This window comes from Barbus barbus (genome assembly GCF_936440315.1).
Source record: "Barbus barbus genome assembly, chromosome: 19".
Taxonomy (NCBI): domain Eukaryota; kingdom Metazoa; phylum Chordata; class Actinopteri; order Cypriniformes; family Cyprinidae; genus Barbus; species Barbus barbus.
The window spans coordinates 19895915-20040093 of NC_136747.1; the positions used below are offsets into that span (position 1 = coordinate 19895915).

Genomic DNA, 144179 nt, shown 5'->3' on the forward strand with positions numbered 1-144179 from the left:
TTATTCCGTTTAAAATAAATTCATTCGAACCACTTGATAATGTTTGTATATATAAACTCCATCTAGAATATTAACATTTGGGGTTCCAAGATATCACCACCTCATTTATGTATTTATGACCCATTTATTGTTATATATATATATATATATATATGTTACATTACATTTTATATGAGCATTCTGCTAAAAATATGTGCTATGCACATCTACAGATAATTATAGCCAATGATCATTAATGTGCTTTTTAAGTTGATGGAGACATATTTGAAACAGGAATCTCAAAAATGCCCTAATCAAAAATTTTAAACAGCATTCATGGAAAGACTTTTTTATATTTACATTTTATATATTCATATTTATATATATCTTTCGGGCTATATGATGATGATGATTAACATAACTAATAAACACATCATTAGATAACTTTTCCCAAACAGCACTGATTACATAATTAATATGCTACCCCTTACTGCCATTGATCTGCATGACAGTGTTGGCAATTAGTAAATATTCTTTGATGGAATAAAATACCAGACCATTGATAAAATACCAGTGCGACTCAGTGGCCTACAATGCCTCATCCAGACATTTCTAGTATGTCAATTTCCTATTCATCCTCATGTGTCATGCATTTTTTATGTGAAAAAAAACCGACCATTTTTACTTACTCCAGCCTGAATGTGGTGGTAATTGAGCTCTCGGTGAGCTGCACAATGAACTGATTTGAACTATTGTGACATGGAATGCTTCTCTGGTTAATTTGGAGCAAGTCCAAAGGTTTTGTTCAGCATGAGAATGCATTTTATTGACTGGTCATATAGGATGGAATAGGGTGCACATTTCCTGGAGATTATTTTACATGCTCTTTCGTTGGCCTTTCCCTGCTTCTTCTCTCTTTATAAGACTACAATGAGGGGAAAAATCAGTTTGTTAGCTGTCTAATAATTCCTCATAATGCATTAATATTTCAAGGCCAGCCACCACATTAAGGGTTTAGTTATCAAATCACAGTGATTCGGAAAAGAAGTCCACTTCAAAAAATAGTCTTCATCTTCAGGCCCATCTTAAGAAACCTAAGGCACCTTTGAGAAGGACTTCTGCTCCTCTTTCAGTTGGACCTGTCACTCTGTTGCTATGAAACACTCAAGAAGGTCATTAGTGAATGAATGAAGGTGGGTGCTGTGTGTTAATATATTAAGTATGCAATGCTGTGAGTGCATTATAAGGAATGTCTTTGTGAGTATGTTTATTTGCACATGGCCAAATCTATAAAAACCCTGCATGGGGCTTGGACTTCAGTGAACGATTGTAAGATGTCCTACTTTACTCTTCTCTTTCTAGCCCTCGGCACCCTGAGCAGCTTCATGCCGAGGGAGGTAACGGCTCTCAGATTGCCACTTCCTGATGACAGTGATCCTGATAGATTTACATGGGGACAGTTTCCTGAGGTAAGTGCTTTATACTCTTTCTTTTTCTTTACTTCTTTTACTATTTTGGGTTGGAATATATAGTATGTGTGGAATTGTGGACACAGAGTAAATAGTCATAGTTTGCCCAAAACATAATAGACTTTGATCTAAGTCTTCATATCTAATAGGATTTTCAAACATAATTTTTGTATATACATTTATTCATTTAGCTGACGCTTTTATCCAAAGCGACTTACAATTGCTATATATGTCAGAGGTCGCACGCCTCTGGAGCAACTAGGGGTTAAGTGTCTTGCTCAGGGACACATTGGTGTCTCACAGTGGATTCGAACCCGGGTCTCTCACACCAAAGGCATGTGTCTTATCCACTGCGCCATCGCGCGCCATCGCACCCCATCACCATATTAAAATGATGGTGATGATAATGATGATGATAATTATTGTTATTGTTGTTTTCTTTATCTTTGATCTAAGGCTTCATATATGATAGTGCTGAATAATCTTTTTTTTTACATCAAGTTGCACCATGTCATTAAAAAGTTTTGTAATATAATTTTTATTTTGATTACAATTATTTTTTTCAATTATTATTATTATTTTTTAAATACAATTCATAAACATGATTACATTAGGTTGCACCAAATTAAAAGAAAAAACAAACATTTAAAGGGTCAGAGAAAGCAGAAATATTTCTTTAAGGTAACAAATAAGCAAAGTTATAAGAAATGTAAAGAATTGTAGGTCCAGATATACTGTTAGTATCAGCTATACTTCTGATTTGAATTTTAGTTGAAATGAGCAAAAAAACTAAACAATAAACAACAATAATAATTTTTAATTTAAAAAAATAGTGAATGCAACGTCTTAGTTTGAAAGTTACTTCAGTGACTAGTGTATCAGTACAGTCCACTGATTACTAAATCTGCTGATTTTCACCATTCCTTCTTCTACATTTTTGTTGTCAAAGAATGCTCAAGAGATTCCCCGGAGTCTGGAGATAGAAGACTTCACTCTTAATGTAGCCCCAACCAGCGCCCGTGTGAGCTCTCCCACCATGCTGCGACTTCACCCCATAATAACAAAACCAGCACACCTGCATGCCAACCTCCCCCTTCGCTTCGGGCGGGATATGCAGATGACCCCAAAGGAACGCGCTAAGTCCAATATCAACCTCCCTCAGCGCTTCGGCCGGTCCTGTACTATGTGTGCGCGCTCAGGGACTGGACTCTCAGCCACCCTACCACAAAGGTTTGGGAGAAGGAACATATTCCCTTTAGACCCTTTCCGTGCATTGACTCTCTACACACGCACACCTGATTCACCATTTCCAAAAGAAAGGTAAACTTGAATATTTCTGGTAACAACAGAAACTGATTTTGGGTGATTTTTCTTGGATATAATTTATATATAATTTATTAATTTCATTGAATTTCTAACAAATTGCTTTATTTGATTTCTCTCACAGGACACAAGTCCACGACTACATGCTTGAAACAGTAGACGACTCTGTAGAAGAAACTGTAAAGAACACAGACTACACAACTTTAGATTAATGAAGCCCACAAAAACAAGAGAGAGATGTTTATGAGAGATGTTTTATTCACCAGTTTTATGAATTTCCTATTCTCTTCATGCATTTGCATCTGTATTTGCTGTGTTTGAGTAAATTATGAATAACACTACACTGGTGACAGTGTGTTATTATATGTTTCAGAAGAGGGGTTTTTTCTGTAATGCCATTGAAGAACCATTTTTGGTTCCTCAAAGAATCTTTCAATCATCAGTTCCTAAATTATTATTTATTTCTTTTTTCTGAAAAACATTTTAATAATCTAAAGAAACTTTTCCACCATAAAGAACCTTTTATGCAAGAAAAAGCTTCTACTGATGTTAAAAGTTCTTCATTGGAACCATTAATGCTATTAAAGAACCTTTATGTTTAAGAGATTTTGAACATCCAACATCCATAATTGCATCAATGTTCCTTTCATTCCTGCATAAAAAGAACCACTCAGCTTTCTCCTGCAAATGCACTCTGCAGTACAATGCTTAATGAGGTTGAGGTGTTATAAATACACTCTTTAATTAACTGGAATGTTTGATGTTGATTTTCTACAAGATGGCCTGCTACAGGTTGCTGAGGAACAGTGTGACATGCCATTTGCCCAATGATTTGCTAAACACACACACACACACACATCTAACCAAGAATAATGATATAAAACACCTACCTCATATAGTTGCACAAGATGCAGAAGATATATGATCCCTCTCTGCTTTGCTTTAAGGTCTTAATTAAGTTTTGAACCAAGAGACAACCCAACCTTCCCCTTGGACTGCGATTTCAACCTGCAGGGATTACATAAAAGAGAACTGGTGTTTGCAATATCAAAACCATTCCTTGCTCTCAGTTTTTTTACTTTATGTATTCATACTATCACACAACCTACATGCAGCACTTCTCTTGCTATAATGCCGTTTATAGCAATCTAAATGAAGTAGGCCTACATTATATCCAGAAGCATCTAACTGCATCGGCAATGTGCAAATGTCTAAACTGGATAACACATGATCATTTTTTTAGTCTTTTCTTCATAACAAACAGATTACAAACAAACACTGCTATGGGTGTAAGAAGATGCCCTAAAATAGTGTTGCATTTACTTTGAAAAACAAATCACTGAGAAATTGTTATTGAAATAAATTTAAGTAAATTTCACAAATAAATTTAAGGCAAATTATAGACCTACAAGACAAGAGAAAAAGAACACTTAGCATTTACAAATTTGATTGTCCACAAACTGAGCAGTTTACAACCTGTTACAAATAACAAAACAGATAATCCACATTTTCTTACTAATAGACTAGCCCCCAAATTCTAAGACTGAAAAAGTATTGTCTTGTAAGATGTACTATAATCTTTCAGTCTTATTTATGACTTCAAGAACACATTTTTCATATGTTCAGTTACTAATTCCAATGTTCCAAAAATACACCTGGAAGTATAATTAAATATAGGCTATTCACATCTACCAGATGGTCAGATTTTGAGGATGTATTTGTGGAAAAGAGGGTTTCAGCTGAACAGAAACTGAGAACTGGATTGGTGAAACGTGTTGGCAGTTAGCCATGGCATTAAAATGTGTGAAATGTTTCTCATTTGACAAATGATAGTAACATACTTGAGCATTCAAGTCGTAGCGCAGTAAAGGTGGGTGCACGAGCGCTGTCATTTAAAATAGGCCTACTATAGAATACATTGAGGACCTTTTTCAGCAATGATTTGGTTGATTTAGGTGTTGTTTGGAAGGAAGCCACACTTATGGAGTATTTAGAGAATCCTAAGAGGTACATTCCAGGGACCACGATGATCTTCGCTGGGATCCGGAAGAACGAGGAAAGGGTTAATCCAATAGCACATTTGAAAAAATCCACATCGTCGACTTAAAACTTGTTTTCTGACAGTTTAGTCATATATTACTAATATTTTTTAAATAATGATAATTAATTTCAATCAACAAATTAATTAATTGATATATTAGCATTTATATACACACACACACGTTTACTTAGCTATCTAAATGGGGACATCCCATAGGTGTAATGGTTTTTATACTGTACAAACTGTATGTGCTATTGCCCTACACCTAAACTTAGCCCTCACAGGAGACTTTTTGCATTTTTACAATTTCAAAAAAACTTTGTTTAGTTTATTTTTAAACCCGTTTTACAAATGAGGACGTCCCCAAAGGGAATAATTCTCCAGTCCACCAGCAGAGTTCACTGTTTCTTCAGTAGCAGGTCATGCTTATTGTAACATTTACATTTACATTTACATTTACATTTACAACACCTGCATGATATATGACAACTATCATATTCACATTTTGGGACTTTTCATTGAATAATTAGCATATCCATAAAACTTTAAGTTTAAACCTGAGTATTCTTTTGATGTTTTATGCAATTCAGCCATCTAATAACATGCCACAAATTTGGCTCTTTAAAGCTATTTAGTATAGTATAGTATAGTATCCTACTATCACTGTGTAGCTAATGTATTGTATGTAATTAGCATTCCATTACATTTTAGACTCAAAGAACTGGTGCCTAATCCAGTAGAATGGGAAGGGTGAATGCATGGAAATGTTTCTGCTCATATTCCACACACACTCAATTTAATTAAATCTTAATCTGTTTAACATGAAGTAGTCATTTACACTTGCGGCATATGTACATCTGTTAAAATAAAGGTAATAGAAAACTAGTGCATATGTTTTACTAAGTGTTTTCCTTTGTGTTCATGTGTCAACCAATGAATAAAACAGTGAAAGAATAAATACATAAGTGATCTTTTCATCGATCTTTTCAAATTGTTTTAAATCTCTTAATAGTGTTTCTGACAAAGAATTTAATCATTTGTCTTGTCAAGTTTGCTTAAACTTCTACAATTGCATAACAATCAATATCACTAGTACAGACAAATAGACAAGGAAAAGAAGGCAAATAAGAAATGGCAGACAAAAGCATCTGATGTCATATTTTGTTGCCCACTGTCATGGAAAAGCACTAGATTCAGTGCTCGTTTCCCAGAGCTGACAACATGACGTCCATCACACTTTAGTGTTTAAAGTGCTGCACTAATGTGTGAATATGACTCTCTTTTAAAACATACCTTTGTCAGGTTCAGTGGTTTGGTACATTCCACTGAAGGGAGGATTCCCTTTCTAGTGTCAATATGTGTTGGCAATGAACTAAAACCTTTGTCGTTAAGGCAACCCTGGGATGACATGCAAAAGAGCAGATTTGTCTAGCATAAATTAATCACAGCATCATGGATTCTCTTATTCCTTTCGTTAGAACTTATGTTGACCTCATAATATAAAGTGACACAATAATTGTGAATAATAGTGTATACTTATATTGCCCACCCAATACATGCTTATTACCTGGGTTAGTGAATGGTTCATTTAATTTGACTGTAATAGACAGACAAATAGATAGATAGATAGATAGATAGATAGATAGATAGATAGATAGATAGATAGATAGATAGATAGATAGATAGATAGATAGATAGATAAACTGCTTACCTAGGCGTACCTGAATTACATAATGGACTCTGTTGTGTTTTAAAATGCCGTTTCTCGATAGGCTACACATGACGCTTCGATGGATTTTAATTGGCTTTCTAAACGTCAATCACCTTTATGCCCCGCCCACCTCATGCTCAACTCACCGCGGAACTCAAAACACAGTTCGAGGTTCAAAACCTGAGCTGGAAGCCGTAAACTTAAAACCTCGCCTCCACCTTCCGCTGCACTCTCGGATTACATCGGTGTGTCACGGACATTTCGTTCGCGATAACCTTCCCAGAGGCGAAATTACTAAAGATCTGACTTCGGCAGGTAGAAGAAATGCGATGGCGAACCCGGTGACAGTCACTTGGTCCAAAGTGTAAATGTGCTGATGAGACGTTTTTAGAAGAGGATCGTCAGTGACACGAAGACAGAGCCGCCACGCTGTCACCCTGAATCTGGCACCCGCGGTAGGCACTGAGTTTGTCTTCATTGTACACTCGGAGACATTTAAATCGGTCTTTGAATTATCAAACAAGTCCTAACTTGTTGTAAGAGAAGTATTGTAACAGTGATTCATAGTCACTTTTACTGTGGGAAACCTCTCATCATTCAATGGATATACATAAATATAATTATAAAAGTGTGTTTTGTTAATACTTCAGCTTTGATCATACCTTGTTGTTTGTTTTGAGTTTAGTGTCTGTCGTCTTGGAAACCCTTGAAAGTTCTGTTTCCTGTTCTCTCATCATGGATAGACTGACTGACTCATCGATGGCCTTAACTTTACGTTCTTCTTTTTGTTGCTCGGTTTGACCTCATGCGGCTTTGCAGTTCGTGTTGAGATGTTGAAGGTTTTTGTGATTGATCTGTTTGGTCAAAGTCATCGTCGCATCGCGTAACGCGTTGCTGTGGCAACGAAAAAGGACCCGCATCGCTTACAAGCGTTCAGGTGGCGCCTGAAATGCACATTTTGTGTGTAGTATAATCCTTTTATTCTTATTTTATGTAGCTTTTTTGTTATTCATTAAATTGGGTACAACGTCAAATGTTGCTCCCCATAATATCAAACTGGCTACGGTGTAATGTGGAGTTGAGTTAGACTTTTTTAAATGCTTGTATTGCTTTAAAGCGACAGTACACCCTAAAATGAAACTTCTGTCGTCGTTTATCATATTGATATGCCTTCCTTTTTTTGCAGACAGAAAAGGATATGTTTGGCAGAACAGCCTCAAGTCACAATTCGCGTTCATTGCATTTTTTTCTCTGTATAATGAAAGTGAAAGGTAACTGAGGTTGTCATTCTGCTTACTATCTTATTTGGTGTCCCATTTTAGGTTGCAAATATGCAAACATTGTTCCCCTTCATGATCACTGTGGTTTAGTGGGACTTTTTCGATGCTAAACTGAAGACATTACACGTTTTGAATTGAATTATGTGGCTCATGGGTTGTTTCAGTAGGGTTTTTCTAAATGTACTCATACACAACCATAGGCTAAAGCAAACTGCTTTATAATTTACAGCCACATGATAGTTCATACAGATCATACTTTTTAAAAGCATATCAGTGACCTTTTTTCAGAGTTGGAAGTTAGATGTCAAGTGTCATTTGAAGAACTGACAGTCAAGTTGTCAAGTCACTTTTATTTATATCGCACTTTATACCATAAACAGTCAATTTTTCGATTAAAGTCAGTTCATCGTTGATTCAGTGATGTCATTGATAATACACAAATTTGTGTCGTTTGCTGTCTAACCAGTGTACCTATTTTGATAAACTTTAGTTGGCCCTGTCAGATCATGCTTACTAAATCATGTGACTGAAGCATCTTTCAAGGGTTATATTGGTTTTTCCCTCATTAAGTCACTGACTTTGTCATCTGTATTCTGTACTTTTCATTCGACCCTCGCCCACAATAAGCTGTTCATTATTCAAGTCTAACAACCTTTACTCCTTTTAAACTAACATATAAGTTTGTATTTGTCATAACTGTACTTTACAGCCCTCACTCTATAGTCCATTTACTGTAATGACTAAGTTAATGATTGACATGCATTATAAAGGGCCAGTCCTCATATTTTGTGCATATTTATTTGTGTGTGTGTGTGTACATTACTACTTACACCCACATCACATTCTATGTTTTCACACACCATTAATGTTAGCATAGACAATGTCATTTTCCGTTGTTGGTTTTGCGTTGTGTGGTCCTACAACTAACTCTGACCATACTGTGCTGACGTTTTCTTCTCCTGTGTTTACATAATAGGTTACTCACCCTCATCAGACAAGCCAACCTGTTCTCAATGTCACACATGTAAAGTTAATATACATGTCATTAATTTAGGGCATTAAGGTTAAAGGAATAGTTCACCCAAAAATGAAAATTCTGTCAATAATTACTCACCCGCATGTCGTTCCAAACCCAACAGTCCATGTGACATTAGTGGTTCAACCGTAATTTTACGAAGCTGCGAGAATACTTTTTGTGTGCAAAGAAACAAAAATAATGATTTTTACTAAACAATTCTTCTCCTCCAAATCAGGTCTTCTTCCATTATCGAGAGAACCTCTGCATGTAAACAATGCATGCGCATGCATCGTGGTACTCTCCATAAAGGTGGAATTTGTGATTTGGGGGAGAAGACTTGTTGAATAAAGTTGTTATTTTTGTTTTCTTTGAGCACAGAAATGTATTCTTGTAGCTTCATAAAATTATGGTTGAACCACTGATGTCACATAGACTGTTTTACCGATGTCCTTGGTCTAGGAACATTTCAGTTACTTTGCGCTCTATGAAGGTTCAGAAAGCTCACGGATTTCATCAAAAATATCTTCATTTGTGTTGTGAAGATTAACAAAGGTCTTACGGGTTTGGAACGACATGAGGGAGAGTAATTATTGACAGAAGTTTCATTTTTGGGTGAACTATGCTTTTAAGACTTTTAGGAATTAAGAAAAAAAAAAAAACTTGAATCAAAGAACAAACCCCCTTTTTTCTTCCAACCCAAAAGCCATACAAGAACACACACCCATATGCAAAGGAATTGAAATGATTTTTGAAGGATCATGTGACACTGAAGGCTGTGTGCTGTTTTTTTTTTTTTATGAAACATTATAACACTCAAGGCTGTGCAGTACAGTAACTTTATCCCACTTTGCGTCATGGCTAACCCCATTATCGCTGTAGCATTTGTGTGCTGTGTGACTGTCTTGAATCTGTTCTCAGCATTATAATAGGAAAGAAATGGGTTAAAGGAAAACCCTGCCTTTCTGTATTTGCATGTCTTCCTGACTCTCCCTCGAAAAGAGACCGTGGGAGCCTATAATTGCACAAGGGACAAGGAAACTTATTTTGGAGAGTCTCCTTTTGAAAGTCTTGATTTTATGAGTTTATCACAAGAGATTTAGTAACACATTTCGACTGATTAGCAGAAATGCAAATGACCTAAAATATATATTTAAAACCTAGCATGCAGGGCAAATCTGGCTGAGATGTTTGTAGTGTGTACAAACTTGGAGATGCAAAACCACAGGAATACATTTTTCCCTAAACACCAACTGCATACCTCAGTCCAGATTTAGACAAGTCTGGCTCTGCAAACTATACAAAAATCTGATTTTGAGTTAAGTAACCTTGAGCTTGAGTTGCTGGTATTTACATACAAATTCTCAAACACACATAAATTAAAAAAAGAAGCAAGTAAGTGAATGTCCTTGAATACTCGGAAACTTACTGTGAGTTTATGTGTGGAATAACAACATGTTTATCCTAAGGCTAGAGTGGCTCACATATACAAGAGGAGCTTTTGTGTGCGTGGTCTGTCTATTCACCACAAATTTGCTCTGGTGACTCATATCATGAGAATGACCTGAGCATTAGTAGTCTGTGGTGTCGTTCTCTCCTATCCACATGCTCCCAATGCTTTTATCCTAAACATTTTACAGTGTATGCAAATATGACACACATGTATGTGTGTATTGTTGGGTGTGGATGTGTGGTAAAGTCATCTTTAGAGGGCTAAGGTCTCTGAAGTAGTTTGCTGGTTGTGTTTGAGTGGGATATTTTGTTGGAGTTTGATCAACGTGTACATGAGTGGGATAGACCTGTTTGTAAAAATCGCAAACACCTCTCAAATTCAATGTCAGATCATATTTTCACATTTAGACTTTGTTAGTTCTACAGTTTGGGATTGTCATGAACCTGCCAAAAAAATGTGGTCCTGTCAGGTTTATTATAGGAGGTATCGGTATCAAAACATCTCACAAATGCTTTATGCAAATATACATTTGCAGAAATGAATTACACAGTGTTTTTTTTGTATCTTTAATTTAATGTACAAATATATGCTGGATGTTGTCATTCATACTGTATATCAAAAATGTATGAGCATCAAATTATAGTATGTGAACAAGCTTTTACATTTTTAATAACTTAATACACAAATATATGCTGCTGACTTTAGATTCACACTTGCATGCAAAATTCTGAAATATTACATTTTTTGTATGTGCACAATACATTACACACACACACAAAATGGGCCATTTTGTATCTGTAATTTAGTTCACAAATATATTCTGAGCCATTTTCATTTGTGCTTTACATTGAAAATATGTGTATAAGAATCAAAACCATATGTGAATGAGCTTTTGCATATACTTAATAACTTTTGAGACTGTTATGCTGTCACACTGATGCACAAGAATATATCTGATCTTTTAAATGTGCTCAAAGTCGATGAATGAATCACCTGACAACATGTCCAGAAATCTAGAAACTCTTCTATAAAAATGTTGCATGCAAGATTTTAAAAGTTTTGGTTATTGTTTGAAAGCCTGTTTCTCTGTTGTGGGAGAAACCACAAATTTCTGCAGCATGCAAACAAACTCTTGTTTCAGAATGATTTCAACTCTCTTTCAAGTTCATCACTGCAAGAAGGTCACGCATGAACAATCACGACACACTGCTGATGTAGATGAGCACTGTACTAGTTTTGTATCATATGCAACACAGACACATCTGTGCATGTTATCGGAGTAAAAACATGTTTATGACCCTTACATGTGATCTATTAAAGTTAAAGTTTTAACCAAGTTCAAATTCAGAAAGAGAGAAACATTAGCTGTTTTCAGCCTTAAATGAATACTGTGTGTGTGTGTGTGTGTGAGAGAGAGAGAGAGAGAGAGAGAGAGAGAGAAAGAATGTGAATTTGAACATATTGCATGGTCCACTGAAAGAAGAGAGGATAGGGGCACAAGAACAGTCTGTGCCAAGTTTAGGACGTGCCTGTGCAGTCAAAACAATGCATTCTGAACAAAAGGACACACACTCTCTCTCACACACACACACACACACACACATATAGATATACATAGAGAGAGAGAGCTCAAGTGAGGGGGGAAATAGTGTCTTCAAATGAAAAACGAACCTGATAAATAATCTTTGTTTCTTTAGTTCAAGGTTTTTCAAACTTTTTGGAGCCAAGGACCTATCAAGGCAGCTTTTTGGATAACTTTGGATAAAAATTGTTTGTGACATTTAAATAATTGGCTTTTACACAGATCAAAATAAATTCTTAAATTATTATCTAAGTTTATTGAAATAAAAAATTAGAGCCTGTATCAGATTGCCTGGGTATATGACCATGTCATACTGGCCCTATGCATAATTTTTTCTTCTTATTTATTTTATTATTTAATTTTTATGCTTTTGTGCTGTAACCACTGTAATATTTTTATTCGACTAAATTTTTTATCAGGGACATTTGTCTTTGACATGTTTAACTTTATTTTGTTTCTACCTATATTTAAAATGTAGAAAAAAAGTGTTGAAGTGAAATTAAAGTTAAAATTATTTTTTAAATTATATTAAAATAATATCCAGAAAATATTTACTTTGTAAGTTGACTTTTTATGTTGTTCCTACCCGCTATTACAAAAATGTAAGCTACGTAAACTAATATTTATTTAGAGAAAAAAAAAGAGCAAATAAAGAACATATTACTTCTCATAACTTAGTTTAGGTATGAAATATGTGAGAATTTCAAATATGCTAATATGTAAATTACCTTCATTTACATTGGCACAGATTTCACTGATTGTCTTGTCATTTCCTTCTTGTTGTTTTTTTGTTTTTGTTTTTTGCCTCACTCACTTGCTCTTGCCTGTGTCTCTGTTGTCCTCTGCTGGCCATGTTCTGTAATTCAGGTGCTGAAATTTTGTATTGAGTGTTGCCTGTTTTTGTCTCCGCAATAAGTTAATTGCAAGATGAGCACAGAAGACCAAATTGCACCGCTGTCCCCCAAGACATCACCCACCACACCAATCACAACACCATTTACACAACGAAAAGAGAGTAACTCCTCATCTGAAGACTATAGACAGGCAAGACAAATAATACATTATTGATATAGCAGTGGATATGATGATCTTTTGACACAGTTGATATTTCTCTGTATGCTATGTATTAAATCAACATTAGCAGTTTTTAACGATCTTCTTAGGAAAAAGTCCATGTTTTTTCTTCCATAACTTTTTAAAATGAACACTTCTTTTGTCGTCTTATTTTTTAGGACAGCTGGGAGTTGGTTGAGGACTTGCGGGGAATGACAGGAAATATTCAAAAGCCTGAGAAGCAGGAAGGTTTGCTGCTGAAAAAGAGGAAGTGGCCCATGAAAGGCTGGCATAAGGTGATTACAAGATATTGTCATTGACTTTAATGGATTTGAATACATGCATCTTTCAACTAAGGGTGCTAAAAAGGCTTTTTTCCTTGTCTGTCTATGTTTAACAGAGATATTTCCTGCTTGAAAGAGGCATCCTTACATATGCCAAGACTGGGACTGATGTGAGTGTGAAACCATGGTCTCATCCACACACTTTCTTCAAGGCTTATGTAGAGTAAACTTGCTTAAATCCTGTCAGAGGTGCTCTTTCATCCCTTATCGTGTGATTGATTCCTCAGCTGAAGAAGGGGAGGTTACGAGGTCGCATTGATGTTGGTCTCTCTGTCATGGCAATGAAGAAGAAGTCAATGTGTATCGACCTGGACACAGAAGACAGTATCTATCACCTCAAGGTATTGGCACACGCTCCCCTACACATGCTGGGCTAAGACATGTAGTTAGTTACTCTCATTTTGAGAATGCACATTCTCATTAGCTGTATTTACTGTGACATTCACAGGCGAAGACTCGGGATCTGTTTGAACAGTGGGTGACGCAACTACGCCATCATCGAATGTTCCGTCAGAACGAGATCGCCATGGAGCCTCCCGAGCCCACCTCCAGCCGACGAGTATTTACCCTCCTTATACAGTCATCAATCACGAGTGTAGTATAAAAGTCAGCCTTTAGACCCAACATCCCTTCAAACAGGATAAGAACCTCGAAAGCAATAAAAAAAGTTACAATAATGAGATACGCTGAAATTTTGCCTGAAACGGACAGTTTATTACTTCAGTTATTAAAATATGTCATGGCTGCTATTGAATTTTAAACTGTTCTGCCTTTAGTAACATCAGTAAAGTTTTCAAAATGTAATTTTACATGGTTTCTTAAATCAAAACATCTGGATATAAACAGTGCGAAAAATAGCTTGTTTAAGGTACTTGGCATTAAAAAAAAAAAGAAGAGTAATAAGCATTTGCTCACAATATCATGTCACTAGGCTAAACACTTAAATAAAATGAATAATTACTGATGTGCATATTAATATGAAATTACTGGGTTGCACATTTTGCATTCCTAATAACAATATTTAACAACAGTAATATACTACTTTTAAATGACAAAGACTTCAACATTGTTACAAAAATGTATGTATCTTTTAATAAATTCTGTTCTTTTGAATTTTCTATTCATCAAAGAATCCTGATCAAAAAGTATCATGATTTCCATAAAAACTAAGCATCATACATGTATTTAATATTTATCATAAAAAGAAATGTTCCTTGAGCAACAATTACAATTCAGCTTTTCCATCACAGGAATAAATTACATTTTAAAATATATTAAAATTAGTGCTTTCAAACAATGAATCTTATCCAAAATAAAAGTTTTTGTTTGCATAATATATGTGTGTGTTTTGTGTATATTTACTATGTATATATAAATACACACGCATACAATATATTTGGAATGTATTTACATATAAATTATATGAATATAAATATAGATATTTTAATTAAATACATTTAATATATAAAATAAAAATTCTGAAATATATACATGTGTGTGTGTATTTATATATATATATATATACATAAATATAAACAGTAAACATACATATATTATGTAAACAAAAACTTTTATGTTTGGATGCAATTAATCGCGATTAATCGTTTGACAGCACTACTTAAAATAGAAAAAATGTATTTTAAATTGCAACAATATTACTGTTATTACTGTATTTATGATCAAATAAATGCTGCCTTAGTGAGCATAAGAGACTTCTTTCAGAAACGTTGAAATATCTTAATGACCTGATAGTGTAACTCATCATTTCCAGGTGAAACAGAAAAGGCACACAGATTACACATCTTTTGTATTTTTTCTCTTTATTACCAGCGTTCATTTCTCACCAAGCAGTCTTCAGCCCTTTTGAATAACAGCTGGCGCCAAAACTCACAAGACATGGAGAAGTGCTGCAAAGGTAGATGCAAAAACCTGCACTGACACATCATTCTGAAATAGTAAATAGTATTCATGGCGAAAGTACTGTACAACTAATACATAGAGAACATTTTAGAGAAGTGGTTTTCCTGAGCATCACTAAGAAAATAAAAATGGTAACTTTTTTTTTAGATCTGTCAGAGTGTGAGTCAGGGCTGCTGGAATTAAATCTGCTGCTGAAAAATATGGAGGTTCTTCACAGAACATTCTCAGCACCTGCCATTAACTTACTGCAGGTAGGGCTGTTTGGATAAAATATGTGTTTATGTTTTGGTCTGTGTGGGTGGGGTTATTCAATCTTATAAAACATTAATTTCAGGACATCCAGATGAAGTAGCATTTTTTGTATAAAATACAAAAATATACACTGTTTGAGTTTGGTTAGATTTATAAAATATTTTTGAAAGAAATCTATCGCTCATTAATTAGACAAAAAAAAGTAATGCATATATATGTGTGTGTGTGTGTGTGTGTGTGTGACCCCAGACTGAAGGCTCTAAAAAGGAGAAACGAGGACAAAAAAAATGGAAATCAAAGAATTATAGCAAGGAAAATAAAAGCACACAACAGGTAAAATAGCTCTGTTTCTAATTTACATTACACACAGACACTGCATCACACAGTCTCTCTTATTCACTTTAACTGATCTGTTGTTTTCTAGCAAAATCCTGATGTTTCATCTTCCCGTCTGCACGCATCTCACCCAAACTTGATGTATTCAGAGCCGGTTTCACCAGACTCATGCCTGGACAGCCCAGACTCACCAACAGAAGCCTCTCGAATGCAGGAGGAGTTCTGTCAGCTTGCTGGCACTGGTCAGTATGAATACTCACATGCATGCTGCACTGTTTCAGGAATATTTCTATTAATAACTATGTTTTAAAATAAAAGAATAATGAAGTATTGTTATCATCTACTGAAATTTTGAGAACAACATGATGAAATGACACATTCTTTCTTCTTTTTCACTTTTCTCCCTTTCTTTCTTCTTCTAGTTCATTCCACTCTTCGGTCAGCGTACATTTCCCTTTGCACAGAACGAGACCGAGTCAGGAACACATTGGACTGTATCAGTGAAAAGGTATACAGGCAATCAATTTTGTTATCTGTCTTTTGTTAAGTGCTTATATGCTTAGTTTTTATAGGCCAAAATCAACAAAGCCAATTCTGTCGTCTTTGAATCTTCTGAACCAATCAGGATGTCCTCGATGGGTCACGTCCTCTCCTGCAGCAGGTGTCCAGTGAGAGTCGAGGGTCAATCCCAGAATCCCTGTCAGAGTTCTTTGACGCTAAAGAGTATCTTCTGTCTGGCAGCTCATCTGAAAATGAGGTCAGAGAGGTCAAGTAGTCAAATCACAGATTTGCATGAATCATGTGTCAATGATTTAAAATTGTAATAAAATATATTTTTCATCAGAAAGAAGGTAAAACACATTAATTTCTTACTGATTATTATATTTTGCATTTTTTGTGAACAGGTGTCCGATGATGATTCGTACATCAGTGATGTGAGTGACAGCGCGTCAGTAGAGTATTGCAGGAATGAGAACGGCATCACAAAGGAGATTTTAAGTGAGGCACTGTCTATATTCACCTTTATGAAGCTTCACCTTTCTTTACAACCATTGTTAATGTTGTGTGTGTTTTGTGTCTTCAGGTAATGGCATTGACTGCGCAGTGATGCGGCGAGACCGTTTGCCGAGTTCACGCATGAACGAGAGCGTGAATCTGTGGAGTATTCTGCGTAGTAACATCGGTAAAGACCTGTCGAAAGTTGCCATGCCTGTTCAACTCAATGAGCCCTTGAACACCCTGCAGAGACTGTGTGAGGAAGTTGAGTACTGCCACCTACTGGACACCGCTGCAAACACACACGACCCACACATGCGCATGGTGAGAGCAATCAAATGAGTCATTATTTACTCACTCTCATATCATTCTGTGACTAAAGTTCAAAATTGTTTAAAAAAAAAGTTGACTTAAATGTACATTTACTGAAAATTAACTCTCAGGCCATACAAGATATAGATGAGTTTGTGTCTTCATCCAAACATATTTGGAGAAATTTAGCATTACATCACTTGCTCACTAGCAGATCCTCTGCAGTGAATGGGTGCCGTCAGAATAAAAGTCCAAACAGCTGATAAAAATATCACAGTAATCCACACTGATGTGTGTTTGTAATAAACAAATCCATTTTTTTTTTCTAAAATCTCTTCTATCCGTAGTCATTGCTTTCTGTGGTGAAAAAGTGGTCTTGTCTGAATCAGGAGAGAAATATGTGCAGATCAAGCACGATTTATAAGTGCAAACAAATATGCTGGTGGATTTTGAGAGGACAAAAAAGGGGGGGATGGACTTTTTCAATGGAGGAAACATTATAGATTATGGATGGTAACGAAGCGATGCTTTAAAGTTAATACACCTAAGTAATGGACATGCAGCTTTTCACGTCACAGGATAGTAATTGATGGAATTAGAATAGAGAATAATGTGTTGCTTTTATCAGCTGTTTGGCCTCTCATTCAGACGGCACCCATCCACTACTGAGCAAGTGATGTAATGCTAAAGTTCTCAGAATCTGTTCTGAGGAAGAAACAAACTCATCTACATCTTGGATGGCCTGAGGTCGAGAAAATTTTCAATAAATTTTCATTTTTGGGTGAACTATTCCTTTAACCATCTATTCTATTCTTCTCTGTAGGTGTATATAGCAGCATTTGCTGTATCTGCATATGCGTGTTCGTTCACTAGAGCAGGAGGAAAACCGTTTAATCCTATACTGGGAGAGACATATGAGTGTCTCCGGCCAGATAAGGGCTTCCGCTTCATTGCTGAACAGGTAAGCATGCACATTTCTTTTAATTTTTCCAAAACACAAAGGTGTACACGCTCACATGCACATTGTGTACCTCAGGTCAGTCACCATCCACCTGTGTCCGCTTGTCACTGCGAGTCCAAAAACTACACATTTTGGCAAGGTAAGTGAATCACATCTGGCTAGTGTCAGGCGTTTTAGCATTTAGCATGATTTTAATGTCTATTCTCTGTATGTCCATTAGATGTCCGATGGAAGAATAAGTTTTGGGGGAAATCCATGGAGCTCGTTCCCATGGGAGTCACTCACTTAGAGCTGCCAGGGTGATTTGATTTTATCCTGAATTGTTCTGATTCCCATTCGCTTCCATAATTCCATCCTGCAATCTCCACCGTATCTCAGTATCTCTCTGTCTCACTTTCTTTTACTCATTCGCTCATTCTCAGTTTTGGGGATCGTTACGAGTGGAGTAAAGTCACTTCATGCATTCATAACATTCTGAGCGGTCAGCGCTGGATCGAACACTATGGGGAAATGTCAATCAAACACTCTACAACCATGGGAGACGTCAGTTATTGCAAAGTCACTTTCCTTAAGGTGGGGTCATCAAGACATGCAAAACAGGCTTTAATTCCATATATGTGTGTGTGCATCTGTGTTTATCTTGCCCACATCTTCGTCTTGTGGAATAACTTTGACCAAATTTTCATTTTATGAATGATTGCTTATGATTTGTTTAATGCATGTCTTACATGCAGTCGAGATCTGGAGGTCTGAATGCTAATGAGGTAGAGGGTGTGGTCACTGATTCAGATGGGCGTGTCATTCACTCTCTGTTTGGTAAATGGAGCGAGGCCTTGTATCTGGGCAAACCACCTTCGGCAACCTGCATCTGGAGAGCAAGTGAGTCTCAGACCAGTCCAGAAGAGTCTGTTTAGCTCTATTTAAATGGTTCAAACATCTAACTTTATTCATTGGTTTATCTCAGATGAATTTGTGGATAATGACCTCAAGAGGACGCTAACACAGCACTGTTTTTGTCTCTGTATGTGCGCCTATAGATCCCATACCTGAGGAGCATGAGCAGTACTATGGATTCACCCAGTTTGCAATTGAGTTAAATGAATTGAACAAGGGTTTAAAGCCACTCTTGCCTCTGACAGACACCCGCTTTAGACCAGACCAAAGGTAAAGACACATGAATTATGCATATATGTTGTCCCAAAGGGAACTTTTCCAATTATTAAAACCAGTTTTATATGCTGTTGGCTACTTCTTTTTGTTAGATTACTTGAAGAGGGTGATATTACCGGAGCAGAAGAACAGAAAGAAAGAATTGAAGTCCTCCAAAGAGAGAGGAGGAGAGTCCTGCAAGAAAACAGCATGACACACTCGCCCCGATTTTTCAAGTAAGTGACTCTTATGAACACAAAGATGCTGCTGTGTTGAGTGCGTCATGAGTTTCTGTCCGTAATTCTGTTTCTATAATTCAATCAGACGTGCTGAAGACGACTCTTGGATGAGCAATGGCACTTACTGGGACCTCAGGAATGACCCTGGCTTCAGCAAACTAGAATTCCCTGTGCTCTGGTGACCACCAGTGGATTTGTCATTGACTCTTCCGTTTCTGCTCTGGCTGTATATAGATCCCTGCTTATTTGTTATTTTATGCAATCCTGCTGAACACTGTGGGTTTTAATGTACCATGCTTATGTTGATGTTTTTCTATTGGTATCTTGGTTAAACAGACACATTTAGTAAGTACCTCTGGAAAGACATTTATGCCTTACTTGTCAAACTGCCTAGTTGATGGTTAGATGCAAATGCACTGACCAATGACTTTTGTAGGTGTCTGGATATAATTAGTATATTATTAATTAATCAAGTCAATTAAAAAAAAAATCCTCAAACCGAATCAATAAAAATAAATGACAATATTAAGGCTGATTAAGAATCTTAAAGAACAAACAACGTTCACCTTAAAATAAATAAAAATTATTTTTGTAAATTAAGCCTATATTTAGGACCATTATAGGTTTTGTGCATTATGACATTTTTTATTGTCATTTTCATTACTGTAACGTGAAAAAGATGATGTATTTAATTGGTAAAGTGTTTATACAACATGATGGTATTTGTTATATTACCTTTCATTGTTTTTCTTCTTAAATCAACACAAAACATTATATAAAAGAATCAAAACTATTACAGTAATGAGAATTTAGGGTACTTATTTGTCATGAAAATAATGTCGACTGGCAAATAAAAAAAATCTTAGTCCTTAAAATAGACTTGATGTTCTTTTATACAAAATATAATTTCTTATTTATTTGTTTTGTTTTATTAAATAGTAATTGAGTTATTTTGAGTGACCTGGGCTGAATGTTGTAATGAGATTTACACCAGGAGAGTTCGTACAATAAGCGTTTGAAAGTCACAATTCATCCATTGCTGACTCAATCACTCCACTTTATAATCAGGGAATATAGAAATAAAAAATATATATTCATAAATATTTGTGCACATACTACTGATGATTTATGCATATTTAAAGGGACTTAGCTTTCTTTAATTCGTTAATAATTGAAAACTAATACAGAAACTGATTATGTAATGCATGGTAATTTTGAGTTGTGTACATTCTTGTCCTCCTTTTCTGTGTATGTTTGTTAAAGAGAGCGACTGATAGTCTACATGTGCTTCTTGGTGTGGCTGTTACACTTGATAACCGTTCTGTTTCACTGTGGGTCTGGCGTTTCAAATGTGGGAAACACGACATTTCCTTCAAGAATTTAAGCAAACTGAGGACTGTTGCTTTCAGAGGACTGGGAATGGATTGCATCAGTGTATGACTGACCACATGTTTTGTTGCGCAATAAATGTAGTGAGCACAAATCTAAGAAACTTTCCCTGTTTTATTATACAGACGCTTTTGGATATTCACTTATTGCTTAACTTTTATGACGATGGTCGATTTTCTTTTTTTACTTTATTTATTTTACAAGCTTGAATTAGTAGGAAAAGATATTATAATTAAATTAAAAAATTGTTGGCAGGGTTTACTAATAGGAACTTTGCTTTGCCATTGAATGGCGGGTAGGATTGTGTAACACTAGAAAGATCCCCTTTCTAGACATGTTGGATGATTTTTCATTCAGTATTTTTTTAATGGAGGTCATTTCGTGAAGGGAAGTGACATACTGCCAAGTATGGTGACCCATACTCGGAATTCGTGCTCTGCATTTATCCCATCCAACGTGCACACACACAGCAGTGAACATACACACACCGTGAACACACACCCGGAGCAGTGGGCAGCCATTTATGCTGCGGTGCCCGGGGAGCAGTTGGGGGTTCGGTGCCTTGCTCAAGAGCACCTCAGTCGTGGTATTGAGGGTGGAGAGAGCGCTGGACATTCACTCCCCCCAACTACAATTCCTGCCGGCCCGAGACTCGAACCCGCAACCTTTAGATTACGAGTCCAACTCTCTAACCATTAGGCCACGACTTCCCACAGGTTTAGCGTGCCAAGCACCTCTGCGCAGGTTTAGCGTGCCAAGCACCTCTGCATGAGCTCTTTTGAATTGTCAGCATGGAACCAGCCAAGAAAAAAGGCCGTTCGGAAGTCTGGCACCATTTTCAACTTGTATCAACATATAAAATAAGCTAATAATAATAATTATTATTATTATTAGTAGTAGTAGGATTGGTATTTTAAAATAATAAGTTATAATAATGAACTATAATTTGAATAAATATGTACATGTGTATTTTATGCTTATTCAATGTATAATAAAATATGTTAAATAATAGGCCTACATAATGTAGGAAAAGATTTCAATAAATTAATACATGTGACCTCCTTCTGTAGGCTGAGTGCCTAACTTGCTCTCAACAGCTTCCTTATAATAACAACACATCCTCCGTGTTGAGGCATTTTAGAGATAAACATGCACTTTCACTAACCAGTTCACAAGCATTTCACAATTCCACAATAATTTTATTGTATTGCTTTTGGGGTTTTCAGAGCATAAAGTGATTTATTACATGAAACAATCAACAATATACATAAAATAATGATTATTATTATAATAATGGGCCATCTGGGACATACATCACCTTCACCTTTTGACCACAAGATGTCGTTAGTGTGCACAGTGTTGAGGGAGAAACTTGAGGGGAAAGCCTTGGTGCTTTGAAAAGCTTAATTTCACCATTACTATTCTGGTCTGTCTATACTACATGCTAACTAGGCCAATACTGGCAGCTTTACTCATTGTAACTATAGGGAGTCAGTGTATATATGGTGAAGTATATTCACCATCACTCACATGTGATTTGGAATTTCATGCTTTGAGGGGTTATGAAAATTGAAGTTTTTATTTTTGGGGGGGGGGTTATTGTATTAATCTATTTTTTGGTGTTAATTTCATCTTTTATTTTATTTGAGAGTGATATTATTCTCTGCCGTTATTTGCGTTTCCATCTTGCATGAGTAAATTGAGCCAGTTTTGAAGTGAATCTACTTGATGACTTGGTAAATAAAATTGAGAACGTTTATAGTAATTTTGCCTTAAGGATATTCATTTATTTGAATAGCCGTGTGGGGAAAACCCTCTGGCCTGGGATCTCCCACCCAAATAAAATCGGAGTGGCAAAGTCAAGAATAGTGAATAAGAGTACTTAGTCTCCCTCATTACAATTTGTTGAAGAAAAAACTGAGGAAATATATCTTGTGGACATGATGTAAGCTTGAGATGATCCACAATTTCCTTACAGGAGTGCAAGTTCAGTGCCTCAAACGCAGACCATGTAGAGGAGTATACAAAGTTTTAACAAAGTATAACCAGTAAGAGACATCTGAGATCTAATAGCCATAACCTTGTTTGTGAAAAACTTTCCAAAACTCACAAAGAAGGGAAGAGTTTGACAGGGGGATTTAAAGCAGAGTCAATGGTGGAAAAAAGGACATAAGATTTATGCCAGTTTTTAGTGATCAGATCAGAGAAGTATTTGCACTTGGAACATGGTAAGAGAATTTCTCATAATTTCATATGAAACCTGCAATTGATCCTATTTCCATTTGCGCTAGGCTTGTCTACAAGCCTGTCTGAGAGAACACGTTGTTTCATTATGCCAGAACACTAGTGCCAACTTATGACTTCTAAGCTTCAAATAGTACAATACTGTTCAAAATGGATGTTCATCAGCATCCAAGTTGTGCAATATAGATCCATTTCTGAGGAATCCCATACCTCATGATATGCTGTAATGAACTTTTTACCGGAGCGTATGGTGAAAATACGAGACATACGCTCCATTGGCTGATTTCTAGGAGTTTGACCAAGGTATGGCACATAAAAAGATACAGGCATGTGATCAGAGAAGGTTGGATTGCTAATTGTAATGTCCAATACAGAAATTCCATGAGTTTAAATCAACTCCAATGTATGGCCCTGTGAATGCATTGGGCCAGATACCCACTGAACAAAGTCAAATGACTCAATTAGATTTAAAAACTCCATTGATAAGGTTTTGGAAACACAACATACATGAATATTAAAATCCCCCAACAGCAGAATTTTATCATGAGCAGTAACTAGATCCCCCACAAATTTGTCAAGAAATTCCATGTTTTGTTTGAGTGAGAGAGTGAGAGTGAGAGTGAGAGATCGACATGTGTTTATATTTTCTAAATAAATAAATAATAATAATAAATAAAAATAACCTTTTTTTAAATTCTCAACAGCAGCAGCTGTTCCCCTGCAGCCTCTCACGCAGAGCACTTCCACTGCAGGAACTGAAATTGGTGTTGACACACACACACACACACACACACACACACAGATGAGAGAGTTTGTGAAACGAGTTGACAAACTTGCTAAAGCATTAGATCAAGTTGAACTTGTAGCAAACAAATGGAGCCTTGCAAAATCTGCAAGGCTTATCTGGCTCTAGTGTCTTTACACAGTCAAAACCACTGTACCTCTCCAAATTGAATCTCTCAGGAAACCTTTTTGGGTACAATTTTGGGTAGAACTTTGGGTCAAGTTAGTATTAGTATTGGAATGGATATTTTGAATCAGTTAGAAGCTGACATTAACAATAAATTGGTAAAGCATTCTCCTCTCCAATAACGGTACTGAACAAGAGTGTCCTAAATGAGGTGTCAGTGCTGTGGTGGAAACACCTGTTGAGTTCACAGAATCTCCAATTCTGCAGCATTTCTCAGAAATGTTTCCTGATTTGTGGTCTGTTTCTAAACTTGATGTTGGCTTGTGCAAAATTAAACCTCTCGTGTTTTCCAGTATCCACTTAGACGAGAAGCAGAGAGAGCTGCACAGGAAATTATTAGTTAGTTGCACAGTCAATCACTGATGTGGATAAGATCATGCACACCATCACGTAATCATATAATATTGTGATAACATTCTTCTCGCCTCGCCCGATAAGGCCAGCCACCTGAAGGTCCTCTCTCAACTTTTGAGGGGTCTTCACGAGGTTGGATTTTTTTAGTAAGCAAACAAAAGGCTCAATTGTTTAAGACCTAAATGAAATACCTGGGTCAAAACATGGGACGACATGATAAGAGACCACTTCCTGAAAGAGTGAAGGCAGTTGCAACTTTGACTAAGCCTAATACTGGTCTTAGATCCGTTTTGGGTTGGTTCAATTTCAGCATAATTTACATTTCTGATTTTTCCGATTTGGCTAGACCTCTTCAGAAGCTCTTAAAGGAGGCCTTCTAGGTGTTGCCCCTCTTGAGTGGACTCCAGAGATGGACGAGTCTTTCTCCCTCCTCAAATCTGCCCTCTTGTCCACTCCTGGACTTCAACATCTCAACATAACAAGAGACCGCACACCTACAACTGCGTGCTGGGGCAGAACAAAAGGTGACAATTTTGATGGAATTGGATATTACTCTGCTCTTATTCCCTCTTCTACGAAAGGACAAATGCCATGTTTGATGGCTTTGGACTGTGCTGAGTGGCACTGAAACCAGGTTCAGTAACTGACTGGTTACTGAACCAGTCATGGGCTACAACAACGTGGTCCTGCACACACAACACTGCTTCCTGCGCTTGCTGGGAGAAACTAAAATGAAATCCATCTCTAACCAGCGATTTGATCAATGGGGAACTGCCCTCACCAGTCCTCAAACTCACTGTGGTCACTGACAACAGGACCAATCCCGCTTCTATAATGGAAAATCAGGACACTCACATGACAGCACTGAGGTGGTAATTTCTGAAAAAAATACATCACATCCACAAAGAACCCTTCAAAGATTCAAAGAACTTGTTCGTTGATGGAAGCAGCTTCTGTGAGGGAGACTAAATAAATTAGTAGATATGGCCATGGAAAATATGTATTGCATAACCAATGCTTTTGCTCTGTTTCATTTATATTTTGCAGTTCTTTATTTTTGTTTACAAAAACTACATTATTTTTTCTCAACGCTTTCATTTTCGTGTGCAAAGCTTCAATTCTCTTGCAAATATATGCGGCAGTGTTTTGACTCCATATCCCACCGATTATTTATAGTTGCGTTCATATCGTAACACTCCAAAAATACTACCAAAGGAGTGGATAAAGAGACCACAAGGTTCCTGACTGGACCAGATAATTTATTTGGGCATCAATAGCAGGAGGCTTGAAAACACAACATTAATAAATGGCATTTTTATTCTTATTCAATAATACTACAATCTTAAAACTTCAAAAGAGCAAAGCAGCAGGTTAAGAGGGTCATCACATAGGTCTCTGCTTCAATTAATAATGTATTTGACAAATCACAGATTACCTATAATAAATAAACAGTCGACGAGCAGAAAGTATTCAGGAGAGGGGTTCAACACCTTTAAATTAATTAATGTGCCCACCACTTATACACAACTTCATTACACAGCAAACCCCAAAAGGTACACAAATCCATAAGTGCATCATGTTAAATCACATACTTAAATACACACCAAACAAAATCACTCCATATGGGCCAAAACCACTCTGGCTAACCACTTAGCCGTCGTCAATATAAAACAATATGAAAAGCGACACAAAAGAGGATAACCTGCCCTTAATACCACACACACACAAATGCCGGGGGACCGGTAACAATTAATCAATGACGTTAAACCAGGATGCCCCGGCAAATAAAACACTTCATGTATACACCCAATGAAATAAACCGTAAAGACAGATAATGGGCTGCTGGCCCTGTTACCCGCTACCGGACGTGGGGTACAGCGTTCGGGAAGTCGAGCGGCGGCCGCCGAATTTTAGTTAGGGAACCCAAGACTTCAACTATCCCACTCACTCGCTCGCACACGCACACGCACACGCACACGCACACGCACACGCACACGCACACGCACACGCACACGCACACGCACACGCACACGCACACGCACACGCACACGCACACGCACACGCACGCCCCGGCAGCCTCGGCAAGAAGCTCAGCAGCACGCACATACAAAATCCCCCTGTCCAACAGCAACAGATCTCATACCTTTATAGGTTCCATTACAAATACAACACAGGTGTTTGCCCTTTCCCTAATGAGACGTAAGGCAGACACTACGGGGCCACCACGGTCGCCCCTCCCCTTGCCTAAATGAAGGGTTTACATCATGATTCCGATTACTGAACCCAAACTTGAGCCAGCAAAATATTAAATCTGAAGTTCAGCACCGCCTCCTCCTCACAGACAGTCCAGTAAACGCGATGCTATTACTTGTGAGGGGACTTTCCCTACTGGAGCCGAGGAGACGTTTAAATGTGCGTGCACTTGCTGAAGTTTTGCACTTTCTGAGAAGAGAACAGTACTGTGTTGACTTGTCTCTTAAAAAAATAATAATCTATCGCCGTTTCCGCTCTCTTTTGGCTGTGGATCTACAGCGCATCACCAACAAACTCTTAACAGCGGCAGGTGTGTATTTATAAAACAAATTACAAATATTTATTCTGTCTAATCTTACGCTTGATCACAAGATTTAATGCTTGACTGAATGACTTTATGTAATGTAATAGTATTTAACAGTGCCCATGTTCATGTAATGTAAAGCCAGTGGCAAAGATCTGGAAATTAATGCTGCTCTGTTGTGACTAAAGTTTTATGAACATAAACTCTGTTTGAAGAACAACATCTATTTTGCCCATTGCCCATGTTCTCCATCTTTGTAAATAAATGATGTGAAAATAGAAATGAAGGATTTTGAGAAGGTGTCTTCAACCTTTTTCAGGGCAAGAATATACTTTATGGAGGTAGACAGTGGCGGGGTAGCTATGCAATATGCAGTGCAGGGGCGCCGCACATAGGGAAATCATTCTGTGAAAATCTTCTTTAATAAAACGTTATAAATAACCAAAAGCTTAGTTGTTAACAAAAAATGTTATGATACATTTTTATTTAACGGGTCTTAGCTTTCCTAATGTGTTCAAAAATTTATTTTTCCTAAACTTACTATGCGGAACGGCAGTAGGCCTATTATGACCACAACAAACTGGAGACTTTTCAGACGTGCACTTCAGCTTGCCCTCAGCTCGGGAGTCAAACTAGCTCGAAAAAGGTACAGGTGCCAAGTGAGCTTCAGTAGAAAAACAACAGTGAACTGCGGTCTATTGAGATCAAGGTTATTTTCGTAAACGAAAACTAAAACTAAGACGAAAACGATTGATGAAAAAACTATTTCGTAAACTGAAATAAAATACCAATGTCAAAATATTTGAAAAACTGAAACGAAACGAAACTAACAACAGTTATTGAAAAACTAACGGAAATAAAATAATAATTAACAAAAATAAATAATAGTTTTCGTAATCATTACGTTCTCACCCCTTGGCTGAAAAAATATATGAGCTGTGTGGCGGTTTAGGGAATACCTCTCTGAGGGAGAGACGCAAAGCAGAGTCCTGCACGGTCCTGTTTGGTAAACGTAGGCTACACCAGCAGTACTTAACAGAACACCCGACTCCTTATCCCACAGCAGCACTTAATTTATTTCTGTAGCCTACCAGACCAGAACCGAGAGTCGCGACCCGAACCGCTCCCGCATTAATCTACAACATCAGGAAGGCAAACGTATTAATTTTCTCATGTAACACAAAATCAAACCAACATTAGGCATTCTAAGTTGGTGCTTTGAAGAAAACAGACACACAACATGATAATTAACAGAAAAAAAAGATGAGAGCGCACCTTTCTGTAAACAATAAAAAACTTTCCCTAGCATCTTGTGATCACTGCAGGTTCACAAAAAGCAGTTTGAGTTACTAATATTCAACATTTAACCTGGTAAAAAAATATGTATTTATTGTTATCCGTGTTATTTTTCATCTGCAACAGCAATGTGAACTTTTATAAACATCCATTTGGTCGTTAACTTTTAAATGCATCATTATGCAGAAAATAGTTCTTGCCGTGAAAGACCCGCGACTGGCAGATCAACGAGCTACTTTTTTCTCTCCAATACGGTATGAAATGAAATGTGGAGTATGTTAACAGTGACAAGATGATTGACAGGCCAGTTTACAAGTCAAGTCAAGTCGAGCTTTATTGTCATTCCGCTACACGTGGGGACATGCAGTGGAACGAAATGTCGTGCCTCGCAGGACCGCTGCTACATAAATACAGACATACAACAATGAAGTAAAAAACACTATAAACCTATACACAACTAACCTACTGACAGATTTTAACTACAAGTATACTATATATATAAGAAAAAAATACAAATTACGAATGCTTCACAAATACTGTACATGTGCAAAGAGAAACATTTTGAGTCAAGCAGCTGGTTGAGGAACAGTGCAGGATGATTAGCTCTAACCCTAATCAAACACACCTGAGCATGCTAATCAGAGTCGGGGTTGGAGCTAAACTCTGCAGCAGATTGGCCCTCCAGGGAAAGATTTGAGGAACACTGATCTAGAACATCTAACGGACCAAACTATGTATGTTTCTTAGACAAGCCAGCATAAATGTCTTTCAAACTTTTTAAATCTAGTTATTAAAAGGTATTCTTAAATGCTTATTGTAAGACAACAGGTTTCCGCAGGGCCGTCGTCAGGCGAAAGGTTTCACCCAACACAAAAGTTGACAAAAATCCCCCCAAAAATAATGGCAATACTCACAGAGATGTTAAGTGAAAAAGTGATTTATTTACAGTGCTCAAGAGGTGAAACAGTCCCAGTAGAAAAAACGACCAAAGCTATAGGCTATACCAGGGATCCTCAAATCTGGACCATTCCTGCAGAGTTTAGCTCTAACCCTAATCAAACACACCTGGTGCTAATCAGAGTCTTCAAGATCATTAGAAAATCGCAGGTAGGTGAGTTTGATCAGGGTTGGAGCTAAACTCTGCAGCAGATTGGACCTCCAGGGTAAGATTTGAGGAGCCCTGGGCTATACAAAGCAACAAAGAAAACACTGTACAAAAGAACAAAACAAACAGATACATACACACATGCAAACTTTATGGTTCCACAGTTACACGCTCGCTCACCAGATAAACTGACAACTGACACTGGTTTAGGGCTCTCTTTTATAGCCCAAGCCCCACCCCCTCTGATTAAACCAGGTGGACCAAATAGCAATGTAAGTATAAAAGGGTAAGAATGTACATATTTACAATAACACATGAATATACTCTGGCACTGGCTGCATCCGAAAACTTATTCAGCTGACTTGCTGCCTTATGAGGCAATGAGTTTGCAGGCAGCGTTTTTGCACAAAGGCTCCTCACGAAACTGATTTCGGACAGGCTTCTGAGGCAGCTTACCGGTTTAAATGATCTACAACAAACTAGTTTTGGTGATAACTAAACAAATATTTAATTACTTTAATACAAATTTCTTGCTAGAAATAACATCAAAGGTGCAAAAAAAAGTTAATCAGAAATATACATTTACACACAAACTAACCACCAAACGCAACTTTCAGACCCCATCTTTAATTTTTAGCTCAACCGTCAAGGAATGGAACGCACAGGATTGTGGGATATCGAAGGCAGCGAAGGATACATCTATGCTGCCTTCAAAAATCGATCAGATGAAGGTATCTCATGAGACAGGAAGTGAAGCTAACTTTGGATTCGGACGTGCCTTGGTGCCTTCCTACCTTGCAATGCTGCCTCCAAAGTCAGCATTTTTCAGTTTTCGGATGCAGCCATTATATATACCCTCAGGTTGGCCGGGCAATGGAAGGAGGGCAACGCGAAAGACCGACTAGTTACACAGATGCAAACAAACACTGAACACAGGTAAGTATTTACAACACAAAACAAAACCAAAAGAATCCACTGCAGCGTGGATCACTGTCGGGGATGGAGATGGGAGTGGATATGTTTGCGTGTATGGGAAACCAGTATGCTAATGGCGTACGTGTGCACCCACATCGCCTCAGCAGGGAATTACAGCGGAGGAGTGAGGTAAGATGCAGTGTGTATGTGTTGCGCTTACCGACAGGGACAAGTCACTTTGTCACACTTGCACACAATTCATACACCAATGACTTCACTGCCCAGTGAACACTCATGAGATCAATAACACTTAACAAAAAACTCTTATTAGGATTCAGGAATTACTTTTGCAGGTCAATGTCTATTACAGTATACAACATAAATTAAATTACAGATAATAATAATAATTCAGCAATTAACTTTTGGAAACAGAATTTATTTTACTACTGTAAAGTAATTTTGCGGTAGATTAAAAAAGAATTGTATATGAACTTGGTATGCCCCACAATACAGTACAGTAAAAAAAATAAAAGTAAATTCAGCATCTTCTGCACATTTGGTCAAATTTCATTACAGTATGTACTATAGCAGTTTCCTGGTCTCCTGACACAAGACCATCTCTAGGCAGTCATTTCTCAGTACTCAAACATGCAGTACACAAAAAATGGTTACAAATAAAATTTGACAGTCACACGTTTGAAGGTGTACAACATGTGCTACAGTTTACCGTACATATAGTGAAATTTCCATCTAATGTACTGTAATTATACTGTAATTATAAAACCATGAATATTATTCGTTCAGCGCTCTCCGTTGTTAGAATGCCGAGATTCTGACTGGTGTCATCAGTTTTGCTACCTAATGTTTAACTTACTCATTGTTAAACTTTTTGAGAAATCTGTCTTCGTTTTGAGAACTGAATTAATGGTTTGGGAAAATGGGCAAACATAAATCAGTTATATTATGTTAACAATCGAGAAAACTGCAATACAAGATTCTTGCCTAACTCTACTATTAGTTTTTGTGATCGGCATCTTCTTATTGATTTCATGTTATTGTTTCGTACGGTATGGCAGAAAGGCCTATATCCATGATGAAAGTGGAGCAAGCTGTCGGAGAATCGGATCATCAAACAGTTACGGGATGAAACTCAGACATTTCCGGACGGGATTAGATTTCTCAGAGGACTTGAATAAACCGAGAAGCAGTATATGATTCACAAACAAATGTAAAAACAATTTGTTAGTGAATGGGCTGCGCTTTTTGTTTTTGACTCAAAAAGAATCGGTTCATAAGAGTCATTTGTTAATGAAGCCGACACTGGGTGCACTGCGTGCATATACAACCATCATGCACAGTTTTGTGAAAGGCTTGTTTTTTTGTCATTATTTTCCGCTACGTTGTCATTATAAATGTAAGCAGTGCTTCATGTGCTACTTTTCAGCCGCGGGGCTGAAAAGTAGCACATGAAGCACTGCTTACATTTATATTTTATTCTGTGATAATTCTGGGGTGGCACACCTTTTTCTTAGGGTGGCAGTTGCCCCCCTTTGCCACCCTGGTAGATCCGCCCCTTGTTGTTCCTTGTTGTCATTCGTTGGCCTGCACTGACCCCAGACTTTAGTCAGTCAGATGTCCCCCTTGGCACGGGGCTGCGGTCAATCACGTTACTGATCTGTTGCCCTCTGGTGGCACTGGAACCTTCCTGCAGTGGATTGCGTGTACCCATGTAGCTCTCTCCGCCCCTTTCACCGCAGTGTGTGTGTTATCAGTAGGACCTGGAATGGGCCGTTCCACCTCTTAGATCTTCAATGTTTTCTCTTCAAGTCCTCGGTTGCAACGAAATTGCCAGGCCTGATATCATGCAAGACTCCTTCCGCTGGCTTGGGCAGAGCGTCCTTGACCTGCTGAGATATCTAAGAGAGAACAAGAGACAAATTTCGACAATAGTTTAGTATGTCATCTTTACACAAAGCTGTAGAGGGCAGAGGTTGTGGTTCAGGTCCTGATCCAATGGAAGTTGGTCTGCTAAATAAAATTTCAAACGGACTCAAGTTAGACTTTGTTCTTTTTCTCATTCTCATGTACATTAACACAATGGTGAGTGAGACCAACCCAAGACAAACCTTTCTGCTCGCAACGCTTCATTAATTTGTTCTTTAATGTCCCACCTGAGTGATGACTGCATTTGCAAAAGGTGTGTCATTGTCACTCGAACATTATATGATCGAATGGCTGACTTGAAGGTGGATGTGCCACTTGCAGGAAGTGAATCCCTTTGTGAACCAATAGTAATTCAACAAATCAAACATTTCCCCTTTACTCACATGAATCTAGTCCATGTACAAGTTTTGCGTAGTGAGGGAAAAAGTGTTTTGGCAGACATGGTTTGTCTTCAGTACTCAACCAAAGGTTGTTTTCCAGCTTGCACTCGGCCTTCATCCATTGTTTCTTCTCCTCTGGTGTTGCAAAAGCTTGCATAGCTGTAAGAGATTCAGAAGGGAGTGTGATTGAGTCATTAAGCCCTTTCACACATACAGACTTTTCCGGAAAATTACCGGTGAATGGCCGTAAAGAGATCATGTGAACAGGACTTTTTTAAAAATACCGGTAAATTGCCGAACGAATTTACCGGTATTTTTAAAAAAGTCCTGTATGAGAAGTTGTAACATTACCAGTAAATTGCCAGAATTATGCTGTGTGTGAAGCAGAAGAAAAATTACCGGTATGAGCACGTACGAGTTCAGAACGCGCTGACGTAAGACGTCTACTCTGGGCCAATCATAACATTCTGTCGCAGATAACGTATTCACTCCACACTTTCCCATATATAATCCGCCCATGTCTGTCGCACAGACCTCTGTGGCCTTTTTCTTTCTTAACGGTTCACATTTACTTAAAATAAAACCTGGATACTCGCCAGGACGGCCATTTTTGCGTAAGTTTGTGTGTATTTGGCCACTTAAGCTCAACAACTATGAAAAATAACTATAGGCGGCTTTGGATGTGACTGTGAGCGCTCAGCCTTGAAACAGCCTCTGGAGTATGCGAGTACCGATTGCCTTAAAAAGACGTGCAAATTATACATTTTTGTGACAATGCAACAATTAAGCAAGTGACAATTTTGTCAACTGTCCCTCATTATAAACTTAAAAGCTGCAGCGATAAGTAAAACTATGTTATATACATACAATCACCCACAAAATTCTGGACATGATTAATTATTACTCTGTTACAGAGATTTGTGAAATAAAATTCCATTATTTTTTTGTAATTTTTTCCCCAGGCCTGGAAATTGCAGTTTCAAAATATAATGGCTTTTTCAGGTTTTTCATGTACGAACCGTAATAAAAGCAACTGCACTCTGTTAATCACTTAAACTGGCCCGCCAATGTGATCAGCTGAATGCTCCGTTACCTCTCCCCTCCTCTAACCACATGCCGGATCTGTCACCCCGCTTTGTTCCGGGACCTCAAAATATACAAATTAAGCACTGGTTTGTAGTTGTCTATTACGATGTCTCTGCAACAACAGGAGCTGCATGAATGCAAAAGTTTGAAACAAAAATGAAACCATCAACAGAAAGACTGACTGCATATACCCCTCCATGTTTATACAAGCGCAGCCATTTGGAGGTTAATGATGTCACAGATTTTACCAGTATTTTGGAATGAATGTGCGAATGGTGGTTTTCCGGAAAAAAGACGGAATGTCGTTGCCTGTGTGAACAGCGCATTTTTTAATTTACCGGTAAAGACGTTCTGGAAATTTTACGGAAATGTACTGGTATTACTGTATGTAAGGGGCTATGTAAGTAACTGCTACACATGTTAGAGAAGGTTCCGTTCTCATAGCTGCATCCTTCGCTATGTCTGTCACCTAGAGATACAAAATCATCACTTTCGGAATGTGCAACACACTTGCAGATAGCAATTGACTTTGGTAGCAAAATTGCTTCTAACAATGCTGCTATTTTATCATGGTTTAGAACAGGCTTACCATCAGACTTTAGAAATTTTCTGTTTCCACAATGCCCCAAAATCATGGCAAACGGCAAAAGCATAATGAGAATCTGTGTAGACTGTTTACTACTGGTAGACTGGTAACTGTTTGTCCTTCAGTAATTTTCCAAGCCTCTGTCAATGCTACCAATTCAGCCACTTGCGCAGAGCAATGCGCGGGGAGCGTTCCAGATGCTACTGTGTCATACACTGTAAAAAAAAATCAGTAAAATTTACGGTAAAAAACTGGCAGCTGTGGTTGCCAGAATTCTACCGTAAAAAATACGGTAGCAGCATTTTAGGTTTTACGGTTTTAACTTAAATTTACAGTTAAATACCGTAATTTCTTCAACTGATATAATCTTAATATACCAACCTATTAAAGTACTGAAATCTGCTTTGTTCCTTTGAAATACACTGATTACCACCAAATGCAAGTGATGATGAGAAATTCACATGATGAGCCAAAGCCCATCACAAGCAACTTTAAAAGAATAGAATATGCAGAAGGTGCACAGTGTCATTCACACAAGCACTAAACACCATCATGGTGAGACTCATTAAACTGAAATATGCTTTAAACATTAATTTAACAACATTAGATGTAACATACAACCCTAATAAACATAACTGATAAGAAAAAACTAAGAAGAAACAGTTATTTCAAAGAAAAAACGTCAAATTCAAACAGAATTTGAAATGGAACGCAGGGAATTCTGGGAACGTCAGTTTACGGTTTTTCCCTGTAAATTTTACAGGAACTTTCCGTTAACCATGTAACAGGTTTTTACCGTAGCATTTTCACAGTTTTTTTACCGTTATATGGTTACAGCATATAACCTACTTTGTTTTTGCCAGTTTTTGGATCTCTGGATGCTGAACCAGACAAATAGAATTAAGTCAGCATTTTCTAAGTGGGTTTCTTTTAAATCAGGTCTTGGTGTCCAGACCTGTTCCGGGTTTAGCACTGTGCATCTTTTTATTGTAATGTTTGGCATTTCCAAAAAAATTGCATTGTACCTGACAGAGTTGGTTACTTGAACTCTGACTGCAATTGTGGATGAACTTGGACTATTTTGGACACAGAAATTTTTCATAGTACAGACGAATCCATGTCATGTGTAATAATAATAATAATAATAATAATAATAATAATAATAATAAAAAAGTGACAACAAAAAGGCATTAATAAACATCTCCCACAAACTCAGACTCGACGAGGTGAACTCTGTTCCAACACTGGTACCTGAACCATCTAGCAGTTGACAAATGGAATGTTTTCTGTTCAAACAGGATCATTGAGACTGCGTAGAGTTAAATCAATTTCCCTTGAAGCTAAAATAACTTTTTCTGCAGATGCAACAGCTCTCAGGCATTATGGCAAGCCTGCCGCTACCAGATCGAGCTTACTAGAAAAATAGGCCAGAGGTCTCAGCTTCCCCCCCATGATCCTGTAACAGAACAGAAGTCATGAACCCATTTTTCTCATCAAAAGTTTGTACAAAATTTCTCGCTGTGTCTGGGAGTCCCAGGGTTGGTGATGCTTGTAACAGTATTTTTAAATTCTCAAATGCTTTCTCTGCTTCTGGGGTCCATGCCAGTTTGTCATGTGGTTGCAAGCCCTTCCCTTGAGCCTTCGGGTTGCGATTCTTCAATAGCATATTTTGGAATGAATGCTCGACTGTGCAAACACATGCCCAAAAATGACACGTTTAATTTGTGACAGGCTTTTTTGCATACAGCTTTAACAGCAGGCTTGTGCAAACACATTCGGTATGCAGACAGCTTTGGATTGTATTCAGCATTTTCCTCTGCTGTCTCCACCCAATTCACATGAAAAATACACATTTTTACAAATAACCCAATGTCTTCCCAATGGTCATTGCTCTTTTTGGACAATGAGACATGTGGGAAAGATCCAACATCAAAAAACTTTTGCTGTTCACCTCTCAAATCAACAGTAACAGCACATTTGTTTTCTGTCCAGATTAACCATTTCAAGTCTATCGTGTCTATACACTGAAACCATTTCTGTTCAAACATTTAGTCTCTTCCAAATAATAGATGTCCTGAGCAATGTAAATCAGAGTTGCATAATTTCAGAATTAGTTGAAACTCTGTCTTTTGCAGAATTTACTTTTTTTCTTCTTCACATAATTCATCATCTTTCAGTTTCAACTGGTAAATGTACAACTGCGGTTGTTGGATTGTGGCTAAAGTTTGAATTTGGCATCGAACCACTTGGATTCCATTTGGGCTGGAAAACAGAGAAATACCCAGTTTACACATTAAATCTCTTCCTAACAAATTTTGAGGGCAGTTTTCTGACAGTAGGAAACAATACTTAAAGCTCATGCCATTCTCATCCTCACATCTCAATGGTACAGTGAAATTCTCTGACAATATGGCGAGATGCAGAAGTTGACCAAACAAAATTTCCTCTTAATTTTGGAAGTGGATCCATTTCATCCATTCTGATTACAGAATTGCTAGCCCCGTTATCAGCTAGGAAAATCATTTCAATTCCTTTTACCCACAATGTGTGGTGTTTGTTCATATGCTCATTCAAATGACTATGTACCTATTTTCTTGTCAAGAGAAGATTTGTCATTTTCTAGTCTTGCAATGTGATCATGTATCAGACCAAGCAGATTTAACTTCATTGCAGTTAGCTGGATTAGAAGTGTGTGTGCGTTCTGTTCTTATTTCTGCCTTTTTACCTTGTCTCGGTGGGCCTTTGTACATTGTCAGAGCTGTCAGCGGAAGCTCTTTCTCCTTTTCTTCCAACAGTCTTTCGGCATGGAGGGCATGCTGTCTTATCTTTTCCAGCTTCTCGTCCTCCCATCCAATTCTTAGTAAACAAGATGGCGCTGCACATGGCTGCCATGGTGCTTCGCTTTCCAGTTGTTTTAGTGTTTTTGTTAGTTTTTCCTGTTTTTTGTTTCTCAAACACGATCAGTTTTACTATGGAAGAACTGCTGAACATTCGGTAGAACACACCACAAAATCTCTTACCAGTTTTTGATTATTCGGATGTTTTGCTGGACATTGTAGTCGGCGGAGTGGTGGCCCTGATCAAACGCAGGACGTGCAGACGGGGGAAGCGAGCCGGTGTGCTCGTGAAGCTCAGACACCCCGTATTTCGAATGCCGTTGCCTAGCATCCATCTGGCAAACCTCCGCTCTCTACTCAACAAAACGGACGAACTCCTTCTGCTTTCCCGGATAAATAAGGATTTTTCAAACTCTGCTGCTCTCTGTCACAGAAATCCTTCGCCAGCTGAGGAAGTGTAACCTGCCACAGGAGCTGCTGAAACAGTTCTACTCCGCTGTCATGGAGTCTGTTCTGTGCACTTCAAGAACTGTCTGGTTTGGCTCAGCTACAAAATCAGGCATCAGAAGACTACAGAGAATGGTTCGGTCTGCTGAACGGATTATCAGTGCCACCCTGCCCACCCTCCAAGAACTGTATACATCCAGAGTGAGAAAAAGGTCTCAGAAAATCACTCTGGATCCCTCACATCCAAGTCATCCCCTTTTTGAACTTTTGCCATCTGGCCGGCGCTACAGAGCCCCACATACCTGGACAGCCAGGCACAAGAACAGTTTCTTCTCCCAGGCAATCCACCTTATGAATAGTTAAATGCCCCCCCCCCCCCCCCCCCCATTATGCAATAACAATGTGCAATAACCTTATATTTATTTGCTACCACCTCCATCCTAGTACATTCCATGCATCTTCTATTCTATTCCATTCTATCATCTATAGCACAACTGTACATAGTTATTTATTTTTCAATTTTTTTTTTTAAATATATTTTAATAGCATGCTAAACGATAACAATTAGTTCTCAGATATAAAATATAATTTTTTTTTTATAGTACAAAATACATCCTTTTATAGTACAAAGAATGCGTGGCTCTATGACTGCAGAATCATATCTTCTATACTATATAATCATACATGATGTTCAGGATGGCTATATGACTACAAAGTCATAGTTAGGTTTTTCCTAAACCATAAATCCTGACTAAAATGTTTGAAATCCAGTAAAACATTTTGAATATGATGGACAATTCATTGTATTTACATTTCTTACGGCGCAATGATGTTTTCAAGCTTTTTATAAAACAATAGAAGTAATATGAGTGTACACTGTAACATCTCCGTGGTGGAGAAGGAAGCGTTGGCCGTCAAGTGGGCAGTCCTGGAGCTAAGGTATTACCTCCTCGGCCGAAAGTTCACATTGATCACCGATCATGCTCCCCTGCAGTGGATGGCACAAGCGAAGGACACCAACGCCCGGGTGACGCGTTGGTTCCTGGCGCTCCAGGACTTCCACGTCGACGTGCGTCATCGGGCCGGGGCAGCCAACGCCAACGCTGACGGACTCTCGCGGCTATGGGCAGCTTTCGCAGGTCTGTCAGTTTGTACCCCTCCCTCACTCCCCATCTCCCCCCTATTCCGCAGGGCCAGGACGACTCTTAGGGGGGGTGACATGCGTCCCGAGCGCCTATCAGCTGGCAACAGAGGCGAAACACCTGTTCCCAATCACCGCGGGCTGGTCGGGCACAGCTGACGCCACTCCAGCAAGGGCTACAAAAGCCGCCTTGCCGAAGGAGATGGTGAGCTATGACTCCAAAACAAAGCCAACTAACGTTTGCCTTTCTTGTGCCAAGCAGACACCAGTGCGTAACCGACCAGCCCGGGGATTGGAGCACGAGCACGACGCACGGAGCACCCACACCGGAGAAAGAGGGACGATCACAGAGCACCGACTGCAGCACCAAAGACACGTTGGCACTTACTGGCACTTTTCTTCTTCTGAGGACATTTTAGAAAAATAAAAAAGGAGATAGATAAAGTGGCATAAGACACATGGCAGAATAGATAAAGTGCAAACCAGGTCCTGGGGATGTGGGGAGCTGGGGGGGGGGGGGGGGGGGTCGTAGTATCAGAGTTCAGTGTTGCATGGGGTAAAAGAGGGGAGGGGGTGGAAGGTAAAATAGATTAAATGGCATACTGGAGAGTCGCACAGACACAGGTAGGCTAATTCACACAGGCAACTGTCACCTCTTTCTCTCTCTCAGTCGAATAATTAATTCAAGTAGCTAAATGTTATAATTAATTCAAATAAATGTGATTTCACTATTTCATCTCTTTCTGATCTCAGAATGCTGAGCTAACAAGCCGTAGCTTCGCATCAGGTGGTTCTTGCCTTCACGTTGTGTATTAAAATCGTTTGATGTACAGCTAGCCGTGCATTATCCCTTATGCATTCGCTCTTTAGCAGCAGTTTTTATGGTAATATTTAAATGACACCCTGGTCATTCCTGGTGAAATGGGTTGTGCCGTTGTTCCTCTACATAGCGTTGAGATAAAATCACCTTTAGTGTCTGGTCAGGTAGTGGTAGGTGTGCGACCCTATTTGCCAATTGAAGGGGTTTCCTTCATTTTAGGCAATGATTTGGCTGGTGTCAGAGTTACACCTAATCTTACAACCTAACAAGTGCCTGGGATAAGTGGGAGCTCTGATCTGTCTCAATCTTTCCTGATGTTTTTCCAGTATGTGCTGTGACTCGTGCTATGTCTAAACAGTCTTTTAAATTCACAGATGAAAAAGGTGTGTTTTTATTTTAATCTGGCTGATACCTTTTTGAGGGAGTCTGATTGGAAGGATGGAGATGAAGATGTGCCTGTTAAGTCTCAAATATTAACAGGCAAGGAAAAGCTAGAAACATCTCAGGAGAATCCTCCTAAAGAATCCTTAATTACCAGAGATCAACTCATTTTAGAGCAAAGTAAAGATTCTTCTCTATCTTCTCTGTTTGAAGAAGTCAGCACTGAACAAGAGGTAAATGAGTTGTCATTTGGTTATTTTCAGAAGGGTGGTGTCTTAATGCGCAAATGGCGCCCACAATCATTATCTAAACGAGATGAGTGGAGCATTGTCTTTCAAATTGTGGTACCTCAGCATTTTCGTAAAGAGATTCTCAAGTTAGCACATGACTGTAGCATGGCAGGACATCTTGGTGTGAATAAGACATATAATCATATATTGCAGAATTTCTATTGGCCTGGTCTAAAAAAAAAAAAAAAAAAAAAGATGTAGTTGTAAGACCTGTCATGTTTGCCAGTTAGCTAGTAAACCAAACCAGACTATACCAGTTGCTCCTTTGCATCCTTGCATCCAGCTTTTGAGGAGCCCTTTGCTAGAGTTTTAGTAGATTGTGTTGGTCCTTTATCCAAAACCAAACATGGTAACCAATATTTATTGACGGTTATGTGCTCTTCTAATTGCTTTCCAGAGGTCATTCCTTTAAGGAAGTTAACGGCTCCTCTGGTAGTGCAAGCCTTGCTGAATTTTTTTTTTTTCAATGTTTGGGCTTCCTAAAACGGTTCAGTCCGATCAAGGAACCAATATTATGTCTAGGAATTTATAACAGGTGCTGGATCAGTTAGGAATTTCGCATTGCCAATCTAGTGCATACCATCCTGAGTCCTAAGGGGCTCTTGAGAGGTTTCATCAAACCTCGAAAGCAATGTTAAAAACCTACTCTCTTGAGTTTCAGAAGGACTGGGACGAAGGAGTACATCTCATGCTTTTTGCAGACAGGGAGGCTGTGCAGTATTCGCTTAGGTTTAGTCCTGCTCAGTTAGTCTTTGGACATAACGTCTGTAAAGAAATGAGCTCTTAGGTGCTAAGTAATACCCGGTGGCAACCACCAAAATTGTCTGGTCAGAACAATTTAGTTATGTCAGTTGGAGGAGTTAGAAGCACACACCACTCACAGACCACTCTTTCAGAATTTGAACAGTTTACTTGAGTGTGGTTCTAAATTAGAAACAACAATAATAAAGTTTACATTAAAGAACATCAGTGCAAATGAATAACAGTCGGCATTTGTATGTCAATAAAACACGGTAAATATTTATACAGTGATTGCATAACAGGATTTACTTGTGATTAGTTTACAGAGACATGTGTTACGGCATACGCGATAAGCCCGTCTTTAAACAAATTAACGGTAGAAATGTAGATATACAGTGTAAAAAAAGTGACTTACTTATTGATGCACGCACACATGCGATTTCTCAAGCATCGCGGAGTTAATGACGTTATTATCACCGTTAGGTCCAACGATCTCGCGCTTATTATAATAACAGCGCTTACACCCTTTTTTCTAAACTGCGCCAGCAGCCGGGTCTCTAACGCGGTCTGGGTCCTAACTATAGGTCATTAACTAACTGCCAGACTAATAATCACACAAGAAGTAAAACTATTACACAAATAACTGCATGAACAGACAAAACTGGCCCTCAATTTAGTACAACGTCTGTGGTCCTTTGAAATTGTTGAAGGAGAAGTGGCTGGCTGAAGCAACAGATTCTTCCAATTGATTGGATTGTTAGCCATTTTCGGTATCGGCTTAGTAAAGCCTGTGAAATTGCTCGTTCTAATCTTGCTGGCTTACAGAAAAAGATGAAGGCCTGGTATGATCAGCGGGCTAAAAGGTGATCTTTTTCAGTGGGAGATCAAGTTTTAGCTTTGGATTGTATTCAACATTTTCCTCTGCGGTCTCCACCCAATTCACATTAAAAATACAAATTTTTACAAATAAACCAGTGTCTATATCATCCTAATGCACGGTGAGGAGGAGCGTTTGAGTGGCCAAAGACTCTCCAAGGATCACAGCTGGAGAATTGTAGAGATTAGTTGAGTCTTGGGGTCAGAAACCTAAAAAGTGTATATATATATATATACATCCAACTTCCCCTACGTCATCACATGTTGTTCGGAAGGGTTTCAAGGAAACTTTAAGTGGCACTGGCTTCTATGGTCAAATGAAACTGAAAAAAGAGATTTTTGGCCGCAAACCCACCAGATGAGTGTAGTACAAATAGGGATAAAAAAGTATCCCATGTCCACGGTTAAATATATTGCTGGATCTTTAATAATGTGGGCCTATTTTTCTGCCAGAGGTCCTGAACATCTTGTTCAGATGCATGGCATCATGGAATCTATCAAATACCAACAGATAAAAAAATCAAAACATGACTGCCTCTGTTAGAAATCTTATAATGGGCCGTGTTTGGATCTTCCACCAGGACAACAATCCAAAACAAACATCAAAATAAACACAAAAATTGGTCACTGAGCACAAAATGAATCTTTTACCATGGCTGTCCCTGTCCTCTGACCTGAACCCTACAGAAAATGAGTGGGGTGATCTGAAGAGAAGAAGTATTAATATGGAGCTGTGAATCTTAAGTATCTGCAGAGATTCTGTATGAAGAAAATGGTCTCTGATCTCTTATCAGGTGTTCTCAAAACTCTTCAGGCATTATAGGAGAAAACTCAGAGATGTTATCCTGGGAAAAGGACATTGCAATAATTGGGTGCCAATAATTGTGGCCAACATGAACTAGAGAAAGCATTTATTTCACAATTAGATTTTCCCCCCACTTTCAATTGTTTTACTTCAGTGATAGGTTGAAGTTTTGTGAATTTTTTTAATGAAAGATAAAAAGGATAAATAATGCAGATTTATTTTCACAGCCGCCTTTACTCATATTTACCAAGGGTGCCAGTATTAGTGGATGGCACTCTAGGTGAAAATGTGGACCCTCGAAAGGATAATGGAAGCTTAGAATTTGTTAAAATCATTATTCATAACTCTGTAATGCTGTTTAATAAACACAATTGTCACTATAGTTTCACCGGCCCATTTTCAGTTTCACTGACTGGAAGCCCCTCAATTAAAATTACCCTAATTTTCCCCCCGTTTAAGCCCCTTAGAGCCGTAGATTAAAGCTTTAGTGCGGTTTTATTCTGTGAGCATGATGATTTGTATATGTAACACCTGCAAGCCAACATCTGTAGTGCACAGATGCGGTTGAAATACAGAGTTCTGGTATGAATGCGCAGTCCAATAGGTCTAATTCAATCTGACCTAATGACATCATTATCACATGGCACAGCTGACTGGTTCTCTCCTGTATCGGTAGCCAATGAGCTCTCTACTCAACATACAAATATATGACTAGTGGTTGTTGTAGCAGTTTCACTGCGTGCTTCAGAAACCCTCCACTTTCCCCAGCTCCACCTGTATACTGCCATGCAAATGCAAAAGACTGTAACTTCGATTTTGGTCGAAAATTAGTTATTGATATTTTTGGGACATTGAAGACATCCTTTATCATGTGCATAATTATCTTGAGTCAATTTCATTGTTTTTCTGAGAAAATAAAAGGTGGTCTCAACCATAACTTTGAGAACCAAGGCAGAAAACTGCATAACACCAGTTGCGGCTCTTTCACTTTGTTTAGAACGCTCAAATTGAGTTACGGCATTGTGCCTTTGTTTCACTGCGTGTCAAAATAAAGTTACGGTGCTGGTTTGTGGTTATAAGGTTTCTGCCTTTTTGTTTGTTTTTTGTTTTTTACTGTCCATTAAAGTCTGACGCATTTAAATTTTGGTGTAGACAAACGAAGATGGATCGGGATCTACCAAACAGCTCCATATATCAAAGCACTGTAAAGACTAGATACCTTGCAGCAATACGTAATCATGAATAACCTTTAAATATTTTTTTTTTCCTTTTTATAATGCAGATTATTCACCAGGATGTCACTTCTAGTTGTACGTGTGTGGACTCGAATGCCGTAGCATGATCAATCATAAAATCAGTAGCCTACTAACAGTTTGCAATTAAATCCATATCCTACCTTTTCTTGTAACCCGATCAAATAAATCCATGGCGATGAACGTAATCAGAGATGTTTAATCCACGCATTCTGAGCATTATTCCTGCTTGTTGGCATTCACGTAAATCCACGAGTCATTCTTTTAGGTTAGGCTATTTCATTCAAGTCAATATAAAAGCAAATATGCTATGTCTAGCATTCTTTTACGTTACTGAGCATAGCAAATAAATTGGTTGCAAAAGGGTATCCACTCACATGTTTAACTTTTAGTCTGCTTGTTATGGTCAAAACAACAACAAAAAAAATGTATACAGTCACATTACTATATGCAGTAGCCTATATGAGATGATCATGCCCATGATCACTAGATTTTATACAGGTGTTACTGTGAGTTTTGTAAATGGTGATCAGCAAACAAATATTGATAATGTAGTAGTTACTGCCTTTTGCCTTGGTGTGACTTCTCACTTTTTGCAGACAATGCAAAAGCAGAGTACAGTAACTTCAAAATAGGGGTAAAAATCAAGTTTGAACTCACAATTTTTTAATGTAGACAATTTTCATTACTAAAACATCTAATTGCCAAATTTCCATATAACTAATTTGGCTGGATACATAAACTTTAAAGTCATTTTTCTGTTTCACACTCTAGCGAGTTAAGGTCTTTTGCCTTTGTAGGACAGTATAGATTTGCTACGAGGTGATTCATGTATGCTATAGAGGGTTATTTCATGTACGATATATTTGCAGCAGCAGTATTTCTTACATGCTCACAGCAGCATGTTGTGGATGTATTGGCAGTAGCAAGTCTCGGTACTTGCTCTGCCACAGCAGCACTCAGCAGCAGCAGCGTAGCAGATCTATTCTGCCAAGACCAAATACATTATCATTGTCATGTACATTACCATGCCAATACCTCCGAGAGTTGTCATGACAGAAATGCTATTTTCAGCCCTTCTCAGCAGTCTGTGACATCTTAATTCATTATGAGATTTGATTTATTTCACCTTTCGCTAATCTCACCTAATCCATGCCATTCATATTCATCTGTTATATCTTCTGTTATTTGTTCCTGTTTTTGGTATTACTTCATGATTTTGACATGAGGAAAGAACTTCTCACTAACCACTGTGTGCACATTTTGGTGTGTGTGTGTTTTGTAATGATATTTCTGTGGTTTCACAACTAATAAAGGATTATGTAATCTAAGTTCATGTATATTTGTTAATTAACAGAAATCAATTTACTGCTTTTTATACAGGTTTATCATTAGGAGCTATGCTTGAGAAAAGTCAGTGAAAGTGTTTACTTTTTCCACTATGGTTTAATGCTTTCTGTTTATGTGTTTGTGCAGAGGATGTTTGAAAAAGCAACAAAGAAGCTGGTCCGACAGGTAGATCCAAAGGGTGCTCTGATTGCATCTTCCAGCCTAAATGATTCCAAAAAACTCCAGCCCCTTGCAGTGGTGCAGAAAATCCAGAAAGTCTGGTTCTGGCAGAAAACTAAATACAAACCCACAGAATTCAAAATCAATGACCTGCTGGAAGGGGATCCAATTAAACCAGGTAAAGTGCATAATGGATGAGTATCTCAGTATGTTCTCAGTAGAAAAAGGCGATTTTTCAATCCATGGCCTTGCATGCCTAAATGGCACTGTCTTGCGTCTGGCCTTTTTTAAATTAATATCTCTCTATGTTTTGACCAGTGTGTGAGGAGGAAGAATTTGTAAAGTTTGAGGGAGAGTACAAAATTTCTGTAGCTGGAACTGTAGATGTGGGAAATTCTGCTGTCTGCCTAAAAGCAAATGGACAGGGCACATCGAATCTTTGTTTATCCCTCGGGACACTTAAGAAGGAAGCCGTGGATATTCCCAAACTTCTGAAGCTCACTAGAGGAAGGTCAGAGAAAAACAGTTTAATATGAAATCAATATTTAATATCAAATTAAGGAGAATATATATATATATATACTATTATTTATTTATTTATTTTATTTATTTATTTATTTTTATGTCCTAAAGTTGAACCTTGCTGTATCTCTTGACAAGAGATAAAATTATTATTATTATAATTTTTTTACATTTTAAGTTATTCACCCTCATGTTATTCAAAATCTGTAAAGGAGATATTTTGAAAAATGTTTAAACTGTCCAAAACAGTACTGGATTTTCATTCAGATATTTGTAAAGTCATACAGGTTTGGAATGAAATGCGGATGAGTATACGATGACAAAATTTACATTTTGATGCAAATAAGATGATAATCTGATGTGGTTTGATATTCATTCATCTGCTCTTGACCTTGGTGACTCCTGTAGGAAGTTGGACCTCACAAGCTCTTTTTTCAAGAAGCCCCTCCCAAAAAACAAGACTTTTACCCTCCTTAAAGAGCGAGTTTTAACCACCTGCGACTGCTTAATCTCCTACACCGAACTGGAGAAGGCCGGCTGCCAAGCTTCAATTGGTTGTACTGAGGTTTGTAAGAAGTTTGTTCAGGGATTGAAAGCTAATGAGCAGGAGTTTAACTTCATTAATAAATGTCATTATCATATCATATGAATAATAAATCTGCTTTTCTGACTCATTGTTATTGGTAACTAAACTATTTAAACAATTTTCATTAATTTAATATAAAGCTAAAATAAAATATAATTATTGGATGAATACTGAAACTTAAAACATAATTGAGAAGCACTAAAATGACTCAAACCGAAATTCAAATAAATTAAAGCTATACAGAAATAAAAACTGCACTAAATGAAAATAAAATAGCACAACAAAAATACTAAAACTAAAATTAAAATAAAAACTGAAAATATAAAAATAAATGCTAATTAAAAAAATTAATAAATAGTAATTGTATCTAAATAATATAACAAAAAAACACACTCACAGAACTGTTTTTTGGGGGATGGTTTCAGATGCACATGAAAGACAGCGGTGAATATCAATATGATGCTAAGACTGAATTTCACATCCCACCGGGCACTGTGATGGCTTACAGTGTCGTTCAAATGACCATCGAAAGTGACGGCTACTTTGGTCAGTGACATTTACTGAATATGGCTGAACAACATTACAGTACCTTTTGATTATTTATAGCATGTATCAACAAATATTACATTCATCACTATTATTTTTTCATTTATATGTATTTTTTATTATTTTATATTAATTATAAAAGCAGTTGTTTTTAATAATACATATACAACAAATGTGCTGTATATGTATTTGGGCTTTCCTTGTCTGATTTTTGTGTGAGTTTAGATTTGTGCGTTGGGCCCAGTGGGGTGGAATCAGATGATATTTCCCAGGATCCCATTCCCACTTTCTCAGAGATGGATGTTCAAGGGCCACTGATCCAGGAAGGTTTCCCACTTACTACTCTAAAAAAAGGTGTGTGTTTCAGTTCCTTTGTGTTCTGCTTAAGTAGCTGTGCAGAAGCAGAAGTAGGATTTATTTCTCTTTCCCTTTAAGTTCCTAGTTCTTAGGATATTGCTATTCTAATAATAAGACCTTTTACTGAGAGTAATTTCAAGATGTAAATCTGTGGTCTCTTTGCAGCACTTGCAGATGTTCAGGCTGGATTTTGTGCATTGGCTGACTTGTCTGCTGAAAGCCGTTCTTCCATCCTGCTCCTGTTGAGGAAAATTCTGACAGATCGATCTGTCTTGTCAGCTTTGGTGGATAGAGTGAGTGATAATGCTTGCTAAATCACATACAAAAATTGCAGAAGGATATTGTGAAATTGCATAAATGGGTGATTCCTTATTTATTTTCTGTCCTCTAGGATGATGCCTTTTTCCGCCTTTTAAGAGACTTATATTTATTTTTCTCTGATCTCATTGTCTTTTTTATCTTTTAGCTTGAGGTGTTAAGCAGCGGTGAAGCTCCCTGCTTCTTAACCAGCGAGTTGTCTGAAGAACAGAGTCAGAATATTGGTGCATTTTTAGACTTACTGAAGTGTGACCAACTTGACAAGATGTCATCAACGTCATTGTCAACTTATAATGGATGTCAGATATCAACAGCCAATCACAGTGATCCTTCCTTGGCATCTGAGTTAAATGGATCAAGCTCCACACCAGAAGAAACGAATGGATGTCACACAGCCGTATCCCATGAGAATGGATGCTTAACAAAAGCAAGCAGGCAGAGCAAGGAGCTTATGTACGCCATGCACATGCTGATGAACGCTCTTGAGGGTTAGTAGTACTATACCTCAACTCAGTGGTTTCTTATGCATAGAGACTCTATCTGTATTCACTCATAGACTTTATTGTTCAATTCAGAGCTGACGGGCGCTGGACTGGACCTGCTAGAGCCGTTCTGCACTTCTGAAGGTCTCCAAAGTCTACAGGGTTTAGTGAGTTTGATATTGTTGGATGTATTGTTGGATTGTTCAGATTCTGCATGAATGCTTGAGAAAAATTACATCATTTATTCAGTTTAATTTAACTGAATCCTTTTTGTTTTCTGTAAACCTAGGTAATTCATCTGACTACTAGCGAAATGCCTCTCTGCAAGGATTTCCTCCAAAATGACAATGACTTCCACAGAGTGGAGGAACTTTTTAAGTCATGCAATGTTTTGCTAAGGAAAGAGAATGACACGTTGACCTCAGAAATGACCTGTAGAGAGGGATTCCTCCCTATGGTTCTGTGCATTGCCATCCATGGCCTTGCATCCTTTGTTGCTGTGTGACAGTGTTAGTGCTTTTACTGACAGCTGAAATAGGCAGTAGTCATGTTTACCTAGTTACATATTAGTTAATACAGAAATTACTCGCTTCAGTTTTAATGTTCCTATGTGCAGACATTTACTTGCTTGCTTATGAATAGTTTTTGCACAAATTTTATCTTTGTTAATTTCATAATAGCAATCCGTCTTAATAGTAATATCTCAAACTAGGCGCTTTCACAAAAAAAAAAAAATATATATATATACTACCTTTATTTTCCAGACAATTTCAGTTTTACTTTTCCAAAACTAAAATACACTTTTCTTTTATTACTGTGAAATTGTAGTAAAAATTTCAAATATTTTGGGTTACTGTATCATTTTGACATTTAACTTTTCAGATTTTTCAAATAATAATATACTCATCACTGCACTTCAGCGATAATTTTTTACATGTAGAATAAATGACATTATGCAAATACATTTATTGTTGTGTATCTCTCTACACATCAGGTGTGAATGCAGCGATTTTCTCCAAAAGCTTCTGTTTGGTTGCATCATGCACTTTTTCAATTATTATTAAATGAAAAAGAGGAACAAAGAATAACAATGGTCAGTCTGTTTATTGCCTTGTTGTAACGGTCTTGTTGACATAGAGACAAAAATACATTTGGCAGAGAGGTCATGAAATTCTGGGACAGAATTTGAAAGACATTCAAGAAAGAAGAAACAAGAAAACAATCAACAGGACTATTTGTTCGGTTCTTTAATGTACTGAAGATAAGACACAGACACAGCGTGCAGCCCAACGTTGTACAACAGACAAAACCGGTGAATGAAATATTACAAAACACTATAAATAAAACAAACTTCACACATTGATATTAATTTTTGCATAAAAGAGATTTAATGCATCTCGTTTGGATATGAAGAGAAGCATATAAACAGTTGGGAGATCAGGGTCTATGTAAACAGTATTATGGTTCCTGGTTTTAGGATCTAGAATGTTCTAGAGGAGCCCTTGGCCTGCTACACTCTGTCAGGTTAGTCCTTCATTTGAGTATAAATCAAAACATCACAACAGGTTCAGGTACTGAAAATTTAAAAAGGAGAAACACGTAAAAATAACTACAATAATACATTTTAAAAATGGCCCCTCATTCGCCAAGGCCAGTTTTCCTCGTTTTTCTTTTCTTCCAACTTCAAAGATGTTACAAATAGAAAGATATTCTTTAAAAACATACAAATACTAAAATAAATAAGTGCTATTCCCTTTCAGTTTGAGTAGAAAAACCTTGCATTGTGTGCACAATAGTGAGGCTGGGGCTAACGGTGCTTTCGTGGCAGATGACGCTCATTTGGTTGGCCAATCCAAACGCGTGACTTCACTGCCCCGCATCAATCATCTCGCATACCAATCACACACACACACACACACACACACACACTCTCTCTTCTAAAGATGCCCTTAGTAAACCCAGCTCACTGGAACCCACTGTGGTTCAGTACAGAGTTGGTCCACAGCTGACTGCAGTTTCTCAAACGCACCGTCTAGGTTGTCATTGACAATGATGAGGTCAAAGTAGTGTCTGTAACCCCGCAGGATGCGAGCGCTTTCATCCACAGTCTTTTTCAGGTCCACATCCTGTGAGAAAGAGAGAGAGAGAACAGAATCAACGGGGAAGTCGCGCGGTAGCGGGACGTGTTTTTACATCAATGAGATGTGGTGTACAGATGTAACTGTGTTAAAGATGATGTGCTGTTCTGATCTAGAAACGCTCTTCATAAACTGCAAGCCGTTCTATTCGCCGCGGGAGTTCTGCTCGTTCATTCTCGTGAGTGTTTACAGTCCCCCGCACTTTTTCGGGCAAGTGTGTTGGCATAAAGGTTTTCAAGAGCCGGTGTGAATAAATATAGATTTAAATTAAAAGAGACAGGATAGTCTGTTGCATGACCTGATGTTTTATTCGGACCCAGAAGGCGAGATGAACATCACGGAGCGCTGAACGCTCATTACATGCGGTGTGTGTTCATTCATACTCGAAGCCGGAGGGCGCGCTCGCGCAGAATGTTGCACCAAGAAATTCCTAATATATGAAATGGATAAATACAGAAAAAAACGACGAGTTTGGATTTGCGATTGCGACTGGTTTATTTGTGTTTTTCAAGTCATCTAGTAATAAATAAAGTATATGAACAATACAGTGCTAATTGACATAGCATTCGTTACAGAAACTATTCTGCCTCATGGGACAAAAAAAGTGATGGTAGTAGGCCTATATACACAAATAATTATTATTGGTTATTGTCCAGCAGTGTATCTGATTTCTAAGCCAATTAAAAGCTAGAAATAAGAGAAAAAATTTAAGTTGCCCAGTCAAGAGTTTTTGAACATTAAGATATTAAATGTTTTTTAAAGAAATCTCTTCTGCTCAGAAAGCCTGGATTTATTTGATCCAAAGTAGGTCAGCAAAACGGTACAATTTTGAAATATTTTCACTATTTAAAACAACTGTTTTTTATTTGAATATATTTAAAAATTTAAATTACTCCAGTCACACTATCTCTCAGAAATCATTCAAATATTCTGATTTGCTGCTAAAATATATATATATATATATATATATATATTATTATGATGTTGAAGACAGCTGAGTAGAATTTTTTTCCAGGTTTCTTTGATGAATAGAAAGTTCAGAAGAACAACATTTATCTGAAATAGAAATCTTTTGTAACATTATAAATGTCTTTATCTCACTTTATCATCACAATTTAAACCATCCTCGCTAAATAAAACTATTAATTTCTATAATTTCTTTTCCAAAATAAATAAAATAAAATAATAATAATACTGACTCCACACTTTTGAATGGTATCGTGTATAATGTTACATAAGCTTTTTATTTCAGATAAATGCTGATCTTTAGATCTTTCTATTCATCAAAGGATCCTGAAAAAAATTACTCAACTGTTTTAATAAATAATAATAATTAAAAAAGGTTTCTTAAGCAGCACATCAGCATATTGAGCTTTATTGTCATTCCGCTACACGTGGGGACATGCAGTGGAACGAAATGTCGTGTCTCGCAGGACCACGGTGCTACATAAATACAGACATACAACAATGAAGTAAAAAAAACACTATAAACCTATACACTACTAACAGATTTAACTATAAGTATACTATATATAAGTATTTACCCTATACAAACTAAAAGAATAAAGGATAAAAAATACAACTATACGAATGCTTCACATAAATATTACCCTATACAAACTAAAAAATACAAACTATACGAATGCTTCACATGTGACTCTGAAGCCTGGAGTAATGCTGAAAATTCAGCTTTGATCACAGAAATAAATTACATTTTCCAATATATTCAAATAGAAAGCAGTTGTACATAGTAAAACTGTATTTTGGATTAAACAAATGCAAACACAAGTTGTGTTTGTTAACATAATGTAGTGTGAACTAACATGAGTAAACAATGAACAACTGTATTTTCATTAACTAACATTAACAAAGTTTAATAAATAGTGTAATAAATGCATTGATCATTGTTTGTTCATGTTAGTTAATACATTAACTAATGTTAATAAATGGAACCTTATTCTAAAGTGTTACCATTTTTTGTTATTTGTCTTTAAGTGTTTTTATATGCTTAGCTTTTATTGGCCAAAATCAACAAAGCCAATTCTGTCTTCTTTGAATTTTCTGAACCAATCAGGATGTCTTCGATGGGTCACGTCCTCTCCTGCAGCAGGTGTCCAGTGAGAGTCGAGGGTCAATCCCAGAATCCCTGTCAGAGTTCTTTGACGCTAAAGAGTATCTTCTGTCTGGCAGATCATCTGAAAATGAGGTCAGAGAGGTCAAGTAGTCAAATCACAGATTTGCATGAATCATGTGTCAGTGATTTAAAATTGTAAAAAAATATATTTTGCATAAAATGTATTTTTCTGATCAGGTGTCCGATGATGATTCGTACATCAGTGATGTGAGTGACAGCGCGTCAGTAGAGTATTGCAGGAATGAGAACGGCATCACAAAGGAGATTTTAAGTGAGGCACTGTCTATATTCACCTTTATGAAGCTTCACCTTTCTTTACAACCATTGTTAATGTTGTGTGTGTTTTGTGTCTTCAGGTAATGGCATTGACTGCGCAGTGATGCGGCGAGACCGTTTGCCGAGTTCACGCATGAACGAGAGCGTGAATCTGTGGAGTATTCTGCGTAGTAACATCGGTAAAGACCTGTCGAAAGTTGCCATGCCTGTTCAACTCAATGAGCCCTTGAACACCCTGCAGAGACTGTGTGAGGAAGTTGAGTACTGCCACCTACTGGACACCGCTGCAAACACACACGACCCACACATGCGCATGGTGAGAGCAATCAAATGAGTCATTATTTACTCACTCTCATGTCATTCTGTATGACTAAGTTCAAAATTGTTTAAAAAAAAAAAAGTTGACTCAAAAATGTAAATTTACTGAAAATTAACTCTCAGGCCATCCAAGATGTAGATGAGTTTGTGTCTTCATCCAAACATATTTGGAGAAATTTAGCATTACATCACTTGCTCACAAGCAGATCCTCTGCAGTGAATGGGTGCCGTCAGAATAAAAGTCCAAACAGCTGATAAAAATATCACAGTAATCCACACTGATGTGTGTTTGTAATAAACAAATCCATTTTTTTTTCTAAAATTTCTTCTATCCATACTCATTGCTTTCTCTGGTGAAAAAGTGGTCTTGTCTGAATCAGGAGAGAAATATGTGCAAGCGCGATTTATAAGTGCAAACAAATATGCTGGTGGATTTTGAGAGGACAAAAAAAGTGGACTTTTTCAATGGAGGAAACATTATAGATTATGGATGGTAACGAAGCGATGCTTTAAAGTTAATACACCTAAGTAATGGACATGCAGCTTTTCACTTCACAGGATAGTAACTGATGGAATTAGAATAGAGAATAATGTGTTGCTTTTATCAGCTGTTCGGCCTCTCATTCAGACGGCACCCATCCACTACTGAGCAAGTGATGTAATGCTAAAGTTCTCAGAATCTGTTCTGAGGAAGAAACAAACTCATCTACATCTTGGATGCATGGCCTGAAGGCGAGAAATCTATTCTAGAATAGAAGAATCTATTCTATTCTTCTCTGTAGGTGTATATAGCAGCATTTTCTGTATCTGCATATGCGTGTTCGTTCACTAGAGCAGGAGGAAAACTGTTTAATCCTATACTGGGAGAGACATATGAGTGTCTCCGGCCAGATAAGGGCTTCCTCCAAAGAGAGGAAACTCTAAGGGGTAAGGGACTCTTATGAACACAAAGATGCTGCTGTGTTGAGTGCGTCATGAGTTTCTGTCCGTAATTCTGTTTCTATAATTCAATCAGACGCGCTGAAGACGACTCTTGGATGAGCAATGGCACTTACTGGGACCTCAGGAATGACCCTGGCTTCAGCAAACTAGAATTCCCTGTGCTCTGGTGACCACCAGTGGATTTGTCATTGACTCTTCCGTTTCTGCTCTGGCTGTATATAGATCCCTGCTTATTTGTTATTTTATGCAATCCTGCTGAACACTGTGGGTTTTAATGTACCATGCTTATGTTGATGTTTTTCTATTGGTATCTTGGTTAAACAGACACATTTAGTAAGTACCTCTGGAAAGACATTTATGCCTTACTTGTCAAACTGCCTAGTTGATGGTTAGATGCAAATGCACTGACCAATGACTTTTGTAGGTGTCTGGATATAATTAGTATATTATTAATTAATCAAGTCAATTAAAAAAAAAATCCTCAAACCGAATCAATAAAAATAAATGACACAATATTAAGGCTGATTAAGAATCTTAAAGAACAAACACTGACGTTCACCTTAAAATAAATAAAAAATATTTTTGTAAACTAAGCCTATATTTAGGACCATTATAGGTTTTGTGCATTATGACATTTTTTATTGTCATTTTCATTACTGTAACGTGAAAAAGATGATGTATTTAATTGGTAAAGTGTTTATACAACATGATGGTATTTGTTATACTACCTTTCATTGTTTTTCTTCTTAAATCAACACAAAACATTATATAAAAGAATCAAAACTATTACAGTAATGAGAATTTAGGGTACTTATTTGTCATGAAAATAATGTCGACTGGCAAATAAAAAAAATCTTAGTCCTAAAAATAGACTTGATGTTCTTTTATACAAAATATCATTTCTTATTTATTTGTTTTGTTTTATTAAATAGTAATTGAGTTATTTTGAGTGACCTGGGCTGAATGTTGTAATGAGATTTACACCAGGAGAGTTCGTACAATAAGCGTTTGAAAGTCACAATTCATCCATTGCTGACTCAATCACTCCACTTTATAATCAGGGAATATAGAAATAAAAAATATATATTCATAAATATTTGTGCACATACTACTGATTATTTATGCATATTTAAAGGGACTTAAATTCGTTAATAATAGAAAACTAATATAACAGAAACTGATTATGCAATGCATGGTAATTTTGGGTTGTGTACATTCTTGTCCTCCTTTTCTGTGTATGTTTGTTAAAGAGAGCGACTGATAGTCTACATGTGCTTCTTGGTGTGGCTGTTACACTTGATAACCGTTCTGTTTCACTGTGGGTGTGGCGTTTCAAATGTGGTAAATACAACATTTCTTTCAAGAATTTAAGCAAACTGAGGACTGTTGCTTTCAGAGGACTGGGAATGGATTGCATCAGTGTATGACTGACCACATGTTTTGTTGCACAATAAATGTAGTGAGCACAAATCTAAGAAACCTTCCCTGTTTTATTATACAGACGCTTTTGGATATTCACTTATTGCTTAACTTTTATGACGATGGTCGATTTTTTTTAACTTTATTTATTTTACAAGCTTGAATTAGTAGGAAAAGATATTAGAATTAAATATCATGATGAACTTTGAAGGTATTGTTAGCAGGGTTTACTAGGAACTTTGCTTTGCCATTGAATGGCAGGTAGGATTTTGTAACACTAGAAAGATCCCCTGGATGATTTTCATTCAGTTTTTTTCATTTCATGAACACATACACGCACAATGAACGTCACTGGTGTTTTCCTGACCAGGAAAATTCATGTTTGACTGTGATATCCAAACTAAATTATGAAGCAATGACATAAACCAGTGTTGCAACAGCTGCCAAATCTGAAAAAGGCAAATCGATGCATCTGAGTTGCTATTTGAAGCGTTCAAATGTTACATATTGCACAGAAGTGAAGAGTAGATGAGAGTTCACACAGCTAGAAGGTATAGGATATATAAATAGTGAGCACATTCAAGCAACCTGATCACAGCTTCCCTTATGATTGTAACAATGTGTAAATTCCCACGAAAGCTAAGAGCTCTCTGTAAATTTTTAACCCTGTGAATTCCTTTGCACAGACAGTCGGATGTTCTAGTTGAAGAACTTGATTACCATTCACTAACTTGTGTAGCCTAGTTCAGGCAGGTTGAGTGCTAGTGTCATTAAAGAAAAAGAGATTATAACGAATTACAACAAAAATGTACTAAATAAAGAAAAAATTGCATTTAGGCTAACCAATTTTGTGCATGTAATCGTTGTCACTTTGGCAAAACATGTGGCAACCCTTGCACAGTAGTAACAGTAAGCAGAGCGTAAGCATCTTTTTTCACCACCCATGTTAACAGGTTAGTGTCACGGTTCATAGAATCACTGTCTCATCCTTGCTTGTCTGTTGTGGTGTGTGGTGTGAGTGGGTGTGTCTAAGCTCGTGATTACGGGCTGATCTGCCCCAGCTGTGGCTCATTACTGGGGCTATTTAAGATCAGCTAATGTTCCTTTTTTTGTCAGATCCAGAGATTCTCTGTGTTCCAGTTCGGCCACTCGTTCTGTTCCTGTTGCTTTCTGGTCTCTGCCCTGGATTCGACAGCTGGACTTGGCTGTCCATTGGCTGCATCCCTGCGCTCGTTTTCCATCCACACTGTGCACGAGCTCCGTCCCGACTAGTGACTTTGTTTGCTCTCTCAATAAACTGTTGTATATCCGCAATTGAATCCTTTCTCTTGATTTCATAACAGTTAGGGCTCTTTTTCTTTTTTGACTCCAAGGCTCCTTCTGTCCACATCGATATTCAGAAAGTCTCTAGTCCTGGGTATGTTACTACTAAATAAAAAATAATCTAAAATAATTACAACCAAAATTTAAAAATTTTGTTATAGTCAGTGACTTGGGAGGGTACTTTGGAAATGTAATAGGTTACAGATTACAAGTTACCCTATTTAAATGTAACAAGTAGTGTAACTATTTCAATAACCTTATTAATGTAATGTAACTAATTACATTTGATTACTTCAATATATTTCTAAAGAATGTTTTTAACTGTTAATTATTTTCAAGCATTTAAACCACTAGCAGACCTACTCTACTGATTACAGACCCATATCAAGTCCTCCCGTGGACCTCAGAGGATGTCAACCCTCAGACAGCATACAGAATTACCAAATTTTGCCATAAGTTAAAGTATAAAAATATATTGTAGAAACTTGATTTCCTGTAAAGCTGATTTGCAACGATTTGTATACTTTGTAATTGTAAAAAGCGCTATACAAATACACTTGAATTTAATTTAATTTAATTATTGTCAGACTTTTCAAAATCCTTCATCACTTGAATTAAGATTATAAAAATGCAATTTTAAAGCACAGCCAGCACACAATCAGGTTTTAGCACATCTTTTTATTCGTTTAAGGTTAAATACAGATTTAAAATCATAAGACATAGCCTATAGTAGTTTAATAGCTATAGGCCTACTGTTTTTAAAATCTTTCTATAGCTGACAGGAAACAGTGAATCTTAAATATATATATATATATAAATCCAAATAAGAAATAAAACAGTTGTCGAATAAGCATGTGTCCTATTCTGTGTCACAAACTCCTGAACACTGGTGTCTCATATTTTAGAGCAGTCAATGCAATTGTTTAAAGAAGAGATGCGACTGAGACGTGTCCTTGAGAGCCCAGAGAAAGAAAGAAATCAAAATCAAAAAGAAATCAATCAAATCAGTATGTGCGTGAAAATATTCAGATGTAACCCCCTTTGTAATCGTCAACATTTTCATAAGTAACTGTAGGGGGCTATTGGATAGAGAGTTGGACTTGTAACCCGAAGGTCGTGGGTTTGAGTCTCAGGTCCGGCAGGGATTGTAGGTGGGGGAGTGAATCAGGGCCGTAGCTAGAGGATTGGGGGCCCCCTGAAAAAATATTGATATGACCCCCCCCCCCACACACACACACACATATCATATACTGTACAATATACAAGCATGGAGGCCCACATATATCCTAATAGGTGTTTCTTACAAAATAACAAAACAGTTAACAAATAAATGCATATAAAGTTTTTTTACTGAACATCAGCACAAGAAAAATATACACAAAAATAAAACACATATTATAACAAATAAATAGCAACAGTAAAGCAAAAAAACAAAATTTTGATCACTAATGAACACTGAAATAACTATGAAAATTATGCAAATCGTTCTTATTACATCAATTCTATTGTAGATGTATATCGGTTTGCTTGATCTTTAAACTTTGATGACATTTCAGGTCACTTCACCTATGAACCGAAATCCCATTGTCTGACTTTTTTGTAAGCAAGGTCACTTATGTCTTTGAAGTCCAGCTGTCTGCTTAGCTGGCTTTCAATTGAAAGTCGGGCAAGGCTATTAAACCTCTCCTGAGTTTGGGTAGACCTGAGATGACCTGAGAAGCTTCAACTTGCTGAAAGCCCTTTCTGCACCAGAAACAGAGACAGGTAAAGAGCAGAAGATGCGCACTGCAACTCACACTTCTCCAAAAATGCTCTGGAGCTGCATCCTGTAAATTATACGGCAGCCCTACCAGCAATATAATAATTTTTCCTCACCAGCCTGTTATAATTCGTAAATCAAAAAGTAAAAATTCAGAAACAGATAATAATGCAATCTAATACTCATTGTCTTCATTTAGATAATACATGGTGCTGCATAATATATTAGGCTATTGAACAAACAAAGCTAGCAACATTTCTTCTTGCAAGAGCATTGTTTTGCATTCATGTTTTCTTGACTGTAACACAGCAGGTAGGTCTGTAATGCTTGTCATAATGCGTCGTGACTGGTGACAGTTTTTTTCTGTTTGTTATACAAATCAACTATTTACAGTCGTGTAAAAAAAAAAAAAAAGACTGGGATTTTGACCACGCTATGCGGTCGGCGGCCGATACGCGCCAGTAGCCTAAATAAAATTATGTCATGGAGGCTGCGGTGGTCGATAGTTTACATGACAACATACTAACCTGTCTAAGGTCTTGATAGACTGGGATACAGCAGTTCTCCTGGCCTCTCTCTCCTTCTTTTCATTCTGTTTCTGGTAACCTGATTTATGTTTTCTTTTCCCCGACATTGTCAGTCAGCATGTACATCGCTAACTTCATCTGACGTCTCAACTCTGATTGGTTGTCTTGTTCACGATCTGGGGTGGGACTTCTGAGAATACTTCGTATTAGACTAAGCCATTTTTCGGGAGGTTAGAGGAGCAGATATTAGAACATTTCTTTAACCAAATTGTATGCTTTTTTGTGGTTTTCATAATATCTCAGTTATACAACTAATACAATATTAGAATTATTCACAGAACAAGTGAGTATGGGTCATCATACTTGGCCACTTCCTTTTCCGTTAGTTACATTTATTTTGTAATTAATTATGCAATTCCTGTACATGTGACTAGTTACTCCCCAACACAGTTTAAAGTTAAATGAATGTAAAGAACAGCAAGGCTGACGGTGTTCTGACACACTTCTTGAAATGCTGTTTCACTGGACGCGTGCAGCTTCCGCCTTGCGTGCGTAAGGACAGAAGATTATGTGCCACTTCCGCTCAGCTGTTTATGTTGTGTGAAACCTGTGCGACTCTCAACATGGCATTTTCACTCGTCATCTGCACAAAACATGTCCTACTTCATCATAACCAAAGCTACTCGTTTATAGCCTACAAATAACCCATCACCTCACCATATCCCAAGTTATTTTATCATCGTCTATTTATTTGTTTGTTTGTCATTCTGTACGCTGCATTCAGTCAAAAACATTATTATTAAACTGCTAACAAAGTATCCCAACGTTTGATCACGGTTTTATGACAATATTAATTTTAACTAATCTAAATATGTGTTAGTTAATTTATTAGACAAGCCACCAGACTAGCTACTAAACTAAACCTCGCATTAAAATTCACTCGCTTTACTTCGGCCGTTAAAAATCAACGAAAGGACAAGTCTGTGCTTGTCCCACCGATTATTTATAGTTGCGTTCATATGATTCCGATTACTGAACCCAAACTTGAGCCAGCAGCAACCAAAATATTAAATCTGAAGTTCAGCACCGCCTCCTCCTCACAGACAGTCCAGTAAACGCGATGCTATTACGTGTGAGGGGACTTTCCCTACTGCAGCCGAGGAGACGTTTAAATGTGCGTGCACTTGCTTAAGTTTTGCACTTTCTGACACGAGAACAGTACTGTGTTGACTTGTCTCTTAAAAAAATAATAATCTATCGCTGTTTCCGCTCTCTTTTGGCTGTGGATCTACAGCGCATCACCAACAAACTCTTAACAGCGGCAGGTGTGTATTTATAAACAAATTAAAACGATTTATTTGGTCTAATCTTACACTTGATCACAAGATTTAATGCTTGACTGAATGACTTTATGTAATAGTACTTAACAGTGCCCATGTTCATGTAATGTAAAGCCAGTGGCAAAGATCTGGAAATGAATGCTGTTCTGTTGTGACTAAAGTTGTATGAACATAATCTAGTCTGTTATGCTCCATCTTTCTTCGTCCTCCTTTCCGTATTAAACTGAGTGTTGTTATGTTAACCTAGTTTACATTAACATGCATATTTGAACTACTTTCTGACTAGAATAATATGCTATTTTTTGGGGTAAGTGTAACATTATTTATTACTCTTAAAGGCATAGTTCAAGTTCTCCCATTTACTCACTTTAATTTTGTTCCAGTTATTTAAAAAAAAGAAGACTGTGCTGGTCTTTCTTTTATTGCAATTGCAATTAATGAAGACTGATGTCAAGCTTCAAAAGAATGCAAAAGCACCATTGTCAATGTGCAGCATTTCTTTCATGTTTGTTAGAACAAATAAGGTCATACAGGTTTGGAACAACATGAGATTAGTGAATAATGACAGAATTTCACTTTTAGGTGAAAATGAGGAGCCTCAAAAGGATATTGGAAGCAGAGAGTTTAACATTATTCATAACTCTGTAATGCTGTTTAATAAACACAATTGTCACTACAGCTTCATTGGCCCATTGTCAGGAGAGTTTCACTGACTGGAAGCCCTTGTAACATCTACAAGCCACCATCTGTGCACAGATGCAGACAGTACAGAGTTCCGGCATTAAACTAGATGTGCAGTCCGATAGGCTGATGATACATGGCAGCAGAGATGTTCACAAGTCTTTAACTTGGAGTCTGAGTCAAGTCTGAAGTCTTTAACCTAGAGTCCGAGTCATGTCTGAAGTCTTTGTCGCTGGAGTAGGAGTCAAGTCTCAAGTCTTTGGTCACGAGTCTGAGTCGAGTCTCAAGTCATTTAATGGCTTGCTAAAAAAAAAAAAAAAACATTCAGAATCCTCATGTACTGAAATCTTCGGCTGTGTCCAAATTCAGGGTCTGCATCCTTCGGAGTACTCATTTGAAGGATGTTACGTCACAGCGCCGCGACGAAGGCTGTCCAAATTCGTAGGATCCTTCAAATGCGGCCCACAAATACGTCCTCCTTTTCCCCGAATTGGAAGGATGGGTGTGGTGGATCCTTTCCCGTCCTACCTATCCCATAATTCTTTTCGGCAGAGCGTAATGGCGGACGAAGCGAGCGGTAGCGGAGTGGGAGAGGAGTTTCTCTGACAAAACAAGCTAAAGTTTATGCTTCGGCTCAATGAATTTGTAGGAGAAATTAGTAGAATACTTAAAAACAAATAAAAATAGGCTATAATGGCTTACCTGGATGTGACTGTCTTGTAGTCTGATATAAAAAACTCTCCGACAACGAGCAAAGAAAGTATTTAATTTATTTAATTGCTTTATTTCTTCCAAAAGAATTAAAATGAGGAGAATAACTCTTTGTTTGTCCATTTTCCCGCTTCTTGCTTGGCGCTGTCATGGTTGCTAGGCGACAGGATATGAGCAACGGGTAAGGGAGGGAACTGAAAGAAGGGTAGACTGTCCAAATTCACAAACACCGACTTCCGGGTTTTGCGGACGTCGGAGGATCCCTCCTCCTTCAACCGGGTAGGAAGGATCCTAAGGAGGATGCAGACCCTGAATTTGGACTCAGCCTTCATATTTACAAAGTGGTTTTATAGGCTATAGACAAAATATATGATCTATGATCTGCTTTGTAAAAAAAAAGAAAAGAGGTGTTAAAATGTAAGGTTAATGTACGTCCAGCCTGTTACTAATGTTTTAATCCATTATGATGTTCAAAACTGTTTTTCTATAGGCTAATCAAATTCTATAATAAGAGTGTGATCTACCATGACACATAAGGAAATATTTGACACAGATATTACAAAACCATAAAAATTAATTATTTCTTTATGACATAAGTCAGGGGTATTCAATTAAAGTTCCAAGAGGCATGGCCTCTATATTTTCTTTCAAGCAAAGGTCTGGACAAAACAAATAGATAAATGAATAGCTACATTTTTACATGTATTGTATTTTTACATTTAGAGACATGAGAGGCCATGAGACAAAAACAAATAATGTTTCTGTTCAGGGTTTTCCTCCTGAAATCTATACTCAAAGTTTCAAAGTTTAAGTTCCATCCTAGCCATCTAACAACAATTTCCCCAATTATAATTAGGACTACTTTTTTAGGCCTAAATGTTATTCAGAACATTTAAAAGGACTTGTCACATGTGGTTTGAATAGTCACGAGTCATAGGTTATAGATAGATAGATAGATATATAGATAAATTGTAAGACAAATAACAATATTTGCAGCATTGTTTTTTTTCTGCTGTGTTTTAGTGAAAGTAATCTATAATTTTGCTGCTCACCATGTTTCTGTTGTTGTTTAGATAACATCGGCAGCTCTTGAACTTGGCGCCGGCGCGCGTCCGGAGAAGGAGAGCGCACGGAGCTAAAAGGGCTTGAATAAAGTGTGTTTGGCTTTAGATAAAAAATACTAGAAGATATAGCACTGAAAAATATTTACCATAAACGACCCTGAGCCGAGTCATGTGATCCGCTCTACTGTTTTGACGTGCTGCTCACTTAAAATGGTGCTGCTGTCACGGCTCGCGGTCAGGATGAATGCCGAGGTGAGGATGCGGTCCACCTTTTGAAAATCAGTTCTTTAAGGATAAAAGTTCGAAACTCGAGTTGCTTTTGAAATATTCACGAGTCATTTTCCTCGAGTCGAGTCAAGTCTGGAGTCATTTCAAGTCCATCTCTGATACATGGGGCAACGTTTTGAGCAATGCTGCCGGGCAACTTTGGGCAATATTGCCATCAATAGGGAACCAGGTGAGACACAGGGCCCACGGCATATCTAACATATCCAGATAGAACTTTGTTACCCATTCTCAGTTGGAAATTGCCCAAGCAACATTGCTCAAAACAAGCTGCCCAGCAAAGTTGCTCAAGAAGTTGCCCTATGTATCATCAACCTAACTCAATCTGACCTAATTACATCATTATCACATTGCACAGCTGATTGGTTCTCTCCTATATCGGTAGCCAATGAGCTCTCTGCTCAACATTCAAATATATGACTAATGGGTGTTGTAGCAGTTTCGCAGCGTGCTTCAGAAACCCTCCACCTTCCCCAGCTCCACCTGTATAGATCTGCTACGAGGTGATACGTGTATGCTATGGGGTTATTTCATGAATGATATATTTCAACCCTCTACAATGCGAGTAAATCACTCACATATGCGACTAATCATCACTCTGGACGACTACATTCTGGCTAATATTATCCAATGGCTAATAAATTCTCAGATTTTACTCGCCAGTGTGTGAGTTGGAGGCTAAGTATTAGTTTAGCACAGATATATTTTCGGAGTATATAATATATTATTAACGGAGTTTTGCTCTCCGTCAAGCGATTTGTAATATTGCTGTCGCTTTGGTGAGAACAGAGAGCGCAAGAGAGAGTCTTACATACGCAGAATTGATGCACTACATATAAACAATATTCTTTGTTGTATTTTCGTGTCAAAATAACGGAGTTCCTTTGGATTTTTTCAGCTTTTAAGAACTGCCGGGTTTTCCTGTAGTGGGCGGAACTAATTCCCAAACGACATTCTCATTGGCTGGTGCTCACCTATTATTGTCCCTGTTTTGATTTCAGCGAATCAGTTTCAGTGAACGCACACAACCTGATTAATATTCATGAATCCAGCAGCTCGTTAATCCTTAGTGCGTTTTATCCGGTTCTTATTAGCAGAATTCGTATTATTATTATTGTACTTCTCACTAACCACTGTGTGCACATTTTGGTGTGTGTTTTTTTTATGATATTTTTGTGGTTTCACAACTAATAAAGGATTATGTAATCTAAATTAATGTATATTTGAGAATTAACAGCAATTAATTTACTGCTTTTTATACAGTTTTATCCATCATGAGGAGCCATGCTTGAGAAAAGTCAGTGAAAGTGTTAACTTTTTCCACTATGGTTTAATACTCTCTGTTTATGTGTTTGTGCAGAGGATGTTTGAAAGAGCAACAAAGAAGCTGGTCCGACAGATAGATCCAAAGGGTGCTCTGATTGCATCTTCCAGCTTAAATGATTCCAAAAAACTCCAGCCCCTTGCAGTGGTGCAGAAAATCCAGAAAGTCTGGTTCTGGCAGAAAACTAAATACAAACCCACAGAATTCAAAATCAATGACCTGCTGGAAGGGGATCCAATTAAACCAGGTAAAGTGCATAATGGATGAGTATCTCAGTATGTTCTCAGTAGAAAAGGTGATTTTTCAATCCATGGCCTTGCATGCCTAAATGGCACTGTCTTGCGTCTGGCCTTTTTTAAATTAATATCTCTCTATGTTTTGACCAGTGTGTGAGGAGGAAGAATTTGTAAAGTTTGAGGGAGAGTACAGAAACTCTGTCGCTGGAACTGTAGCGGTGGGAGGTTCTGCTGTCTGCATGAATGCAAATGGACAGGGCACATCGAAACTTTGTTTATCCCTCGGGACACTTAAGAAGGAAACTGTGGACATTCCCAAACTTCTGAAGTGCACTACAGGAAGGTCAGAGAAAAACTATTTTATTTATATATATATATATATATATATATATATATATATATATATATATATATATATATATATATATATATATATATATATATAATATATATATATATATATTATATATATATATTATGCTCTTGAACTTGGTGACTCCTGTAGGAAATTGGACCTCACAGGCTCTTTTTTCAAGAAGCCCACCCCAAAAAACAAGACTTTTACCCTCCTTAAAGAGCGAGTTTTAACCACCTGCGACTGCTTAATCTCCTACACCGAACTGGAGAAGGCCGGCTGCCAAGCTGCAATTGGTTGTACTGAGGTTTGTAAGAAGCTTGTTCAGGGATTGAAAGCTAATGAGCAGGAGTTTAGCTTCATTAATAAATGTCATTATCATATCATATCAATAATAAATCTGCTTTTCTGACTCAGTGTTGTTATTGGTAACTAAACTATTTAAACAATTTTCATTAATTTAATATAAAGCTAAAATAAAATATAATTATTGGATGAATATTGAAACTTAAAACATAATTGAGAAGCACTAAAATGACTCAAACCGAAATTCAAATAAATTAAAGCTATACAGAAATAAAAACTGCACTAAATAAAAACAAAATAGCACAACAAAACTACTAAAACTAAAATTAAAATAAAAACTGAAAATATAAAAACAAATGCTAATTCAAAATATGAATAAATAATTGTATCTAAATAATATAACAAAAAACACACTCACAGAACTGTTTTTTTGGGGGGGGGTTTCAGATGCACATGAAAGACAGCGGTAAATATCAATATGGCGCTAAGACTGAATTTCACATCCCACCGGGCACTGTGATGGCTTACAGTGTCGTTCAAATGACCATCGAAAGTGACGGCTACTTTGGTCAGTGACATTTACTGAATATGGCTGAACAACATTACAGTACCTTTTGATTATTTATAACATGTTTCAACAAATATTACGTTCATTATTATTTTTTCATTTATATGTATTTTTTATTATTTTATATTAATTATAAAAACAGTTGTTTTAATAATACATATACATGTATTTGGGCTTTCCATGTCTGAGTTTTGATTTTTGTGTGAGTTTAGATTTGTGCGTTGGGCCCAGTGGGGTGGAATCAGATGATATTTCCCAGAATCCCATTCCCACTTTCTCAGAGGTGGATGGTCAAGGGCCACTGATCCAGGAAGGTTTCCCACTTACTACTCTAAAAAAAGGTGTGTGTTTCAGTTCCTTTGTGTTCTGTTTAAGTAGCTGTGCAGAAGCAGAAGTAGGATTTATTTCTCTTTCCCTTTAAGTTCCTAGTTCTTAGGATATTGCTATTCTAATAATAAGACCCTTTACTGAGAGTCATTTCAAGATGTATATCTGTGGTCTCTTTGCAGCACTTGCAGATGTTCAGGCTGGATTTTGTGCATTGGCTGACTTGTCTGCTGAAAGCCGTTCTTCCATCCTGCTCCTGTTGAGGAAAATTCTGACAGATCGATCTGTCTTGTCAGCTTTGGTGGATAGAGTGAGTGATAATGCTTGCTAAATCACATACAAAAATTGCAGAAGGATATTGTGAAATTGCATAAATGGGTGATTCCTTCTTTATTTTCTGTCCTCTAGGATGATGCCTTTTTCCTCCTTTTAAGACACTTAAAATGATACATGTTCCATAATTTCTCTATTTTGTGCTCAGCCACACAGATTTATTTCTCCTGTATATTAAATTAGTAAAAAGTGTTAGTTAGAACATCTTTAAAAATTAAACAACTTTCATTTTTCAAGATTTCAAAAATTACACACATATGAAACCCTTTGTCCCTCTTTATATCACTTATATTTATTTTTCTCTGATCTCATTGTCTTTTTAATCTTTTAGCTTGAGGTGTTAAGCAGCGGTGAAGCTCCCTGCTTCTTAACCAGCGAGTTGTCTGAAGAACAGAGTCAGAATATTGGTGCATTTTTAGACTTACTGAAGTGTGACCAACTTGACAAGATGTCATCAACGTCATTGTCAACTTATAATGGATGTCAGATATCAACAGCCAATCACAGCGATCCTTCCTTGGCATCTGAGTTAAATGGATCAAGCTCCACACCAGAAGAAACGAATGGATGTCACACAGCCGTATCCCATGAGAATGGATGCTTAACAAAAGCAAGCAGGCAGAGCAAGGAGCTTATGTATGCCATGCACATGCTGATGAACGCTCTTGAGGGTTAGTAGTACTATACCTCAACTCAGTGGTTTCTTATGCATAGAGACTCTATCTGTATTCACTCATAAACTTTATTGTTCAATTCAGAGCTGACGGGCGCTGGACTGGACCTGCTAGAGCCGTTCTGCACTTCTGAAGGTCTCCAAAGTCTACAGGGTTTAGTGAGTTTGAAATTGTTGGATGCTAATTCAGATTCTGCATGAATGCTTGATAAAAATTACATTATTTATTCAGTTTAATGTAATTTAATCCTTTTTGTTATCTGTAAATTTAGGTAATTCATCTGACTACTAGCGATATGCCTCTCTGCAAGGATTTCCTCCAAAATGACAATGACTTCCACAGAGTGGAGGAACTTTTTAAGTCATGCAATGTTTTGCTAAGGAAAGAGAATGACACGTTGACCTCAGAAATGACCTGTAGAGAGGGATTCCTCCCTATGGTTCTGTGCATTGCCATCCATGGCCTTGCATCCTTTGTTGCTGCATGACAGTAGTCATGTTTACCTAGTTACATATTAGTTAATGCAGAAATTACTCGCTTCAGTTTTAATGTTCCTATTGTACCTTTATTTTCCAATTTCAGTTTTTATTTTCCAAAACTAAAATAAACTTTTCTTTTATTACAGTGAAATTGTAGTAAAAATGTCATTTAAAAAACTTTATGAAGACCTTTATTGTTCTCTAAAACTGATTTCAGTTTTCAGATCATTTATAGATAGCAACATTAATTTAGTATTTCTTTATTTGCCAAGTATAAAAAGGATTAGGATTCTAGGATGGAAGTTCATCAGATCTTTTTGTAATACGTTTGATAATATAACATTTTTATTGTTATTTTGTGTTACTGCATCATTTTGGCATTTAACTTTTCAGATTTTTCAAATAATAATATACTCATCACTGCATTTCAGCGATAATTTATTACTTATGTAAAATAAATGACATTATGCAAATACATTTATTGTTGTGTATCTCTCTACACATCAGGTGTGAATGCAGCGATTTTCTCCAAAAGCTTCTGTTTGGTTGCATCATGCACTTTTTCAATTATTATTAAATGAAAAAGAGGAACAAAGAATAACAATGGTCAGTCTGTTTATTGCCTTGTTGTAACGGTCTTGTTGACATAGAGACAAAAATACATTTGGCAGAGAGGTCATGAAATTCTGGGACAGAATTTGAAAGACATTCAAGAAAGAAGAAACAAGAAAACGATCAACAGGACTATTTGTTCGGTTCTTTAATGTACTGAAGATAAGACACAGACACAACGTGCAGCCCAACGTTGTACAACAGACAAAACCGGTGAATGAAATATTACAAAACACTATAAATAAAACAAACTTCACACATTGATATTAATTTTTGCATAAAAGAGATTTAATGCATCTCGTTTGGATATGAAGAGAAGCATATAAACAGTTGGGAGATCAGGGTCTATGTAAACAGTATTATGGTTCCTGGTTTTAGGATCTAGAATGTTCTAGAGGAGCCCTTGGCCTGCTACACTCTGTCAGGTTAGTCCTTCATTTGAGTATAAATCAAAACATCACAACAGGTTCAGGTACTGAAATTTTAAAAAGGAGAAACATGTAAAAACTACAATAATAAATAAAAAAATGGCCCCTCATTCGCCAAGGCCAGTTTTCCTCGTTTTTCTTTTCTTCCAACTTCAAAGATATTACAAATAGAAAGATATTCTTTAAAAACATACAAATACTAAAATAAATAAGTACTCTTCCCTTTCAGTTTGAGTAGAAAAACCTTGCATTGTGTGCACAATAGTGAGGCTGGGGCTAACGGTGCTTTCGTGGCAGATGACGCTCATTTGGTTGGTCAATCCAAACGCGTGACTTCACTGCCCCGCATCAATCATCTCGCATACCAATCACACACACACACACATACACACACACACACACACACACACACACACACACACACACACACACACACACACACACACACACACACACACACACACACACACACACACACACTCTCTCTTCTAAAGATGCCCTTAGTAAACCCAGCTCACTGGAACCCACTGTGGTTCAGTACAGAGTTGGTCCACAGCTGACTGCAGTTTCTCAAACGCACCGTCTAGGTTGTCATTGACAATGATGAGGTCAAAGTAGTGTCTGTAACCCCGCAGGATGCGAGCGCTTTCATCCACAGTCTTTTTCAGGTCCACATCCTGTGAGAAAGAGAGAGAGAGAACAGAACTATTACTTGAATTAAGAGAGAACTTATGTTGTCAGATGAACCAGACATTCATTGAAACAAATAATTAAGTCAATGTGTAAAACAACCACTATAAATGACAGACTGAATATTTATTGTCCCTTTTTACAAATATTTAATTCCTCCCTCTGCTTTTCTTGGAATAATGATTACATTTATAAAGTAAATTTTACAGACAGATTGAGGGAATTAATTAAGACCAAATGGAGCTCTCTGTCAGACTGTTGCTTCAGCAGTGGGCAGGACTAATGCACAAATAATGCACAAGTCACTGTCTGCATTTTAATGTTAGCAAATCACTTGAGGCGAACAACAACATGATTAATATTCATGAGCTCATGGCCTGACATTAGCACACAACAGACACTGACCTGCTGTGAATTAGGTTGTTAAATATATATATGTAACTTTTTAACAATTAAGATTGCGCTAAAAGCTACTTAATCAAGTAAAGAACACATGTTTGACTGATTGATGTTTTCTGGATGTGCTTTCAAACTACCAATCAGAAGGTTTTTTATTTTATCAAAATAAGGTAAAAACAGTAATTAACTAGAAGAGTAAAATCTAAATGTATTGTAAAATAAAATAACAGTTATAAATAACATATTATAAAGACTTTTTCAGGATTCTTTGATGAATATAAAGTTCAAAAGAAACACTTTTTAAATAGAAGGAAAATCTTTTGTAACATTGTGTGGGATTACAAATTTAAGAATCTGTCTTAGATCAGCTGATGCTACATCCTGACGTAACATCATATGAAAAACTAAGGTGATCTACATTGTACTGGGCATTTAATGTGAACATAATGGCATATGTTTACTGATTAGATTCATTATAGTTTGTAGTGAGGGGGTTTTGCTAGTCTCTGATCTTCCTACTGAAAGTTAACTACATGTGAACTTTTACACATCTGTAGTTCTCGTGGCCAGGAGCAGCTTAAACCATTTGGGTACTGTTATCTTTGAGGAGTAGATTTGCTGAAACTCACAGACAGGGGTTGATTTCCTGTATTGTCTTTGATGTCCTGTTTAAGTGGTCACTTCTGAGGCTGTGTAAGGTAAACAACTTTAAGGACTGCCCACTGAATGCCTTTAAAATCTAATGCATCGCTGCCTTAGTTAGGCTTTTGATGACTGCAGCGCGTTCTCAATAAAGAACTCTACTGAAGATACCCAAGAGTCTCATGGTCTTCGCTTTGGAGTTTCCAACAAATTGTAAATGTTTATACTGTCATTTTTGATCATTTTAACGCATACTTGCTTTATAAAAGCATTAATTTCTTAAAAAAAAACAAAACAAAAAACTTTGTCCAAATTTTTTGAACAAATGTATATAGCTCATGTGACACTTCTTATTAAAAAGCTAAAACTGTGTCTCTATGAAAATTAAGCAAGACTGTCAAGCCCATGTTTACATAGAAGTACAATTAAAAAGCATGTCCTGTTCTCAGAATGACATAGCAGCAGTTAAAACTGTCATATCCAAAACTACAGCATGGTAGAATATTGCAGAGGCAGAAGAAACTTGTGAGGTGTACCACTACTGACAAATGCTAAAGTAGGTAGGTAGCACATCTCATCAAGTAGGAAATGCTTGCAGGATGAGCTACCATCATGCATAGCATATTTTCTAATGCTGGACTAACCAATAAACTTAAAACGATGCAAATATAGTGTGGGTAGGACATGTTTCCAGGACACCAGCCCTGGGAAAGTTGAGCAAGACTCACTGCGAGCTGTTTGGTGGTGAGTCCAGCATCAACCACAGCTTTGTGCATAGCCTTCAGTGTGTCGAACTCTGGCGCTGCGATGAACACGACATATGGCATGAACTCTGCAGTTTTTAACACCTTCAGAGCCTGAAGATGTAAAAAGATGATGTAAAAGTGAAAAACAGTTAACATTTTGAATACAAAGATAAAACAGCCATATCAAGGGGTTTGATTACATATTATATGGTATATGGATGTAAAGTCTCTGATATCTTGTGCATCCATTAAAGGTGCACAAAGGTAAGCCTTCCTAAACAGTTGAAATGAGAGCATGAGCTTCTCTACTTCCCACACTGAGTATGTGCGTGTTTATATGATGGTTGACTGGTGCACAACATATGGTGAAGCTCACTGGAAAAAGTTTGTGTTCTGTTTGTCTAAAGGTTGTGTTCGTTCTCATGTGACCTCCACTGAGGGACCATCATTATGTAGGCCACCAAAATACTGTCTAGGTCTCGTGAGTGAGAAACATTTGAGGAGAAATAGAGAAAGTAGTGTTCTACTAGAATAAATGTTATGAGTATAAAAAAAAATGCTCAATTCCTGAAAAATATCTTCACTTTTCAACCATTTATTTTAAATATTTAATATATAATAATTTGATTAAATAGAATTATATGATAATAAAGTCTCGTTTTCACCAAAGTTGCATTTATTTGATCAAAAATACCCTTTTTTCAGAATTTGTTGGTGACAAGAAAGTTCCAAAGAGCAGCAATTATTTGAAATAGAATTCTTTTGTAACATTATGAATGTCTTTACGGTCACTTTTGATCAATTTAATGCATCCTTGCAGAATACAAGTTTTCATTTCTTTTAAACAATCGTAACCTCAAATTTTTGAATGGTAGTGCATATAATCTGTCATTCGAATTAGCTTAAATGACATAATATAATATCTGTGATCCTCTCAGAGACGCTCACCTGAGGATTGACGTCCAGGATACATGTGCGGCCGGTGTTCACCACCTCATGGATGGAGTCAATTTTAGTACCATAGAGGTTGCCATCGTACTCTCCATGTTCCAGGTACCGGCCCGCCTTGGTGTCCATCTCCATCTCTAGACGTGTTACAAATCTGTATGACTGACCATCTTGCTCGTCACTGCGAGGCCGCCGAGACGTGTCTGAGATATTGAGACAGAAGAAAAGAAATGGGTAAACCTATGGGCAAGAACAAAGCATTGCTTCGCTTTTTGTGTTTTATTTTATTATTTTATTGTGTTTTATTATATTTTCGAGGTAACAGTATTCATCAGGTACTCACGTGGTACAGTGGTACCAAAGCGAGTGGGATGTAGCACAACTAGTCTGTTTTTCAGGCTACGACGCCCCACTCCTTGCGCTCCAATCAGGATGAGGGTTTTCCTCTGAAACGGCGGCATACGTGCTACTTCCTCGTAGATCTGAAGCTCATGCCGATCGAAATCTGCAGGATGACCATGCAGGAGAGGAGACACAATGGATTTATCAATATTAGGATAAAGATGCATATGTGTGTTAAGTCAATTCTACAAATTTCAGGTGTATTTTATTTCAGACGTTGTATTTTAACTCCTACAGATTTAATCAGATCAACACCAAATGTGACCCTGGACCACAAAACCAGTCTTAAGTCGCTGGGGTATATATTTGTAGCAATAGCAAAAAAACATTGTATGGGTCAAAATTATTGATTTTTCTTTTATGCCAAAAATCATTACGATATTAAATAAAGATCATGTTCCATGAAGATATTTTGTAAATTTCTTACCGTAAACATATAAAAACTTAATTTTTGATTAGTAATATACATTGCTAAGAACTTCATTTGGACAACTTTAAAGGTGATTTTCTCAGTATTTTTATATTTTTGCACCCTCAGATTCCAGATTTTCAAATAGTTGTATCTTGGCCAAATATTGTCCGATCCTAACAAACCATACATCAATGGAAAGCTTATTTATCTTTCAGATGATGTATAAATCACAAATTTGGTCAGTGTAATCTCTAAAGCCCTTTGTGATGTTAAATTGCGAAGATCTCGAGTTTTCATTGAAGGGCGGGTCGGTGGCAAATTTTTGATGTTTTGCCATGAAACAGGATATATATACAAAAAAGTTTGGAATAATTATTTATTTATTTTTTTCTACAATTTTTTTTAATTAAGTCTCATATGCTCACAAAGGCATAAGTGAAGCTGATTAAAAATTAAGACAGTAATATTATGCAATACATTTATTTTAATTTATTAATTATCTATTTATTAAAATGATTAAATCATTCATATTTGTATCCAGCAATGACATTACACTGATGAAAGTGAAAATTAAGACATTTATGATGCGAAAAAATATATCTATAAAGAAATCCTGTACTTTGACATTTCTATTTATAAAAACAATTCTGAAGAAAAATATATCATGGTTTACACAATAATATTAAGCAACAAAAACATTTTCAACATTGATAATAAGAGCCACTATTAATCAATTATTTAAAATGTTTTGTATTATTTATTTTAATTTAAAAAAGTGAGTAACATGACATGTGGCCAAGTATGGTAACCCCTACTTGGAATTCGTGCTCTGCATTTAACCAATCCAAAGTGCACACACACAGCAGTGAACACACACACACCGTGAACACACACCCGGAGCAGTGGGCAGCCATTTAGGCTGCAGCGCCCGGGGAGCAGTTGGGGGTTCGGTGTCTTGCTCAAGTACACCTCAGTCGTGGTATTGAGGGTGGAGAGAGCGCTGGTTATTCACTCCCCCCACCGACAATCCTTGCCGGTCCTGAGACTCGAACCTGCGACCTTTGGGTTACGAGTCCGACTAGGCCACGACTTAAGTCCTTTTCTGATTACAATTTTATAAAAAAAAAAATTAATACAACAAACCAAGTATTTTATCTGCTAACCTGCATTTTTGGCAGTGAGGTACATCATTTTTTTCTTCTTTTTACCAGTTATTGTTCCACATAGGATTCCTAAAAAAGAAAAAGTGAAAGAGATATATTATGTAATGTAATGCTATATTTGTCCACTAGATGGCATTACGTTTGTATTTTCTGTAGGCTTGTGGAACTGTTATAAATGGACAAAATTGTATCTCATTCATAAGTGTACCATAGTTTTAACTTGTTAATACTGAAGAAGCATAATACATTAATACAGTATGTCCTTGAAACAGCTTTAGAATTGTCAGAATATTTCTGTCATTTTGTTTCATTTCATGTTTTAGCAAAAATACTGTGTTTAGGTGTATCACCTGCTCCATCCAGGTCTCTAGGAACAAATGCTTTCCTCTTTTCTTCCAGAAACTGACTGGGAATCAGCCCAGTACCTCCTTCCATTAAATGGCATGCCTGTCAGTCAAAACAATATGGTCAGTGACATACAATAACCGACCAATACACATGAGTGAGAACAGGTAAGATAAACCACAGTAATCACACCTGCCACCAGTTTGGGTCTTCTCGGTTGACAATCTGCAGGATATCTCCCCTTTTGAATGCAAGCCCCGCCTCTCTGCATGGAATTAGATTGTCATTGGCTGGATTGTAGTCAAAATGTGGCTGCACATAAACCTGAGAGAAATAAAACAGGTGGGATTAATCCAAAAAAGCACTCGGCATAATGATTATATCCAATAGTACGTAGCAAATGACTGACAAAATGTCACTATTTATCTCAGGAAAGTTTGAACTCGGGCTGTTCACATTCCAGCAGGTATACGGAGTTATAATTCACATTCAAGCACTGTGGTGTCATTCATATGTACCCATCTCATAAATACAATGATTTTTAACATTACTTGAAAGCAGTGGTGTAGTCTACATGATACGCAAGTATACCCACTAGGAAAGGTCAAGGATTTGCGTATACCCACTTTAAAAAGTGCGCGGATACGTAACAACATCGTCTTGTGGCAGACCTCTCACAGGTTCATTCATAAACTCACCCAGTCTCTGTTGCGATCCGAAGCACCATCTTTGATCCGAAGCACCATCTTTTTGATAATCACGCCGTATTTCTGTTGACGACGGTTGAGTGTGCAAGCTTGAAATTAATTAATGTGAATCCCTAAAGGAGATATGAAACGAACTACACCCTTTCAGTGTTTTCAGCTCAGCTACCAAATCTGACCTCAGAAGACTACAGAGGGTATTCCGGACTGCTGAGCTAATCATTGGTACAACCCTTCCCACTCTCCAACAGCTGTACTTATCCAGAGTGAGCAAAACGGCTGGTAAAATCACTCTGGACCCCTCACATCCAGCACACTCCCTCTTTGAACTGTCGCCGTCTGGTCGACGCTACAGAGCTCTGAGCACCAGAACGGCCTGGCAGCTGGCACAGGAACACTTTCTTCCCTCAGGCAATCCATCTCATGAACACTTGAACTCTTAACAATAAACAGGAAACACACAACACTATCATACTTTTTATGTTTATTGTACGCACATACTTATTACATTTCAAATTTGCACCTAACATACCTGTACATACTGAATTGTCTATTTTGTATATTGTGTTTGTGCTATTTGGAACATTGTCCCTTTTTGTATATTTGTACAAAATTACAAATAAAATAAATAATATTTATTTATTTACTTACTATCTGTGTCCTGTCCTGTTGCTGTAATTCTGTGGCACTGTGGAGCTATTGTCACTAAAACAAATTCCTTGTATGTGCAAACATACCTGGCAATAAAGCTAATTCTGATTCTGATTCTGATTAAATATCTGTAAATACCTACAAGCCTTCTTCTGTGCCACCTCTGTAGTGCAAATGAACTTTGTTAATACTGATTTTATTTGATCGGTAACTTATTCTTCTTATTGCATTGTTTTAATTTGAAATTTTGAAAAAAAGCTTAGAAATATACACTTTAGAATTTGATATGAAAGATAACATACTTCGAATAAAGTTAGAAAAAAAATGCCCCTGTAAATCACTTTATGGAGTCCAATATTACTTCAGGAATATTACTTCCAATATTACTAATGGGAAGACAATTTTTTGTTATTGATCAGAAGGTGCTCCTGAATTTTTTTACTGTGCTCCTAATTTTTTGTTTATTTATTTTTATTAGCAGCACAAGTGCTCCTAAAAAATTAAAGTAAGCGTAGAGCCCTGTTTAGTGAGTGTGGTGGTGCTTATGAGGGGCTGCTCTGGGACGGGTGAGTATGAAGCTGGGAGGGAAAAATCACAGTATACTCACTACAAAAAACTAGACTACACCACTGCTTGAAAGAAAAGATAAAGAAATCCTAACCTAAACTTTACACGCATGACTTTGTATTAGAGCAAACGTCATGATCTGACAGGTGTAGGGACTAAATGTCCATGGCAGATCTCCAGGTTCACCACAGATTGAGGAGGAGGGGATGATAATATTTACATAAATGTATTTAAATAAGAAGCCTAGTGTCACTGACTTTGAGAAATTGAATCACAATAACAATATTATTTATGTTATTAGCAGAATCCCTTTCTAAAAGCTTCTTGAGAAGCCATAAATACATTATGAACACAGAGGGAGATGTGAGATACATAGAAAATACCAGGAGCCATGTAATAAGATTGAATTGTGCATGTTTTGCCCCAGATAGCATGTGGAGTGTTATTAATAGGACTCTCGGGGATCTTTTTTACTACAAAGAATCATGGGATTTCAAAAATGGCTAAATGCAACCCCAATGATGGATGTTGAATGTATGTTTCATAATACACACAAGTCCATGTGTGCATTTTAAATTTTCCAGCCTTCTAGAGCATAAGAGACTTCCTTCAAAAACATTAAACAAATCTTAAATTACTCTAAACTTCTGAGCAGTAGTGTATAAGGATATTTGCGTGTGTGTGTGTGTACCTGTGGTGGAGCTGCAGCATCTCTGTAGCTGGGCAGTATTTTCAGTGTTATTCCTCCGCTACATTCTTTGAGCATCTCCTGGAGTTCAGTGGGATTATTGCCGACATCCTTCCCATTCACCTCCTTTATAATGTCACCCACATGCAGCAGCCCCTGCCTGTCAATCAGCCCTCCGTGGAGGATGCGAGCGATTACCAGGTCACAATTGTCCATTCGGAAGGTCACACCCTGGGCGAAACCACAGCATGAGTAATGACACGCATACAGGTGCGTGTGTGGACTGGATATTGACTTCAATTATGACTGGTTGAGAGTTTAAAACACGTGGTCACATATAAATGTATATATTCGCAAACACACACCAGAGGTTCTCCTGCTTTCTTGCGGATGCCAATCATCCTGACTGCATCAGCCTGCATAAGAGCGTTGTTTACTGCCGCATCATTGGTCACCTCAGGAGGGGGTGGGGCTTCAAAGCACTTAGACGCCACAATGTCATGGGCTTCCAGAAGAGACTGAAATAGAGAAAATGAGAACAAAATACTGCAGAAAATATATTGAGGAATATTTAAGAAAAAATGAGAAGGTACAAGATTAGAAGAGGTAGAGATGACACAAAAAGAGAGGGATTAAGATGAGATGACACAAGATCAGAATAGAAGGTGCCAAGAAATGAGCCAAGATGAGAAGAAAGTTATCAGATGAGACAACAACATTCGGATAGATGAAGATAAGGTATGAAATGAGATGAGCTGAGCTGAGCTGAGATGAGACGAGACAGTACATGTTAAGACAAGAAGAGAATGCAAGAGAAATGAGATGAGATGAGAAGGTACAAGATGAGACAAGATGTGAAGGTGCGAGATGAGATGAGATGAAATGAGAAGGTTTGAGATGAGACTAGATGCGATGTGAAGGTACGAGGTGAGACAAGAAGAGGTATAAGATAAGATGAGAAAAGAAGATGAGCTAAAATATGAAGAGAAGGTACAAGATGAGATGAGAAAAGAAGAGAAGATGAGAGATGAGACAAGAAGGTGCAAGATGAGAAAGTATGAGATAAGATAAGATGAGACAAAAAAAGACACAAGGTGAGACAAGAAGAGAAGGGAAGAGATTAGATGAGAAGGGATGAGATGAAAAGAGAACAGAAGGTGCAAGATGAAATGATACAAGAAGAGAATGTGCAAGATGAGAAGAGAAGTTGTGAGATTAGACGAGACGAAAAGGTACAACATAAAATGAGAAGAGAGGGTATGAAATTAAATGAGATGAGAAGAGAAGGTGCGAAATGAGATGAGAAGGTAAAAAAAGAGATGAGACAGGAAGATACAAGAAAATACTGCACCTGAAAATGGGGCTCCTGCAGGATTTTGGAGAGCTCTGCTGCACTGTCATCTCGTACGCTCAGTCTGCTGATGTCACCCAGAATCTCAGTCACAAGATCCACGTTATTCTCCTGCACTGCTTCCAACTTCACATCCTCCAAACGCTCATGAGCCTGATTACAAACATCTCATCGATCAATCCATGAACTGATATTTCTGACCGTGTCTAGCTGCTCCTCTGTCTGCATGACTTTGTGAATGTCCAATAAATTATTCATATCATTCAAACTTAATCTGTCACAAATTAAATTTGTTTTTAGATTAACCTCATCAGCAATGCAAATCAGCTAGAATAAGGTCCAGGCAGCTGGGTGCGCTATACCTTGGCCAGCGAGCGGACGATAGGACTCTCCATGATGCCTTTGAGGAAGATGAGGTCAATGTCTTTAGCCCCGGTGGTGGCGGGCAACTCGTCCAGGTTATCCAACACCTGCTGCATAGCTGCACACATACAGAGAGAGCGGTTACAACATGACACACACCTGCAAAACGCAGAGTATTACACACCAGGGTCAGAGGACAGGGCAAAAGATTCACCTTCAGGATTAAAACAAACTTCACATCACAATAACAGATGGCTGAAATATAACACCCCTCCATGGTACTATCATCTGCTTATCATACACGTTTAGATATTCTTTTGCCTTCAGTGTTCATTTGATCCACTCAGGTCATTTCCTAAGTGTAAACCAGTAGAGTGTGTGAAACACGTGTAGTATTCAGTTGTATGTGTGTAAATAGAAGGAGATGCCAAGTATATTGACTAACATCATATATTATTATAATCAGCAAGGATATAAAAGTCATAAAGAAAAATAAAAAAATATATACACTACAGGTCAAAAGATTGGGATTGTTAAGATTTTGATACAGTGAAAATAGTAATGTTGTGCAATATAATTACAATTTAAAATAACTATTGTCTGTTTTAATATATTTTAAAATGTAATTTATTTCAGTCATGGCAAATCTGAATGTTCAGCTTCACACGCAAAAAAAAAACCAAAAAAACACTAATATGCTGATTTGTTCTGCAAGAAACTTTTTGTATTATTAGCAATGTTAAAAACTGTTTTCTCCTTAATTTAATAGTACATTTAATATTTAATTAATTTTTTTAAATTAATTAATGTTTTTAAAAGATATTAAAAACATTTATTTAAAAAAACTATATATATTTATATCTATTTATTTCATATATATATATAATAATTTTTTTTACTTTGTGTAGCCATATTGATGACAAGACCACTCTCTAACACGGTCATTGACAAATCTCCCTCCACATCTACACACACAACCATTTTGCGAGGCCAAGTGCTCAGTGAGTCATGTGACCACACAGGTCATAGCCTGCAGTAGTGTAATCCATCTGTGATAGTAGAGCAGAACAGAGCGTGAATGTGTGCTTACACACTTACTCTCCATCAGGAAGGCGAGACCAACAGATCAATATTTAACATCAGTTCAGTGGTTCAGTTCCACTCACTTAATTCAGGTCAGACTGTGTTGTAGTCCAGAAACAACCATCAGCAAGCTCTGACATTGTGCCACTGTTTATTTTCTATTGCAAATATGTCACAGAGAGATGCACCCTGGGGCCTTCCTTATTTGGCTGAACAGAGTACATAATGGATGAATTGACAGAGTAATAAACAATTGAGGAGGAAATAAAACACAAATGAAGCTACACACACATTCAAAAATGAGATTTGATGTTAACATACAGTATGTGTGCACGCACACACACACCCTTTAATAAAAACGTCCTCTCATATCGGTCACATTCTGTAAGCTGTGTTTTCATTTGGTTTATTTAAAAAACCTAATTAGAGACATATGCCTAAGCCCTGTTTGACAGTTAAATTAGTTTTGGCATGTACTGGTATTACACTCCCAAAGATTTAATTACACATATGATTTACTGTAAATTCCATGCAAACACTCAGCGCTAAGTAACAGAAAATATATATTTTTTTAAATATAATCAGGAATAAAGACTTAAATATAAATATTATAAAAAGTACTGACTATAATTAATAATATTCAAAAATTTACTGATTTCGGTTTATTAACTGGCAATTTAGTTATTCAGTAAAAGAGGGGAAAAAACATCAGTCCAACATCAGAAAAAAACATCAGTCCATCATCAAATACTGGAACATCAAATGTGCAGGTAACTCATTTAAGCTAGCAGTAGTTTCCCTTGGATTTAGAGTGTTCTTTTGTCTGCGATTTTTGTTTAATTTTTGAAGTGTTCCACCACCTAAAAAATATCTGGTCACTATTATACAACGGTTGAAGGTTTTTTTTGTTGATTGAATCATGTGTGTAACTTATACATAATATTTGATAACACGTCTGTCAAACCATTGCTACGAGCGACGTTCTCTACTCTAGTCGGCACACTTTGGCACAACCTGGCAACCCACTAATGTTCTCTTTTGGTTTGGTTAAAGTATTTCACACCCCTCCTCTAAGAGCCATGAAATGCCATTCATATTTGAACATATAATTACAGAGGATATGAAAAAACAAAAAAAATCTCTAACCTCCAGAAGTGTCTGCGCTTTCAACAAGTTCAGACACCCCCTCCCCAGTTTCTCCAATGCCCCCGGCATCCGAGTCAGAACCTGCTCCGTTTGAGAACGTTTCACCCACAGTGAGAATCATTCCGGCTGTCAAATCTGACCTCTGCTCTACTGAACCGCAAGAAAAATGCTGACTTGCCAATGAAAGCAAAGAAACTGATAGAATAAAAACCTAGACAGAAACAACTCTCTACTCTGACTCTATAAAATAGCGGCAGGAGGTAGAAGAGTGAAATAAGAAAGACAGAAAAAGAAGATGAGAGACATCCAGACAAAGAAAGGAGAGTATTCCAGACGCCGGCCAAACACAGATGTGGAGACACACATACACATACATACAGAGATCCTCTTACTAGCGCTTCACTTAAAAACACACATACAGACCTCCCTCTAAACATCTAATCCCACAATCCCCTCCTGCTGCTTCAGACTCCACCCCCTCACATCAGAGACAGCCCATCGCCCAGTTAAGCCCCCCTCTGGATCTTACATAAGTATCCTTATATAAGCTCTCAAACCAGGGGACTGAGGGGCCAACCTGAGATTCACCCACCCTCATTCAACATGTCTCCCGCTGATTTTTCTGCAAGTCTCACTCTCTTTGTCCCAGTCCTGTTCATAAACATACTGAAAGTCCATGCAGTCGTGTCTGGGCTTTCACAGTGAAAAATTCTTCAACACAAGACCAAATGATCTGTATATGAAGGATGTTCATAATTAATGTCATGTTTTGAGCAGGCCACAGTTCAAAAGCTTTGAATGCGTGTATCGATTGTATAATGTTTAATGCTTGGACTGAATTAGCTGGTAGGCTGCGGTGTTTCAGTGCTTATAATGTTAGCTGGGGTCAAATGCATTACCTTGCTGAATGCATTAACAGCAACTCACATAGTTTTACTCTGAAAACGATGACACATTATAATCTTTAGTTTATTTAGTCTCATTTCATGACCATCATAGTGAACCAAGAATTCCAACCAACCTGATTATTTAAGCAATAACCACCTAATTTTGGATTCATACAATTTTCAAACTTATATCATTCATATTTTAGGAATAAAATATTCAACTTGGTTTCTTCGAACATAACCACTGGCACTAATTATTAAAACTTTAAATATTTAGCTACTATATCTGAAATGTATAAAAATGCACTACTGTAAAAGTTTGGTGTCTTTCAAATTTTATATTGTTTTTGAAAGAATGCACCCCTACGCTTCATTATTTGTTTAAATTTTACAGAAAAAACAGCAACATACCTTGAAACGTGAATTTCTTAAAAACATTTAAAATAAATAAATAAACCTTAGTGACTCCAAACTTTTGAATGACAATGTACATATTTCTACATTTCCGATGAAGAAATTATATATATATATATATATATATATATATATATATATATATATATATATATATACACACACACCCTGAACCACAAAACCAGTAATAAGGGTCAATGTTTCAAAATTTATTTATACATTTATACATCATCTGAAAGCTGAATATAAGATTTCCATTGACGTATAGTTTGTAAGGATAGGACAATATTTGGCCAAGATACAACTATTTGAAAATCTGGAATCTGAGGGTGCAAAAAAATCAAAATATTGAGAAAATGGCCTTTAAAGTTGTCCAAATGAAGTTCTTAACAATGCATATTACTAATCAAAAGTTAAGTTTTGATGTATTTACAGTAGGAAATTTACAAAATATTTTCATGGAACATGATCTTTATTTAACGTCCTACTGATTTTTGGCATAAAAAAAAAATCAATAATTTTGACCCATGCAATGTATTTTTGGCTATTGCTACAAATATACCCCAGCGACTTAAGACTGGTTTTGTGGTCCAGGGTCACATATAAGCTTCGAGAATACTTTTTATAACTGTAAGAGAAGAATTTGTTGAATAAGGTTGTTTTTGTTTTCTGTGTACAAAAATTATTCTTGTAGCTTCATAAAATTATGGCTAAACCACTGATGTCACATTGGATTGGATTCAATTTATTGTCATTGCACATGTAGGTACAAGGCAACGAAATGCAATAGAGAAAAAAAATACAGCACAACATGAGGAAAGGAAGGAGAAAAAATAATCCTCGCACTATGCTCCTGAACGGGAGTACAGTGTGAGAACAGACAAAAAAACCTCAGCATAGAGCACAGTCAATACAGGAACACACAACTTGCAGAGAGTAATCCAGTTCAGACGAACAGCCATCCGGTCTGCAGCCATTACAGCGCTAACACAGACCCGTTATCAGACTGACGGGAAGAAGCGGCAAAGGCGTTGGATGGGGGTAATGGGAGGTGAATGAATATCTGTATGTATGAGCGTATGAGTGTGTGTATGTGTAAGTTCGTGTGCCTAGAGATCCGCCGCACTGGCACTCCAAACAAGTTGTCTCAGTCCGCAGATTGTGGTGCGACACAGCAATTGCCATGGAAACGACCTTGGCCGGAACCCAAACGCTCGACAATCACAAGGTGTTTGTTGAGGGGGGGAGGGAAGAAAGAGCGTCTCCCTGCAGCATTCGTCCGGGGAGTTAGATTCCAGAGCAACCTTGCCAAGCTGTTCTGTTGTTTTGGGAAGCCGAAAAGAGATAAGATTGTTGTGTCTTTGGGTGAACAGCTGCCTAATTTCACAGCTATTCTCATTGTCCATTCTGATCTCCTTGTCCATCAATTTTCCTTTCCAAAGCCGAGAGCTTATCCGTGATCGAATCCATATTGCGGTTAATAGTCTCTGTCTCAGGGGCGACCGCTCTGCCAACTGCTTCAATCATGACGGGCAGACTTGTGAGGATTTGGACAGCTGTTCCCGTCTCCTGAATTCTCCGATAATTCAGGGTAACGCCTAATCCAAACAGCAGAAACCCAGTTATCATGGTTCCGAATAGGTAGATGTCTTCAATGTCCTCCACGGAAAGAGCCGCCAGACACACGACCCGCCACCTCTCCCATGCGTCCATCGTGTAGCCAGCTGCGAAAGTACCAGCAGGACACTTGGGTTCTACCGATCCCAAACTTCTAGTCGAGAAGATGGTGTCAATTGCGTTAAGAGACCAGTTGATCAGATCCATAATTTCGGTTTTGTAGAATAGTGCAGAGAGAGTCTCTTCAGTGTTAGACAAGGACAAGACGAGAGAGCAAGCAGGGGAGGTAAGGGTAGGGAAGGAAGAAAATGCGACCGCCTTCGCTGAGAGCCAAACGAGAAAATGGACTATTTCAACGATGTCCTTACTACCTTTCTGGGCCTTGAACGTGGTAGTTCTGTTGCTGTCATAGAGGGTCAGAAAGCTCTCAGATTTCATCAAAAATATCTTAATTTGTGTTCCGATGATGAGCGAAGGTCTTACAGGTTTGGAATGACATGAGGGTGAGTAAATAATGAGAATTTTTTTTAATATTTAGTGAAACATTCGGTTCTTAAATTATGAAAAACTAAAATTAATAAAACTTAAAATTGTTTCCAAACAATTATAATTGCAAAGTAAGAAATAATAAATTAATAATAATAAAGCAACATTTTTATGTGGGGGAGGGGAAGCCATGTTTATAGTAAAATTACAATAATGTATGAAAAATAATGTTTGAATGGATATACAACTATATTCAAAATAGATAGCATAGCGTGGCCAAACTGCCAATTTGGAAAAAGACTTTCAGAAGTCAGCCATAGCTCTTCCAAATGGCTGGTCTAAAATAAACGTTTCTCTGTTTAATACTGATACAGTAGCCTAGTCTGATCTGAGGTCAGTTTGTAGAGGCCTCCAGCAATGATAGTCACTCTCTTGCACAGCTGTGCCGTAAGAGGATACGATCTGTCCCTAATCCAGCGCCCCTCCCCCACATCTCCCTTTCTTCCTCCCCCATCTCACAGCATGCCTTCACTAAATCTGAGTCGGATTTTAATCTCAATACAACCGTGGTGGTGGATCAGAGAATCCATTATGTGCTTGTTGGAGCAAGGCTGAAAAGGCACGTCTGAGCATCAGGTGTGTAAATGACTCATTGAAGAGGCGGGGGAAAAAAAAGGTGATGAATAATGCCTGAGGGGTGAGATACTTCTAGTAAAGGTTCATATGTTTACTGCACATGTGCTTTAAATGATGCATTAAGGAGGAAAGGGCAGTGCGTTTAGAAGCTGAATTTAGCTGCCATATTAACCTTTAGCATTAGCCAGCTAAACAAATAGCGATTTTGGTTAATTTAGCATTCATTTCCAAACATAAATATGAGAAAATGTTTCCAAAGAAGTAAATCAGGAGACATTGAGTTAACAAATTACCTCTGACAGTCCATGAACATGCAAATCATCATCGGCTTTCAGAAAAAGCACATTATCTTTGTAAGGTATTAGCTTACAGGCTACCTCCAAGCTACACATAGAGAGCAATTCTGAAGTACTAATATAAGCCTGTAGCAACAGCAGAATGTACCTTTAGCAGCATTTTATTTCTACAATGTCCCATAGACTTAATTAAAAGAAACCAACTTAATAAAACCCAAAGGATTTCCCAACTCTAAGTATGTTTAGCTAACATTAACATATTATTAATATTAAATATATTTTAGTAGGCTTATGTGTGGAGAGAGACTATGAGGACTTATCTGACCAACAAATAATGGAGTTACAATACATTGTAAACCTTCCCAAATAAGCAATGATATTGATGATTATTATAGTTAAATAAAATTAAGCCTAAAACCATAAAAAAATCTATTTGTGTTAGCCTACTTAAAATAAAATAAATACATATTAAAATAAAATATATTTCAAAAGTAGACAATTAATGTATTTTATTTATTTTATTAAGTAGTTGTCAATTTCCAACATTTCTAATTTCCATTTAGCTTAACTTGACATTAAAATATTAAACTTAAATTAAAATTAAAAAACTATATAGACATATTTAAAAAATAAAAATGATAACAAAATTATAAATATATATATATATATATATATATATATATATATATATATATATATATATGCACTAAAATTAGAATGAAAACAAATAATATAAAAATTAAAATTTATTCAAATAAATACAATTAATAAAATCTAATTAATAAAAACTGTAGTAGTATCTCAATATTGAACTGCTGATATTACAATTTGACCCTTTAAAATGTCAGTCATTTGCATGTCTGCAACTTCTAATAAACATACTATCAGTTATTATGCATGATATTCAACACTTAAAAAGAACTTGAATATGCTGAGAAATAAAACTGTTTTACATCATTTTAAGTCTTATTGATCTCTATCATTTTATGTGTGTTTACATCTCTCAGATCCCTATATAGATTTACTAATTACATGCTATTTTATAGCAGTTTAACGACTCGCTTACAAACAGTACTCTTATAGAAAGTTGTAAGCCAGATAAGTGCACTCAATCTCCCTCCTGCTCACGATCCCATCTCTACCTGTGATCATGGCTGCCGATCAATGAGATTCCATCTGTGAAGACAATGTCACACTCACTAATACAGTTCATATCCTTTCAAGTAACATTGGATCGATGAACACACACATGCTCCTTTGATCACAATTGCACACAACTCACTTGTGGCCGATGCTGTTCCCACTCCCTCCCCGATCTGCTACAAACTTCTCATCCACTGCTCCAGCCAAGCGCCAAATCTATAGAGAGAGAAGGACCATTTAACACTGCTCGAGCAAACACACACACTTACACACAGTTCTCCTCTTGGGCTGGGACGGAGACTGTCACAGCCCTGATCCTGACACAGCGGGTCATTGTGTGAACTGTCATTTGAGGTCAGGAGGTAGTTTGCTGGTTTGTTGTGTAAAGCAAAATCCACACCACTTCTGCTCCATTCATTACTTCATGTCACAAACATAAAAATTATTTCTTTATAAAAGCAATACATGATCATTTATTAGCATTATATATGCCATCTGACAATGATGTGACATTTATATTGCTTGAATATGACACATAAATAAACTTATGCATTCTTGAATTACAGTCAACATTTGTGGATCATCAAAGTTGTCCTAAGACAAGAATGCATTTTGGTTTTAGGACAACTTTAATGAAAGGTTTCGATCCACTTCAAATGTTGACTAGTGTAATATGGCAGGTATAAACAACCATGAAATGTATTTCTTAAAGAAATAGTTCAACCAAAAATGAAAATTTGCTGAAAATGTACTCCAAGATGTAGGCATATAAGTCTGTTGTCTGAATAAGGAGAGGAATATGCAGAGATTGAGCACCATTTACAAGTAAAAACAGTCCAAAACAGTTCTAAACAAATGTTAGATTTTGAATGCAAGAGGACAACAGAGAATAGACTTATTATGGATTATAGACCCATATTTTGGCCAGAAGTGACTATTTGAGGCTAAAATTATCCCTTCACAAGATGTTAATTGATGGACTGGAGTCTTGTTGATTACGTGTGGATTATTATGATGTTTTTATCAGCTGTTTGGACTCACATTCTGACGGCACCCATTCACTGCAAAGGATCCATTGGTGAGCAAGTCATATCATGCTAAAATATCTCCAAATCTGTTCATATGAAGAAATAAGCTCATCTCATCTACTTGCATAGACTCAGGATGAGTACATTTTCTGCAAATTTTCATTTTTGGGTGAACTATTCCTTTAACAGTCTCTTTACAGGAAAGATGAGTTGGACAAATGGGATGTCCAGACAATTCAGAGCATTCATAGGCATTTTCATTTCAAATGAAAAAGCTGGAGAGTGTGCTATGCATATTACATGACAGATAAAAATAGGTGCCCAACATACATGTTGAAAAAAGATGGATTCTCGAGGGACTGTGTAATTCTGCAAGCTTCAGTAAATCTCTGTGCCATTACTGAAACTTTCTTTACATACTATAAAAAGGCCAAAGTTACGCAAGCTTTTAAAGAAAAAACATATCCTGAGAATAAAATAAAAGACAATCATAAAACACAATCATTTCAGAGTTTTCTAAAATAACAAAGATATGCATCCAATGACATTCTATTATGAATGTCTCATAAAGAGTGGCTGGTAACCTATATTTGCCACCAGCCTAATGTCCTTCCCACAGCCTATGCTTGCAGCTGGCATCTCAAGAAATGCTTGATAATTAGTGAACTTGATGGAGTGCACACACACACTCGTCTCTCAACAAAGGGTACGGCACATCCCCCTGCAAAACCCCCTCGCATGAAAATGTAGGTCAGTTTGCATGATGAAGTGCCCTGCAAATAAGAGGATTACGCTGATTGTGCCAAGTGTTACAGCAAAACAAATAATGAAAAGCAACAACGACAATTCTCATCATGTTAAGTATAAGATCATTCTATTAAAAAGGAACGATATCCATCGTTTTCATTTGTGTTATTTATGCTTCATATTTTTGGACAATTTCTCTATCGGGTTGAGGGCAAAGTTTACATTAAAAAAAAATATTATGCAAATTGAACAGCATACCAAGTAACGAATTGTGAGGGAGACAGAAACTAAGAGATTTGTTGAAGAGTTATGAAAATGAAGCACATGTCAGATGTTTTGATTGCACTTGTTGGCAGATTTGACACGACCAGTCAAAAGGTTTTGAAGATTTTTTTATGTTTTTTAAAGAAGTCTCTTCTGCTTACCAAGCCTGCATTTATTTTATCCAAAGTACAGGAAAAACAGTAACATTTTGAAATATTTTTACAATTTAAAATATTTAAATATTTTAAAATGTAATTTATTCCTCTGACTGCAAAGCTGAATTTCCAGTCATATGATCCTTCAGAAATCATTCTAATATTCTGATTTGCTGCTCCAAATAATTTATTATTATGTTGAAACCAGCTGAATTGAATTTTTTTTTGGTTTATTTGATGAATAGAAAGTTCAGAAGAACAGCATTTATCTGAAATATAAATCTTTTGTAACATTATAAATGTTCATAAACAATCACTTATGATCAATTTAAAGCATCCTTGCAAAATAAAAGTATTATTTCTTTACCAAAAAAAAAAATTATACTGACTCCATGCTTTTAGTTTATAATGTTACAAAAGCTTTTTACTTCAGATAAATGCTGATCTTTGGATCTTTCCATTCATTAAAAAATCCTGAAAAATGTTTTAACTGTTTTAAATATTGATGATAATAATATTAAAATAAATGTTTCTTGAACATCAAATCAGCATATTAGAATTATTTCTGAAGGATCATGTGACACTGAAGACTGGAGTTATGATGCTGAAAATTTAGCTTTGATCACAGCCTCAGGAATAAATTACATTTGTTTTTAAATACAGTGCCCTCCAAAAGTATTGGAACAGTAAAGACAAAATTGCTCTGTTGACTGTGGAGTCAAGACATTTACAAATATGATTAAAAGATGAATATGAGACAAAACTACAGAATGTCACATTTTATCATTGGGTGATTCAACACAAAGATGTTTTACCAGCTAAGAAGTTCAGCACTTTTAGAGTTTCATCCCTCTATCTGATGTGAGCATAAGTATTGGAGCAGTTGCCCCTCAGGTCTTGTGGGTGATCAGCTGTGTCCTGTTGCATTAATTCTTCAGATATTAAAAGCAGGGAATGTGTCGTATCAGTTATATTCATTACTTCTGTATTCTGAATCTTGCATTCGATGATGACACACACAAACCAGGATGAAGACGAGGGAGCTGAATTTGAGAGAAAAGCAAGCAATTTGGATGCTAAAAGAAAAGAGGAAGTCAAGTACAGCTCTAGCAAAAACAAAGAGCATGGAGAAATCAAGAGTTTGGAAACCGCCAGAGACACCAGCAACCAACAACGACCTGATCAGCTGAGAAAACAACAGTAGTTGATGACAGACAAATCCTAAAAGATGTGTCTGTAAAATCACCAACAACTTCCAGAAAGCTGGGGTGATGCTCCGACAATCTACTGTCCTCAGGAGACTTTGTCACAGAATTACAGATGCTACAGCAAGATGCAAACCTCTGACCAGCACTAAAAATAGAAAGGCAAGATTAGACAAAGAGACAAAGATGGACCTTTAACTAAGTGATGGGAAAGCAAAAATATGGAGAAAACAAGGGAACTGCAATGATCCCAAGCATACAGCCTCATCTGTAAAGCATGGTGGAGGTGTTGTCATGGCATGGGCATGCATGGCTGTCTCTGGAACAGGCCCTCTCAACTTTACTGATGACTTAATGTATGATGACAGTAGCAGAATGAATTTGAAAGGGTACAAAACCATCTTGCCTACCAATATTCAAGAAAATGCCACCAGATTCATTGGGAAGTGCCTCATATTGGACAATGACCCAAAACACCCTGCCAGTTTAGTCAAGGAATTTATAACAGCAAAGAAATGGAAAGTCTTAGATTGCCCAAATCAATCTCCAGATTTAAATCCAATCGAACATGAATTTCACCAGCTGAAGAGGAGAGTAAAGGCAGAAACTCCCCAAAACAAGCAACAATTGGGATTGGCTGCATTAAAGGCTGGGAAAAGTATTTCAAAGGATGAGACCAAGAGTCTGATGATGTCTATGGGTCACAGACTCACTGCTGTGATTGTGATGCAAGGGATCTGCAACCAAATAATAGCTTTTAATCTTTTATATCTGCCTTATGTTCAACTGTCCCAATACTTATGCTCACATCAATGAGTGGGATGAACTCTAAAAGTACTGTGCTTTTTATTTGGTAAAACGTGTTAAAACGGCTAATAATAAAATGTGACATTCTGTAGTTTTTGTCTCATATTCATCTTTTAATCATATTTGCAAATGTCTTGACTCCACAGCCAACAGAGCAATTTTGTCTTTACTGTTCCAATACTTATGGAGGGCACTGTATATTCAAATAGAAAGCGGTTATTTTAAATAGAAAAAATATTTCACTATATTACTGCTTTTGCTGTATTTTGGATCAAATAAATGCAGGCTTGGTGAGCAGAATAGAATTCTTTAAAAACATTAAAAATCTTATTTTTCAAATACTTTTGACTGGTAATGTATGTCAGTGATTTTTCATTTTTAGATAAAACCTGTAAAAAGGGACTTATTGTTATTTGTAGAAGTATAGGAGTTAATTTTTAAATTATACATTTATAACATAGCCTACAAATGACATTAATTGTGCAATACTGATCAACACTGAGGCTTTGAGATAATTTATGTAGCAAAAATAATATGCCAAAAAAGACTAAATTCTACTATGAGCAATAAAGACAATTAATTGACAAGACAAACTAAGTGAAATTTACTGTTAAGAAGTAATCAATTTCATTAGGTAAAATGTACGAATTCGCCCAAGACATTGAATGATAAGGGTGGAAATAATGAATAAAAAAATGTGGAGGGGTGAAAATAATTGCTTTAAAGTTTCCTGACACTGACAGGTTATTGAAGCCACGCCCATTTGGAACCCCAAGTCTTCTGCGTAATGACGTAGAGAGGGATTCCCCGGTTACTTCTCAGGAAATGTTTACACAGGTAGATATGTTCAGGGTTCGAGAGGGAGTAGGACATTGCGCAATTATGAATCAATCGAGTTATCAGACAGCAATAGTTAAACATTTTTTCACAATAGAACAGTTTTCAGTAGCGGCCTTTAAAGCAACACAACTGAGGCACAAACTGCGCAAGGACACCCACCATGTCCTCTTTCTACAGGAAACAAAGTCTCAGAAAAGGAGACAATCGCAGCTGTGTTCCATTAAGATGTATTTATGAAGAAGTTGCATGACATAGTACAGCCTACCATGTTTTTATTCCCACGGGACATTTTTTTTCGAGCTCCGCTCCATCAAAACTGCAGCGCGGGACGTTCAGTCAATGAATGATGGCAGCCGATGAACAAACACAGATCAATATCGGCAGAACGAGGCAAATGAAATCTATACTGGCAATAGATAATCTATAATATGTATTAACAAACTATTTCTTGCACATGTTTTCACACACGCGGCCATTTTTGTTATTTATTCAAAGCGCAAAGCAGCTTTTCACCTGAACCATACCTGGACAGATGAGGACAGACACTAAAGTCTCTGTTCCCCATCAGTGACCGAACCTGGTGCTTTCCAAACACGCGCGCACACACACACACACACAACATTCACAATTCACGCACGCTAAAAAAAAAAAAAAGGACAGCAGGGGGCTGGACTTCCGAAGGCAAAGTCATTTCAAGCCAAAAGTGGCTCTTCCCCGCACACCTAATGGTACTTTATATGAAACACAACTTGCTCCGATCCGCACTTTGCAAATAATATGATTTATACACTGACCTATGTTGTCCCGAGTCCTCTCCAGTCGTCCCGGTCAGATATTCAAAGCTTTCAGTATTCGTGGGTCCCTTGGCTAACTATTCGGACATACACAATGCCAATCAAACGCTAAGCCCCGCCTTTCGCATGACGTCTGTGTGAATGAACCAATCAGAACGCGCTCTGAGTTTACGCCTCGCCCTCTTGTGGCAGATTAAGCTAGTGGTTGCATTGATTAATGCGTTTGAACCATAGTGAGAGAAGGCTGAGCGATGTGTGAGTGTTTTATCTAGTAAATAATAATAAATGAAGTTGAACGGGTTTTTTTTGTGTATAAGCACATTAGAATGCCTTTTATATTAGAATTCATATTATCCAAAGACTAAAACACAGGACAAACGATAAGAATCAGGGCAATAGTTTTGCCATATAATTTGCATTGTATTTAACAGGCAAAATTGTAAGGCCTAACTATAAAGCTCTCTTTATATCTCTACCGTTTATATTATAATATGTAACTAGTTTGACAGAATCATGTAAGCTGCATATAATCAGCAAGATTGTAAAAGGCACAGCTTTAAGAAAATGAATAAAAGCCAGATACTGGATCCTCGAACACAAGAGGGCGCACTTTATACAAAATGCATTTTTTGCTGTTTCGTCTAGTCTCGTATGTTGTTGAATGCCTCGTGATTCTGGTGCAGGTGAAACGCCTTTTGGTGAAGATATTTACACTTCTGGAATCAGTAAACCCATCAGTGGAGTAGTACAGGGATAACAAACCTCTAATGTACTGTTCCTCTTTTTTGGATCAGTTTTAGCAAATCATACAGCCCATTAGGCCTGAACAGTTAGATCAACGTTAGATCACCTATAGTGCTAATAGACATTCATAACATAACACAGTCAGTACTAGACAAGGGACAATGACATATAGGCCTACTATAGCTATGGCCAGAATAGAGCACTAACATACTAGTTCTACTATTTGTGTAGTAGCCTACATATTGTGCATATGCCAATTTTGACCTATTATGCAATATGCAGCTAAAGATATCAGGACATCAATCACAATTAAGCATGCAACGTAATGAGGTCATTTAACAATAGCATTTTGCTGTTTAAAATGTTTGTTGTGCACTTTCAATTACTAATTTTAAAAATCATAAGCAATGTGCGATGTATTTTGCATAGTATGCAGCAAGCAACAATAGTATAGCATTGGTTTGTGCATCATCACTGTAAAAACCAAAGCGCCACCATAAAATCTGCACTCACACTCTATTTTTGTCATCTTGAGAGACTGAGGAAAAAATATCATTTCTGAAGCAAAATAGTGAGCAGCTGAAGTTTTTACAGTGCATTGTGGGAGTTTAAACATTTCAGTACTTGATTTTGACAGTGGGACATGCCTGAAACCCCCGGCATGCTTAACATTGAGTACTGAGTTGAAGGAAGTTGATTGAAATACACGCTGTGTCTGAATATGCCCTGTAGAATGCAAAAATTTGTACATCAGCTGTCAGAATATTCAGTATTCATAAAACAGCAACACGGCTGATGTTGTATAGCATGGTCATTTGGAGATGGCAACATGGTATAAGTAGTGCAAGGGTACCATCCTGTTCCTGGAGAGCTACTGTCTTGCAAAGTTCAGCTCCAACCCTGATCAAGTTACCGGACCCAGCTCATTATGATCTTCAGGAGCTCTTGATACTTACAGACAGGTGCGTTGGAGCAGGGCTGAAACTGAACTCTGCAGGCAGGTAGATCTCCAGGAACACCTCTGATGTAGTGTGTCAATATTCTGCTACATACATGCTGAGATACACTGACAAGATGTACTTTCAGAAGAAACTAAAACATATGAACTGTGTGCACAATTAATATGACAGGAAACAGGAAATCAAAACTGGAATACATGCAAAAGACAAAACATAAATGACATAAAATGAAAGGACATACGTGACAAGCAGAGTCTGACAAAACTGTAGATAATAAAACATTGAAGAATATAATAAAACATTGAAGCCATAAAAAGCAAACATTTGCATATGTGGTTCAACGCTTACATTTTTAATGCTTCGAACGTCACATTTTCGTCACTTTCATTATAATGAAAATTATTTTCACGTAATTATGTTATTCATCTTTCTAATGTTCAAAATATGTAAATTTTGGCAAAGACTTTTTCTGATTTATATGCTCTATATATGTATGTATATATGTATATTCGATATGTAATGATCTACATGCATTCTTAATTTAATATTTTTTATCTTATAATAGAATTTGTGTTCAAAATTATTTGACCCTCTTTCAACATCTTCAATAATTAGCAACAATTAGTTCTAAACAAATTGATAATCATATGACCAATAGGTAATTTGTTGAAAATTGAAGACCTTCAAACAATTGAAGACCTTGGTTTACGAGTCTGACTCTCTAACCATTAGGCCACGACTTCCCCCTAATTTTAAAGCATACTATTACTTTTTGAGTTTTATTTTCTTGATGAAACTGCTAGGAAACATTGCACTAAGCTCTGGTTATATTCTTACACTTGACTGACATGATTTATTGAGAGCAGCAAACAGGAAACAAAGACAAATCTTTCAAATATAGTGGACTTTATTAGCACGGTTATACTGTACAGTCAGTAATGTTCTCCTTTGATATTGAGGATTACAATGGACACGACACACATACACACATTAAGTCTCTGTACAATCGTCTTGTTGAACGGCTGACTGAACTTCGATGAGTCAAGAAAGAGCACACGTCAACAAGACCATATTTATATGTTAAAGCATTTCACATATATGTGTACTTGTACAAACATAATGATTTGATGTGCTGTTTGAATGTTCTGCAGTATTTTCACTATCCTGACGATGGCTGTGGTACTTTGCAGCAAGTTGCTGATCTTGATGATGCAGAAGCTTTCAATTTTATGAGATCTGGTTGCCGTAATAGTTAACAGGATGACACATGGACATAACTGGATTAACACAGTTGCTGAGATCACCACACCAAATGGTCCTCATATCTGTGAATAAACAGCCATAAATTCTTATTATTAAACACAAATCTTTCTACACAATAAACAGTGTTTATCAGTCAAAATTTCATTGTTCATGAATGGTGAGTGGAACACTGATTGATTATATTATTGCCATAAAATGATCTTTATCTACTTAAAGTCCATTTAGAAATCTTACCTTGTCTGGGGGTGGGATTCTGTTTCACCAATCAGAAGGTCTGAAATTAAGGTGTCAGCACTGGACCTTTTGCCATACCTGACAGACAGAACCAAGAAGCAAAAATCACACCAGTGTAAGAATTATACAGTAGCCTACTTATAAGTGGAGTCAAGTTTTGAAAAATAAATTTGAAAAAGAAAACATTAGACATCAGCCTGCTTAAATATTTAGCGACTTCTGTAACCGACCTTCAGTATGCAGTATTGTAAAGAGTAGGACTCTAGCTTATGTAATGTATCTTTTGTAGCTAATGAATTTGCTGAAAATCACGTAGCTAAATCCAAATTTTAAGTTTCACTTGTTTCTCATAATAACTCCAAGACGAATCCACTTTTGAATTTCCAGCTCACTTGTGATCTATGTTCTCCCCTTTCTCTAGTCCGAGGTCTAAAAAAAGTTTTAGTTAGCATATTCGGAAGACTTTTAGCCTGTAACCGTTCCTTAGAATTTCTGGTCGATAATACTCGCTGTCAAAAGACCTGTAAAGAAACAAGACCAATTAATTTTTGTAAGCCGAAAACCACATCCCGCTGTTTTAACGCAACAAAGAATCACATTTAATGCGCCGCTGTTAATTAGAGAGTCAGCGGGGGTTTATCTGTGGATTAACACGGTGCTTTTGAAAAGAAAGAACTATGGACTATGTTATAGTTTTCCAGCCCCCCAGGTGCTTCAATATAGAGAGGGAACGTTTTAGGTTTCAAAGTAAACCACTAAATCTGCAGAACAGATTAACTTTAGTCGATAATAAAATGAAAGTAAAGGGTGTTCTGGGATTTTGAGAACAGAGAAAAACAGACATGAGAGACAGAAACAACTTGAAAAAGAATTTGTGAACATTTCTGTTCAGTTCTTTTGATGAGTAAATTATATACAACGAGCTCACCTCTGCCGTGTTATGAGGTTGATGTAGTGTCTTAATGCAGAATAATACTTGGCGAGCTCCTCCGCAGGTGCGTCCTCTCCAGGGTTGTCAGGTTTTGTTGGGTACCCTTCCGTTAGAGTTCCCAAGCAGGCGAACAAGAGGAAGGCGCACGCTGCCCAGCCGATCCACATTTTCATGTTTGGATGCATCTGAGAGAAAACCAAGCAAAAATATTTGTTATAAAACATAATGTAATGTTCGTAAAAGTAACTCATAGCCCTATAAAAACACGTCCGAAAGACGTTTGTGCTGGATTGCGATATGCGTAAAATTAGAAATGATAGGGTTTCTGTCATCGTAAAACTTTACGTTTTATGCATCTAATAATGCTAACAGAGACATTTAATAATGATACCTGCTTCATTACCTTCTGAAAAGAATAAAACTTTAAATAAAATGAAGCTTTAAAAGTTTTCAAATGTGAAAGTCTAATAAAATGGTATACTTACACTCCCTTGAATGAGGTCTTGATTGCACTTCTTGCTCGGTGGGTGTCGACTTCTCCGATTTTCTGCACTCTGAGTCGTGCGTCTACTGGTTTTATACCTGTACAGCTCGTGCCTTAAAGAGCAGAGCCCACGCGCAATTGCGCGCGACTCTTTTGATGCGCGCGAACCCGAGTCACGGATTAAATCCTCTGTCATCAGTGCTTTAAAAACGCGCTTGTTTGGTCCTCATTTGAATGAGTGGGAGGTTATGTAGGGACGCTATTTTGCATTAAACAAGAGGAATTAAGAGGCATGATCTGAAAATGTCAATTTTGTCCACCTGTTCCACCTTTTAAACTTCTTAAGTTGTTCTGATGTTAGTTATTAAAAATATCCTACCATCAATCTGCTGATCATGATAAGCTAAATTTCAATTACCAGATTGCTGATTAATGAACTCTTATAATTTATCCCAAAAAGTAAGAAACAAAGACACATTTTATGATTGTCACGATTTACATTTGTCTCAGATGTTTCTCCTAAAATTCCTTAGGAGGAAAATAGAAATGAAAGAGACAACTGTTAACATACAATATAAAGTTAGAAAATTAGCTTAACTTTGAAAAATTGGGTGAAAAATGTTTCAGCTCATATTAAAATCCAACAACAACAACAACAACAACAACAAAAAATCAGATTTCTGAGTGCAGACTTCTATTTTTCATGTTAGTTTGAGACCTTGTTGGAGGAGATGCAATGTGGTATTACTGGAGTCTTTTTCTCAGATGTAAAGTCTGAAAAGCAGGAGAAACATTCAAGGAAGTGATTTTTTCCCCCATTTGATTCCCACCAAAAAACTATGCATATACAATGATGTTTCTTTCTGGAGTCCGATGAAATGAATGATGAAAACACCTTGAAATGGAGAGGAAATGGAAAGCATTTGAATGATTCAGGCATGATATGAAACTGGGTCAAAATGCATTAGTTTTGCCAGAGCTGCAAAAAAAAAAAAAAACATGTACATTGTGCTCAAACCATAAAATAAAAGAGTTAGGGCTGCATGAGAATTAAGAATGAGAGATTTTGGATATTGAAAAATGATTTCAAGTATGTGTGTGTATGCATGTGTGCTCTGTTGAGTACTTTGCATGGATAATTTCTCAGTAGAACCGCAGTATGTCTTGTCAAAAATATATATTCAGTGTAACCTGTCACATCCTTCTGCTTCTGTGTATTTGAGTACATCTGAATATGTTGTACTCATCGCAGTAACAAACACAATCCTTCACTTCTTCAAAGGCAAACTGTCTTCACGAAAATGACAATAGTGATAATATGTTCTTGGTGTTGTTGAATGAGGCTGTGTTGTGACAAGGAGAATGCGGTGGGGCCAGAAGGTCTTCCTTTGTTGTCAACAACTGCAGATAATTACATGGCGTGCACAATCAATTTTTTAGTTGTTGTTACATGGGGAAGTTTGTTCTATCCCTTTCGCTATCTTATCTTGGTCTTCTTCAAACTGTCATTGCCAATCTGTCTTTCATACTGAGTTGATGAACAGTACATATAGAGCTCTGAAAGGAAGCACCTCAAGAATTCCTCTCCAGAATTCACCAATTCATCTCCATTTATTACTGCACATCTGCTTCCACTCACACAGACTTCCATTACTTTCACTAACACTTGCAGGGTGCTGTTTATTCTTCTCTTTTTTTACTAGTATATTATATATAAGAAAACAAGGTTTTATAAAAAAAAAAGCACATTTCCCCAAAAAGATGTCATATTAGGTACTTACTTGCGTTAAAACATATTCCACCCATGTCCTTTTTTTTTCACAAAATATTACAGTATGCTTTGAAAACATAACAGCGTAGTCTATTGATAACACCATAAAATGTTCTGTCTGCCTTATTATTTTGAGGTAATTGCATGATAATAGCTTGAAACATGCGTATTGAGTTTGCGGTTTAAATCTGCTGTAAAAATAGAGTTAAAAGACGTAGCATTTAAATGACCACATTATGTCAGAACAAATTTCCTAGAAAATAAAGTGACTGTGATTATTGTGTTTCATAAGCTTATTCAACCGTAGAAAAAAATATTCTTTAACTAAAATAATAGGCATGTATGTGTGTAAATTCAAGAAGCAATCTTTTCAAGAAAATAAAGGACAGAAGTGAACCACAGAAATAGTGATGCTGTGGTGCCATCTGTCACCTCCAGTTCTTTGCCTTCAGGCTTGTGCAAAACCAGAGGATCAGAGTCACAGGTCAGACACAAAGGTGAGATATACTTTAATGAAACCTCCTGCGTCTCTGTCTGACCCATAAAATCATGTCTTTGAGCTGCCAATCCAATAATGTCTGGCAAGAAAGCAGGTAAACTAGGAACATGGTGTTTTTCCATCACCTGTTCTCTCCTATACATAAACATTAGTGTATATACAAGCCAACAGGTTAATTTGAATCTTCACCAGCATTCTAGCCAAAAATTTCCATTTCCAATAGAATTTCAGTGGTGTTATAAACTCTTGTCGCGGGATAGATGGCCTGATTTGAACTTGCCTAATGGTTAGAGAGTCGGACTCGTAATCGAAAGGTTGCGGGTTCGAGTCCCCGGCCGGCAGGAATTGTAGGTGGGGGGAGTGAATGTCCAGCGCTCTCTCCACCCTCAATACCACGACTGAGGTGCCCTTGAGCAAGGCACCGAACCCCCAATTGCTCCCCGGGCGCCGCAGCATGGCTGCCCACTGCTCCGGGTGTGTGTTCACGGTGTGTGTGTGTGTGTGTGTGTGTGTGTGTGTGTGTGTGTGTGCATTTGTTCACTACTCACTGCTGTGTGTGTGCACTTGGATGGGTTAAACGCAGAGCACCAATTTCGAGTATGGGTCACCATACTTGACAATACGTCACGACTTTACTTTTTACTTTTTACTTTTGCTGGCTACTGTACTCTGAGGGATAGATTTGCAGTATTTACAATGGCTCACAACTGTTTTATGGAGTTTAGTCTACTTGTTTTTATTAAAAATATATTTAATCAGCTGAACATGGTATGAACTGAACTCAATGAACTGAACACACATCAACTGAACACACTGTACTTCAATCCCTCACAGCCTCATTTTCATTCTTGTAAAAAAAAAATCAATATGGCACTACCATGAAAGAGTCATTGATAAATCCCCATAAATATATACCTTAGTCAGGGTATACTGCCATACTGAACTGGCGACAAGTTACTGTTTTTATGTTATTGACTCATTCATTCAGCTGATTCGTTTAAAAGAGCTGAATCATTCAAGAATGAAAGACGTGTTTTTATGAGTGAGTCACTGAATCATTCATCTAACCAATGCATTCAAAATTGCTGCTGGGTGTTGTAATGGTTTTGTTGTGGCTTTGTTTTGAAATATTTTTGTTGCCGCAAAGAAAGACAAAATGACTTGAAATATTATATTTGAAATTTAAGTTACTCAATTTAACTCAGTCTAACTCAATTTTAATAGATTTTTAGACACACACACTTATATGCAATGGCCCTGTCTAAAGTAAAGGGTGGCTGTCTGAAAAAAAGGTAGTTTTCCCTCGTAAAAGATGTCTGACTCACTATGTGCAATTATTGTTTCTTCTTCTGCTCATTGTATCTGACTACTTAAACATGTTACATAAAAGCTTTATGTTAAAGAAAAGAGCTAAAAGCTGAAAAAGAGTCCTGAGATAAGAACATCAAACTAATTTCGCTCCACTCAAACACCAATTGTCTATTTTCTCATTTTTCTACCTCTCCCTTTCTTTCTCCTTATCTCTCTCAAAGCGGTTTTACAATGTCTATAAAAACAAGGAACTTCACAGTTTTGTAACATTCTTTTGTTTTTCTAAAACAGTCTGTTTCTATTCTCTCGTCATAACTGTTCTTTGGCTCTGTTTATTCCTGCACTTGAGTCATGGTGGTCGGCAAATACAGATTACTCACTGAGCCAATGGGGCCAGGCACCTGAAAACAAGCTACTGCCAATGTAAAATTGATGTACTGTACCTTAGACAGACAGACAGTGCCAGTGACTATTGCTGCAATGTGAAATTAATGAGAAATATTTTCCATATAGCACCAACAGTGCTTTGTTATTTCTTTATAAGTTTATTAGAGTCAATGTGTTTACCTCCCAGTTTTCACTCTTTATATAATGGTGTAATTGTTATCATTGTTTTATAAGCTTTTAAAAAATTATTGAACTAAAATAAGTGTGTGTATGTGTGTATCTTTTAAGAAGTAATCTTATACAACTTATTAATACAAATATATCTCACAACTGTGACCAGAGGAGGCCTCGGGGCAGTATGAGGGCAAATCAGAGTGTTTTGATGCACAAACGACAGAGATCATCTTTTATTACTGTCAAGCGAACCCTTATTGATTTTGCACAGCTACGTGATTCCACGCTCGCTTTCGTCTCCCCCTTCACACTCATGTGCTCGGCTTGAATAAATAACGCCACCAGTCCCACAGTCTTCATCTCTGCTCCCTCACTCCTCCTCTTCCTTTTTCAATCCTTCAAAGCACAACTGAGCAGAATAAAGGATTGGAGAGGAGCAGAAGCACCTCGAGTCACGGCCACAATGCAGTTCCAGCGTCGATTTTCAAGCTTTTTAACAAAGAAATTGAAAAAGCAATTGTCTTGACGCACTTTTAGGTCTCACTGCTTTGATTCAAGGTAATTGATGTTGTTCTTTTCAACATCACACAACATAGACAATTGTGCAGCAATCTGTCAGGCTTACGGGAGACGGAGAAGAGGCGACACTTTACAAGGCTTCAATGCAATTCAGTGTAACATAAACAGACTATTAATAAAGTCTGAGCAGAATCAAGATGTGCCTATGATTCATTGTTTGCTGGACACTTCCTGACTTCGTATAGCAAGTTTGCAGTTTGAGTAAAACTAATGCAGTATCACACTTTTTAAATGAATGTTATTGATTGACAGCTGTTTCGCATGACGAATCTGAGCTATAAGCTAACATAAGGGGTGAATATTTTCTGCTCTCTTCTGTTCCTCTTCAAACGCCTGTCAATCACGGTACCCTGTGACTCCGATAGCAGTACATCAGTTGCTCTAAAGACCTCAGAAAGGTTTCCATGGCAAGGAGATTAGACTTGTAAGGAGGTATATTTTGAAGTTTTCCATTTTTCCTTGCATTTTGTTTCCACTGGTGGAGAATTTGTGAAGTGATTTCATTGCATCTTGTCTTTAGATTAAGGTCATTAGGAGGACATAATTAATACAGTGATAGCTTATTGAAGGCATTATGACACCAAAGGATCTGTGAAGTTAGGCATCGGGGTTGATATCTACACACACACACGCACCATCATCAAACACTCACACTAAACCGATGTGTCACCTTTCAGGTCAGACATCATCCCTTCCGCTAGTTTACTCCAGTGTTCTCTTTGGACACAGGTGTGTGTTTGCAGATTGTTTGCATGTTTAAGACTTCCCGTGGACACCTGCTTGGGTCAAAAAGGAGATAAAGTGTGTCATAGACAAATAAAGCCACATCAGTAATCTGAATCACGGCACTTATGATCTCTGCTCTGACAAACCTGGGTTATTCTAAAAAAAAATGGCACGATAGCGTACGGTTGACTTAATCACTACTGCGATTACTTGCTCATTTCAGCTCAGAATTAAAATTCATGCGCTGTATCACAGCAAGGAAGGGAATTAATCTGATTTCAGTGTGAATCACTTTAGTGCCGCAAATCTGCTGAATCTAATCAGATTAACTAAACATTTACACCAGCTCCTTTATATGTAATCCTGTCCTGATTTTCCTCTACGTCGTCATTCAAAACCTAAGTTGGATGGTAAATTTATATTCTGTTAATAAACTGTTCCTTCTCATTTTTCTTGTGATGCATTTTTAATGAGTTCAAAGAGCCTTTTCAATTCCTTCTTTCATTCTTTTTTTTAAATTAAAGAAGTATCTAGACAGAAGTAGGACAAAGCAAGAGTTTCATTATTGTAGACTTATCACATTATCACAACACTGCATGTATGTGTTTGCAAGTGTGTTTGTGTACATGGGTGTATTTACTTAAGCAATCTTCCCACCAACAAATCACTTGCAAGCATGCAGCCAAGTGGCCACAGGGCCTGGCTTGTGGCAAAAGTGCCAATCTAAATGATAAAATGACTTTTAAGCAAGTATCAAGAAACCCTCAAGGGAATTTATGAATTGGACTACTTTAAACTTATCTCATCAATTTAAATATACAATTATAATAATAATTCACTACATTTATATGGCGCTTTTCTAGGTACTCAAAGCGCTTTACATTGTGAGGGGGATTTCCTCATCCACCACCAGTGTGCAGGATCCACCTGGATGATACAACAGCAGCCTTAGTGGTCCAGAACCCACACCACACACCAGTTTACTGGCAGAGAGGAGACATGGGATGAAGCCAATCGGCAGATATGGGGATAGTTAGGAGGCCATGATGATCAGAGGCCAGTGGGCAAATTTGGCCAGGATGCCGAGGTCACACCTCTACTCTTTTAGAAAGACATCCTGGGATTTTTAATGACCACAGAGGGTCAGAACCTCGGTTTAACGTTTCATCTGAAGGGCGCTGCTTGTTGACAGTATACTGTCCCCATCACTATACAGGGGCGCTAGGACCCACACAGACCGCAAGATGAGAACCTCTTCCAGCAGCAATCTAGTTTTCCCAGGAGGTCTCCCATCCAGGTACTGACCAGGCTCAACCCTGCTTGGCTTCAGTGGGACACCAGTCTTGGGCTACAGGGTGATATGGCTGCCGGCCAATTAGACTTCACTATAGGTTTATTCATTTAAACTTAAGTCTCAAGTCTCCAATGACAAATGGTTACAATGGTTTTGTAATTGAACACACTGAGCATAATAAAGGGTTCTACATCAAAATCTAATTATACTATTAATATCACGGTCACACTTTAGTTTAGGGACAAATTCTCACTATTAACTAAGCAATAACTGCAACTTTTGCCTCAATAAAATCCTAATTTGCTGCTTATTAATAGTTAGTAAGGCAGCTGTTAAATTCAGGTATTGGGTAGGATTAAGGGACCTAAAATATGGTTGTGCAGAATATGGCATTAATATGTGTTTTATGAGTACTAATAAACAGCCAATCTGCTATAATATGCATGCTAATAAGCAACGAATAGGTCCTTAAAATAAATTGCTACAAAAAATCATTAAAGAAAAATATAATTAGGATAATTATTAATGTTGGGGTCATGTCATGCCTTTTGAGGATGACTTTCTTTCTTCCATAGAAGACAAATGGGGATATTTTGAAAAATGTTCACATTGCTCTCTTCCACGCAGTGGGAATGAATAGTGGCCAGAGACTGTCAAGCTCCTGAAAGAACACAGTTCATCATTAAACAATGATAAAAGTAGTCCACAAACCTTCTGAAGCCATTTGTGTGAGGAACAGTCTCAAATTTAAGCAGTTATTCACCAAAACTGTTGGTGGTTACCATTCACTTTCATCATTGTATGAAACAGCTGATTGGACATTCTGCTTCTTCTGCGGTTTGATAGCAGAAATAAAATCATATAGTTTGGAACGACATGAGGGCGAGTAAATTATGATTTTTTTCTTTTGCCGGGTGAATTATCCTTTTGTGGAACCATTCTTGAATGTATAACATTGCCGTGAACATCAGCCAACCAGTGAACTTACACCCAATTCATACTATGTTTTCTCCTGCTCTCCGTGTCTTTAACTGATTCCTGTGTAACTAAAGATTTAAAGCTGAGGGATTTGGAGGAGGGGGACAAAAGAGAGGGAACGAATTAAAGATATCATTGAAGAGGTAGAGAGGCACAGGGTGCATAATATAATACCATCTAAATGAGGCTTAATATAAATAGAGGACCAGGCAAAGAGCGGCAGTACAAAAGAGACTTCTAAATAAATCAGCGAGGTATTTTCAGAGTGTTGGTGGAGATGAAACATCCACCAATGAGCCGCGAGTTTTATTTCAAGTGTGGTAATGAGTAGAGTCTGTGTTTGGTCTCTTTTTCATCACCGACGTCACCAAAGACAAGTCTCGCAGGTCACACACACTCGCATTTGCGCATTTCATGAGACAGGCAGATGTTCTCGAGAGCAATTGAGTGCATATCAGAACAGAGGAAGTGTGTATGAACATATAAACAGGAAGTCGTAACGAATTCGATCTAATGGTATCTTGAGGAGCTTAGGATGAGTCATGAAACATTCACAAATACAAAAACAGAGCAGCACATTCAAACATATTCTGAGATTCAAAACACACACACACACACACACAGTGGAAGACAGAGTTGGTCATGCCCAGCACATACAGCAAACCATTCTAGTGGAACTGTACCAATGATTAGGGGTGAAATTGTTTTTTTCTTTCTTTCTGCTTCTTGAACAGTAAGCGATTGAATGCGAGCCACAGAGCCTGCGGAGTTCACAGAGCACGCAGCATTCTGTTTCTCATAGATAGAGCACAATTACGTCCTTTAATTGCTATTATTGTTCTGAAAATTAGCCAGTAGAGAAGAGCAATTTAAAGCCAATTCATTGAAAACAAAGACACATCTCTCAAACACAGTCAAGTCAATGCTGGTGAAGTGAAGCAGAGGCATGTGTATCATTACTGACCTCTGCTGGTCAAAACTGAAAAGTATTTCAGTAATTTTACCAATTTAAATCTAAATTTAAACAAATATTTTTACACTGTAAGCAAAATATTAAAATAATTAAAAATTGTCCGATAAAAACGGTTCTTAAAAATAAATGGTAAAAAGTTACAGGCATAATATGTACCTTTTAAATTCCTTTTATATTAATATACATTTTGACCCAAAATGTTTATTCTGTAAGATACTCGAATGACATGAGTATTTTTAATAAATTTATTTTTGTTTAAATATTTTGTATGGAGCATGAAGCATTGACAATTAACTCAACTAAATTCTTAATACTAAATAAAAACAGTAAATAAATATACGTATTAAATTATTAGTTTATTAAATATATTTATTAAAAATTAAATTATGAAGCATTGAGAATGAACTCAATGTGATTATTATTACTTAATGAAAAAGTAAAAAAAAAAAAATGTTGGGGAAAAATTCTTGATTTTATGCATTTGGTCTGATTATTTTAAATGATTAATCTTAATATCAGTATGAGTTTTTATTTTATTTATTATACTGTTTTTATTTTATTAACGTTAATACTATTATATAATACAGTATGCAAAAAAAAACAATTTATATTAATGTTATGATTAATAAAAATACACTGTAAATATATTTGCTGTGATTAAGCAATATACCACTAGACAAATATTAAGAATTCTCTCTCAGGCTAAGCAGAAAGCATAAAATGTAACATAATTAAATAAGCATAATGTTGACTCTAAAGCGTGTGCTAACCTAATGCTAACATCATGTTTGTTGTAGCACCACTGTCAGGTGACACTTCCTATTCTGTGTGCTGTTCACATGTATTGCATATGCCGCTTGGATCCAGTCTCAGGTAGCCGTCCACCAGTGAGCTGAACCCAGTTAAACCTCCCATAGCTGCATATGGAACAGCTCTCCCCACCGGACGCCCCCTTGCCATGCGCTCTTCCCTGGTTTCAACCAGCGTCACATGGCCATATCCAGGCTGACCACATCCACAGGTGAATGGACTTCGATAGCCAGTGCAGTGAGTGCCTGGAGGTAAACAGGTTAGGATTTGTTTACATTTAATTAAATGCTTGTGTGTAACATGAAGAATTGTGTTAGCTTTCAATTATTAATAGGAGATGCAATGGTGCAAAACTCACATTTTTTGCACTGGTGGCCTATAGCTTCACTGTGTTCACTGGTTGTGTGTTTGCATTGACAGCGTACTGATTTAGAGCCGTTGATATGAACGTATTCATAGGACACACACTTACAATCTTTGACCCTACAAGGCAAGAGTATAGGCCTTTCCTTTGGCAACTCCTCAAAGTCTGTGCAATGCTGTTTATACCTGAGAATCAAATAGAATTATTAAAGAATCTGTTTGTGTACATCAATAATGTGCATGATCAATGATCCATACCTGTGTGTACAGAAGCAAGGTGTCTCTGGTCCAATCAGTTTGCAGGCTATCTGCCCCAGAACCCCAAAACTGACATATAGACAGTTTTGTATTCTTCTTGGTACCACTGTATTTCTTGTACTCTTCCTCTGCAAACAGCCTCCGTCCATCATCCTCCCCAACAATTCTTTGCAAAACAGGATATTCAATGATAGAGAATCACAAGATCACTTTTTCAAACTCGACAAGCTTTTTTTTTTTTTTTTTTAAAGGACGTGAGAAGATAAAAATAAGAAATATTTTTGCATTTACTACGTGAAGAGACTTTAGTTTTTCCGATTTTTTCAAACAAACCTACATTTTGTATTCTAAATAGGCCTCCACTGCATTGGTTGCATGTTTGTCGATGTGCAGCTTTTCCATTCCACTGTGATTGTGAGTCTTTTTTGTAGATTTGTCTGTTGATATAAATTACTTCTCGAGCTGCAACACTGACACTGCAATTTGTTTACAATGAGGGTTGCTCTTGGCGCCTGTGTTTCTAGACAACGACGAAACAAAAGTGATAAATTTTCCCTAAATAGTCTAAATTAGGTATAAGAAAAAAAGTGTTAAAAATATCATAATGTAAAAATTTAATCGGTAATATTCAATATACACTCACAACGGTTTTTATGCATATCGAACACGTTTGTACATGTGAACTACATTTCCCATGCTGCCTTTGACCTCATATCAGAGAATCGTTTCCTTCTTTAAAAATGATTCAGTGATTCATTTACGTTAAGACGTAGTTGCATCATCGCATATATTGTATATTCTGAAGAAAAAAAGCATATATTATAAAACATTGCATGAAATACGTAGGCACATACAACTGCACATTTCAACTGCGTTTTTCAGTATATTAACAAATGTGTATATTGTAATGACATGCTCATGAACCTAAATCTAATTTGTATCAATATTAATTATTATTTCTTTTTTTTTTTGCTGGCTGAAAAATGTTTTTGCCTGTTTTAATATAACATTCAATTCTTACCAGATCAAGTCATACAATCAAGTCGTACAAAAACATAATTTAGGGACGTTTTATTCGTATTTTGCATTTCTGTTATAACTTACTTTTCGTTGATTCGGTTCGTTGCGGGAGAAATTTGTTCAGTCGAATGTGAAAGAATCGTTTTGTGAATTTGATTCATTGAAATGATTCGACTCAAAAGAAGAATCCATTCATAACCGGACATCGCGTATCGTGACGTCGTACGCAATAGCTCGTGTTGTCACCGCAGGGAAAAATACTACTAAAAAAATATTTCTGTATTGGTTCCTAGTTTCACCACCACGTCTCCGAATGATAATCTGGCATTTAATTTAAGGCGTTGTCTCAAAAATAATTAGCTTCTTACTTAATACAGAGACGCTTGCTTTGAAGTTATGCTGCAGTTTGAATATTGTTTTAATATTACTGATATTTTAAGATGCACACGCGCTAAGAAGATGTCAACGATTTGGAGTCCACGAATCTGTCACCTTGACCAAAGTATTTAAGGTAATTTCTATATTAGCTATGTTACCGTAGCAGATTCATCAAGCTGTTCAATACCTTTCACACCCGGCCTTGCCTTAAAGCGATAATAGAGTGTGTGCATGCGATTCTTACAGCAGACCTCGAGAAGCGAGCGAAAAAGATAAAACTAGCACATGTAGAAGTATGATATGAGTTCAGGCATAATGCAAAAAGCTGTTAGATTATATGCATTTGCTTATACTGCGTGGTCCTGTTTGTCTGTTATTGCTAACCTTTTCTCGTTACAGCAGCTTTATGATAACATCAGCAGTTAAACGAGTCAATGAATAACTCTCACATTGTTTAGCTAATAATCACCATCTTTTCAGCAAAAGCATGATATGTCTGACCTCAGAGCTTTAACCCAGTTTATGCTGTAATTCCCATCTTAAATTTCATGTGACTATGACTTTGACAGTTCTACAGCTGAAAACAATAGTTTGACAGGGTGGAGCACACAGTGTAAATCCTCTGCACTTTGATTATAACAGTCACAATATTCATTTCATCTTGAATAATATAATCATTATGCAAAAATGCTACATTTTAACTTCACTAATATTGTTCTGCTGTTTCTGTTGGGATGCGATGATTAAAAGTGGTCGTATTTCTCCCCCTGCATTATTAATTTATCTAAAGCACTGTCTCGTTGAGTGATTTGTGATTGGGTGGAGAATAGCACTGTTACCACAGAGGAAGAGAGTGATGACAGGGCTTCTATTCACTTAAGGATGGAAATGTAATTTATTCATACAAACTGGAACCTGAGGCTTTGCGTATTAACTTTAAGTATAGCCATTTAATACAATTATTCCCACAAATTTCTGTTGTGTTTTACAGGTATTGCTCTTGACGCCTATTCAGCAATAGGCAATTCCTTTCAGTCCATCCATCTTTCACGCTGTTAATTTCCTAGTCAAAACAGCTAAACAAATACATGAGATCAGTGACCTTATTACAGGCTTTTCTCCCCATTCCTAATTTTAACCTCCACTCTGCTTTTTCATGACTTAATTATTCCCAGCTCTGAAACTGACACCCTCTTATAAACCTGTCCCCACCCCATCCCCTTAACCGGGTCCCATCAGACCTGCAGCATTGCCATGCTGGGCTGTCTGGTGCGTAGGAGCATGTCTCACAGACTGAGTGTGTTTCTGGTGGTCTTCGGCCTGGCCTGGTGTCTGCTGCTGTTTCATTATACCATCACACAACCACGGCGCCAAAGCAGCGCAGAGCTCCGCCAACAGATCCTCGAGCTCAGCCATCGATATGTCAAAGTCCTTAGTGAGGAGAACCAGAACCCCTCAGGGCCACAGGGCACCTCCATGGCAGGATATGGTAAGGATTTATTATTATTATACATAATTTAATCACCCTCATGTCATTCATTACCTGTATGCTGTTTTATAGTGCCAAAAAACACAGCAGATGTATCATAAAAACAGTCCATATGATTTTTACGATAGTCATATAATAATTTTGTGATGAACAGACTGAAATTGAAGTCTGTAACAAATGTTTTAGGTTACGTGTATTTTAATCAAACAGAATTTTATATTTTAATTTGTTACCTGAGTTTAGAAATTTCTTGCTAACTCTTTACAACAAGGTTAACTCGTATATATATTAGTTATTTATGAATTTGTGTTTTTTGCTCATAAAACATTAACTAATGCTATTTTATACAACTTAAAATGTTAGTATATGTAAAATTTAACATTTGAAATGAGTGAAATTAAAAATTAATTTTATTGTTGGTTGTTAGTTTGTAATATCTAATGCATAACCAGTATTGACATAATAATACATAATACATAACCAGTATTGACAATTTAACCTTTATGTAAAGTGTTGAAATTATTTTCATTTCTTATAACATTTTTTAAAATTCAACAATATATAATATTTCTTAATATTATTTTTATTTATTTTAGTAAATAAAAATACAATTGTCAATGTATTATACAGTTTATTTTTATGAACTAACATTAACAAAGATTAATAAATAAATAAAAAAAACTGCTGATTAAATGAGAAATTGTATTTTTAGTAATTAACACAAACAAAGATTAATAAATACAGGGTATAACCTACATTTCACTGCTGGTTATACCCTGTATAATTGTGTATGTGACAAATAAAAAAAAATCTTGACTCTTGAAAATTTTATAAAAATATATAAATCGCTTATTTTTAGTCTTTGTTAGTGTAATGTGCTTTTAACAAATATAATGAACTCCAGTGTTAACAAATACAACTTGTGATTTTAGAAATGTATTTCTAAATGTTGAAATTAACATAATGAGGGCTATAGTAATACCGTTTTATTTCATGTTAACTGTACGTAGTTGTCCGATGTTAACAAATGAAAAAGTGTTATTATTGTAAGTTCTTTTACATTTTCGTTTATAAAATGAACACTTTTATTCATAGATTTTGTATGTGACGCCAATGTGAATGAATAGTCTGCTTAGCATTCAGGATGGGTGTGGTAGACAGAGGTTTAGAAATAACATAATACTAATCCTTGCCTTATCTCCTGTTCTGCTGAAGCTGACTTGAAGAGGACAATTGCTGTGCTGTTAGATGATATTCTCAACCGTTTGGTGAAGTTGGAAGGGAAAGTGGAGGCTGCTGTGAACGCCTCCATACAGAACATCTCCCATCCTGCTGCTGGTTCTGGCACTCTTCTTGCTGCCAGAGTCACCGTTTCCAGGTCCACCAAACAAAATAGGTCTGCTCACCGACCAGCAAGACGTAGTAACCCTCTGCACTTCCTGCCACAATCACCTGAAAGATCACATAAGCCGCACTCTTTAAAATAGCAAACTATGGCCATGGACATCATTTGCTTCACTACATCAAAGACTGAGATACAGAGATAAATATATATTATATATATATATATATATATATATATATATATATATATATATATATATATATATATATATTAGACTAAAGCAGCTTTTAGACATCCTGTTTCTGTTGTTCACATATTCATGGATCACAAATATATTTTATAACTTATGTGCAATATGGAATATGAGATATGAGAGAGTGATAGGATGTGTTTTCTAAATGAAGACTGATTTTTGATATATGGATGAGTGTTTCATAATGAATCTGTAAAAGACACCATGTACAGCATTGTCTCCACAGCTAGCTAACGGTGTGTAGTGCACTTAATTGGATTCCAGAGCAAAGGTTTACACGTACCACCTTTTAATTGTTAAGACTTCATGCATTGCAGCACGTTAGCTATTGAACTGTGGAGGAAACGAGCTGATCCGAAGAATAATCTCTGATTGATGTCTGTATTGCAGTTTGATTTGTTTAAGGGTGGGATATACCTCAGTTGCTGTTAGTACATGAAGCTGAATCCCAGCAAAACTGAACGCAGCATTAAGCTTTCAGGTGGAACTGTACCAGACAACACAACTCAATCCATACAATAAAACACGTACAATACTTCAGATGTGTCAGCGTATGCAAGAGCTGAAAACATTCATTTGTGCCATTAATGTGATCAAACGAAAATGGAAAAATAAGCAGGTTTTCCTCAAAGTGCTTCAAAAAATTACATGGTTGTAATCTTACTTACTTACTTTTGTCATTTAGCAGACGCTTTTGTCCAAAGCGACTTGCAAATAAGAAAAAGTAACTAAAACTAAAAGTTACAACTCTATAAATACTATATACCCACATATTTAAGAAAATAAAGAAATTAAATAAAAATCTATCAATTTTTTTTTCTTATTTTGGATGTTGATTTAGTATCTATAAATTGTGATCATGTAGCCTAATTATCTATCTATCTATCTATCTATCTATCTATCTATCTATCTATCTATCTATCTATCTATCTATCTATCTATCTATCGTTGAAGAGGATGTGACGTATTTGTTGAGTCGTCTCCCATAGTTCACCGCGCGCTTTAGCTGGTCAGCCATTTTCTGCTGTTACGTTAAGCGCGGAAGTCTTCGAGGAAGAACATCTTCATTTTCACGCTTTTGCCAATCATTTAATACTTTAAAAATGAGTGATGTCGAGGAGACACAATTCGAGGGGAGGGTAAGCATTATTTTTGTGGAAACCGTTCCGCAGTTTACTTCAAATATTCTCTCTGTCTTTGCGGTAGTGCTCGATTAGTGAACGGCTAACTGCCCATTTCTTTTGTTTATTTACAAATTAACTGAGCAGATAGATCAGCTGATACATGCCTATCGGTTAATAATTTAATATTTAGTCACTTTAGGTCTTTAGAGAAGTCCATTACGATGTTTAATATCAATGGCAAGAATTTTTACCAGCATGTATTCTTTATATAACAATGTGCCCTTTTGATTTTTTTAACTGATCCTACAATAGTACAATTGTTGTAGCAGATATTGATTAGGAAATTACTTTATAAGCGTTAAAACACGAGTTTGCATTTACACCATAGCAGCCTGAGTAACTTACTTTTGGTTTCTCTTTCAAGCATTTCTGATCTTTCCTTACCCTCTCTTTCTCTCTCTTACACCACATGATTATGTAACCAAACAAACATCTGTATTTCAAAAGGAGTAGTGAAATTTGAATAGTTCACTTCATTTTTTTTCCCTAAATTTCCCTTGATCTTAATTGCTCTGAATGTTCTTTTTTCATTAAGGTTATTGGTCGTGAAGGATTTGAAGAGTTAAGGCCAAGAATGTGGAAGAATATTCAAGATAAAAGAAGGCTTTTACAGAGAAAATGTTTACAGAGCAGACGGTTAAGTGGGAAGGGGAGAAAAGAACAGAAGATCGGTCAGATAGAAGCACGCTTGCGTTATGTGTCTAAAGCAGAAAACATAAAAGAGGTTTCATATTGGGGTGAAGAAATGAAAAGGAGAGGAAAACTGAACAAATGAAGACCGAAGAATAAAATGCCTGAGAGAAAGGAATAGCGTATTCTGAAAACAGAAGAATGAATGAGTCCGTAGGTTAAGTAAACGCAGAATTTGTGTTCCAAGTGTCTTTCTAATCTCTTCTTGATCATTTGCATGTTTGTAGCTTTACTGTGGTGATTCGGCTAAAGAACAAGCATCACAAGGACCTGTGATGACTTTGTAGTCTTTGTAAATGTACCAATAATGCCATTAACCTTTTCTTTGGTTGTTGTTTTTATTCCATGATATAATTTAAGTAATTATAACACTTTCCTCCACAGCTGTAATAAAGTGAATGTTTGGATTTCTGCAATTATGTATGTGGTGTGAGTGTGTAAGTTTGCCTGCTTTATGAACATTCGTCTTGTAAGTGTTGTAACACATTTCTTTGATGTTAGGAATCCCGCTCGCCATCCAAATCGGAGCGGGGCAGTCCTGCCCAACCCAAGACTGAGAGCAGGTCTGGCTCTCCCAGCCCTTCCCGAGCATCCAAACGGTCTGAATCAAGATCCCGCTCCAAGTCCAGGTTAGTTCATATATCAGCTGAATGTCATGAAGCCATTTCCTTCTTGAAAAGCAAGTTCATTTCTGTTTGGTATAGCTCACTCTGTTTCTGGTCCTTTCCAGGTCTCGCTCTCGTCGCCATTCTAATCGCCGCTACAGCCGCTCTCGGTCTCACTCCCACCAGAAGAAGTCTCGTTCTCGCTCCTACAGCCCTGACAACCGACGCAGACGGAGCCAGAGCACATCGCCCACGTCAAACCGCCGCAGACACACTGGCAGTCGGGTGCGTATCATGGGATAGTCTAAGTTCAAAGGGACCACAACTACTGTAACCGCAGTTGCTGTTAAAAATATAGTTCATTCAGAAATTAAATTGCCATTGTTTAATTACCATCATATCGTTGCAAACCTATGATATTTCTATTTTTTGAACCCATTTAATTTTAATAAATGGCAGCATACAGCAGTGGTTCATAGACAAGTGGCTGGGTGCCTTAGCGAACATCCGTAATGACTTGGAAATATTTAATTTAATAAATTATTATTAATGTCTTAAAATAAAACTCTAAATTAAAATCCTGAAAAAACCTCAATCATACCCCCTGCCTCCATACTAAAAATTATTGTAGAAAAACATACTTCTGCAGTCACAAAAAACAATTTATGCTTTATTAATTTAATATGTAGATGCTTCCAGTTACTGTTAAAAAATGTACTGTCAAAAAAGCTTTGTCATCTTGCAGCAGAAATACCAGAAATATCTTAGCCTATAGAGCTTATGTAGCTCTGCCCCTTTTCAGCACTGCTCTCGTTGTCTTCTGTCTTTCAAAAACAAAATTAAGAATTCTAAAATTCTGCGCACTTGTTTCATAAGGTCTATATGGGATATAGTGTTAGACAGTGAGTCAAAAAGTTTAAGAATCACTGGCATACTGGTTTGTAACAACATGATGGTGAGCGAATAATAACAGAAATGTAATTTTCGGGTGAACTATCCCTTGAAATCATTTTAATTCCCATTTTTTATCTCAGAAAAAAAGGTACCAAAATGTCACTGGGCCGGTACCTTTTCCTTTACCATTAATGTATAATTATGTACCAATTTGGGGGTAAATAAGGATCAAAGGTGTAGTTTTTAGTCTTTGTACCTTAGAGTACAGCCCCATTGACAGATTTGTATCTTTTTCTCTGAGAGTGTAGACTAGGTTATCTGATTTTGATCCCTACACTTAAAATGCAACCCGTTTTGCTTTAGATCAAGAACATGTTATGCATTTTTCTTTAAAAGTTATGTTTTAATTGCTAGTCTTAAAGGTGTGTTTCTGTTTTGTACAAAATGCATACAAACCCCTATCACAGCCTCACGGGGACGAGCATGACTGTCTTTAATAACCCCTTTCATTCCTTCTCATTACATCAACAGAGCTCATACAGCCATGACTCCAAAAAAGACTCGCAAAGTCATGGTGATGCCAGGGTATGTGGACCTTTCTTAACCTTTTAACAATAACCACTAGACCAAACAAGTCTCAATGTTGCCTTTTAAAGGGGTTAAGAGGTCCATGTGGTGACTTTTTTGGTTTTTAAGAAGCCCTTCAGACGGCTCATGCAATGACCATATTCATACTGTGATGCCCTAAGACATGTTTTATTGGACGGAAAGCTGTATTGTTTGTTTATGCATCCAGATCTCTTTAACAGGGGTTATTAAATACTGTCACACAGTTACCCGGAGAAATTTCAGAGAATTAGGCAGTCATGTTGATTTTCTGCCCCACCAGAGAAAGCAATGAAGTATTTCCTGAGAAATGGTACATCATCTCTGTTAGAGGGGTGTAACAATAAACACACAGGAACCTAGACTGGTTATTACATACGAAAGGAATGTTGAGCTGTATTCCATCACGTCTAGTAATTATGTAATGTCATTGCATGTGAATATTTTCTATGGTATGAAAATTGAAGGTTCATGATAGGAGATAAAGAAATGAATTACAATGTGTTTGCTTTTTTCCCCCTCATCAAAGATATAATGTAAATTTAATGTTTATGTATTGTATGATCAATAATAATAGTGTAGTTTCCGTGCAGTTCAGTAGTGTTAAATGCAGAATTTTAATGGCACAGTCGAATGTTTTATTTGGTCATTGCTCAATTTGTGGTGTTCTCAATCTTTTGTCCTGTGTTCTAGTGCTGACACCTCTGTCCCTCTTACAGGCCAATCCAGACCCGAACGCGTGTCTGGGTGTGTTTGGTCTCAGTCTGTACACAACAGAGCGAGACCTGAGAGAGGTCTTCTCACGTTACGGCCCTTTGGCCGGTGTCAATGTTGTCTATGACCAGAGAACGGGACGTTCTCGCGGTTTTGCCTTCGTTTACTTTGAGCACATCGGCGATGCCAAAGAGGTACATCCCTGCTGGTCTTAAGCGGTTTAATGTTTCACTTAATGGCATTTTAAGGACAACTTCGGATTACCTGTTGTAATCTAGTGAACACATTGACTTGTATTGGTAAAATCAGGAAATGTTAGGCAATTTGTGATTTTACAAGAATGGAATAGCCATGAAAATTACAGTTTTATGTTAAGTAAAACTTGCATGAATGCAGTAGTAAAGTCCATTTTGTGAGTGAATGTTTCTTTTGGAAGCATTCTTTTCAATATTTTCTACATACGGTCTACATTTGTTTGTACGGTGTACATTTGTTGTTTACTAACAGTGAGCAGTATATTTTTATAGCATTTATTAATCTTTAACATTAGTAAAAATCAGGTTGTTCATTGTTTGTTTGTTCACAGTGCATTAACAAAAGATATTTTTGGCAACCAAATAGTTATGGTGTCTATTAACTTCCATTGTATGGATAAAAAATGTCATCTTTTATGGTCCATAGAACAAAAAGTCATACAGGTTTGGAATGGCATGAGGATGAGTAAATAATGACAGAATTTCCATTTTAACCATCCCTTTAATCCTTAACGACACCAAGACATTTTCATTAATATGTTTTTCAGACCTTCATTGAGCACTCAAATGTTATTAGATGCTCTGTGACTGTATATCCTGTCTAAACAGACCATTTATCCCTCACTACAGGCAATGGAGCGGGTTAATGGCATGGAGCTGGATGGAAGGCGCATCAGGGTGGATTATTCCATCACCAAACGTGCACACACACCCACACCAGGCATCTACATGGGTCGGCCCACACAGTGAGTATTTTGCAGGCCAAAAAAAAAAACATTCTGACAAATACGCTGAACTAGTATGGGTGGTTTATATTAAAACTTCAAATGTGACTCTTTTAGTAACGGAGGCGGGAGCAGCAGCGGTGGCAGTGGTGGCGGCGGCGGCCGGAGACGAGACTCGTATTATGATCGTGGCTACGACAGATACGACCGTTATGATGAGTATGACTACAGATACAGGTAACATTGAATATATACTTCAGTGTGGCAAACATTTCTAGTGTTTTTGTGAAGGTTCTTATGAATTCTGATCCCTTCTTCTCTTTTCCAGCAGGAGGCGCTCTCCGTCACCTTATTACAGCCGGTACAGGTCTCGCTCAAGATCTCGTTCATACAGCCCAAGTGAGTAGATTTAAAAGCCTTGAGCAATCTGAATTTTCCACATATGCCCAAATGCATGCCTGCTTGATAAGCCACAGCTTCTAGAGCGCATTACTCATGAAATCCCATTATTCATAGCCCACTGAATCATGTACCATATGATGGACATTTTAATTGTAGACTCATTCTAATAGAACGTTCGTGTTTTGCAGGACGATACTAAGAAGATCCTGAAGACTTCTTTCATTTTGTCTGTTTGCATTGAGCTATACATTTATAAAGAGATGTAAACTCACTGTACTTGAGAAAGATTTGTCTTGATTTGTAGACTTCCCAGTATGTAAGTTTAAGGTTTGTGGAGATCATAAATACTGTCGTCATGGGGTTTTATGTTTGAGGTTTTTTTTTGTAGTGTGCTCGTTTGGTGTGATGAGTTTTCCTATACTGGGCATCTTTTTGAGGGGGTGTATGCGATTACTAAGAGAGTGAGAATGTGTGTGAGTTGCTGTACATCTGTGTGGCAGAGCATCATGTTCTTGAGAAAGCAGGCTGAGATTGCCTCTGTTTATCTGTGACAAATTACTTTTATTTTCAGGATTGTTGCTTTGTTTCTTTAAGAAATAAAGACTTTAAAATAAACGTTTCTTTTTATGACAAGACATGCTTTGATGTGCTACTTAGTCTTATTAATGTTCTTCAAAGCTGGGAATACAAGGATCATTTTTTTCAGTAATATACTATACAGAAATTGTCAACTTTAAAAAAACCACAGACAAAAAAGTGTGAAAAAAAAACATCCAATTTATCTCTAACAAAGTAGTTTTTCAGTACAGTTTCTAGCACGTAATTAATGTTTAATGTCTATGAAAAAGTGTGGTTAAGTCACAACTGTTTTTTTAAAATGGTCTTCAACTTATTCCAATATCCTGAAATGCAATACCTGGGACATAATTATTAATAATAACAGGTGAAAAGAAGAACATTGATAACTTGCATTGTTATTAGTATGTTACAAAATGTGAACAAAAGATGTCTTTAAAAATTTCTTTATTAGCACCTTCTATTAAAAAGTCGTACAGAAATAATTTGTAGAATACAATGATTGACTGTGACAAACTTCATAAATTTGAAGAAATATTTTTGTTTTTTGTAAAACTGTTTGAAACATCACTAATAATACATAACCACTAATAAAAGCAACAGGGTAAAACAGTACAAGTTCTCTTCAAAGCTGAACATTCCACTAAAGAAACTGAACTGAGGAGCCTACGAAATACAGCTGTTTTTTTTCTCCAATCATATTCACTTAAGTTGTTTAAACATGGGTCAAATGCATGCTGCTGTCACTGTAGTACGGTTAACATGAGGTCAACTAGAAATATGATATCAATTATATTTCAGTAGCATTTTTAGCCACTTTTCAATAAATATTATATTATGTAATGCTTACCAGACCAATTAACATTCAATTTGGTACAAATGCCAAGACGCATGAATTCAAATATATTCATATCTTGATATTTATACAGTGCCACTTCAGTAGTTAAAACTTTAAGAGCGTTCACATGAGCTTGCAAGAAGCTTTCGTTTGTGAATTTGTAAATGTGTTTGAAATCATCCATATTAAACAATCAGAAAAGCACACAAGGTACTCCATAAGAGCAGTGTGGAGCACTTGGCTACATTAGACTGTCGGCCATATTGTTTTCACCTATCCAGGCATTTCAGATTAGTGGAGTGGAAGAGTAAGGAAGTTCTGAGACAAGACCATTGCTTAGATTTTACTCCCTGATGTGGCAAAGAAGTGACATGAGGCCAACGCTGCTAAAATGTTATTAAAAGTACTTTTGAATATACATATAAAAATGTGCAAATAAGTCTTCAGAGACTATAAAACATGACTTTGGTGGACCTAAAGTTCCAAGTCGCTAACTGCCTCTCTTGTAAGTCATTGAACACTAATAATTTTGTTACTTCTCATTATATGAGATCATATTTTATGCAAAATCGACAAATCAAGCTGTCAGTGTATTGTCATAATAGTAATAAAAAAGATCCTTTTTTTCTTAGAATACATTTTTAATATGATCATAAAAGAATTTATTTTATTGTGCTGTGGTGCATTGAGTTAATAAGTCCACATGCTGTGTAGCTTCTTTGAAAATAATAATACAAAAAAAAAAAATCACATATTAAATGTGATCTTCACCCTGTGCATTTCTTTGCAATTGTTAACTTTTTGAAATTCTTAAAAAAAAAAAAAAAAAACTTTAAAATAGTTAAATATGCAGTAATAAAATCTACATATTTGCTTGAGGAACTTTAACAAACCCAAATGTTGTGAAAAATGGACATCCTCACATGTCAACTTTCACACAAAATATGACATATTTGAGTCACATTACTTGTGTACAACATCTTCAATTTTTTTTTCTGGTTCTACTATTTTTATTCCTATGTTTTCAGACCATCTCAGCAATTAAAAAGACTGTTGGGTGCAGTAAATAACAGTCTTTACTCTGTAAAATCTCCTTGAATTTTCTTCAACGCACATTATCAACCTGGCCACCTATAAACATATATCCAATCAGTGGACACATTGAAACAAATTAACTAAATGTATTTCTACATCAAAAAATAAATAAAAAGTCCATACCAATTATTTCAAATTGACTTGAGAAAATTAGAGCACACTATTTGACCTCCCATGTCTTCAATGGCAACCTCACACATTAAAACAGAAAAAAAAAAATACAGTACCCATTTCTGAATTAACTCGAAATGCTATAAACTCTGGCCTTAAATTAAAACCACTCAAAATATAACAGTCTGCAAAGTACAATGTATTCTTATTCTTGTACTTTACAAAATTTTTTTCCAGAAACGGAAGACATTCTTAACCCTTAACGCCAATGTAGGCTATTAAACAATTTATATTTATTCAAGTGTGTGACAACTTTGGTCAATCTAGCTTTGTTCTGCTTGAGACAATGAATATAAGATTGGACTTGTTTTACAGGTGAAGATATTCAGACGTTATGCACTGAACTCAAACAGGCCTCTAGCCAAGCATGTATTACACATTTAAATAAAACCTCTTTTTATTTCCAATCCTCTGTTCAATAGCTTACAAAGAGGCCCTGATCAAATTTGCAGTGCTTTGATTTTTGAGGCCCCACAGTCAAAGGTCAGGCCCACCTCGTCACACAGGTAACGATAACTTGTTTTTGTTCTTAAAATGATTTGAGACAAATATTTGTATATCTCAATTGTGTTTTAAGCTCAGTAAAAGATCAATGAAAACAAACTTTTAACAAATACACAGACACTATGCAAGGACAGATTTATATGGGCCATAGCCTACAAATAACTTATGTAGGCCAAGGTTTGTTTATTTTTTGTTTTATTTCTTTGATTTTTTTGGACGACCATCATCATTATTTCATAATTCCTTAAAAAAATACAAGTATCTCAAAATAAAATATCTGAGTAAATATGTAAAACTTCCAACTTAACATAGTTTAAAGCACAATAATGATAATACAAATGTCCGATTACGTAACTTAAAATTTTACATTTGAGCTTTCAAAGTCAAAATCATTTTTTTAACATTCTTAAAAACAGCGAAACGATATAAAGTGAATGAATAATGACTAAACACTCAACACATTCCTTAGGATGGCATTAGTAACCTAAAGAAGTCTGTTGTATGTAATTGTAACGCAAATAAATGAACTATATGAGTTCTTTGACAAACACACAGGAAACAGGTAAAAAAAAAAAAACACTGGAAGATGTGACTCAGTACCGCCATTTTCTGTATAAATACACAGTGGTTAATACATAAACATCGACTAAACTGTCAACAAAAAAAAAACAATCAACAGAAAAGACGTAGTAGTCGGTTTCCAACAAATTACTGGTTTAAAAACAACGTTTACACGAAACAAAGCTACACAAAACTTCTTTGAAAGTGTCTGAAAGCAGATTTTCGCATAAACATGGCGTTAACTGCAGCTCCATACATTCGCTCAACAGGGAGCATAGGCTAAAAACACGCAAAAATACTTGAAATCGGAAACGGTACAACAACAAAAAACTTAGCAACTCACATAGTGCTTAATTCCAGAGTTCTTCAACGAAAGCGAAGGCAGCAGTTTGTGCTTTTGTTAGCCTTTTGTCTGTATATAATATATAGGCTACGTTCAACGCGTATTTATGTTACCTAATTCGACTTAAACGGCAAATTATCCCGATGATTTTAAGGAAAGATCCTTTTTTTCGTCTTAAGGAAGATATTTTTTCGTCTAACCGACATACTACCCTAAATCCGCAAACTAGCTTACATAAACAATGTTTTCCTATAGAAAACGTCTCCCCTGTCGGGTGGAGCAACGGGTCCAATAACATGCATTTAAAGCAACCTCACAAACATGCTGTACGAATGTAGGTTTAGTGAGTCTAACAAGTACTTATTCATTATCACAGTCTATACAAATGTTTACTATAGGAAACGGACGGTGCAAAAAGGGGGCAATGGTATGAAAATTAGCTTCCGATCTGACCAACGAATGAGGGGAGGAGAATCCCCGCATGTGTGCTAGACAAAAGGATTGTGTATCTAAAGGCATTGCATAAACTAAGACTTCCCGACACATCTGTAAAGAAACAACCAAGTTTGCAGAATCAGAAAATGTTCAATATATAACACATTCATGCGAAATGCCTCGAAATACCTCATGAAAACGAAGTCCTCCTACATATTTTCTTTTCTTTTGCATGTATTTTACCTTTTAAGCTCAAACAGAAAGAAAATGTATGGTGCATAATAGGTTCCGGTTTCTAATTTTGAAATTAGATGAAGTAATTCTACCCCATTGTAGACTTTTCGCGCCTGGATTTGTACCTAAGAGCTGTGGATGAAAACCAATGAATGAACAGTTGATGCAGCAGACAGCGAGAGTAGTAAAGCAGGAAGGAGCTGCGCTCTCATTGGTCTCCTGTTCGACCAATAGGAGCGCATCATGTGCGTGCCATTCTACTGTAGTATTTCAGTTGCGCGAGCTATACTACTGGCATCCAGGCCCGTGCTGTCTGACTTAACCCACAAAACTACATTGAGAAATCAGATGTTGTACACTTTTAGTTGCCATTTAAAGTTAATATCTATGGCATCAAAAAGCTAGTTCTATTCACTTATAAAACAACTTAAGATTTCAGGGTTCTTCGTACAAATGATTTTAAATGAGCAATGTGACAGTTTTACTCCTAATATAGAACAAAACATATGTATGGCTTACTCTAATTCAGTGTGTTTGTGTGTCTATGCTTTAAACAGGCTAAATAAATATTGGTAAGGCAGAATCTGGGATAAAAGTAAATCGTCGAATTACTTATGCCATAAAAATATTGCTTTGGAAAGATGGCTAGGGATGAAAATTAAATAAAGTTATAAATATGAACGTGTATGATACAAGGAGAAGTTTAATTAGGCTAGTAGTATCAAACAAGAACCAAATTAACTCGAAACCGTCACTATATAACGAAAGTACTCTTAAAGTGCATGACATTCCCAGTTTATTTTAAATCATAATTTTATCTTGAAAAATATGCATGCTTACTGTTGTTTATGTTGTTATAGAAAACTGTAAAACTATATCAGCATGATTGTCTTTGATTCAAATTAAACGTGTGTTAGCTTCTTTGTGGCGCTTGGTAAATCAAAGAATAAAATATTTTAGGAATATTTCTCATTTAATTTAAACCTCAGGTAACATTCCAAATAAATTACCTAAATTCACTGAAATTAAATTGCTAGGACGCGCCAACACGCAAACATAAACAGAAAAAAATGACCGTATGATATAGGCTACGTGTCCTATCGGCCTTATGGAAAGGCATTTTGGTAATATTGTTCGGAACAACCCCCAAAGCAGTGTCGCATATCTCGCGGATTCCCATAAGGGCGTAAAATCTGAATTCGTCCTAATTATCACAAATCTGTCGAACGTGTCATATCCTAAACTTGCGATGCAGATATTATACAACTTGAATATTTATAAAATCTGACTTTATATGCGTACAGACAAATCTTTTAAAAGAAAAGCAGCACGACCTATGTGTGTGTGACAGAAAAAGAGGGGGAGAGAGAAAGAGACGCATAAGGGCGTGGGCCCAGCGTAAATGTCTCCGCTTTACGCGGAAGGTCGAGCGATTTGCAGGCCGCACATCCAGATATTATGCAACTCCAGTCTTTTTCTGTGGAACAGTGAAAGAAATTTGGCGAATTTTCGGGGAAGAAGTCTAAAATATATTGCATGAACCAACACACAGGCCTATGATCTCCTCCCCGCTGTGCCAGAAGGAGGCCCGCCTTAACCACTCGCCATTACGACTTTTCTATGTCCCGCATGGCCCTCCCCTTTCTTTAGGCACCGGAAGTGTATAATTCGCTTTGTTCAATCTGGTTAGGTCACGTTACACTAGGCCACAGTTGTTAAAAAACTGTAGGCATGTGTAGTTAAGAAGAAGCTGCGTCAGAGTAACTGTAATAAACTGTAACTGTAGTAAAATGCTTCGCATATGTATCTGTGTAAATAATTATACGTAGTTGCGCGTGTAGGATTTTTCTTCGTGGAATGGGAGAGAAAAATACATTATCGCTTGACTGAATGTGGTCTCAATTGTTTAGAGGTTTACCATATGTCTATGGCATGTGTGTCATACAGTGTATAGAAAATAGAGTAAGAAATAGTGTAGATGCTGTATGAATGGCAGACCCTCCCCCTCGTCCCCTATATGGCAGCCCACCATAAGCTCAGATAGCGCTGGTTTCAAGCGTTGTGAGGCGAGCGTGCGTGCAACGCCTCTTTACAACTCCACCAACAACCAATAAGAGCGCAGAACGGCATTAGTAGAGAAAAGTCCACCGAACGGAATATCATTGAACGGTACGAGTACAGCTAGCTTTGCACGGGATCACTGTAAATGAACGCATAGAGGTTTCTCTCGCTCACCATCGCTCTCTCTCTTTCTCTTACTGTCCCCACCCCAGTCATCCCTGTGCCGTTTCCCCCCAATCCGACACTTAATTGAGCAACCGGGACACCTCACGTGCAGGACTGATTTGTAGTTTGAACACGTGGCTCATTGAAAAAGGCAGAAGAACTTGGGTTTTTTTGTTATTTTTTTGTCTCCCGTTCTCTCGATGTTATTAAGAGGCGGTGTCTACACAAACGTGTGTGACAATTTAGTGGCATCGCCAAAGAATAAAGAAACTTTCTCTATTTTCTTCCCGGCCCTTGCCTCGCAGAGGTGACGGAATAAATAATTCAGCGCGTTTAAATCAAGAGGAAACGCGAGTGCGCGCAAGCACGGCGGAGATCTCGTCCATCAAATATCTCAGTAGCTTGGAGTGATTGGGAGAACACTCCCAGACCCTCCGCTGAGCGACAGTGCGGTTCTTTCTCTCCAAACACTGCCCATCCAAGCGACGCGATAAAGGGCTGCCCCTCTGCAACACGGTCGCTCTTTTCCGTATACAACAAGATGAATAAGCTCTACATCGGGAACGTGAGCGAGCAGGCGAGCGCGCTGGACTTGGAAAGTATCTTTGAGGAGTGGAAGATACCTTTCAGTGCACCCTTTCTCGTAAAAAGTGGCTACGCGTTTGTGGATTGCCCCGACGAAAAGGTAGCGATGAGGGCCATTGACACTCTTTCAGGTGAGACTTTTGTGCGTATGTGATTTTGCTCAAATGAATTACAATGCACATGCAACGGTCGCGTTTAATAATTAGACGCCTTTGCAAAGCAGGGATGTGTCCGTACACTGAGCAAGTGGAGACTATTCACTTTCAGGTTTTTTTTAAACCACGGCTTTACACCAAGTCTCGCTTTAATGTCAAAATAACTGAAGGCAACTGTCCATCAAAGTTGCAGCGTTGCTTGTGTGTGCAGGGCGAAATGTGAAATAATGTGTTTAACAACTCCCATATCCAAACGGCGAGTGGTTGCACGTACTATTTATTTGAATTAAAATGCTCTTGGCTTTTAATCGCATCTCTCAGCTCGTGGAGCACTTTCTGGAAGTGAACTAAAGTGCTACACAGAACTGGTAGTTTTGTTAACTTTGCCATTGTAAAAATGCATCACTTTTATCGCTGTAATTACGAGCTCTGGAACACCAGGTGGTTGGGTTGCATTGGTGGCTTGTAGGCCTTTCGACTACTCCCTTGTCTCTACAATATGGGTTGATTATGTTTGTAATGAGTGTAAATCGTGTAAAGGCTGCAATGTTTGCCATAAAGAGACCGTATAAGTCAGTGGACGCTTTCGTGATTTTCTTAAACAAGTCATTGTTACGCTGCTCGTAGCTGAGGCCTTCGCGCAAGCGTGGGGGCAAATTTGTCTTCCATGTTTAACCTCTGGGAAATTTTGTATGTTTTTTTATTTTTATTTTTTTTAACAAACTAATTTTGTTTTAGGTACTCGAAGATTTTCTTGAACATATCAGTGTAGTTTGTGCACACGTAGCGTAAATAGCTACTTTTTTTTTTTTTTTTTTTTTGCAATTTCGTACATTGTGAACCTTTGACACACAATAGACATTTTGTTTGAAATAATAATACAATTCAATACAATTAATATTTTTCAGGGAAAGTAGAACTCCACGGAAAAGTCTTAGAAGTGGAGCACTCTGTCCCTAAACGACAAAGGTAAGATTCATTTGTAAATTTCGCAATTGCATCTAAAAAAAGGCCAAGTCCTCGTTTTTGTTATGAATTAATATCTCCAAATATTTTTTCCTGACAAGCCCTGATTTTAAATCGGCCGTCTTGATGATTTTAAACCTTTAAATGGCTCTCATTTGATTTGTTTTACGTTCACATGATCCATCAAACTGTTATTTGTAAGCGAAATTCAAGATTAGGGTGGTGACGGTGTGTTTTATGTACCTGCTTTAAATGTAATACCACAGGCGTGTTTAGTAGCAAAAAAAAGGTGTGTATGCTACTGATTGAACCTCTATGTCAGCGTGCGGAATGTGTGTTTTTGTAATACATCTGAGGCCCTTGATATGCCGAGTTCACATATTACTGGGCCTTTAGGCCTTAACTAAATGTAGCAAGAAACGCAGCAGAAGTGTGCAAAGTGAGAACGCAAACGTTGTAAATGTGACCTCACGTTGCACATGGATGTGCATTTATGGAGCCATGCTTGCTGTGGCGTCCATTTAAGAAGAAACTACTATTCAGTCATGCAGCTCAGTGCTTCCGCCCCCTCTTTCCCCTCCTCGCGCTGCTCAGGCACGAGATGGACTCCTCAGTGCGCGTGGACTGCAAGGGTCGAGGTCTTGTCACGAAAACCGGTTTGTGGGTTCACAGGAACTGTAACGACTAGACGTGGTTTAAGCCACAAAGCACTGTTTACAAACCGTGTGCGAGTGGGCTGCAGTTTTATTGTAATAATTAAGTTGACGTAACGACTACATATATAATGAATATTCGCCTTTTCACTTTACGACTGCCTTAAGTACATATAAGCTGTTTATTAATTCCTCGGCGTCCTGTATTTTTTATTTATCAGTAACCAGCGGGCAATATTTTTTTATAGTGAGTTTTCAGTCAAAAATAACGCAGTTTCCACGTGAATTGTACGCGGTTTAAGTTAATGGTGGTTTTGTTTAGTTAAAAACGGTAAATTGAAGCATTTAGCACGTTTAATTTAAATTAATGCTACGTAATGTTTGTGATTTATTTTGATTAAAGTAGGTCTGTGTTATTTATTATTTAATTCGTAATGGTTAAACTCATGTTGAGGTTAGTTCAATCATAAGGCGAGTCTTGATGGGCCAGCTGATATTTTAATCTGACATGACATTAAGTGAACAGTTTATTTGGTGTTTAATTTTTATACACTAAACAGTGTATCAAAACAATAGCTTAATATGCTGAGTTTAGTGTGTAAGTTATGGAAACCGTATCATTTGTGTATAATGTTTATTTTGTTTGTATATACTGCACATATGTAATAAATGTTGATAGGAGCAGGTCAGAGGTTGTGAATGTAAAGCTTGTTTGAACTGCAAGCCAATGAGAACTAAGTATAGTGAAATGCATGATGGGAGTGATCTTGCATTCTATCATATGAGTCCTGGCTTAGGCCCTGCCCACCTTTACACACACACACATGCACAAAAAAACATGAAAGTTGGGTAAAGTTTGGTCTCGTGTGTGTGTGTGTATGTTCCAAGGGGTGGTGTGCATTTTATGGAGCCGTTTTCTGGAAGCTTTAGTTTGGTCAGGGTGTGTACAAGGCTTTGTGGACACAGAACCTACTATCATTTTATATAAATATTCACTTTAACGTTTACATTAACCTTCATTAATATATATTTTTACTTTTAATGAATAATTGTAATTTGGTAGTATAATTCAGATGTTTCATGCATTAAAAACATGTTGATTGTGACACCATTCTTCAACCAGGCTTGTGTGCACTGAGCGGAGCCTGCATGGACAGCCCATTGGCCTTTAGAAGTTTTGTTTCATACGCCATTTTTCTTTCTCATTGCTAGCTTCCTCGATTACTAGCGTAGCTGTTTTTGCTCAGAGCTTGCACTGTGTGTGTGTGTGTGTGTGTGTGTGTGTGTGTGTGTGTGTGTGTGTATGCACACGTGTGGCTTAAAGGGGGGCCCCAACTGCTAGACGAGAGTGTGGGAAAAGGGTCTTCAGCTAGAACAGATACTCTGTGTGTGGAAAAAGTTGGAACCTTTGTGGGGACAGTCAGTCTTTGTTGTTTTTAAAGATTTTATTTAATATTGCAGGGGCTGCTAACGTCGCTATGTTTTAAATATTAATGCTATTTTAATTTTTTTTGTAAAAAAAATTCTATAATTGCAATCTGTAAGAAAATAATATAGCTAGGTATTCTGTGTTCTTGTTAATTTGGTTTCAATTGCTGAAAATTGAGATTAATTTAGTGTGCCGTATCATATTCAGCCTAAATTAGTGTCAATTATATTTCTCAATTTGTTTGTGTATGGTTCAATCCTGCTTTTTTTTTTTTCCAAGTTAAACGATATATAGCCTTTTTGTTATTTGGTGGTAATTTTCTGGGGGGGGGGTTCTACTTGTAGATGTTTTTTTTTTGTTTGTTTTTTTTCTTGTGCATTAATATTAGCTATGGTTGGAATGATCTCCATTTTGTTTGTTTTTTACTCTAAAACTAAATATTGAAGTATCTTGATTCAGACAGAGTTGTGAGTTCTCGTGATGGAGTCACTGGCTTGTGAATTATAACGTTCAGTCGTGTTTCCTGGTTCCTCCAGGAGTGTTTGTGGTGGGAAGTCTCCCCCAACCTCCCCATTGTACTATGTATATTCATACATGCGTGCACGCAGAGACAGTTATGTTGCATGTCCGTTGGATTTTGAAGTAAATGAAGATGCCCTCTACTTCCGTTACGCCACAACTGAACCCCCACCCCTTTTCCCTTTCTTGTCTGTAGGCTAACCTGTTACCATGGTAACCAGACCCCACCCCCTGGGGCAGAGAGAGTGTTACCCTGAAATGGGGCACTAATACCCCACCCCCGTCCTAACCCCCCCCCACACACACTCCCCTCTTGCTCCTATAGCTTAATCTGCTGTAGGAGAACATTCCATATTGCATTCCCACCGGAATGCACACCAATCCCACCAAATTCGTCTAAAGAAAAGGGAAGTTTTTAATTCGTACATGAAACCTGGAATGTCATACGGCTGTACTTCTAGATGAAGTTGATTTTACAAAAATAAATAAAAATGTGAAGGTTTACCAAATGGCATTGTTTTTGTTTTAATGTTTAAGTAGTTTTAGGTGTGTGTGTGTGTGTGGTTTTTATTTAATATTTGTTATATTTTAAGTCACTTGCCCTGGTGCATGCACCTATACGTGCTCGGTCTTGGCTTTTTTTTTTTTTTTCTCTTTTCTCCTGTTCACTGGTCTCACACATGTCTCTCTGATCATTCAGCTGAGTGCTAATGTTTTCTTTATTAGCTCTGTGCCTTTTTAGTAGATTTGATGCGCTTATGTGTGTAAGCTAAGTTTTTTCGATTAAATGGTGAGTGTGTGTATATTGCCGATTTAGGTTATGCAATTTTGTCAGAGCTTTTGCCACCGTGGTTTTTCAGTGAAGCATGGACAACTTCTCGTATTCTGTAGTATCGCTCACAACCCATAATTTGAAGTTCAAAATTGTTTATTATTAAACAAACTCTGTTCCCATGTTTTCTCTAAGGGAGCTGCTCCCTGTTAAAAATTAGCATAAGCGCTACACTACCTGTGGTATTTTTGCCTCACTGGTTAGTTTACAGAATCAAATTTAGATTGCGTTGCCTTGGATTTTTGACACCATAAACACGCTGGGGAAAACGTCCAGGAATCACACACAGATGTTGAATGCAAGTTGTGATGCATTTTGATAATCTCTGAGATGACTCCAAGTGATTGTTCTCCTTTTGACATCTACACTCTTCATGAGAGCAAATGTCCCTTACAGCATGTACAACTTCAGTTTCGTCTCCAGGCCTTACTCTATATAGCGTTTGAATTGCTAGGATTGAGAGTGTAGTTTTATTTATTTATTTGTTAAAACATGCTTTTAATTTTGAGAATTAATGTCAGTGAGTATTTGAATGACTTTGTTTTTAATTTCTAGGCAAAACTGCATTTTGTTTTAATTGGGTCAATATATTGCAGTAGTTAGTGGTGACAGTCTACATGGAACCAACTTTTTTTTTTTTATATCTAGTTTAAAAAAAAAAATATTTGCATACACACGCATGTTCCATTTTGCAGATGCACCATGGTCTGACTGTTTTGATTGACAACTTGTTGCTTCTGAAATTAGTTGCTACAAAGTCCTGAATTGGAAGAGCAAAATGTTTTCGATGGCAATGAATGTATTGTTGCTTTACTATTTAAATTTGTTGCTACACAATCAACACACTTAAGAGAAAATCAAGAAAATACCCATAGATTTTTACCTTTTTATGCTCAAGTGAAAATGTAAAAAAATTCAGTTTAAATATTGCTCAAATCCCAGCAGTATCTTTGCTGATGACAGTTATGTTAAAGCAAAATCATCCATCTGTTTTCTCGCTGTCGTAATTAAAATGACTTGCACACTACAAGGTTTTCTGTCTTTTAGGGAGGTAGAAGCCAATTTTACGATGGCTTAAACCATACAATAAATAATACAGATCATCCATTGATGTTATAAAGCACTGAGGACTGTTGATGCATGCTGATTGCTTGAAGCACGTATGTGCGTCAACGTCAATTACTCCATTATAGTAGATCAGTTTCTTTAACGCCAGTGTGCTACAAGTCCCCTGTTATTGTTCTCTATTTAGGCCTCAATCTATGTGGATGTGTGACAGACGTAAAAGTGTGTGTGTGTGTGTGAGGGTTAGTGTGTCTACCTGTTCAGGTAGAGGCATGTTTGTTCTCATGTCCTCTGTACATTCTGTTCTTGTTAATGTTAGTGTGTAAATACGCAAATATACACAGCTTGAACTTTGGAATCGTGTAAAGTCAAGTGGGCAGTTATAGATCTTTCACAATCGCCGCCCCAAAACATACACATTAATGAAACCTATGTTAAAATGAAAGAACCAGTGTATAAAAGCGATATCACCATTAAAATTAATTTTACAGTGCAGAATGGCATATTTACAGGCTCTGTATAAATCTGAATGAAGCTAATGCTGAATGAAGCTAATGCTAACTCTTGATACACTTAGTTCTTGACCTTTAGAAAATTCTCTGTAAGTAACATCTGTATTTCTGCGGCTGAATTGTTTGTTTTTTTCCCATTGAATGATTCATCTGTGCAGTTTACATTGGGATTGTAGCCAAGTTGGCTTGTTACTTATACTTGTAGTGATGTAAACATTAAATGCTGTGTCTGGGTTCCTTACAGTTCCAGGTGATACCATTGTGTCTTCCTCAAAGTGAACTTGCAGTCATTGCATTCATTGACAAATTAGTTGATTCATAAATGAATTTTCGTCACTGACCAGTTGGTTTTGTAAATGGTAAAGAATTAAGAATTTCTAGTAATAAAAACATCACCTGTGGTATGATGTCTGAACTGAGCCTTTCTGTCATATAAAACCCCCTTCAAGTTGACTGTACATCTATCACATTATCTACATGTCAACATTTGTGAAATCAAGGGACGTGGCAATATGCCAGACATCTCAGACATAATGACATCTTGTATATTCAGGTTTTATGTGTCTGCTAGATATGCAAAATCAGTCTTACATCTACAACTGAAGGTTAATTAACGCACATCTGGGGTTGGTCACATCCATGCATGTTTAAAATCACCAGTATTTCCGATATCTTTGGGATGTTTGAATCGAGATACTAGTCCACAAGGTGTTTGACAACTACCATTATATAAGAGGGGAAAAACCCATTGGTAAGAGTTTGTTGATTTGACTTTTGTTTGGGAATTTTCAGGCTTTTTGTGAAAAGCGGAGACCTTTTTAAATGACACTTGATAAGACTTTCTGAGATTCCAAGGTGTAGTGGACTTTGAGTGAGTTTTAAAGGAAACCGCTGTCAAAAAGACTTTGAAATGGCCTCAGGCTTTTCTACTTGGTTGAATGGGTTAATTTTCCCTTTCTGTGGCTGTAATTTGCTTGGAAATGTACACTTATGTACACGTACGTTAATTATGCTGATATGTACACTTAAGTTGGACTTTCACCCTTTACTATACTGTACTTGATTACCTCTTTCAGGTATAGTTGCATAAACATGATGTGCAGCTTTTCTGTGTCAATTATTTTTAGAGATGCACTGATTGCAGTTTTCTTGGCCAGTTCCGATATTTTTATTTATTTATTTTTTCTTGTAAGTGCGACTTGCCGATAACGATTTTCTTGTGTAACTGTAATTGACAGCATATACAAACAAATATCTACTTTCAATGCTAGAAATTATTTAAATGCAACACATTAAACACCACACTTTCCCCCAATTTGGAGCAAGTTCGAGATGTTCTCTCACTTAAACAACTCTCAAAATAAAGTCCTCTGTGACTGGACAACAAATGATTTGCTGTATTAAAAGAAAAACAGATGTTGTTTCCCACTGTTTATAAATGAGAATATATATTAAATGTATTTGTTGTCTTTCACATCAAATTCTTACATTGTTTCAGTTAATTCAGCTAGGATAAGAAACTGTTAGAGTCGTTACCATTCAAATGAAATCGGTATCAACAAACTCCATCTTTCCACTGCTGAGAAAACAGAAGCTGCATCTGAAGTAGATATATTTACAGACTGTTTAATGAAGCTGAGAGGTGTCTTTAATGAATTTACACCACAAAATTACAAATGCATAAGTAATGTTATAAGATTGTTTTAAAAATTATTTTTCACATACAAATCTGAAATGTTGGGAAAAATGAAATGATACTTTTAAATATATAACCAAACCACCAGATGATAGCAAGTGAGTGTTTTAATGAGTGGGTCATTTAGATATTCATTCTACCCATTTGTTCAAATGGCTAATTCATTCAGAAAAGAGTCAAGTGACTGTATGAATGGATTGCTGAATCATTGACTCGCTCGATTAGTTCCAAAACGTGGATTCATTCGGTAACAAAACAACGCTGTGTGTTGCTCGGAGATGCACAACAGTTCCACTACGGTTTTGATTGAAACTATTTTCTCTTGAAAAATTGTCAATATTGTGTCTAACAATGTAAGTCTCTCAGTTTTAACTTGTTTAAGTGCTATTGTATAAAATCAGTGTAACATTGCAATCATGCTGATATTCGGGGAAATATCTTGGTAATGCAATGTTGCTTACCTATATCTCAGCCTAATTTTTTTTTCTACCTTTTAGTTTTCATCTATAACTTTCTGTGAATTACTTTGTGTGTGCTGCTGTGCTTATTTGCTTTGATTTCTACACCATTCTGTCTCATACATGGCCAAGATTCAGTGTTTCCCTAGTTATTTTTTATTGACGTCGTAGTAAGGCTTCTTATCCGGTCGGGCATGTAAAATTCTCACTTGCCACTTTAAAATATCTACTTGTCCCAGACAAGCATTAATTGAGCCCTGTGATTCTACCATGTTTTAAGGCCCGTTCACACCAAGGATGATGACAAAGATACAGTTCAAAAACTCGTTCTCAATATTACAGAGTAGCAGAGTCCACACCTGAGCTATAGCAAAGGCACAGAGAAACCATATCGATGGAATCCCTTTCCGAATGACTTTTTCCAGCTGATGAACGATAAAAATGTTGACACCCAATCAGAATCAATCCTCCTGTAATGAGCTTGAGAATTTAAAGCGGGAGATGAGCATGTGCTGGGAATAAACAGACAATACTGGTGTGGATGCTAATATCGTTATCTTTACAGTTTTTGTTCTTGGTGTGAACGGGGCTTTACTTTGGCCTTATGCGTATTACAAATTTCGAATTGTCTTCGCTCACGTCACCAACATGTTTATGTGCGGATGAGAGTGTAGCTGTGATGTCAAAACTGAACCGGCTCGGAATCGGCAAGACATGAGTCTGGATGGCCGGTCACCAGTCATACAGAAAATCGGCTGATTCTAGTCCCTGGCTGGCCCATTGGTGCATCTTTAATTATTTTGATTTATAAACCCCAATTTCAATCAGACTCATGGGTGCTATTAGAGAACTGGTTTTGGTTGGGTACTTTGTCTCCAAATACAAATCCAAGGTTGTTTACTCCAGTACTTTTTTTTTTTTTGGTGGCTTAAATCACTAGTTTACTTCCCTCTTGTCTGACGAATTGATTACTTGCTAATGTTGCCCATAATTGACTCTCTAACCTGCTGATCAGGTAACTTCTTTTGGACGTATAAATGTATAACTAATGCATGTTGAAAGTGCACTGCTTGTTGGGAATATTATGTAGCTTTAGCCATAGTAATGCTTGTTTATAAGATCAAAGCCATTTTCTGTTTTGCGTTTGCAATATTAGAGAGGCTGGTTGATTAGACACCATCTAGCAGTAATTTTCAGTAATTTACTTTCAAAGAAACCAAAGAGGGAAGTGGAAGTTCTTAAAGTCACAAACCATGTAAGAAATGGATTGAAATTGGGATTTAAAAAGAAAAAATTAAATCAATGGTATAATTGTCAGATTTGATTTTGAGCTAGTAGAGCACATTATAGAGATGTTACTCAAATCTTCCTCTCCTGCTCCCAGTCAGACTTAAATGTGGCCTGTAAAAATCTGGACCATTTAAATCCAAATATGACTGATTTGTGTAATTTATTGCCTTGTGTAATTTTTTTTTAACATTGACCATTTTGTTTTTCACAGGAGCTGCAAGCTGCAGATCAGGAATATCCCGCCTCACATGCAGTGGGAAGTAAGTCCCCCCCCCCCTCTCCAGTTTTCGAAGGTGAAAGGGCTTGTATGAGGTGTTATGTTGAAGCAGTACTATGACTTGCTGGCTCACCACTACACCTCAGTAACATTGGTATTTGAGCCACCATCCCTCCTGAGTAATGTCCTAGAATTTGACATCTTGGACCAAATGAGCACATACACTACAATAAATAGTGTTTTAAGCCATTATCCCTCATATTTATTAAATCGGATGTTCCAAGCAGTCTTTTAGGAGGTAGCCTGTTGTCCGTGTTCGTTTTTGAGATGTTTGACTTGAATTTTGTGAGGTCCAAGCTTTAAGAATCCTCATCTTGTCATTGTTAAATGAAAAAAAGCTTATAAAATACATTTTTGTTATTTGTGCTCTGGACAAATGGCAAATGTCTGTCTTGTTTTTTTTTTTGTATGGATGCTAGTTTAGATCCGATCTAATAAAAGCCATAATAAATGTTCATTTGAAAAAAAAAAAAAAAAATCCTCTTTACACCTAAGTCATTGTTATTGTCCTTCACTTATCAGATCAAACTATCTGTAGAAGCGTTTGCGTGCACCGCTCCATACGCCGCTCTTTGCCCTCCAGCTTTTCATGTGAGCTCGAGACAAGCTCTCACTGACCCTTTGAAAACTTGCATGACATGCTCGCTTTACTCGTCCCCCTTTCTCGTTCCTGTTGCGCTGTGTGAATAGAGCCTTACAGAAGTCCACAAAAGTGCTCTGATCATAGGAATTGGTTCAGATTCAAAACTGCATTGTGCTCTGGCATTGTTTCCTCCGCTTTTCAGTCCATAACCGATTCCTTCAGTGTTAGAATTGCTGGGAGGGGCTGAGACCCCCTAGTTCTAGTCATAGTCCCCCTAGTTATATGTAAAATCAGGCCTGGGGGGCTTGCCAACTACCAGTTACTTTTAAATGTATTACAGTGGTAGGTCATTACCCCCTTGATGTTGGATTAAATGTAATGATTTAAAGACATTAGACAGAGTCGACAATAACTGCAATTAAAATGGCCACTCGCAGTGCTTTCCATCATAGATTTAGTCAGCAACATGTCTTATTATAGGGAGCTTCTGGGGTGTGTTTATTTTATAAATCTTTTTTTCCCTAGCCAACTCAAAATAATGAGCTTTAAGAGAGCTACTGTGGACACCAACAATTCGGTAAAAACAATTTTTTAAACACCTGCCAAAGGCAGGTAAATTTGGAAATATTACAGAATTATTTCTTACTAACCATAACCACGTTTTTTTTTTTCCACTTCTATTTATTAAAACTGTTGTGTTTTTTTTTTTGTTTTTTGTTTTTTTATCTTGCGGCATTGAGGTTATTCCTGGCAAGTTGGTAACATACAAAGCCGGTCAGAGTTACAACATCATGTGTGAAATAATTTGGGCTACATGCATGTGAAATGGCACCTGTCATAAAAATGTGAAGACCCAGTGTTGTGCCTCGTTTCTGGTTTTGTGGTTGTATGTGAGGAATATTCCACGTGTCACGTTCCAGGGAGGGAAATGGGCATCCTAGATATACTTGTGCTGGTCAATTTTCCACTGAGGCAAAAGTTGTTAAACTGTCTACTAAGACCATAAATAGCTTTTTATGTCTTTGTATTATTTGGTTTATTTATATTTTAGTGAGGTTCAGAACATTTATAATTTGTTTTTTCTTTAAATAGTTGAGCTGCAAAGTCTTTATTGACTCAAACGTGCTCCCCCTTTCCTCAAATTTGTTCATTTTGGTCTGTGTGTGTTTGCAGCAGTCGTCTTTATTGCATATTTTATTACAGGTAAAATTCTAATAGGATTATTTGCCATCACAGTAAACCAAAGCTACAATATATGAAATGTTGAGGCTAATTTAAAGGCTATATCAATGTATCAATCATGAGCAAAGTGTTCCTAGTCAATATGATGCATTGTTTTTTTTTAAAGCTGACGTTTTTTTTATTTATTTTTTTTAAATTGAGCTGTTTATTTAATCTTTAAACACAAGGTGTGTGGGTTTTTTTGTTTTTGAGTGTTAAATTTGATACATGAGGCTTTTATGGTTCTCATATGCAAAAATGTTATTTGGTGCAGTTGCTGATATTTATATGGCCAAAAAGTAAAATTAAATTATTATAGCTTGTAATGTAAATCATTGAAATCTTTATAACAGTATAGGAAACTACTTCCATGAGTTTCATATAAATATCAGTTATATCTCCCAATAATGTAAGATATTATTTAAATGCTCAGTTTTATGATCAAAGCTCTGTAGTTTGTGGAAGGGCAAACATATTAAACATATTAAATTCAGTGTTGATTGAGTTCAGGCTAAAAAATCTGATGTATAATTGATAATTTATTATGGATATTATGGAATAATCTTGAATTATCCATAATATTATCCCAATATTATGGATAATTCAAGATTTTGATTTGTCACATACACAGTTATACAGAGTATAACCAGCAGTGAAATGTAGGTCAGGTCCGCTCCAAGGACAGTGCAATTATAAAGTATACAAATATTAAGAAAAGGAAAAGTAGAAAAAATAAAAAGATGAGAAAATATAAATATAAATGTGCAGGTCAGTATGTTGTTGACTTAGTAATAAGAGGAAGTGTTCATCCTAAAATATTACTAACAATATTTTGTTTACTTTTAAAAGCCAGTAGAATTCACAGCAAAACACGTGTACCAGGACCGCAGTACTTTAAATGAAAAGCCTTTTAGTATAATTCTATCAATCAGAAGACAGAAGGCATGTAGTAGATTGTGTACAACAGGTTTTTCAGCAAAATTGATCATATCATAATGATAATTTAGAGGCCTCAGAAGCTTGCACATCAAATATGATGCAATTAGCTTTATAGGGTTAATATAACACTAGAGGACAATACATTATACCTGTAACACAACTTCTATTTTATTTGACATTTAAAAATGACTTTTCTGTTGTTGTATGTGGTTGCATCAGCAAGAATACCCCCTAAGAATATTGCATTAATACCATGTGAAGTTCAAAAAAGTTCAACCTATAAAAGTGCCTGATAGCCCCCGAATTTGATTTCTTTGCACATACTCTAGCTGTTTCTAAGTGTAAGAAAATGTCCTATGTTAATGGTCACATGCCTTCTGTGCTGCCTTGTTGTGTAGCAGTAGCTATGGGTTTAATTACCTTATTTAGGTTTGACTCAATTTGAGAAAAATATCTTATGAATTGACCATAAACCCGTTTAGTTTTTATTTGTTTTCCAGAGGGATTTTTTTTTTTTTTTTAAATCAATACACTAATCAATACAAAAAAGTTAAATACATCTCTGAACAGACAGTAGGTCCAAAGATCGGTCCTTCCCTCTTACATTTAAAAATTTGCACAGATTAGTGTGCAAATAGATAAGAATTATCAAATTAGTTTATATCTACTACATTAATGACAAATGTCAGTTAAAATTTTAATGGACTCTGTATGCTTTAAATATTGAATTTGAGAAATTTGTGGAGAAGAGTGGAAATGGAGGAATACTAAATTGCTAGCACTTTAAATATTACCTTTTAATATGGAATGCGTTTATAAAATGAAACCTCTGTAAATGCATGCATCGTTCTGGCATACTATACGGCTGTGCATGTTATTTGCAGCTGAATTCTACTGAAGTATTTATGATCTGTCTGAATCATGACTACTCGGGTTATGCCCTGTGGTGATGAGCTCTGTTGTAGTTTAGTACTCAAACTAGTATTATTCAGCAACAGAATAGAGATGTTTGTGGTCCATAAACCCAGAAGAGTTATTATTTGAGCCATGTGTTCCTTTGGGAATTTCCAAGTTTAAGACTTGTAGAGACCTTCACGTTTTGTCCTTCAACCAAAATTAAATAGTCATATCTCCAAACATGCATTTTGATGCCGCCGTTTGTTTTTTAATTGCAAGTTATGAAGTTGCTGCTAGTACCGCAAGGGTGTGAGGTTACGTGCTTTGATATGACTGTTATAGAACAAAACGTGAGTCTTTTTAAAGTCTTCTGAAACCGCTATGCTAAAAAGCCATTGGAAATTCCAGAGGGAACCTGTGGTGATTTAACCTTCCAGTTTAGTAGATGGAAAATAATTTTTCAAGGTCCTAAAGGCTCACTTTTAATTTTACTTATTTTCAGCTGTAGTCTGTTTGTTAAAGCAAAAGCTAGATATGGAGGGAAAAAAACATTATTTTAGCACGTATTAGTTTATAAACTTTGAGGCCAGTGTCATTTTTTATTTTTTTGGCTGCTTTTTATTTGAACAAAATATAGTGACAACCTATAATACTTTGGGAAATCATTACAATTTAATAACTTTTTTTCCTATTTTAATATGTAATGTAACTTATACCTGGGGTGGCAAAATTAATTTTCAGCTGCCATTCCTCCAGTTTTCAGTGTCACAGAAATCATTCTAATATGTTGATTTGGAACTGTTTTTAGGTGCAAATTCAGTTAAACTATTTAAACGTGCTACTAAATTTATGCTAAATATCACGAGTTTTAGTTAGATGTATCAACTCGGCATGAACCAAATGTTAACCTAAAAAAATGGACCGTGTGTAATTGTTTAATTTCCTATGGATTTACAAATAAACATGCTAAGTTTATAGCACAATTGTCCATCTCTTATTTAAGCCCAAAATGAATCCGCAGTCACATGATGTCAGGCTGCGAAAATGTCAAGTACCCACTTGAGCGAGACTTAGTTATTTAATCTCTCCCTTTGTTTCTCTTTGAGTTTGACCTTCCAGTTGTGTTCAAATAGAAGATGTTTGTGTTTGAATTGTCGTCTTGTTACTGTGGGCACATGTCGAGATCTTGAAGTGTGTGTTATCTGTGATGGCGTAGCGTTGGGGATGTGTGCATTTTGCAGTGAGCCTATCCTCAGGCGAGCTTAGCCGGACTGGATTTTAACCTGGCTGCCCCGTCTGGCTGCAGGCCAATTCATGTGTGGACGCCCAGAATGTGTAGATCAACCCCACTTCCTCCCCCCTTCTCACTGCATAGTGTCTGAAAGCCAACCACACCCCCTTCCTCTTTCACCCGATTGAAGGAAACCTTGTCTTATTGGCCTAGACTCAATGATTGACTGGTTACGTAGCCAATGCCTGGAAATGCCCAATGGCTGCTGGGAATTCCATAGTAATGCACACGCCAACCAATAGGACGGCTTGGAATGGAGAAGGGAAATGGTGGCGGTAAGGGGGGTTGTGGGCATTAGTATGTGTGACGTATAGGGGGCTGGCTGGTGTGTGTAAAAGCCTGTAGGCTTCCTTTATACCCATGTTCAATGTTCACTTGCACGCCTCCTCCAGAGCAGGAATGGCAGAAGCGAAGAGCTCCAGTGAATGAGGTGTAAAGCAGTGCTTTCTTGAATTATTTATTTGGAGAGCTATATAATGTTTTAAAAAAGAGAGAGAGGGAGAGAAAGCAATTCCACAAAAGCTTAGTTTGCTTTTGATTTTAAATATTTGGGCAAGAGGCAAACTGTTTAAAGTTGGCATGAAATGAAAATTCACCATATTTATTTATTTTCTAAAAGCATTATTGTAAAGTTCATCGGTCCATATTTTTCATTAAAAATACATTTCTACATGTATAGGACGTATATAGGTCCAAACATAAGTCCTGCCCCTGCAAGATCACGTCCATCTACGTTTTTTGCGTGCAACGCCTACACCTCAATCCAGTCGACAACAGATTTTTCAGTAATCCATTACACTCAGATGTACATCACAAATTTGCTCACAAATCTCATTTGTCTTGTTATTGCCCAAAAAATGGACAATACTGAAGAGAAATAGTTTTTGGGATTCACACACAGTTTCTCGGGACCTGTGCTTTTAAATCACTGGGCATGAAATATTCTTGTATAAACTGTTGCATAGAATTGTGACAAATTATGCAAGAGTGGAATTACAAATATTTACATTCATTAATGAAGCCCATGAAATATGTTGCTACTCGTTTCATTGCAATTTTGAACCAAAAATGTATGTTTGTCATTTGCTCTCCCTCATCTGTTCCAAATCGGTATGGCTTTCTTCTGCGCAATGCAAAAACTAACATTTTGAAAATGCCCACTGATTTTTATTGTATGGACACAAAAAATGCTTCCACAGAAGTCAGTCAGTCATACTGTTTTTAAACAACATTAGGGTTAGTAAATTATTTTTGAGTAATCTATCCCTTTAACACTTAACTGTTCAACATTTTTGACAGCATGACTGTGTATCTGGGCATTTTTGAAGTTATACCACCTCTACTACAGTGTTTAGTCGCTTACACAGTCTTAATCACAGTCTGAAAGTTTCTCTTGTCTTCACCTACAGGTTTTGGATGGGTTGTTAGCGCAGTACGGTACAGTGGAGAGCTGTGAACAAGGTAGGATGTGCCTCCTCAGCAGACCGTCACTTAAATTGTAATCCATATATTAAAAGATTAGTTTATCTCTCCATCCTTCGTTCTCTTCCATCCTTAGTCAACACTGACACAGAGACTGCTGTTGTCAACGTGCGATATGCCGCCAAGGACCAAGCCAGAGAGTGAGTATCACCAGCCTCAGATTCGGCCGGCTCGGTCACCACTCCACCCCCTCCAGAGCGTCTCTGTCCCACTTCTCGCAGTGAAATGTGAAACCGTCAGCTCCACATGCATTGCTATTTGGTTTTATTGAGCAATTATAATAACTCATTCAGTGCCACCTACTGTTTGATTAGTAGAACTGCAGCGCAGTCACAGGGGTTGGTGAAGAAGTCCAGTAAATGAATGGAAAGGCTCGAATAAAAGAATCTTCAGCAATTGTTGTGCACAACAGGAAGTTCCTGTTACCATTCGCTAGTGGATGTCAATGAAAGATTCGGTGGCTTTAAAAGGCTCCGGCATTCCCTCACGTCTAAGCCTTATGCACTTAACCCCCCCCCCCCCCCCCCCCCCATCTGTTCCGCTTAAGGTATACATGTGTCCTGTTTGAGAGTATAGCAGAAAAGCAGATGTTTTTCATGCCCTTTGTCTCAGTCACCTAGACTATTGCCCAAAAAACCTATGCTTTTAAATCTTTACAATATTTTGGTTTCATTCATGTTCAGAACACAATTCTTGCACATACTGTTGCACTGACATTATGCAATTAAATTTTTTATATTAACTGGAAAGATTTTATTTTAAGAACTCTTACGCTTACAAAGACAGCATTGTTTTGAACAAAATGCAGTAAAAAACAGTAATATAGTAATACAACAATTCTTCCATAAACTGTTGCATTGAACTATGAAAAAGATTGGACTTATGAATATTTACTGAAATGTATTAATAAATTAGGCCCATTTTTGTTTATTTTCAGCAGTTTTTATAGTTATTATATGGTCCAAAGCAGCAAAAGGCTATTTTATTTTTTTTATTATACTCAACTAAGCATAATATTCCATACATACAAAAACAATTATGGTTCTTGGCCTTTAACTCGAATGCAACTTTCATATGCATCATGATTAACAATGAGTTGAATGAAAAATTTATTTCCCATCCTCCTGTTGCTGTTTTTTTTCTAGAGCATTGGATAAATTAAATGGCTTCCTTATGGAGAACTACGCACTAAAGGTTTCCTATATCCCCGATGAGACTGCTGCAGCAGATGCCCCTACTGTGGGTGACAGGAGAGGTTTCAACCCGCGCGGCCCGCCTCGCCAAGGCTCTCCCAATCTTGGCGCAAGACCTAAACTACAGTCAGACATGCCTCTACGCATGTTGGTGCCCACCCAGTTTGTAGGAGCTATTATTGGCAAGGAAGGTGCTACCATCCGCAACATAACCAAGCAGACTCACTCAAAGTAAGAATGCTCAGTGTACGTAGTTGTAAACAGTCCTGTTTCACACTGCGCACATTAGCACTGCATATTTATTTTGGCACCCATATTAAGATGTTGCAACATTCACACTGAGCACATAAGGCTCTACAAGCAAAGTATCGGCACTAAATTTATTTTTGAATTTTGAAAATGTTCTATAAACCGGTTTATCAAGATCTTTTGTTATATATCACAAAATATGTGAAGCAACAAAATGTGACTAAGTGAACTAATCACTCAGATTAAAGGGGTCATCAGATGCCCATTTTCCGCAAGTTGATGTGATTCTTTGGGGTCTTAACGAAATGTCTATAACATGCTTTGGTTAAAATTTCTAAATGGTAGTGTAAAATGACGCCCTTTTTACCTTGTTCGAAAACATCTATGTTCACAGCAAGCTGTTTTGGTGCATGTCCCTTTAAATGCGAATGAGCTCCTGACCCTGCCCATTTATTCCATGGTGTGACAAACAGTTCTCATGAGACTGTAAACTTAAGCTGCATTTAGCCGTGGAACATTGCTAACTAGCACATTATTAGGAAAGGTGATTTGCAAAGATTCATAAAAACGGGTCTACGTTAAAACGGCCATGTCAGTTATTAGTCGTGGGAGGGGCCTGTGCAGAACTACATCACTCTGCCAAGAAACTCAGAACCAGTCCAGTTTTTTTTTTTTTTTAGCATTATAGGATGGATGTGTACACACACTGTTAACACGCATTTGTTCAAACAACATGTAAAAGTGAATTTTGCATCTGATGACCCCTTTAAAAAAAAAGAAAAAAAAAAAAAGGAATGTAAGGTTTGTTGAAAGTTAACACACTATAGAAATACAAAGACGGTTCACTCCTATACTTATGAATGGGAGAAACTACAACACGCAATATGGCGGGATAGTCCCGCCTTATAAATGAAAGAGCCAGTCGTTGATGGGTAAAGTCATTGTGTCACTGCAGCGGCTGTTAGAAGCTCCGGTTCCCATAGAAACCTGAGGCTGGACCAGCCGATGCGCGTGCACTGTCATAAGCGCATTGGAACTAAGCATAAACATCGGCTGATCTAGCCTGAAAAATAAGCTTTTCAAATGCTATTTGAGCATAAGAAACAACATTCATGGGGCAGTTCATTTCAGATTTTGTTGCTGATTTGATGGGCCCCTTTTAAACTGGAAAACATATATATATATATATATATATATATATATATATAATATTTATATTTTGAAGTTATGATTTTATATACCGGTTTTATATTTTAAAAAGCAACTTATTCCTGTGA

General features: G+C 37.0%; 9 protein-coding genes and 1 pseudogene across 18 annotated transcripts in view; 7 read left to right on the forward strand and 3 right to left on the reverse strand.

The window, feature by feature from the left end:
• Positions 1–1313: 1313 nt before the first annotated feature.
• Positions 1314–2983, forward strand: LOC306885875 (uncharacterized protein; the record flags this gene model as incomplete). Its single annotated transcript, XM_079442668.1, has 3 exons — positions 1314–1448; positions 2398–2768; positions 2896–2983. The coding sequence occupies 3 exons, from the start codon at positions 1314–1316 to the stop codon at positions 2981–2983; spliced, it is 594 nt and encodes a 197-aa protein (XP_079298794.1).
• Positions 2984–6664: 3681 nt separating this feature from the next.
• Positions 6665–20902, forward strand: LOC306884878 (oxysterol-binding protein-related protein 3-like). 2 transcript variants are annotated; one of them, XM_079441107.1, is made up of 22 exons: positions 6665–7059; positions 12770–12897; positions 13086–13202; positions 13307–13360; positions 13478–13591; positions 13699–13809; positions 15081–15165; positions 15318–15421; positions 15672–15755; positions 15847–16000; positions 16181–16266; positions 16384–16515; positions 16664–16757; positions 16843–17078; positions 17890–18027; positions 18103–18166; positions 18248–18326; positions 18450–18600; positions 18762–18906; positions 19065–19191; positions 19290–19412; positions 19501–20902. In XM_079441107.1, the coding sequence occupies exons 2-22, from the start codon at positions 12781–12783 to the stop codon at positions 19595–19597; spliced, it is 2412 nt and encodes an 803-aa protein (XP_079297233.1). In that variant the 5' UTR covers positions 6665–7059; positions 12770–12780; the 3' UTR covers positions 19598–20902. The 2 variants fall into 2 exon arrangements, with proteins under 2 accessions (XP_079297233.1, XP_079297234.1); XM_079441108.1 differs by having other exon boundaries at positions 6665–7026; positions 12721–12897.
• A 5807-nt stretch (positions 20903–26709) lies between these two features.
• LOC306885235 (gasdermin-E-like) lies at positions 26710–48874 on the forward strand. The gene is made up of 10 exons (XM_079441636.1): positions 26710–26935; positions 45309–45519; positions 45660–45852; positions 46272–46428; positions 46875–46995; positions 47221–47349; positions 47518–47645; positions 47819–48158; positions 48246–48319; positions 48442–48874. Exons 2-10 carry the CDS (start codon positions 45312–45314, stop codon positions 48655–48657), a joined length of 1566 nt encoding a protein of 521 aa, XP_079297762.1. The 5' UTR covers positions 26710–26935; positions 45309–45311; the 3' UTR covers positions 48658–48874.
• Positions 48875–60018: 11144 nt separating this feature from the next.
• Positions 60019–68251, forward strand: LOC306885252 (gasdermin-E-like). The gene is made up of 10 exons (XM_079441662.1): positions 60019–60313; positions 64430–64640; positions 64780–64972; positions 65135–65291; positions 65738–65858; positions 66071–66199; positions 66368–66495; positions 66850–67189; positions 67277–67350; positions 67464–68251. Exons 2-10 carry the CDS (start codon positions 64433–64435, stop codon positions 67677–67679), a joined length of 1566 nt encoding a protein of 521 aa, XP_079297788.1. The 5' UTR covers positions 60019–60313; positions 64430–64432; the 3' UTR covers positions 67680–68251.
• A 960-nt stretch (positions 68252–69211) lies between these two features.
• LOC306884847 (protein PALS2-like) lies at positions 69212–92415 on the reverse strand (the record flags this gene model as incomplete). Of its 3 annotated transcripts, XM_079441069.1 has the most annotated exons (14): positions 92331–92415; positions 86630–86706; positions 86490–86523; positions 78782–78900; positions 78420–78572; positions 77434–77586; positions 77072–77299; positions 74651–74782; positions 74464–74560; positions 74114–74182; positions 72480–72641; positions 72137–72339; positions 71171–71299; positions 69212–69388 (listed from the first exon to the last, which is right to left on the reverse strand). In XM_079441069.1, the coding sequence occupies exons 3-14, from the start codon at positions 86497–86499 to the stop codon at positions 69212–69214; spliced, it is 1632 nt and encodes a 543-aa protein (XP_079297195.1). In that variant the 5' UTR covers positions 86500–86523; positions 86630–86706; positions 92331–92415. The 3 variants fall into 3 exon arrangements, with proteins under 3 accessions (XP_079297195.1, XP_079297196.1, XP_079297194.1); XM_079441070.1 differs by lacking the exon at positions 86490–86523; XM_079441068.1 differs by lacking the exons at positions 86490–86523; positions 86630–86706; positions 92331–92415 and adding an exon at positions 81012–81437.
• A 2918-nt stretch (positions 92416–95333) lies between these two features.
• Positions 95334–97005, reverse strand: LOC306885206 (pro-neuropeptide Y; the record flags this gene model as incomplete). Its single annotated transcript, XM_079441597.1, has 4 exons — positions 96949–97005; positions 96459–96646; positions 95531–95608; positions 95334–95358 (listed from the first exon to the last, which is right to left on the reverse strand). Exons 2-4 carry the CDS (start codon positions 96644–96646, stop codon positions 95334–95336), a joined length of 291 nt encoding a protein of 96 aa, XP_079297723.1. The 5' UTR covers positions 96949–97005.
• A 9451-nt stretch (positions 97006–106456) lies between these two features.
• On the reverse strand, positions 106457–107470 carry LOC306885799 (protein FAM221A-like; annotated as a pseudogene). Its single transcript has 4 exons — positions 107406–107470; positions 107069–107234; positions 106806–106996; positions 106457–106692 (listed from the first exon to the last, which is right to left on the reverse strand). The product of its transcript is annotated as a protein FAM221A-like (transcript).
• Positions 107471–108330: 860 nt separating this feature from the next.
• LOC306885253 (coiled-coil domain-containing protein 126-like) lies at positions 108331–111493 on the forward strand. 3 transcript variants are annotated; one of them, XM_079441663.1, is made up of 3 exons: positions 108331–108599; positions 109458–109955; positions 111171–111493. In XM_079441663.1, the coding sequence occupies exons 2-3, from the start codon at positions 109721–109723 to the stop codon at positions 111440–111442; spliced, it is 507 nt and encodes a 168-aa protein (XP_079297789.1). In that variant the 5' UTR covers positions 108331–108599; positions 109458–109720; the 3' UTR covers positions 111443–111493. The 3 variants fall into 3 exon arrangements, with proteins under 3 accessions (XP_079297789.1, XP_079297790.1, XP_079297791.1); XM_079441664.1 differs by having other exon boundaries at positions 109642–109955; XM_079441665.1 differs by having other exon boundaries at positions 109706–109955.
• A 1040-nt stretch (positions 111494–112533) lies between these two features.
• Positions 112534–118809, forward strand: LOC306885186 (transformer-2 protein homolog alpha-like). Of its 4 annotated transcripts, none has more exons than XM_079441563.1 (10): positions 112551–112692; positions 113273–113580; positions 113929–114056; positions 114158–114317; positions 115458–115511; positions 116252–116440; positions 117131–117246; positions 117343–117462; positions 117554–117624; positions 117816–118263. In XM_079441563.1, exons 2-10 carry the CDS (start codon positions 113569–113571, stop codon positions 117824–117826), a joined length of 861 nt encoding a protein of 286 aa, XP_079297689.1. In that variant the 5' UTR covers positions 112551–112692; positions 113273–113568; the 3' UTR covers positions 117827–118263. The 4 variants fall into 4 exon arrangements, with proteins under 4 accessions (XP_079297687.1, XP_079297688.1, XP_079297689.1 ...); XM_079441564.1 differs by having other exon boundaries at positions 112574–112692; positions 117557–117624; positions 117816–118258; XM_079441561.1 differs by lacking the exon at positions 113273–113580 and having other exon boundaries at positions 112534–112692; positions 117816–118809.
• Positions 118810–125075: 6266 nt separating this feature from the next.
• LOC306885416 (insulin-like growth factor 2 mRNA-binding protein 3) overlaps positions 125076–144179 on the forward strand; it is a 29177-nt gene continuing 10073 nt past the window's right edge. The window contains exons 1-6 of the mRNA XM_079441908.1: positions 125076–125326; positions 126259–126319; positions 134982–135030; positions 141388–141439; positions 141537–141600; positions 142606–142884. Of these exons, the coding sequence (XP_079298034.1) occupies positions 125152–125326; positions 126259–126319; positions 134982–135030; positions 141388–141439; positions 141537–141600; positions 142606–142884 (680 nt within the window). The 5' untranslated portion in view covers positions 125076–125151. The remainder of the gene's footprint in view (positions 125327–126258; positions 126320–134981; positions 135031–141387; positions 141440–141536; positions 141601–142605; positions 142885–144179) is intronic.

Coding starts and splice junctions, on each gene's coding strand:
- LOC306884878 (XM_079441107.1), top strand. CDS start 12,781: ATGAGCACAGAAGACCAAATTGCACCGCTGTCCCCCAAGACATCACCC. Junction 13,592..13,698: donor ACAGTATCTATCACCTCAAG/GTATTGGCACAC, acceptor TGACATTCACAG/GCGAAGACTCGGGATCTGTT. Junction 18,167..18,247: donor AAACTACACATTTTGGCAAG/GTAAGTGAATCA, acceptor TATGTCCATTAG/ATGTCCGATGGAAGAATAAG.
- LOC306885235 (XM_079441636.1), top strand. CDS start 45,312: ATGTTTGAAAAAGCAACAAAGAAGCTGGTCCGACAGGTAGATCCAAAG. Junction 46,996..47,220: donor CGAAAGTGACGGCTACTTTG/GTCAGTGACATT, acceptor GTGTGAGTTTAG/ATTTGTGCGTTGGGCCCAGT. Junction 48,320..48,441: donor TCCAAAGTCTACAGGGTTTA/GTGAGTTTGATA, acceptor CTGTAAACCTAG/GTAATTCATCTGACTACTAG.
- LOC306885252 (XM_079441662.1), top strand. CDS start 64,433: ATGTTTGAAAGAGCAACAAAGAAGCTGGTCCGACAGATAGATCCAAAG. Junction 64,973..65,134: donor CTGAAGTGCACTACAGGAAG/GTCAGAGAAAAA, acceptor TGACTCCTGTAG/GAAATTGGACCTCACAGGCT. Junction 65,292..65,737: donor CTGCAATTGGTTGTACTGAG/GTTTGTAAGAAG, acceptor GGGGGGTTTCAG/ATGCACATGAAAGACAGCGG.
- LOC306885253 (XM_079441663.1), top strand. CDS start 109,721: ATGCTGGGCTGTCTGGTGCGTAGGAGCATGTCTCACAGACTGAGTGTG. Junction 109,956..111,170: donor CACCTCCATGGCAGGATATG/GTAAGGATTTAT, acceptor GTTCTGCTGAAG/CTGACTTGAAGAGGACAATT.
- LOC306885186 (XM_079441561.1), top strand. CDS start 112,657: ATGAGTGATGTCGAGGAGACACAATTCGAGGGGAGG. Junction 114,057..114,157: donor AGATCCCGCTCCAAGTCCAG/GTTAGTTCATAT, acceptor GGTCCTTTCCAG/GTCTCGCTCTCGTCGCCATT. Junction 117,463..117,553: donor GAGTATGACTACAGATACAG/GTAACATTGAAT, acceptor TCTCTTTTCCAG/CAGGAGGCGCTCTCCGTCAC.